The following is a 129,303-nucleotide window of genomic DNA, read 5'->3' on the forward strand; positions in this document are numbered from 1 at the left end:
CCACCTGATTCGGATGCCAGTCTGTCAGAGAGCACCATGCACACACACACAAACATTCACCCATTCAATCACACCTACGAGCAATTTAGAGAAGCCTACCTGCATATTTTTTGTACAGTAATATCCCACACAGACCACATAAACTAAGAAAACACTATTAAGACTACTCAATATAACCTCATTCAGTACACAAGAGTCTGGTTTCTTATATATATATATATATATATATATATATATATATATATATATATATATATATATATATATATATATGTGTGTGTGTGTGTGTGTGTGTGTGTGCGAGTTCATGCTCTTGGCTGTGTGCGCTGTGTGTTGCACTTCCTCTCTTTGGTCAGGCCCTAGGCCTTGCTATAATTAACTTTTAAGAAACATTGTCTATAAGGAAGAGAGCGTGACTCTGTTCTTTCCCTTATTCGCACTAAATTCTCCTTCTCCATATTTTATTGCCCTTGTGTTTTATTTCTATCAAAAATCTTACCCAACATTCTTTCCTCTGAGGCTTTCCAAGCCTCACATCACTAATTTAGTGGGTATCTGTGAATAAACTGATTCTGGCGCACCCACTGGCCATCTTCGGTTAATTGCCTGATAGTAACTTTTACATACCCATAGTGTCAGTGATCATACTCGCCCATTGTTGGTCGCAACTACATCATGGTGGCACGTTTCCCTTTATCTCATTTTCTTTTCCTTTCTCTTGCCCTACTTTAACTTTGTTATTATTCACTTCCTTTGCCTTTTCTGCTTGTTCTTTCTCCTCCCTCTCCTTCAAACCATTCCACTACTTTTTTATTTATTTTTCTTTTTGTTTTCCTCCCATAGCTTTGTCCATGCCTTCTTCCCTCTTTTTTGCTCATCCCACACTACACGTCTTTCCTTCATTTCATACATAGTTGCTCATCAAAAGTCCCCATCTTGGGCCATTTCAACAACCCTCTTTTTTTTCTCCATTTTTGCAATAATGTTTAATGTCTTTTCTATTTTCTTTGTGCTTTTCAATAATAATCTCTATTGGAGATTATCTATTACTTCCACTTTTCCAGCCGCCATTTTACCTTTGTACAAATATGTTTATGCATGTGGTTTTTTTGTCAACTTCTCCCAGGCCGTACCTCAAAAATCCTCAGCCCCTTATAAATAATAGAACACTCCTTTATTTTTGGGTGTGCCTTTCTTTCAAGTTTATAAAAATTTTTACAACCAAATGCTTTTCCCCTTACCTGTCCGTCTTTTTGTACACATCGGGCACGGCCTATTAGTCCTCCCGTAGAGTGGTGCTGGGTTTTTTATGGGTTTCCTCTCCCGTCTTCTCCTCAGCCAAGCTTTTCCTATGGGCTCACAGTTTATATTTATTACTTACACAGTAAGTATACTTTTTAATTATACTTATTACTTATTACCTATGCAGTTATTTCATTATCCGTTATTCCTTATACAATTATATTATCATTTGTTTATTAATACAGTTATTTTTACTGTCAGTTATTCCTTATGCAATTATTCTATTATCACTTGTTATTCATATGGTTATCCTATTATCAGTTTTCAATTCAATTCACTTCAACTCTGCTCTTTCTACATGAATGGTTTCATTTCCTCTTTCTTACACACACACAGCCACGTCTATTTATAAAGGCGCACACACACACTATCACTCACGCACTTCTTTATAAGTCCCACATCAACGTATTCACACACCGGGCACACCGACCCGGACCTGGGCCCAGGATTTTATCCCCTCTCTAAGCAGATCTGAATCTATCAGTGGTATCAGGGGTCCCCACCAAGCAGCCCCTACCTTCATGGGCGGTATCTGGGGCGTGAGGCCTCACTTCCACCTGTTTCCTAAGCAGCCCCACATTTCGTGGCAGTATCACAGGTCTATATTCCTTTATCAACTTGTTAAATACACATGCATAATTCCATAAACACAATAACTTAAATAGTTTCCACAGTTACTTCCCCAGTTTTCTCTTACTTTTCATACTCACTTTTGGCTCACTTCACTTTTTAAATACCCAATCATTCATCCAGGTTCTTTTTGGATGCCAACTCAGACCTCCCTCCCTCTCTGGGGCTTTCCTCTCCGGGCAGCAGAGTAACTAAGGCAGAGCTTTGAATAAACAGGTGTCTGCTGTACCTTTTCCCTATACGGCCTGCCTGCTGCCTATGGAGTGGTGAAGTCCCAAGAAAGGAGATCAGACTACGGGCCTTAACCCAGTCCCTTCGTGGTCGCCAATTGTTGTCTCTAATTACACTATACCTACAACACTACAACTGCTCACAACACTATAATAACATATGTGCAGTACATAATCTGCTTACATTTAAAGTCCCCATGAAATCAAAATTGAATATGAATATGTTATCCTTAAGGTGATCTATAAGCTAGTGTGCTCCGAAACAAGGACAAAATTCACATTTAGATATATGCATTCAAATTGTACAGTCTCCCTCTAACTCCAACAGGGATCAATAATTTCAATGCCATCATTCTGCACTTCAGCTTCTCATCAGATTTTCTGTCCAATCAAATGCTCTCTAGAATCAGAAGTGTCCCACCCCCAACATTATAAAATCACCTGTCGTTGAGTGATTGGCTATTTTAAAAAGGGCCATTCGATATGTCCCGCCCTGACTTCCTGTTTCAGTGGAAATTACAACACCACATCGAATAACGCTGCATGTTTAAAGGCACTTGACAGGGACTTTAATTAGATGCATTATTTTATGTTCATCTGTTAAGTAGTATTTATTAGTTATTGTAATCAATATGAACTTTTCTTTTTCAAACATTATTAGAAATGATTCTAGTATACCATTATTTAGGCTGTTACGGCCAAGTCTAGGTTGGGCCGCACAGAGTAACCAGCTCAGGATTCAAGTTGATTGATCTTTAAATCGTAAGTGAGGGAGCCAGGAATAACAACAAAACAAGGTGGTTCAAGAAGGCTGTGGTGTATTATCACACAATATATACATATAACTATACAAACTAACTAGAACAAGTGTATCTTCAGGGTGGGCCAAGGCCAAAATAAGAAACAAATTAACTCTATGATTAGGTAGCTAGCTTACCTAAAAGGAAAGAAAATACAAATACTCTTAGCTAACTACCTAAGCAAAGAAACAGAGACAAGAGGAACCCTCTCCCAAAATAAATGGCAGCCACACCCCTACAGCCAGTGAACCAGTTGAACATATATATATATATATACACAAGTGAAGAGAATACAAAACAGATTTGGGGATAACCAAACTCAGAGTCAAAACCAAGCAAGAGTCAAAACCAAGCAAAAGTCAAAACCAGAACAGCAGTCAAAATACAGAGTTAGCCTCAAGGGCAAGCACACAAATAAAGCAATCTCCTAACAACACACCAAACACCTCCAACATCCTACCACGTTTCACTCAGTCTTCCTCCTTAAAAATGGCCGCCAATCAGTGAGGTCATCAAGGGGGCGGGAGCAAGGCAGGCTAGGGCAGGCTGGAAAGTCTGGGAGGGAGTTCGGACCCCCCCACCTAAGTGTGAACCTGAAAGGATTCACAACAACAAAAACAACCAAAAAACAAAAACTAAACAACCCCTCAATAACATCAAGCTCGGGACAGAGTATCAGCGATCAGGGAACATGCAGATCACCTCAACTTTGGCAGTTAATGGTGTAACCATCCCTTGTCCTACCCATTTACCCAAATAGGAGACAACTCCTTTTCCAAATTCACCTTTATCAAAGTTATTTTGTTGGACCCGTGGTAACACACAAACAGGAAACACAGAAGAGTGCTGGTCACCAGACTGAACATTAGCACTCACAGGTTCTGAAACCACTTCAAGTAAGGAAAAAACTTTATTACCAGCTATATCATTTCCTAAAATGAATGAAACCCCACTGACAGGCAAAGCTGGACGAACAGCCACCTTCACCAGACCTGAGAAACCCTCGGTTTCCAAATATTCCATGTGCAGGGGTGCACGAATCACAGCCAGATCAATGCCTTGGATTAACACGTCACTGCCTGCATACGAAGCTTCAGAGAAGGGTAACACCTTTGTTATGGTATAGAATGCACCATCCATCCACCCATCCTACACAGGGTCGCAGGGAGCCTGGAGCCTATCCCAGGGAACTCAGGGTACAAGACAGGGGATACCCAGGACGAGGTGCCAACCCATTGCAGGGCACAATCGTGCACACATTCACACACTATAGACAATTTGGAAATGCTAATCAGCCTACCCTGTCTCTGGACTGGGGGAGGAAACCAGAGGACCTGGAGGAAACCCCTGAAGTACAGGGAGAACATGCAAGATCCGCGCACACAGGGTGAAAGTGGGATTCGAACCCCCAACCCTGGAGGTGCGATGCAATGTGCTAACCACTGTGTCTCCCAAATAAGATATTATATATAACATAATACAATATATTATCATAATAGGACAAATGGGTCCTATTATGTCCTAAAATACACCAGTATACTGTATATGCAGCACAGACAAGCAAAAGTTGATTAAGATAAACTGTATATAGTTATCTGATCAACATCACTCCTTACTTCCTTGTCATGCACCTTAGAAATGAATTGCATATCAGTATCCGTGCTGTCCATATGGACAGTGATCATAAATCTTCCACCTCCACAAAGAAACAAATTTTCTTTGGGGATCGTGAATGGGAACAGTGAAGTGCAATAGCCCAGATCTGCATCTTCAACGCTATAAAATACGTCGTTTTGCTTTACGGATCTCAAAAAAAAAAAAAAATGGAGAAAACAATGAAAAGTGTATCCGATGACTATCTTGTGTGAATTGTAAAACTTTCAACAAAAGGCATCGAGATCAATCTGGCAACCTCGCACGCTCTCAGATAGCCTCCACATGCGCGCGCCCGGGTCGAGTGAAGCATCCAAACAGAGAAACAACAACTCAACAACCAGGGTGTAGTTTTTAAGTGATAAGAAGAGAATGAAAAGCTGAGAAAAACCTGCTCATTAGGTTACAGAATGGTAGCTCAAACACTGTACGAAATTCAGGACTTTTTTTTCTAGTTATGTTACCACAGTCGCCCATGAGCAGCATAATGATGGACATTATGACTCATTTTATTGATTCGACTCTTTAAGTGAACCGAACTTGATTCACTTAGAGCGGGAGCCAGAAACACTGCAGCTTTATATACAACTTTTGATAAGCAATCAGTGGCTAATGCGAACTGTGATTGAATCGTATTGCATTTTCATGAGCCAAACTACAAGAACATGCTTGAGTGTGAGATGAGGTAAAGCGGCTCTGATTCTGTAATGCTGTACTCCATTCCCAGCACAGAGCAGCTGCAGGCTTCATTATAGCCAACACTGCCCACGTCACCAACACTGAGTGAACACAGCCGAGGCAAATACGAGCCAAAGAAGTTGGGGAAAAAATAAAAATTCAGCAAACGCGATTACCAAAGAACCAGACCAACATACAACCCCGCCCCCCTCCCCCCCAAAAAAAAGAACACGCATCATCACCAAAATCACGCGCGCGCTCACACCATGTGGTGAATTTCCACACTTTTCGAATAGTCTGTTTTAACACAACTAGGCTAATAGTGCTAACATTAACACATTTCACCCCGTGGGTCGCAATTCCGGTCGGTATTTTGCATTCTGAAGCTCTAAGTCGTGTTCTACACTAAATTAAAGGTTTAAAAGAAATTATAGGTCCTTTTATATGAACATTTGAAATGTTAGACTGGATAATTACAGGCCCAGAAGTATTTACTGCAAACAGATACCTGAGACCTGAGACGGAGTGTACGTCCTGTGGATAATTTTACTTCCTGCAAAAAGAACAAAATAAAACGATATTTTTTTGGGGGGGGGCGGCTTGGGTGGCGCGGTCGGGGGGGGGGCCACACACGGTGGCTTAGTGGTGAGCACTTTCGCCTCACACCTCTAGGGTCGGTGGTTCGATTCCCACCGTGGCCCTTTGTGTGCGGAGTTTGCATGTTCTCCCCGTGCTGCGGGGGTTTCCTGTGGGTACTCCGGTTTCCTCCCCCAGTCCAAAGACCTGCATGGTAGGCTGATTGGCATGTTCAGTTTGTGTGAATGTGTATGTAATTGTGCCCTGCAATGGATTGGCAGGCACCCTGTATTGGATTGGCACCCTGTGCACCCCACCTTGTGCCTGGGATAGGCTCCAGGTTCCCCCGTGACCCTGAAGATGATAAGCGGAGATGATATTTGAAGGTTATTGATATATATATCCTGAAGAGGATAAGCAGTATAGAATATATATATATATTCTATTCTATATATATCCTCTTCAGGAAATATATATATATTCTATATTCTATACCGCTTATCCTCTTCAGGATATATATATCAATAATCTTCAAATAATGTTACAGATGGTTCCAAAAATGACCAGGGGGATAATACAAGAGTGGTGCCTGTCCACTCTGAAAGTATAGGAACAGCAAGGCCAATTCTATTATTTTCGCAATACATTGAGAACATTTGGGTTTGAGATCAAAAGATGAATATGAGAAGAATTTCAGTTTCATTTAATCATAATTACATCTAGATGTGATAAACAACTTATAACATGGCACCTTTTGTTTAAACCCACCCATTTTTTTTTTTTTCAAGTGATGAAAAATATTGGAACACATGACTGTTAGGTGTTTCTTGCTGCTCAGGTGTGCCCTGTTAAATTGAGTGTTTAAAGGACTAATGGCTCTGAATGTGAAGCTTGTGAAGACTGAATTTGTTGTTTAAAAAAAGGATAAACCAACATGACACCCAGAAAGCTGTCTATGGGAGAAAGGCAAGCCATTTTAAAGCTGAGAAAAGAGGGAAAATCTATCTGACCCATTGCACAAACATTGGGAATAGCCAATACAACAATTTGGAATGTCCTGAAAAAGAAAGAAACCACTGGTGTACTAACAACCAGACATGGAACAGGTAGGCCAAGGAAAACAACAGCAGTTGATGACAGAACCATTGTGAGAACTGTGAAGAAAAACCCCAAAACAACAGTTAGTGACTTAATGAACAACCTCCACAGGGCAGGAGTGAAGGTATCACAATCCACTGTTTGAAGTGCTGAAATATAGAAGCGATACCACAAGATACAAACCACGCATCAACAGTAAGAACTTGGAATTTGCGATGAAATACAGAAATGAGCCACAAAAGTTCTAGAACCAAGTTTAACCTCTACAAAAGTGTTGGAAAGGCCAAAGTCTGGAGAAAAGAAAGGATCTGCTCATGATCCAAAACATAGAAGCTCATCTGTGAAACGTGGAGATAGTGTCATGGCTTAAGCATGTAAAAGCCTAGAAAAGCATCACAAAAGAAGAAACCAACAATTTGGTGATGTCATTGAGTCACAGTCTTGATGCAGTTATTGCAAGCAAGGGATATGCAACCAAATAAATAAGTGTTATTTACTTTCATTCACTTCAAGACTTATCTGTTCCTGTATTTTCGCTTGCCTAAAATTTGGTGGTCTGATACAAAAGGTTCTATGTTTAATGTTGTTTAACACATCTAGATGTAAATACCAGGAAATAAAAGCTGAAACTCTCATCTCATATCCATCTTATGATCTCAAACCCAAATGTCTTTGGTGTATAGCACAAAAAAATTAATTGGCCTTGCTTTTCCAATAGTTTCGGAGGGGACTGTATATATAAAATTACATATCAACTGATTATCCTAAATACCCACATTGCACTTATTTATTTGTAATATTGTTACTTTAAGTAAAAGAAAAATCAATCCAAATTGTTTGTTCTAATTAATCATATGATGTAACTTTTGACTAGAAAATTTATTGAAAATGCTGAGAATTAAAATAGATTAATTGTAGAACCAGCTGGAGGTTAATTGGCAACAGGTCAGTAACATGATTGGGTATAAAAAGAGTATCTTAGAGAGGCAGAGTCTTTCAGAAGTAAAGATGGGCAGAGGTTCACCAATCTGCGAAAAACTGTTATTTCAGTATAATGTTCCTCAGTGTAAAATTGCGAAGACTATGAATATCTCATCTACAGTACATAATATCATAAAAAGATTCTGAGAATCTGGAGAAATCTCTGTGCACAAGGGACATTATCTGCTCTACCACAACACCACAGTTCACACATTATAGTGTGTGGTTTTGCTTGTTCTCACCATGTCCACATGGGTTTCCTCCCACCTCCCAAAAGCAGTCCAGTAGGTGGAGTAGCTAAGATAAATTGCCCCCAAGTGTAAATGTGTGTGTGGAGTGTTATCCTGGCCAGGTTAAAGCAGTTACTGAAAGTGAATGAGTAAATCAGTGTGACTTGGCTATATATTCAGTATGGCTATATGTTCAGTATAATCGTGAAGTTATTGTGCCATTTGAATGAGTGGCTTCATCAGTCATCATCCGCACTTCCCACCCTCCAAGTGGCAAGGAGAGTTCAATGGGCTTGCACTAATGTCCACACGAAGTTGGACTAAACTAAAACTGTTTAGATTTGGTTGTTTCACGCATCATTTCTTGGGTTTGTGGGCTGTCTGTAGATAGGGACTGTGCATAAAAACAAAAAAATATATAGATATGCAATTACTACCAATTTCAGTCCAACTGCACAAACCACTTCAGAAAGCCTGAGTTGTACTTTGGCCTCTTACACAAGTCTAAACCAAGTGTCTTCTGCTGAGAATGACAAACCTGCATGCAAAATCACCATTTTTCATCAGGAAATCGTCTTTTGCATAACTGGAAACAAGGAACACATGTTGTCAAGTGCTGATTTGCATATTAACAAGTTGCTCTGCATTTCACTACAAGTTTAAACTTGTATGGGTAAAAGATTAATCAGGATACAATACTGGTATAATATGAAATAACCAAGTAAAGTTACAACAATTAAAATACATCGTTTTTACATATACTTTACTCATTATGTGAGAGCTTTCTTTAAATGGAAAAAAAAATTACGTTTCTTATTCTGTAAGAAAGTTGTGCTTTTGTTTGAGCATGAGGTGAATTCCAATTAACACCTGCTGGACTTGTTTATTACAAACACATCCTATTTAAAACAGAGACTTTATGAGAGTGTCACCACTTGTTGAAACTTACACCAATGGCAAAGCTGACTAGTGTTTTATAGTGTAAAAACCAAGCAAGCTCGAAACGTTGGTAATTGTAAATGTTAGTTTTAAGAGACCATGTTGGACATCAATCCAAATTAATACATTTTGGAGAATACTTGATTGCGATACTCTGGAGATCTCTGGAGAGATATTATATATATATATATATATAAAATTACATATATTATATATAATTACATATATAATTATATATAAAATATATAATTATATATAAAATATATAATTATATATAAAATATATAATTATATATAAAATATATAATACACACACACACACACACACACAGCAATAGTAATAAAGTGAAAAGAAGATATTTAAGTAATTAAAGGTTTACATTTTTATATAATCTCAATTTTCCACAGATTGGAGCAAAATTAAAGGGGAATAAAAACAACAGCAGCTCCATTATGCAGGGAGGGTGGGATTTTGTTTGAATGGTTTACCACTTATCCTATACAGGATCGCTGGCGAGCCTGAAACCTATCCCAGGGAGCTTGTGCACAAGGTGGGGGACATCCTGGAAGGGGTGCCAACCCATCACAGGGCACAGTAGCACACACATTCACACACCCATTCCCTTCAACACATATCACTGGATTGGGGGAGGAAACCAGAGTACCTGGAGGAAACCCCTTAAACACAGGGAGAACATGCAAACTCTTAACTTCAAGGGGAAAGAAAAAAAAGTAAGAGAAGTGTTTATAGCTAATATAATTTAAATGAAAGCAGGAACTAACTTGTCTCAAATACATTCCACAACATTAAATGTACTATAAATGGAAAAATAAGTACACATTTTTCATTAAAAAAAATAAAATTGCAATCAGTGACAAATTGCTGTGATGTAATAGGAATAACACTTCGGGAAATGCTGTTATTGGAAAATAATTAGCTTTAGGATGGTAGCAGAAACTGTGCAACTTCACACTGGTAAACGTTTTTTTCCCCATTCTATACAGGATGGTTCAGCCAGTACAGGTCTCTTCATCCAGCCACAGGATTCACTGAATGGTTTGAGGAGTATGAAAATTGTGTTGATCATAAAAATAATAAATAAATCAAGCTCACACCAGGGAGAAATTTTTAACCAACAGTATTTAATGATCATTGCCATTTCTGCCCTGTACCCGTCATTAACTATCCCCCCTCCCTCCAAAAAGTCCTCATCCCCTCATAGTAGACAATCAGGACCAGGAATCAGCTATTTAAAACAGGCCTAAATAAATATGAGCATGTGTGGGTATCTGCATCTGTATCTGCATGTGAGAACTGTTAAAATCATGGAAGAAAAAAATATTTTAAAATAAAAATTAAAAACATTAAATCTTAGATAAAAAAAAAAGTGTTAATTTTTCTAATTGTAACAGAAAATAGAACATACTTGGGGCCATCAAGTTAGTAATGCTAAACCATCTACACCAATAGCTTTTCTTTAAAAAAAAAAAATATGTGTCTTTGCATCAAAACCATTTTAAAATTATAATTGGAAAACAAAATCTCAAGTTAAACGGCACCACCTGCTGGCAGAGCTTGGCTTTGGTCACAGAGAAGAAAAGGGGGGGGGGGAAGTGAAATTGACCAACACTAGCTCTCACCCCACCCCCAACCAAAAAAAAAAAAAATTAAACACAATAAACAAGGCGCTGTAAGACTTCATTAAAATTCCCAAACAGCAAAAAAACAAAACAAAAAAAAAACCAACCTGTTTTCATTTTAGCACTGCTTTTTGTTTGAACGATGGTGGTTTTGATATGGTTGAGTGAAATGTGGGCTACTGATACTGATGTAAGCTCACTAGCAAAATTCCCTAGATGGAAGGTGTACAGCAGGAAGTGGGCACTGGGAAGGAGAAGAAACTCATTTGCAATATCTTACACAGAAGACACCGTAGTAGGAGTGAGGGGGTTCTCCCACATCATTAGCTATTTGCCTTCAAAGAAACTGAAGATACTTTTTATGAATACGCCTGTATGTGTGCATGTTTGTGTTGTGGGGTGAAGGGTACGCATCAGTCCGTTTTATCTGTCCAAGCCCTTGCAGATCTGTCCCCCGTTCAATCCATTATTATTTTCAGCATGACATGGGCTCAGGAATTCTCTCTCTTTCTTTCTCTTACATTAAGGATGCCTTCTTTTTTTTTTTTTTTTTTTTTTTTTTTTTTTTTTAAAAACCTCCCCACCCCACACACGATTTGCAGTAATGGGGAGAGGAAGAGGGGTACAGAGGGATGAACATTGCTCCAGCGTTCCATCCTTCCCTCTTTTCCCGTTCCTTCTGCTCTCTCTTTCCTTCTCTGTATACTTGGAGGCAGATCCTCCACTTCCACTTTGGGCGCTGCAGAACCGAGTACGGCAAATACAAAGCCCGGCTCTCTCTGCTCCGATCAGACAGGTATGGATGGGCGGGGCTCTCAGTTTGAGGCGCTGCTATTGGATGAGCTGGAGGTGGAGGCGACGGCCGTGCTGGAGTTGCCCGTGGTGGCAACGGATTTGCGGATGTGAGGGAGCAGGAAGGGGTCGCTGGCCAGCTGATGGACATCAATACGGTCCTCCTTGCGGTACACCAAACACCGACGAATGAAGGCCTGCAATGGTGGGCATGGATAAAACAATTTAAAAAATTACATTAAACTAAACTGTCTATATTCAGAATCATAAGAAATTCATAAAATCACACATCATTTATTAGTGATTGGAGGTTTTTTTTTTTTTTTTTTTTAAAAAGGCACAACTAAAAGAAAAAGGAGAGAACGAGACTTGTACCTTAGCCTCAGGTGAAACTCCAGGTTTGGGAGGGAACTGCACCTCTGTGGCTTTGAGTATAGTGTTCTCCTGTAGGATATCTTGCTGCGACTGATTATGACCAAACGGCTAGGATAGAGAGGGGAACAAACATGATTACTGGGATAAAATCTTGAACATTATTTCAGGTGGCACTATGACCCCCCACCATGGCTTCAATTTGGTAATGATCATATTACTAGCGCATGTAAATTGGCTACGGCGTTCCTTCAACTTTTTCCTCCCCCTCTAATTCCAAAGCAATCCAAAGAGTTGTCATTTGTGACACCAACTTGATTACCGGGAGAGAAGAAGAAAAAGGAAAAAGAAAAAAACAAAAACAAAAAACCCCCACACTACGCAATCCCCCGAGGATTTTGTGACTGGGGAAATTAACGCAAAATCATGTGTGCAATTTTTCAGAAATACCGCAGATTTTGGCCAAGACGTGTCATGTGACATCATCACAAAGCGCATTCAGCCAAAGCCCTCTTTGATTCACATGCATCCAACAGGAGTACAGCTAAAAGGTCTCATTTACCAAACAGACATCACTGAAAAATAATTTCATGCGATTGCACTTTCGCCTATTCAAGTAGTTTTCCACAAAGAAAGTGCGCAAAAAAACAAAACAAAAAAAAACAAACACTCAGCACTTTGCATCTTAATGCATCTTAATCCTGTATGGACTGACTACATGAGGATGCAAATGATCTGGAAAAACCCAGACTACACTAATACAGGAGTAAACTGTAGTGAGCTTTTTGGTTAAGAAAAAAGTTCATTTTGCAATTTGTTACTGCCTTTTAAAATGTCAAATACAAAACTTAAATTAACAGAGGCATGATATATTAGGGCTAAGAAAAAAGGCTAGCTCACAAAGACACCAATTCTTCACCAAAAATGCTGATTCTGTCAAAAAGAAAAATCAATCTGTTGTCAATTTCCTGTTACCTTCTTCCCATAGAGGCACTGGTAGAAGATCACGCCAACTGACCACACATCCACTTTATTAGAGATCTTGGGTGGCTCTTTCCCTACCACAAAGCATTCTGGGGGCAGGTACCTACAAGTAGGACAGGGAATTAAAAAAATAATAATCCCCTCAATGTGATCTTAACTAAAATAGTGTGTAGGAAGCAGAAATTCACAATCGATGCTGATCTATAAGCAATCGTATTTAATTATGCACTGAACAAATTAGTGTTGGTGGCACAAGCTAACACACAAGCATACCAGTAAGTCCCAGCTCCTTGCGATGTAAGCTCCATGCCATCTACACCGTAGTTGTCATCATCCATGATCTTAGACAAACCAAAGTCTGTGATTTTTATCTCCCCGCACGCTGTGCCGTTCACCAGCAGGATGTTACCTGGATGTAACCACAAGAATCAGGTCAAAAGGTCAGCCAGTTAGAAGCATGGTGATTGTTTATGACAAGTCTTCCAAACCAATAAACCGTTTCTTTAGCTATAGCGATAGTGGACTCCATTTTAAGGGAGTCTGTTTCCCTGTAGGAAACCATTAAGACATCAGCAATGTGTGTTCTGTTGCCATCAATGGATTGACACCTTATAGTTGCCTTTTTACAGTTTAATTCATACACACCTGGACGAAGTTACAACTGGAGCAACAAAAAAAAGGTATTCAAGGACAAATACCATGATTTGGATACATGACAGCTGTTGAACATGGAATGTTGTTTAAGAATGATTCACATCTGCCAACATCCATGTTAAAGCAAACTACACCCAACTACCCCTTATAAAAATTATAACCTAGATGAATTACTTTGATAACAGGAAAAAAAACAAGCCTATAATCTTGAACCTGATTGGTCAAATGGCGTGGGCTAAAATTTTCTATAACAGTAGCTCTGACTATAGTGCCACCCATCATTCAAATCACATGTTTATATACGTATTTAAACTCCACATGATCCAAGACTAAATATCATACAGGTTTGCAGAAGACTTTGCATGTTCCGGTTTATTTCAAACATGGCAAGCTGTTTTATTTGTCTGGTAAGAGAACAACTATTTATAGCTTCTATAAGTGTCAACAAGAACTAACTTGTTTTGTGAACATGCCACAACACGTAACTATAAACGGATAAAAAGTATGACATGTACTTGTCATACGAGCAAAAGGTACGACAAGCAAGGCGCTTCAGGAAGTGCTTTGGGTTGAGGACAGGAACTCCGTTTCGTGTCTGCATCACGCCATCTTATCATCGCCCACTCAATGAGCCAGATGTGCATATATAGCGTTCATCTGTCGAAACTACAAAAGACGGGTCTGTGACCGGATGCTCAAACAAGGCACCGACATCCTGAATAGAGAAGCATGTACAGTATTTTCTCTTATGTCCATGGTAATGTTCCAGGACCTCGTTGATGATAATTATTTTAACCTCATCAACAGGACTCCCTGTTGTCACCTAGTTTAAGGTCTTAAAGTGTAACTGTAGTGTTTACTTAGTCTTACCTGGTTTAAGATCATAATGGATAATTGGTGGGCGGATCTCGTTCAGGTATTTCAGGGCGTTGACAACCTGCATAATGATGGACCGGCCCTCTTTCTCAGACATTAGCTTGTGTTGTTTTAGATAGAAATCCAGATCGTTGCCTTCACAATACTCTAGTACTGTGCAGAACCTACACAAACACACAAATAACACACAATCATTTTTTCTGTTCCAATAGAAACAGCTTTATTTGTGATGCTCATAGTAATGGAAGTGTCATTTTACTGCATGCAATTTAAATCAGTTCTTGCAGTCACAACCAGTATGGTCTACAGTGCATCCGGAAAGTATTCACAGCACGTCACTTTTTCCACATTTTGTTATGTTACAGCCTTATACCAAAATGGATTAAATTCCTTATGATTGGTTTGGGCTAGGAACATGCATTGTTAACTGTGGGACCTTATATAGACAGGTGTGTGCCTTTCCAAATCATGTCCAATCAACTGAATTTACCACAGGTGGACTCCAATCAAGTTGTAGAAACATCTCAAGGATGATCAGTGGAAACAGGATGCACCTGAGCTCAATTTTGAGTGTCATGGCAAAGGCTGTGAATACTTATGTACATGTGCTTTTTTTTGTTTTTTATTTTTAATAAATTTGCAAAGATTTCAAACAAACTTCTTTCACGTTGTCATTATGGGGTATTGTTTGTAGAATTTTGAGGAAAATAATTAATTTAATCCATTTTGGAATAAGGCTGTAACATAACAAAATGTGGGAAAATTTCTCAAAATATTCTCAAAATTCCGGAGGCACTGCATGTGTACATACAGTGTACGTGTAGGCAGTTAACGTGTCTCTTACGAGTCGGTGTCCAGAGAGAAGTAGTCGTAAAGTTTGACTATTCTGGGATGATCCAGTTCCTTATGGATGCGATACTCTCGGCAGGCATGTCTGAAACAAAGCATACAACAGGCATTGAGTCCTTGTGTCATACAGGCTTAAAAACCTCAAACAGTTTTTGCATGTTTCTTAACCCATGACGTCACACGTCAAACAAGCCAATCATACACATCAATATTTTAAGTCCACATGAAGTCAATATTGATGTTTTGTGGCTTTTAGTATGAATATGTTAGACTTAAGGCTATCTATAAGCTAGTATGCTCCAAAACGATTGATGACATATTGATGACATCATTCAGCACTTCAGCATCTCATTAGATTTACTGTCCAATCAAACGCTCTCTAGAATCAGAAGTGTCCTGCTCCCAATATTGTAAAAAATCCACGTTACTAACTGTGAAGTATTACTTAGCCCAAGCTGTGAGGTAAGCTAAACACTACATTCCATTTAAAAAAAAAAAAAAAAAAAAAAAAAAAAAAGGGGGGGGGGGGCATGTGCTGTCATGATTTCCTGTTTCAGGGGAAATTATGTCAACACATCGAATAACGCTGCACTTTTCAAGGCACTTCACAGGGACTTTAACTTCTCATAGCTTCAAAGGAATAGAAAAAAATGTACACGATTTTCCTGTTTCACAAATTCATCAGCGAAAACATGTTTACTGTCAGAAGTGAGATATTTTTGCTAATGTACCTGACAAGTAAGGAAAGCATACTGCCAGGGCTAATAACTGTATTATTTATAGACACGCCATATCGTTAACAAAAGGCACGTCACATAGCTACAACCTGCAGTAGTAATAATCATTTTCAGTTTGCTTCTCTAGAAGCAACATAGCTTAACTGCAATCATATAGAGTGAGTCTGTGGAGGTACAAGTCTTTTCCACTCTGGGTAATGTCTTTGGTGTAGTACACGGAGCTTGCACCCTCAAAGAACAAAAGCAGTAAGAAGCTAGGAGTTCTCAGCTTGCATCATACAAAAATAAGAGTGTCATTTATGCACCTCCATATGATGCATTTAACTGCAAAGTAACTGCAAGTTTGCTAACAGCCTAGTTATAGGACAGTTTTGCATTGCGGTGTAGTTTTCATCCAGTATTTCCATTTCATTTCATAATCACCAAAATTATGACAAGACTGCATCATCCATGCAAGATCATTAATAATTAATCAAAAACAATTTGCACTAAAGGCCAGCGCAGTGTTTCTCAATCCTGGCCTTGCATTACTCCTACCCAGCACATTTGAGCTGTTTTTCCTCCTCTAACTCACCCAGTTCAACTTAGTGTCATCTTGGTAATTAGCTGAATCAGGGGAGGAGGGAAAACACCAATATGTGGAGGGCCAGGGATACTCCTGGTCCAGACTGAGGAACACCGCTCTAGAGCAAAACTTCTGACACTCAACAAGTCTTATCTGATGAACTACATTTAGTTATAAGTGTCCCTCTGACACATAAAGATCTAGTTTTTACTAAACAAAAAGCGTCACAGAGGGTGAAATGATCATAAATGTCCTACTTGTGGTAGTTTTCCTTCTTCTCATCTCTCCAGTTCTTATTGAGCTGATGAATTTTCACAGCCACGTACCGCTGTTCTGTCAAGTCAAATGCCTAGAGGAGGACGGCAGAAATTAAAAAGAGAAAGAGTACACGCCAATACATAATCTACACTGACATTTATTCATTTTGCAGACACTTTTATTCAAACAGGGTTCATACAGATTCTTCAGAATGAAATTCCAGGACTTCCAAGGACTTTTTAAGCACTTTTATTTGTTTTCAAGGACTATAGAAGAGGTGTTCATCCATTCTCCATACCGCTTATCCTACACAGGGTTGCGGGGAGCCTGGAGCCTATCCCAGGGGACACCATCCCAGGGGACACCAACCCAGGGTGCCAACCCATCGCAGGGCACACGCACGCACGCACGCACACACTACTGACAATTTAGAGATGCCAATCAGCACATGTCTTTGGACTTTGGAGGAAACCCCCGAAGCACGGGAAGAACAAGCAAGCTCTGCACACAAAGGGTGGCCGTGGGAATTGAACCGCCAACCCTGGCCGAGTGAGGCAAAAGTAATAACCCAAGTCACCATGCCCCCCCACCTACTCTCCTAAAAAGAGAGGTCATTCAAACATTTATATATTTAAAAAAATTATAATAAAAATAAATAAATAAAATGTCATTATTAATAATAATAATAATAATAATAATAATAATACACATTTGTATATGGTGCCATTTCCAGCCAAGCTGGATTAAATGAGCATTTCCCAGGCATTGCTTCATCTTCACCGTAACGTCAGTATACTCCAGGTGGAGAGCACTGTTGCCAACAACTTTCAGTGGAAAGTCGCTAAATGTCACTAGCTGACGTCATACGCTAATTAGCATATTCAATACGTATTCATTCAATAATCTGTGTGCTCACATGCTGTGTTTTAATACAGATAAGTTCCCAATAAAGCTGTTATCATTTACATATTTTCTGTTGTCAGACAACAGAACGAGGATGAAACATTGACTGAAACACGGCGCATTAAGAGACTACATGTTCACCAGCAGTCACTTCCAAGCTGCTGCTCTGCACTGCTGAAATCCCGATTTATAACCGTGACGTCGTCTGACAAAATCACCACACACACAATTTTAAGACAACGGGTGCGAATGCGCAGAGATTTCGGCTATATTTACACGTAAAATGATCACACAAATTAGAAGCAAATGAATGTGCTGCTCCACTCTGAGTAGCGGCGAAGACAGAGGTGTACCTGCAGGTGGAAAGCAGGACCTCGCGGGGCAGTACTGGCCACTCTCTTCTACAGGAATTTGCCAAGGTTTGCCCAAAATAGTCGATAGATTTCCTCGCTAGGTGCTTTTTTTATTTAAAGAAAGAAAAAACAAATGTGCTAAATGGGTCTGAAAAGTGGACCAGAGCTGTCTCCATCACAATGAGTGAGTGAATAGTGTGAGGAGGATGAGGGGGAGGGGTTGCAGCGGGGAGTCATATTGAGTGAAAGGATTGTATTCGTTCTATCCAAAATAAACACTTTAAAGTTTGTTAGCAATTTCGTATTTATTGACACTTTTTTTTTTTAAATAAATTCAAGCACTTTTTAAGCACCACTTGATAAAATATGGCTATTTTCAAGGTTTTCCGGTACTTAAATTTCAAAAAGCCAAATTCAAGCACCTTGTACAAACCCTCTCCAAAGCGACTTACAATTGAGGAAATAATGTGCTATTATAATGAACCTTCAATGTAGAGACACAATTTGTGCACTTGAAAAATTAAGTGCACTTTTAAATATTGTATGAGTGGTGAACAAATGAAATGCATTAGCTAGCCTACCAGGCAAGTAGAAGCTCCAGTGTGCTGCCCAGCCCAATGTAAGTGACTAGGCTAAAAAAGTGGTAGATAATGTAAAGTAATGCAATGTAATGACATCAGGGCTCTCCTACCTTGTAAACTTCACTAAAGCCACCTCGGCCCAGCAGGTGCAGGAGCAGGTAACGGTCATTCAGCGTGGGGTGATCTTTGAACCTGACAAACGCAAACAAACCAAATAGTGATGTTAAAGGAATGTTTCAGCATTTTCCCCACAACACCTGTTCATCTACCACATCTGTAGCAAATGAGTGATTAGCAGAAAAAAGATTTCGGACATTCTTCCCTGGACTGAGAAAAGAAAATAAAACCCGTTTCCTCATAACTCACTTATAACAGATGTTTAAGGCCAGTTGTTGGGAGGGACAATAAACACTAAAGTGAATTTTTGAATTCTTTTTTCCCCCCAAATGCCTTTCTAAATGAAGATCTGATTTGCCATTACAAATGTAGTTTTGAGGATCTGACGGCACATGGACAATAAAAACATCAGGGCAACTGGAAGTACCTGGACTGATTTCTATTGCTCCAGTGTTGAAAAGTTGGATTAAACTAATTATCAGCTTTAGACTTTATTGTTTGGGAGTAACTGCTGTGGTTTTTACATTCACTTGTAACTTGTCACACATTTTAAAATGTTTGACAGGATTCCACGTCAGCTCTTAGACATCCATTATAAGCAAGTTTCAAGTAAACAGTGGAACGTTATCAAACCGAAGCCTGAAACAGTAAAACAGCAGAGGAAGAGGAGGAGGAGGAGGAGACGTACTGGGAGTTATCTTCATTGTGTATTCTCTTAAGCTCTCGGATGTGAAGATTACGCACTCGTTCCAGCCTCTCCAATTCAACTTGGATCTCGGCTTCCTCCTACGCAGCGCACACAGTTTTTTAGGCGAAACACAGATTGTCATAATAAAAATACACTAAACGCAGAATGCCAAGTCTGTTACAAAAGATTAAGCATGATAAAATAGAGAATAGCAAACATCTGGTTGACTCTGGCATGCTCTTTACCTTCTTTAAGTGACCAAGTCTCAATTTGAAAATCTCTTCTTGCTCGTGATATTCTGCTAGTGATAACCTATCAGTAGAGAAATAGCACAGGAAACAATAATGTAAAACATTTAAAAAGAAATGGATCAATAATGCAGCTGGCAGGTAGAGCTTTGTTCCCTCTGGCTTTCTCTGTACTCACATCTCGTTCTCTGCTCCATTGCTCTTGTTCTTGCGTTTATTGGGTTCTAGGTTGGGTGGCGGAGTCTGGGCTGCGTTGGGTGGCTTCTTCTTCGCCAGGAGCTTCCTCTGTCTTTCGATGTCCTCTCTCTGTGAGTTCACCCGCTCCTGCTGCCTACACACAAAGTGAAAAATAGAAACTCAACTAACAAAGTTATTTAAAAAAAAAATACTGCAGTGCTCAATGCTCAATCCTGGGAACATTCAGGCTTTGAAATGTGGGCCACATGCGCCATGTCTTATCTGAGGCTACTCAGAGGAGTCATCATAAGTGCAAATTTTAGTTAGTAATGCCCTGTTTGATGATCCAAAAAGGCAACTCCTAAAATGAATGCACATGCATACATATATCTGATTGTTCTTTCAGTAGAAATTGTGTTTTTAAACAGTTAGAATTAAATGTTTTGGAAATCCAATAATCAATGGTGGTGCATTCTATGGCTTGTGGGGGGAAGAAAAAAAAAAAATACAATCGTTGCGAGACAAAAATGAACTTATTTAATCTTCTATATACAGTGGGGGAAATAAGTAAAGAACACGTCAAAAACCTTTTCCGTAAATATATTTCCAATGAGGCTATTCACGTGAAATTTTCACCAGACTTTGGCTTCAACTCAAGAAAGAGTAAAGAGCTCCATTCATTGTTCCTTCAATTATATGAAGTCTGCCAGTACCATGCGATGAAAAACGGCCCCACACCATGATGCTTCCACTTCCAAACTTCACTGTTGGTATAGTGTTTTAAGGGTTATGTGCAGTGCCATTTCTTCTCCAAACATGGTGCGTAGTATGACAGACAAAAAGCTCAATTTTGCTCTCGTCTGACCAGACTACACTCTCCCAGTATTTCATAGGCTTGTCCAAATGAGTTGTAGCAAACTTTAAACGAGCTTCGACATGCCTTTTCTTTAGTAAAGGAGTCTTACGGGGTGAGCGTGAGCTGTGGAGTGCATTGCCTATTGTTTTCTTGATGACACCTGCTGCCTCCAAGTGTTTCTGGAGCTCTTTCTAAGTGGTCCTTGGCTCTTGGGCTACTCTTCTGACTCCCTGGTCAGAAATCTTGCGAGGAGCTCCTGTGCATGTCCGGTTGATGACGGAGTGATGTTGCTTCCACTTGAGGATAATGGCCCCAATGGTGCTTACTGGAGGATTCAGAAGTTTTGAAATACGTCTGTATCTGATTCCATCAATATGTTCCGCAACAATAAGGTTGCAAAGGTCTTAGGAGAGCTCTTTGCTTTTACCCATCATGAGATGTTTCCTGTGTGACACCTTGTTAACGAAAAAGCGTTTTTTATAGACCATCAATTTACTAATCCAGCTGATATTAATTTGCAAAGAATATAATTACTTACGGATTTCAGCTGGTTCCTTGCCTCGAAGAACTGCTTTTTCTTAGCATGTTCAATACTTTTTTGTGTGTCATTCCACTTTATTACACATAACTTCATTTATGGATTTTAATGTTGTGAATTCTTTATATTTCCGGATTTCTTAAGTTAATACTGGTGTCTGGTGAAAATTTCACATGAATAGCCTCATTGGAAATATATTTACCAAAAAAAAAAAAATGTTGACGCATTCAATACATATTTCCTCTACTCTATGTAATCTCCTGTGTTTAGTCACTTCATGAACATCTGCAACCCCAATCCCAAACGCCACCTTACTGAATAAATACTGCACCATATATGATAACGCAAATTATTAAATATAGCACAATTACTGACTGAGATATTTATGATTCAGCCAAAAACAGACCATCATTTAATAATAAAAGTTGATCTATAATATCAAGTTAAAGTATAATACAGACTCCCCCAAACAATAACATCAATTAATTTTATGAGAGAAAAATATAATTGAATACAAAGATTAATTACACAGTGAGTTCATTAAAACTCCCAGTCGATAAAATAAGAGTACGTTTTTATTATAAATTATAATCTATTGTCATAAGAGTTTTTACTCTTGCATGATGCCAATATGTCAAAAAACCTAGATTTACCGTGTAAGCAATACAGTACTTGCCTTTTAATCTTGATTACATGGAGGAAGACGAATGCCTACATTACATTAAATTAGCTTAAATTTAAAACATATCAACACAGATTAAATAAAAGACTAATGGAACAATCATATACTGATGCAATTACAATGTCGTATAAAATAAAACATAATGCCGTTGCCATTCTATTAGCAGCTGTTGCTTAAAGTCCCTAATTATATTGGTCTCTCGACTCTCAAATACTTGGAGATTATGTCGTATATTTTAATCTAATGAGACACATTTCATTTCTGATCATGAATCAGTTCCTGAGTTATGAACCTGAAAATATGGATCACTACTTCTCACTGCTCTAGGTCTTACTTGATTAAATTCTGAAAGGCATATCCATCGGTCCATTGCTCTGTAAAGGATGCGCCGTGTCGCACTGTAGTGAAATGGCCCAGTCGGAGACGGTCCTGCATGCTCTTGTCCCTGCACGCCATCTTCTCCTGCTTCGACTGAACACACACATCCGCTCACTTAACACGGGATTCACGTTATATTAACTTTACCCGCACACGCAGGAGCGAGGAGTGCATACCTTCTCAATGAGCAGCTTCTTGCTCATAGTCACACACTTGTTGAGGCGTTCCTTACAGCGCTCCAACATTCTCTGCTGCTCATCGATCTGTCTGCGCAGGTCACAATTCACCTGAAACACAAACACACACACACACACACACATACTACCAGTCAAAAGTTTGGAGATACTTCACTGAAATGTTTCTCACGATCTTAAAAACCTTTTGATCTGAAGGTGTAGGATTAAATGTTCAAAATTGGTGTTGTAGAATATAAATATAAAATATATTTGTGCCAACATATTCATTTCCTTCATTAGAAAACAAACATTATTTACAAAAAAATAAATAAAATGTAATAGTTTACTTATATTCTCAAAAGCAGCCAATAAGTGTCCAGCATAGGTGGGAACTCCTTTAATACTGTTTAAAAAAACAACTCGGGGGGGGAGTTCGTCAAGAACCTGGTTGAGAAAATGCCAAGAATACATTTCTGGAAATTCTAGGCAAAAAAGGGCATTACCCCTAGCCTGTTCAGGTATTTCATGTGTTTCCGCTCAAGCACACCTGGTGCAACTAATGAAGCCCTTGATTAGTTGCATCAGGTATGCTTGAGACAACACCTGTTTTGCATATTTGTGCTGTTGTGATGGATTCTATTCAGGTAGTTGAATAATTTTGAGACTGGAGAAGTCATTATAAGTTGCATTTTCAGTTGAATTTGGGGAAACCACTTGAAGCATTCATTGTGTTGAACTATTTCAGTTGCTTTTGTTTGATTTTATTTGACAATAAACCTGATTTGCATATGGGAATTGAATCATTTTGATTGCAACTGTATGTACAGGAACAATTAAGGAAAGATAGCCCAAAAGTACAGATCGGGTTTGAAAGATAGCCCAAAAGTCCAGATCGAGTGAAACACAGGAACAGACAGGTCACAGAAGGCCCGATTGGCTCTGAATTTACCTTTAAAATGAGCCATGAATGTTGGAATGTTTAGATGTGCTTTTCTGAAAACCATACCCAGTCCGAGTAGGTCTACAGCAGCAGGACATTAGTTCCTCAAGACTACATGTATAATGAAATACATACATGTCTCCTATGAATGGCTATGAATTAGCACAAGACTACAGACTTCTGGGCTTTGAATCGACTGTAACGGTCAATATAATATTAAATCAATATATTTACAGAAAAGATGCAAGACTGCATCTTTTACTCCAACTTATTTTCTTCTCATGGACTCTCAGTAATGAAAGTGTATAGTTGCATATAAAATCCCAGAGATGCCTGCTCAGGACAGCACTGAAATTATTTAACCACCCTGGAGTTTGCTGGAAAGCAGTCTGTATTTTGGACTAGAATTTTCTAAATGGGGGGAACTTATTTTAGCATCTGAGTAGCATATGTAAAGGCTGAACTAACCTCATATTCCGATGCCTGGGGATATGAAGCCGTGTGCTGTTTCTACAATGCTTACCCTGAGCAAATCATCGATGCGTCCCTCTTTTTTCTCGAGGTCTGAACTCTTACTGCTCTCCAGCGCAGCCAGCTTCTCCAGAGTCATGTCCGACTGAGGAAGAACAAACAAAAACGTTCAAAAGTGCCCCCTAGCATGTATTGCATCATCATCTTTATTTATAATGCCCATCATGACGTGCAATTGTGTGAATCTATGGTACCTGTGTCGCCCGGTGCTGCTGCGTGTGCGTGAAAGCTGGTTTGAGGGCGCACGATGAGTGGGAGTGGTCTGTATTGGAATTGATAGAGGACGGACTTCCTTGCTGCACCTGTCAATCACAAAGCATAAAACCTTCATACCGGCCTTCCTTCACTGAATTAAATGACATTATGAACACCATTCCATGGTACATAAAAACAAGCTGCACCAACACTGGATTAATTCTAATCAAATATTTGATCTGACAGCTGGGTGAAATGACCATTAATGCAGCCGATGCAGCAGACAAACCTGATGGAGTGACAACAGGAGTGCAGAAAAAAATTAAATGAAAAAAATAAATAAAAAGGGCGAGAAATGAAGGAAGGAGAGTGTGAGAGCAGGAGACTCACTGCAGCAGGAGGGTTGGAGAGAGAGTGCTGCGGGGAGGAGCGCACCACAGGAGGAATGCCACGCGCCGGACTAGTGCCAGTACCACTACCCCCCGCAAACTGGACACACAGAGAGAGAGAGAGAGAGAGAGAGAGAGAGAGAGAGAGAGAACGGTTAGAGTAAAGAGTGAAAGATTAGTATACAAATCTGTGCGGTTAACTAAAAACAGCCCTCATCGTATCATTGTGCGTTTTGATCTGCAATGCATCAAGTATTCACTTGAGGGGTGATGCCATATGTTGTTGTTTACAGGATGCTGGTGTTCTCCCTAGCAGCCATCTTTTTTTGTTACTACAAAGGATTGCTGGATCACTTGCAAATGCAACCTAGGTGCAGCTGTCTTACTGGTCTCATCCTGAAATACTCTCGAACATTGTGTAGCAGTTCTCAGTCTAATGCACAGTCACTGCCTCGAGCTTGCTGTTCAGACTGTCAAAACATATTTAATTCTCAAGGGCATTTGTCACAGACTGTGTAGGTCTTTTTCTACACATTTCTACACAACATGTATATTTTATGTTCAAGTTCACAAACACCTTTTTCTTTTCGAGCTAATTCTCACACAAAAGCAGAAGTCAGCTTAGAGTCCATAATAAGTAGACTACAGTGTGTCACTATGCTATTTGCTCATGAGACCAAACAGCATCCTAAAGCAGGAAGGTAAATGTGTTTGGCGTTTGATTAATAGAGCTTTACAATGCGTGTCAGAAACAGAGATGAAAATGAAGTCTATGTTCAGGTGTTGCATGTGAAAATCAAGCTACCCGATCTACAGGACGATATAAAAAGGTTGGTAAAACCTTATTTTTGCCGTGTTTTATTTTTATCCTATTAAATGACCTCTTTTTTGGTAGGTTAAAAGGCCTCGGCAGTCAGTGTTCCGAAGGTCTGCTTATCTGGCTGTACTATACTGCTGGCATTTTGCCAGTAAACCTAATTATCACGAGCCATACTGAGCATCATTAAAATGTACATGATGAAAAAGAACATGAAATATTATAACATTAGCAACACCCATACTATATTCGGGAATTCATCAGCACTGCTGCATAAAGAACAAAATGCCATCAAAATTCCCCAAAAGTCTTTTTGTGGCTTTTAAGTCATATTTATAGCCTAGTGGCCTTGTGGGAATTAACTCATGTTAATCAAGAGGGGACACACGTGCGCTTATGCCACCCTCAGCCAAAAAAATAAATAAATAAAATAATAATAATTTATACCGAGGTTGTCTATAACTAATAAGAAATTATGCACTTTCCTGTTGAAAATGCTTCACAATGCAAGTATGGCTTTTAAGGTTTTAAAAGCTTGCACAAATGATGAATAAACAACCTGCAAAATTGATTCAGATGCATCAGGTACAGATTTCCAGAAATGAAATCGAGCACTGCATTTAAATAATATTGATAATCCGTTCCTGTTTCAGTTCAGAAACGGATCATTACATATACACACACTCAACCTATTAGAACTCACCTCAAAATAATCACTGATTTTGTGTCCTCGGCCTCCTGCTTTCGCTAGGGGGGGTGGGGGGTTGGGTGGAGATACAAATAAAATGAAAAATAAAATAAAAAAAAGTTCTCAGAAATTCTAATGATCAAAACCTCTATTAGATGATACATTGCTGATTCCTCAGTCTTGAAACACAATTAAGTTATGCTATCCTGATTATAACAACCACATACATTCTGCCTAACATCTGGGGAGAGAGAGAGAGAGAGAGAGAGAGAGAGAGAGAGAGAGAGAGAGAGAGAGAGAGAGAGAGAGAGAGAACCCTTCACAGATAAAGTAGAAGAGAAAGTGAAAGTGCGATCAGTCAAGAATTTGAAAATCCACTACCTTGGCTGTCAAAGGGGTCTCCTTTCCTCTTACGTGTTCTCTGGTCATTCGGCTTCTTCTCAGGTGTCTGTGTATATTTAAGAGAGAGAGCACAGATGAAACAGGAATTTATGACTTCACTTCATTCCACAATTCCTCTTGGTCGAGACGTCTCCTTGAAGTGTGTTTTCTCACAACTTGCAGACTAGACAACAGGCTCTTTGAGACTAAACAAATCAGTACAGTTCTACTGTGACTGTGTACTCATGCCATCAACAATATCCCCCCAAGGAGATGATCCTCTCGCACAGCAAAAAGAAAAACACTTCACACCGGGGAAAAGTAAGCAAGGTTAAGAAATTCGATAACTTCTCCTAATCCTGCTCTTAGCTGCAAGTATTTTAGCCGTATTAACCCTTTCAGCACGTTTTAGTAGTAATTATGTAAAGCTTGATAAAGAAACAGCCAGCATCGGGCTGTGACCGGACTATGTTTCTGCATATAACTAATAAAAAGCAACACTCTTTGTGCATCGCATTTTACACTTAATAAAACATAAATGAAATAAAATCATGTTTTGAAAAAATGCAGTCATGTTACTGAGAACCCGCAAAGTCGTAGGTCCCGTAGACTCTCCTGTTACGAAGCGATGACACTGGAGACTCCTTCAAATTTTTTTACATTATACATGTTTACAAGCCCCACCAAATCAATGCTTTTGTATTATATATTTTAAATTCATTTATTATTGGGTTTATATTAGTGTGGCACATCCGCCAAACCATCCCTGTGAATTAGGGTTTCGACAAGAACATATTAGAAAGAATGCCTTAATATAAACCTGTGATTTGTCTTGTGGCCTCCACTACTGTCAGAGCTGCTGTTATAGAAAAATCAGCACCTTCTGACCAATCAGCGCTGTGGGAGAAGCTATATTAAGCGACCACAGGACTTAGTAGGAAAAGTATGCGTATGATCCAGATTGGTGTGTGTGTGTGTGTGTGTATAACTAACCTCGAGCTCTTTGTCACTCAGAGAGCCCACACTACACAGACTATGATTGGATGACTCGTTGTGCCCGGAACCCTACGGAGAGAAGCGAAACAGCAAATACATAAACGAGTACAGAGCTTCAAATGTTAAAACATGAGGGCTGAAATGAAATGAACATCCTGTTTACGAGTGCACGGCATCGCTGTGACACCAAGACGGCCTTGAGATCAAGCGAACGCTGCTATTCATTACCCCCTGACATTTTTCCATCCCATTAGGCCAGAGGACTGCAATGCCAACAGTATTCAAGGTTGTACAGAAAGAAGACGGGATGGGGGTGGGGTGGAGAGGAAGTCTTTGTTTTTTTTTTTAATAACTCATCTCTCTCTCAGGCCACTTCAGCCTCAGTGGAAAAAAAAAAAAAAAACATGCATTATTCATAATCAAAATAAGACAGGACAATCTGCCGTGACACACCTGACGCGCATCACGAACAAGACTCATGTTTCTAGTGAAATGTTTCCGCTGCCTCTGCACGTCGTCTCACAGTTTAATCATCATTGTGAGATGTGGTTTTTCCACATGCCAAATATGTATTTAAACTAACTTACCACTACCCCACTGTGACAAAATGAAGCAATCCCAAGTGAGTCCTAGAAATTTTGTCTTTATGGAATTATGACGATATCATATAGATCTTGTGATACAGGTCACAGTATAATGTCGCAGACATGTGCATTTTTTTTTATAAGGCTGACCAACTCCATTGTTACCTACAGTAACAGGTACAGCTGAGGTCATAAATTTAGATTTGCCTTACAAGATCTGCAAAATGTTAATTTAAAAAATGTAAATAAAATAAGGGTTGATAAAAATTGCATTGTTTTTTTTTTTTTTTTATTATTTAGTCCTACCCCGAATAAGCTATTTCACATAACAGATCGTCCACAACACTACAACTGAATTTACACAAATGAACCAGTTCAAAAGTTTACACACGCTTGATTCGTAATCCTGTGTGTTGTTACCTGGATGATCAACGACTGTGTTTGTGTGTTGTGATAGTTGTTCATGAGTCACTTGTTTGTCCTGAGTAGTTAAACCGCCCGCTGTTATTCAGAAAAATCCTCCAGGTACTACACATTCTTCACTTTTCCAGCATTTTCCTTATATTTGACCCCTTTCCAACAGCGGCTATATGATTTTGAGATACATCTTTTCACACTGAGGACTATTGAGAGACTCAAACAGAACTATTACAAAAAGGTGCAAACATTCTCTGATGCTCAAGGAGGCAACACTAGACATTAACAGCCAGGGTGATGTAAGCTTTTGAACAGGATCAAATCAGGTAACTGCTTTATAAAGTGACTACATACAGATGTTGTAGACGGAAGTGATTTGCATCAACAGAAAGGGGAAAGCAAAGAAGAGGACAATGATGGAAGGGGATCTGAAAGATCTGAGCAGTGCGTTGGCATGGCAGACCTTGGCGACTCCGACCCCAGTGAATCGAGCCTCGAGCAGCTCCTGCCTTCGAGGATCCAAGCTGTGCAGTTCCTCCATCATGACTGCAAAAAAAAAAGAGACACAGAGAGAGAGAGAGAGAGAGAGAGAGAGAGAGAGAGACAGAAAGAGGGGATGGTTTGCATCTCATTACGTAGCCATAGTGATGCTGGGAGGTTTGATACCACAGTAATGTCTGTGTGACATGTTGAGTCATGGGCCACTGATGCATGCATTTTCGAGACCTTTCCTAGACTTGATGAGTCTCTCTGATTGCTTTTTCACTAAGCCACTTGCATGAAAACATCCCACAGGCCTGCTGAGACTTACAGCATCGAAAATCAGTAGTCACACGACTCCACATGACACGTCCTCACACAACACACACGTTCAATCTGTGTAGTATGCATTACCACATCATGTCCTAAACTATAACACTGATCTACAAGGTCAGTTTAGCTCAGATGGACCTGAATAACTTCATTAGGTCAGCAGCAGGGCCCAGAGGTGGCTGGAGGGAAAAAACAAAAACACACACACACAAAACAAACAAAACACGATGCCAGCCAAAAACTAACCAGCTATACAACGAGCTACCTAACATCCACAGGCTAAATCAATCAAGCCACAAGGCTAGCTACCGAACTATGCAATCATTAAGGATGCAACAAAGTTACGTGTAGCTCATTTAACCGAAATGTGAAATACAAAACGCATATCAAGGAATCACTCAACCTAATAAAAACACTTATATTATCCCCCCTCTCTCTTTAAATGTTTTACATTATCAAAGCAGACGTTAAGTGGTTATCTAGCTAAAAACACCATGCAAGCTAGTTAGCTAAAGCTAGCAGACAAACTGTTACTTCAGAGAAGCATTCGTGTAACGTTTTATGCATTAAAAAATATAAACAAAACAAAAAAAGGCTAGTTCAGAAAATCTATCTGAATTTTAAAAAGAGAGAAAGAGAGAGAGAGAGAGAAATGTTTACTTAAAATACATTTTCTTAAACACTTAACTAGCGTGTTAGCTGGAGCTAACCTGATCTGACCCATGGGGTTTGGCACCATCAAGACATTGTTCACTCTTCTGCTATTAAATAAAAGCACAGTTAACAAGCTAATTAGATTCCTTCCAAGTTTTGACAGCCAGCGGAAAATTACTAAACAGCACGGAATCCCAGTTTTACCTGAGCTGTCGATGGTTTCGACTTGTGATGTGTATTTTTTTTGGTTTAGTTTGTGACTGCTCTCCTCCTCTTTGTCACTACAGACCTCGTCCTCGGTTAGCCAGACATTCCCGAACAAGGCCTCGAATCCCCGAGTCTCGCCAGCGCTCAGTGTGCGGCGCAAGGCGCGTGGTGCTCGGCTCCGACTCCGAGCGTCAAGCGGAGGCTGTGGTACCTCCTGACACGAGGCCTCGAGATGGACAACCTTTCCTTTCGGCCTGCTTAAAAACAGTCTATCAACTGATCAGGTTCTCTACGCTCCTTTCTTTTTACAAAGCAATTTCATGCTGCCTACACAGCGATTTCCACCGAGCGACGGTCAAAGCGCATCGAACATGGCTCCGCTCCGAGCGATTTAAATCTCAATCCTCTTCTCGGCTGTTTCTTTGCGATGCCGACTACGGGTCAGCAGCACCGAACCGGGCTCAACGCCGCCTTAACTAATCAAAAACTGCGCCCAAAATCAAGTTCCGTGTGCACATCTCCCCAGAACAAGCACGACGTGTTTGAGAAGTGAAGCTGGTCCCGGACGGTCAGTTAAATCCGGATCGATTCGGTTCGGTTTCTCATCTTTCGCAATGTAAACAATAATCGGTAAAATCTCATATTTTCTCGTGAGATTGTGCAAGATGTTCGTGCATTCGGCCACGCCCCATTTCTAAATTCCATACGTTCTGTTAAAATGTGTATTTTTCCTCTGAAAGACACTTTAATTAATGGTCAATATGTAAAGAAAAGCTTTGGATTAACTTTACAGTCTCAGAAATAAAGGTATCAGATTGTACTTTTCCTTGTCGTCGAGGTGGTATCATCAAGGGTATAGCTTTTACACCTTTTAGTATTCATCTGGACATGTGGATAGTGTACCTTTTAAAAATAATGTAAGGACCTTTTTTTAAAAAGCACTCATGCACCTTTTAAAACTTCTCTCAAACAGGGTTTTCAACTAACATTTGTGGGGGTCCATTTACATGTAAATTCCTTGCATATGAAAGTCTATCTGTGTAACATGACTGAATGGTGATGACACCTTTTAACTTTTAACACTTACTGATTAATTCAGTTGGTAATTAATTCACGGGTATAAATAAGGCACATCAATTCGATGTGGTCATGTTACTCCTTTTGACTAGCAGCACAGACTCAAAACAAATTTTTCATTTATGGCCTTTTCTTTTCTTTTTTTTTTTTTTTAATAGGCCATGTTAAAATCTATGAAGGTATATGAAACCAAGCCCCAGCTATCTACTCAATAGAGTGCTCAAAGTTGTAATGTTGCAGTTGCCTCTCTCCTGCTCTACACAAATGGTAAATGGTCTGTACTTATATTGCGCTTTCATCCAAAGTGCTTTACACTATGTCTCATTGCTGCATTAACACACACACATGGTAGCAGAGTTGCCATGCAAGGTTCTAACTTGCCATCAGGAGCAACTTGAGGTTTAGTGCCTTGCCCAAGGACACTTCGGTATGTGGAGTCATGTGGGCCGAGAATCGAACCGCCAACCCTACGTTTAGTGGACAACCCGCTCTACCACCTGAGCCCCAGCTTCGAAGATGGTGAAGATGAAGTGTGATGTTAACAACTATAACTCTAACAAAGGCTTTGATGGGATTTAAGCCACCCCAGGATCTCATTCTACTCAGAGGAGAAATGGAGAAATGCCGAAATGCCACATAATGTTCAGATCTCATGTTGTGTAGCATTTGATTATAAAATGATTCATTTTATCCAGGTGATGCACAGTTCAGTCCAGATAGTTGTAGGAAAAGCAGACAAAGCCACAATTAAACACAGTAAATCACTGTAGTTATATAAGTTATCCTAAATACAAGAATTCTGGATGAAGATCTTTAGAATTCTGCCTAAAATGACACTAGTAGTTATAAACATCAGTCCTGATTATTTTCATAAGCACAGCAGTAGCTCTCTTACTTTACTGTCTCACTGCAGTAATGAAATTTCTGATGTAGAAAACAAATGCACGAATCTTTGGCTTTGAGTAAAAGCTACAAACATAAGTCATAAAGCAGCCAGTCAATGCACAAGTGAAACAATCCTGACACAAATACTAGTAATACATACTTATAATAGCAATAAAGTAATATGAATAACTACAAGGAGTGCAGAAATATTACAAAGAGTAATTGCCACTGTTGCTAACATTTTCTTCAAATGTATAAATAGCTTTTTCAATCATTTATTCAACAGGAATAGCAACAGATGTGATATTGATGAAAACAAACAACCACAACAAAAAAAAAACAACAACTGATGGATAGTTTTACAGGCAGAATAACCTTGTTGACGAGAGAAGTCAGAAGACAAGAGGTCAGAGTGATTGAGCCTGATAGGAAGTCTATAGTAACTCAGATAAAATTCCTTTACAACCATGTTGAGCAGAAAAGTATACTCAGCAAAAAAAAAAGTCACATTCAACTGCTTTAATTTGCAGCAAATTTCTTAACATGTGTAAATATTTGTATTAACATAAAAAAATTCAACAACTGAGACATAAACTGAACAAGTTTCACAGACATTTGACGAACAGAAATGGAATAATGAGTCCCTGAACAAAGGGGGGGTCAATATTAAAAGTAACAGTCAGTGTCTGGTGGCCTCCAGCTGCTTTAAGTACTACAGTGCATCTCATCCTCATGAACTGCACCAGATTTGTCAGTTGTTGCTGTGAGATGTTACTCCATTCTTCCAGCAAGGCATTTACAAGTTCTCGATCACGTCTGGGGGGGACACATGGTTACATGTCATTTTCCACTGCAAGGACGATCAGCTGTCCTTCCTGTCTCCCTGTAGAGGAGTCTTACATTACAGACATTGCAGTTTATTGCTCTGGCCACATCTGCAGTCCTCATGCCTCCCTGCAGCAGGTCTATGGCATGTTCACGCAGGTGAGCAGGAACCCTAGGCATCTTTCTTCTGGTGTTTTTCAGAGTCAGTAGAAAGGTCTCTTTAGTGTCCTAACTTATTGTAACTGTGACCTTAATTACCTACCTCCTGTAAACTGTTAGTGTCTTAAGGACTGTTCCACAGGAGCATGTGCAATAATTGTTTATGGTTCACTTATCAAGCATGAAAAACATTGTTTAAACTCTTTCCAATAAAGATCTGTAAAGCTTATTTGGATTTTACAAAATTATCTTTAAAATACAGTCTCCTAAAAAAGGGACGTTTCTTTTTTTTTGGCTGAGTATATATCAGAATGTATATTTGATACTTGTTGAGCTTGTAGGTGCATTGGCTACAACAGCAGAAGACCACATCTGGTTCTACTACCTTCTGCTGAGAACAGGGATATGAGCCTACAGTGGGTGTAGACTCACGAAACATGAAGAGTTGAAGAATGGAACAAGACCCGACAGTGTTTTTCATATTCAACCATCCAAAAATGTGTCTACATTCCCAAATGTGAACAGAAACAGCATATCTGAACTCTTTTTAATATATTAATAACATATACTGTATGTTTCCTGAAACTGATCTCATGAGAAATCAGTATGTGCTTTAAAGAAAAATGCTTTCTGATCTCTGTGTCCGGCACTGGTAAAGACAAGTGACAAATTAAAGACAAAACTGATTCCTTATTTATGATGTCAGGGGCATTCTTCTGGCATGGTTTGGGTCCACACTCCCCCACCCAAACATGTTGCAATAAGTGTTACATCAGTGCTGTCAAGAATGGCCAATGCCTACATTTTAAACGTGTATGAGAAGATGGAATTATGCAGTACCAAAATAACAATCCAGAAATCCAAAAGTCACGTAGTCATGCAAATGTGTAGCTAATTTCAAAACAATAGGAGTTAAATTTATACTGTCTCTGAGCCTCCAGGAGAGTAAATGGAACACTCATGTGGTGGAGAAATGCTCTAGTAGAGTTTGAGAGCGGGAGAAACTTCAGCAGCAGTCCAGGTTCTCACACCAGCAACATTTGTGCTTTTAAACATGAACATGCAAATAGTTAGCCTTATTTAGTTTGTATTTTTATCTCCACAGACACTTCACTTTCTCAAATTAGACTAAAATAAAGACAAAAGACAAAACTGGTATTTACCAAAACCATGCCATCTTTATTTTTTTTTTTACAATAGAAATGTTTAAAAGCATATCAAACATGTTCATATGGGCTGTAAGGAATGATAGGACTTCAAGTTCCCCATTCACTTTCTTCTACTGCTGCTGTTAGTTCCTGATGCCTTCCAACCACAAAAGTTTGCCGTATTCAGTTTTTATGGTTCAGGTTTTCCAAATCATCGGAGGTCCAGTTCTCTGCTCAGTGTGTAATCCAATCCTGTGGATTTCCTTGCTTTCCTGTCTCAGTCTTGACAGGTTGTCTCTGCAGGTTGCTGAGGCTTCGTATTTTTGCGGTATTTACACTGCACCCAGACTCTGTACATGGTCAGCTGTTTCCCCCTGTTCACCTGCAGCCTCCTGTCCACTAAATTCTGCACCTTCTCCAGACCAGCTCCACAGAACAGATCATGTAGCTCTTCTGTAAAAACAGGGGAAGGGAAAAGAGACGGACAAAAGAATAAAAGCGAGTAGGAAGTGCAAATTATTATTATTACAGTTCTCATTTACCATGTTTTATGGCTCCCTTGCTTTCTAACATACTCATGTAATACTCAAGTAATGTAGCAGAAATTATTTTGGAAAAAAGGTAGCCACTGACAAAGACATTACTAACAAGATTGCGGATGCTGTAATGGATGCGCCACTTATTAACATAATCAGGATAGCATCATTTTGCATTAGTCTCAGGCCAGCCGAGTCCATATAAAAGAACAGGGTTAAAAATACCTTGTGTATAAGAAAGGTATACCTACTGAGTTCATCTGTCACTGCCAACAACAACAAAGTGGTTGCAAATTTTCTACAAGCCATATTCAGAGTTTAGTTAAGGACATAGTAAGGAGTTAATACTGAAATTGCACACATCGTTGTTTAGATTTCAGTAGTAACTATGAACTTAAGTGCTACTCGTGCAGTTGTGTGGGAGTTTACCCTAAAACAAAGGTGTGTCTCAGTTGATCTTGGACTTTAGTTATTTCTGGGGTGAGATCAGCTAGCAAGGAGCACTATTAAGTCCAGTGCCACTGATGTAATCAAAATATTTACATAGACAATTATGCATGCATAAATATCATCGTATAAGCAGATAATAATGGTTGAGGCCATATTGTTATATTAAACCAATGGGGTCCAAAAGAGCACTAGTGAAAATGCTTCTATTTTGCATTCTTTTCTAATTTAACGCAATCATTTTCATTCAAAATCATTCTACTGACAACAACTTGAGTGGAAAGTGGAATCTTTTAAATATTTACGTGAATTTCAGAGTTTTTTTTAGTATTTGGTATGTCCCCTTTTTGCTTTAATGACAGTGTGCACTCAAGCGGACATGAGCTTGAGAAGCTTGTGCAAAACCTTATGACCCATTTTAGATCAAATCCATTAGAGTTTCGGCTGAAAACGGGCTTCAATAGAAGTGATTAGGCGTGAGGAAAATCTGACCTTTTGTGTGATATTGACCAGTTAACATGGTCAATATCACAAACTTGCTTACATTTAAATAGGAAATGTAATCATAGGAATGCACTATTAGAAATAGTGCAGATATTGAACATTTACTTACTTTTTCACTTATTTAATATTTCAAATTTCTCAAACCTTCTGTTTATTTTTTACTTAAGTATAAATATAAAATAATTATAAAAATATTTTCAGTGTGGTCTCAGACTTTTGGACCCCATTGTATAATACTATTATAATAATATAATAGTACTATTTTAGTTCTACACTAATGGAGGTTTTTGAGTCACAACAGTACTGTAAACATGGCTGCAGTGTTATCTGGGCAGCTGGATCATGATATAGCTTAGCAGTGTGTGTGTGTGCGTGTGTGTGTGTGTGTGTGTGTAGGGCTCTTTACCTTGAGTGAAAAAATAGACTCGCGTTCCGTCTCCTCTGACATAGAAATTTTCAGATAAACACCTTCCTAAAATGGGAGAACACACAACTTAAACCTTGAACAAAATTATTACAAAACATGAGCAGCATGACACACACACTAGAGACATTTTAAAGTTCTGACCCTTTTTAAAGCGAAGTTGGGCCATGTCATAGCGTCCATAGTCCCGCAGTAACAGAACTCCTCCTGGTTTGAGCAAACTGGCCAGCTTACGGATAGAGCTTTGCATCCTGGGGGGGGGCAATTAATTAAAAGGTGACGTTAATAATCTTATTTTGTATTATAATTTTTAGATTATTAATAATAATATTGATACTATTAGCATCTTACATGAAATGAAACTTTATGATTAATTGGAAATTTCAATATTTTTTTCTTCATGCTTCATTAAATTAAGCACATTGATATACAAGTATAATAATGTAAATTTAAATGTATTTTATTTTTATGTTAACATACTGTACTATCTTAAACATTGGATCTCAGAACAATTTTTGACAGAGGAAACTTAAATAGATTTTTAAGCTGATTGGGTGAAAAATCTGAATGAACGTGTTTAATGTTGATATTAGACAATCATTTTCAGGAAAGGTGCCAATAATTGTGGAGTCGACCGCATGTACACCTGAGGCTAGGGACAGATGACATGAACTCGAATGAATCTCCCCTTACACGTCGACTCACTCACTTTTCAGGGTGGAGAGCGGAGAGGACGAATATGAGAACGATGACATCGAGGCTCTGCTCTGGCATTGGATAAGTAGCTGTGACATCACTCAGGTCATGGACGAAGGCGTGACATCGAGATGGGTTGTACTCCGGATTAGACTGCAAGTTAATTAATCGGACTGTCAGTCAAGCGACATGATTAAAATAGATACGAAGACCACAACCCACCAACTGCAAATAAAAATGACAAGTATCAAAGAGGGACGCTAATACTGACTGGGCATCGCGTTCAGACAAGCCACATGGAAGTTAACAGAGTACATGTTATTTTTAGTCTTCTTACAATCCTGACACGCTGCACTAGTGCAGTTCAGCAATAAAAATGGATAAATTTCCCCGTCCATCTACCTCCACTAAACAAATCTTAAATTGCCTACTCATGCATTATTCTGGACCGTTACTGAGTACTAACACTAACCTGTTTACCTATTACAGTTAGTGTTTGAATTTTAAAAACCTCTCACATCGCCTTCAAATCTACCGAATGCTCTGTTTTGTGTGTGTCTTAGATAAGTAAATACGTTTGAATTAAAGGTTCGGGATTTTGATTTAAATTGCAGTTCATGACAACAATCGGGATAACAGTGGAAAGTTTTAAGAGAGAGAGTTTGTCAGGGTGTTTAATTCCGATGTGCATAAAATCCCTAAAATTTTTAGAGTTCAGCTTGGAAACCTGACGGACTGGGATGTTTTGGCTTTGATGTGCTGTCCGTTGGGTGCTGCTTTTAAATCTTCTGGATGTACGTAAGATATGCAGGTGAGTGTGTGAACAGTGTCATTTGCGTTGCTGCTGCTTCTGCACATGCACGCAAAATCATGCATCCTGTCAAGTGTAAACCTGCCTCCCTGGTTCGTGTCGGGTCACATCACAGCACCCCGGTGAGGATCGTTTTCCTATAACATCATCCCATTATTTCACCATTATTACACTACCCACTAGACTGGTGCAAAGAACATTCATTTGCTTTTTAGTCACTTTTATTAAACATGTGCATGTTCCTAACATGCACATAAAAAAATAAAATCATAATGTCCATTAGTGGTCATTTGCCCAAAAGTTTGGGAACCCATGGGTTAAAGGAACAGTTTGGCCCAAAGTGAAACGTGTAAATAAAGTTACGTCTGAAGTTTGATTCTTTAGTTTTGCACTGAGGCACCACTTACTGAGGTAAGGTATGCTTATAGCTACCAAATAACTACTGAATATGTGAATTAAATAATTAAGTATAAAAATCCATGCTGAATACTTCACTCTTCAGGCAGCAGCTATAGAATGGCTGACATGACTCCAAATGTTTTGCCCAGAAAGAAAGCGGTCCAGGCTTCAACATTGCTACTACTGTTTTTAAGTTTTTCAGTGGAATTTTGTGTGCTTTTAAAGATAACATGATGCCGTACTGTATCTGAAACAACAAATCATTTTGTTTATGAAGAAAAGGGAATTACAGTCAAGGCAAGTGCAGTTTGCATGCTAAACTGGATGCTATAAACTTCCCTTATTGTTAGCTACATTAGACGCAAACTACATACAGCAAACACGTTGATGGGTCCATGTACAATGCCCTCATTTGTGTTTTTTATTTCATTTTGAAATAATGAAATAAAAATTTCAAAAACAACAACAACTAAAAAAACAAAAACCCTCATATAAACTAGATGTTCAAAATATTTTTTTGCTTTTAAAATAAGAGATCTTACAAAAAAACCCATTGTATTTCCACTGTTTGTTTGTTTATCCACCTGAAAATGAATGTAATGGATTTTAAATCAGTCCCTCCAGGATTTCACAGGTTTTTGTGATTGCAGAAATTAACGCGAAATCAAGCAAACATCGCAATATTCGGAGGAACTTGCGATTTTTCAAAATTACCGCAGATTCGTGTTAAGACGCGTCATGTGATGTCATCACTACACGCATTCAGCCAAAAGCCTCTTCGATTCACATGCGCTGAACATGAGTACAGCTAAAAAGGTCTCATTTATCAACAAACATCACTGTGAAAGACCGTGCAAAACAATTTCATGCGATTTTTCCTCAAAAATCAAAACAGCAACAAAAAAAACCTCGCAGCAAAATCAAGCATTTTTAGATGCGACAATCACAAAAAAAACTTACTTTTGATCACAAACGATCACAAAAAACACTTACCTTGACGAGGTCAATAGCTGTGCTAGAGAAATCACAGCAGTACACAAAAAGGCCTGGATCACTGTAGAAGAAAATATGTTCAATATGACAATATGTTCAAACATATTTGTGAATATAATTACTATGGAATAAAACAATCTATTAAAGGAACACTCTAGCATTTTTCAACCTAATATTTATCCATAGCATCTGCAGGGTACGTGTGGTTACTACAGACAAGAATTTTGAGTCGTTTCCCTGTACTGAGCAGATAAGAGAAAATTATTGGGGGCAGTTGTTTGCCACCTCAACAACTGCCCTTAGACTTGCATTTAAAGTGAATTTCAGATAAACAGTTTTTCTTTTTTTTCAGTTTATAGAAAATATAGTTGAAATTGTGGTAAATCACACGTACACTACAGACATGGTGGCTAGAGAATAGATTACAAGCACCAGAATGTTCCTTTAATGCTGTGTTTTATTATCCTAATGTCTTACTTGTTTGTCTTGAGAATCGGGAAGACTGTATTGCCAACTCCACAGCCTACCTAAGGCAAAACACACACGCTTATTTACAGAAAGACTAATAGATCATCACCCCCCCCCTCCCCCAAGGTTTGCATATGTGCCTGCACACATTTATCAACTGTATGCACACATGCATATCACACATACTGTATATCAGCTGACTGACCTCCAGAATGCGGTAAGAGGCTGAGGCTCCAGGAAACACTGCTGTTTCTTCTGTGGCAGGCGCATGCGTCTCTTCACCATTCAGTTCCAGCTTTGCTGTAATCTGCACGAGCTCCTGGTCTGACGTTGTTCCTTCTCCAGAACTCTGCGAATGCTGAGGGCCGAGCTCAGGGAACTCGGTGAAAAGCCAGTGGCGGTCCTTAAAGAAGCGGTTCTCGTGGATGCCATAGAAGTCGTTCCAGTACTCATTTGCTCTATTCTCAAAATCATCTGTTTAAAAAAAAAAAAAGAAAAAGGGAATAACACCTTGAAAAGGTGTACAAACCAACAAGCACACACAACTCCTGGTAGAAAATTTATGCAGGCAAAAAAAAAAAAAACCCCAATAAACCTGGTCCTACATTATTATGGAATTATTTCGCTGTCAAGAGTGATTTTATGTAAATGACACAATGGTAGGCTTTTTTAAAAACCACAAATCCATATGATCTTTTATTTATAGTTACATTAAATGTCATGCAACAAGTTAGTTTCTACTATCACTTACGTTATAACAGTTCTAAACAGTCGCTCCCTTGTCTGCCTCTCTTTTTTCTTTCTTTTGATGTTTTATCATCGTGTTACAGAGAAACCACAAAGCCATCCTTCCTGAAAACTTTCCCTGTGTCTGAAATCAGCTTTAAAGGAACAGCTTTACCTCTGATTGTTACAAAGAACTGACACTGGGGACTCCTTCAAATAAATAAATAAATAAATAAATAAATAAAGACCTGGCCATGTTTTTTTTATTTTTATTTATTGTGTACTTGGTTAGAGTGTTGATTTATATCATGATAGCATTATTGCAAACACCAATATCTCACTAAATATCACAAAAATAAGGTTCTGAATATAAAAACTTTTTCTATATTACATACAAAGACATAGCAGTGCCTGTACTTTTACTATTATTTTTAAGTTAACTTTAACACCCAACATATTGTTCACTACAAGATAATTTAATGTGTGTTACTGTGATTAGTGATTAATAGTGAGATGCACACACACACACACGCACCTTGTTTCTCTGCTGGAAGAGGCTCACTGTTCTCCTGCACTTTTCTCCGGGCTGCATCTTCCTGCTCTTCAGACCACTGCACATTATCCCTACACAGAAAACACACAGCCCTTATTAACCAGCTCTGTTACACCCCAGTCCACTGTTCTAATGTGAGATTCTGAAATATAAATTCATATCAAATGACTACTTGAGCTAAATGACTATAAAAACAGATCGAGTTGCCAGATTATTAGGTCCAAATACCATATAGGCCACAGTGAAATGCTGGTACAAGTGATCACTCTTAGGATCGTAAAATCACTGAGTACACTCACAGCACGTTATGGGACAAACCTCATTTGTTGGTCGAACTAAAGGTGTACAGTCCTCTTTTTTATGCAGCATTATAGGAAAAATAATCAATAACGGGGTGGTGTGTTACCACGCCAAAGATTATTTTCCAATAACAGCATGTCCCAAAGTGTTTTGTTCCTCTTATAGGTCTCTTATAGCATAGGCAGTTTGCCTGTGTTAATTTACACATATGGCATAGCTTTTAACTTTTTGTAGTTAGGTTGAATGTTGTAGAATGTCTTGAAAGTTTCTGTCATATCTTTTCACTTATAACAGCTAAAAACAGTCAAGGTGCACGTACAGCGACTCGCAGCGACAGGGTGACCGGAGAGCATTCGTTTTCAATGAGGGCTGGTGATTTCCGGCGACATGAGCGACCACTGGCGACTGGACGTAGACGTGTCCAGTGACGTGACAAAGTTGAGAAAAGTTTCGTTTTGGAGTGAGTTGGTGCAGCGACTACCAACGGGAGTGAAGACAGTAGCGCCCACGTGATCCGCCATGCTGCCTGTATGTCTGAACTGTTTCGTGGACCCAGAAAGTCCGGCAATTGTGCTTTCACCGCAGAATGATGGCCGAAGTGACAAATTCTCACTGGAGGATATGATTTGCATATGTATGTATATATATATATATATATATATATATATATATATATATATATATATATACACACACACACACACACACACACACACATATATATATATATATATATATATATATATATATATATATATATATATATATATATATATATATATGTTTGAAAATTTTATACACAAATGCACTCCATCTAGAATGTTTCATTTTAGTGGCAAGAAAACTGGTTTGTTGTCAAAAATAAAATGCTAGTCGTGCCACCCATTGATAAACGTTACTATGGAAACCAGTAGTAGACGCCTATGGCGTCTTCATAGCACAGCAACTGCGATTTGCAGCGATAAAATCGCTGTATGTATGAACATACCTTCATTCCTTCGCTTCTTTCTGGTTAATAATAAGAAATAAAAAATTGATGGTCATGTTACTGAAAAAGAAAGAAAAAACACACAAAAATACAAAGCAAAGCCATCCGTTCGATGACGGGAAACTTTTTCCCCAGCTTTACGTCTTGCTGTTATAAAATGCTGACACTGGAGACTCCTTCCAAAAACACTCAGAAAAGGTCTCGATCACGGAAAACCTCACCACATCAACACCACATTTGTCTCCAACTTACAAAACAGTAACTACTATAGGATGAGCACTTTAATATAAACTTGTGATTTGAATTACAGATGGAAGCACTGTCAGGGCTGCTGTTATAGGAAATTAATCAACCTTTTTGACCAATCAGAATAAAAATAAATAAATAAATAAATAAATAAATAAGCAGCTATGGAGCAGCATAGAAGCACATGTCTACATGTGTAGCAGGACAACTCAATGTATTTCAGATAGAATGAGTAAGCGATGACGTAGCAATCACGTGTTCCAGACACTGCGTCCTAAACAGTGTACTACAGCAGGGGTTCTCAAACTTTTCCAGGGCAAGGCCCCCCAAATGGCATTAAGATTTGACCGAGGCCCCCCTTTTGCAAGATGTCTTTAAAACACATTAAAAATACAGACTTCTGAATATACCCCCCCTTTTTTTTATTAATAATTACATCTTACATCTTTACATTACATTATATTAGGAATTGATTGTGTGTGTGTGTGTGTGTGTGTGTGTGTGTGTGTGTGGTTGTCTGAGAGTGAGAAAGAAAAAATCATGTATTTATTTATTTTTCACACCAAATTGTTGAGGCCCCCCTGGCGCCCCCACTTTGAAAACCACTGTACTACAGTACTGAGCAGTATGTAAATATAGCACGCTGCTTATAGTAACTATGGGAACTTGTTTACTCTTTAGTGCTGTAGTGTAGTGCGCGTTTTTGGATGTAGATGTCCGAACAAGTAAATGATTCATTGAGAGCATTCAGTTGAAACCCAGGACGAAGACTGTAAATGTATAAATGTAATAAATACATATTTAAACCCTCCCCAAAATGTCGGGAATTATTCAGTTTAAAACACACCCCTAAACCAGCCATATTTATAAACGTTAATAATAAGGAAAGGTGTGGAAAAAGAGAAAAAGCACTGTAAGTGTGTTCAGAACAGCTAGTGATATTCTTCACATACCAGGCGTTGTGCTGGAACACTTCCCGCGGGTCTGTAAGGAAGCGGGTACCGAACTGAGGCCGCTTAAGCCCGTCTGCCGGATCTGGTGTCGGTCCATTCGCAGAGTCTGTCATGTTCTCCTCTGCTAGCATACCGGCAATGTTTCCCTCCACCCGTATTCCGACTAACCCCACCTCCTGCGCTAGGATTGGCTGGGAATTCTCCGCCCCCTCCCCGCACACCCAGACACGGAATGTAATAACGCACAGCATGGGTTCTCAGAGGCTTTGTAAACATAATTATTATAATTTATATATATATATATATATATATATATATATATATATATATATATATATATATATATATATATATATATTAACCTTTTACTTTCTGTAAAAAAAACATTAACGAACCCACACACACAAACAATAACAGCAACTGAAACCACATTTCCTTATGATCACAGCAGAAATTAATTAATTAAGTTCATTTATTTATCTATTATTAATGTGTGTATTTATTTGTTATGTATTATTATTGTTTATTTGTATGTATTATTTATTAATGTATGTATGTATTTGTTTGTATATTGTCAGTCATTGTTCCTTATTATTTATTTATTTTATTAATTATTATTTAATAAGTTTTCTATTCAATTATATTTGCACATGAGCCATGTACAGTTGTATTCGCCCAAGCAATGATGTAAACAACTTTATTAAAATGAGTTAGATTTAAACTGTAAAGTTCATAAGAGTTAGTGGCTATTTAAATTAAATAGTAACTACAGCAACGATACGATAGTAGTAGTTGATTGTGATCACCATCATTATATCATAAAATAAAACAGCAACAACGATAATAATAATAATAATAATAATAATAATAATAATAATAATAATAATAATAATAATAATGGACAGAGCCCTGAAGTACCCACTTTTCATTTTTCTTTTATTTTCTATACTTTTCTTTCTTGGTATGTGTTAACAAAATATGTTCATACACATTGGTTTTATCTGTTAAGAGTTTTAACAGCTTTAAAAGTCTAGTAATTTTTTTTGGAAAAAAATAAAAACATTTTAATATAAACATTTACGTTATTCATAAAAGATGCAAATGCAGTAACATCTTGCTGATCCCACAGGGGTCAGTTCTGGGTGCACTGCTCTTTTCTATCTACACTACATCTCTGGGGCAGGTGATTGAGTCTCATGGCTTCTCATACCATTGCTATGCTGATGACACCCAGCTCTATTTGTCCTTCCAGCGTGACGATCCATCTGTCTCTGCACGTATCTCTGCTTGCCTGTCAGATATCTCGGTTTGGATGAGGGAACACCACCTTAAGCTCAACCTGGCAAAATCTGAGCTTCTTGTCATTCCAGCCTGTCCCTCAATCAACCACACCTTCACTGTACAGCTCAGCTCAAGCACACTCAAGCCAACCAGGATGGCCAGGAACCTTGGGGTGATTCTCGATGACAGCTTGACCTTTACAGACCACATCTCAACAACTGCACGGTCCTGTAGGTTCATCCTGTACAATATCAAGAAAATCAGACCCTACCTCACTGAACAGGCTACACAGATACTAGTCCAGGCTCTTGTTATCTCAAAACTGGACTACTGCAACTCACTACTTTCGGGCCTCCCGGCCAGCTCCATCGAATCCCTTCAGATGATTCGGAATGCAACAGCATGCCTTGTCTTCAACCAGTCCAAGAGAACCCATGTCACACCCCTCTTCATCTCCCTCCACTGGCTTCCTGTAGCCGCCCGCATCAAATTCAAGGCCTTGATGCTCACCTACAAGACCTTGTCTGGAACAGCACCCTCCTACCTCAACTCTCTCCTGAAGGCTTACGTTCCCTCATGCAATCTGCGATCATTCAATGACCGACGCTTAGTAATGCCTACTCAGTGTGGCTCAAGGTCCTTTTCAAGAACATTCAAACTACTTGTTCCTCAGTGGTGGAATGAACTTCCAACCTCAATCCGGACCACAGAATCTCTCACCATCTTCAAAACACAGCTAAAGACCCACCTCTTCCGTGAACACCTAACCAACCCATAAAATAAAATAAAATAAAAAAAAATTTACTCTGGCACTTACACCTCTACTCTGCGGACTTTGCTTCTTCTGGAACTCAATTAACGGCTCTTGTATGGTAGCACTACTTGTATTGTTCTCTGCTTGATATATCGCTTTGCTTGTATTTCCTCATTTGTAAGTTGCTTTGGATAAAAGCATCTGCTAAATGAATAAATGTAAATGTAAATGTAAATATAATCCAGTCTCATCATATTAATCACGTTCTAATCTTATTCTAATATTATAATTGTCTAAAATTCATTTATTATTGTAAGCTGTAAAACCAAGAATCACATTCACAGTTAAAATATGAGAAATATTTTCTCTTTGTATAAATGCAAAAAATAAAAAAAAAGAATAAATAAAATAAAGTTCACAGAAAGAGCCATCCTTGACTTTAGTAAGAATTTCAGTATATCTGTGAATACATGTAGTAGTAGTATGTAACATTTTACTTTGTTATTTCACTTCTGTGGTAAGGTGGGGGAGAATGTTCTGGAAATAAATGTTTATACATCAAAATAAAACACATAAAGCAGTGTGTTTGGAATCATGGCACCAGTGCTGCAGCAGCTCTGTCACAAATTTTTTTTTTTTTTAAATTGTATCGTTTATGCTAAAACTGATCAGCTTATTTGAGAAATTACTCTGTGACATTAGATTCATTCACAAATAAAGTTTATTAACCACATTCATTTTAAACCAGCGCCATCCAGAATTCAGAGAGGGGACGTCTGAATGTGTGTGAACTATGAACCAATCACAACGCGGGAGGCGGGACTATAGGAAAACGGGTAGGAAAAATGAATTCGGCGGCATGCTTATATCACAGAGCGCCGCCATGTTGTTTTACATGAACCGGATATAGTCCGAGCCCCCCTTCCCCGCCCCCGTTTCTCAAAATTCATGTGAACAACATCGCCATCTATCGGCTGCTACGAAAATAATAGTAGCTCAACAAACATTTGTATTGTTTCTGGTATGATGAATAAAGTGATAATTATTACAGAACCAAACAGAACATCCGAGAGTGTTTATTTATTTAAAAATGGTTTGAAATAAAAACATTGAAAGCACAAAATGAACTGCCAGGAAAATCTATGTGGAAAAAGCTACCTATGTGGATAAATGGTTAAATCTAAGTCACACAGATTGCTAAATATATGTTTAAATTAATGTTAAGTAGTTCTCTGGTTTCATGTTTTTCAAGCAGCACTGAACTTCACATAATTATATTCTGTGCATGACAGTAAAAATGTGAAAATCTCTGAAAAGTGGCAATTTTTCAAACTAGTGGGCACAATAAATACAGATTGAATTTATATATATATATATATATATATATATATATATATATATATATATATATATATATATATATTTTATGAAAACGATTTACCATAGGCACTGAATCATATCATTGAGAGCAGAAAAAAACACAGTGGAAGCATATTTTCTGAGATATTCTGCTTTTTTCCATGGCATGAAAAATAAGTCAATAAAAAGAACACGAGGAATTGATTGGATTTGGCTCTCTGCCTGACATTTTCACGAATGACTGAATCCGCCAAACTCCAAGCTCCATCAGCATCTGAGCCGCTGCTTCCATGGCAACTAAAGTTCCAAAGTATTGCACTGAAACTCAAGAACACGATGCAGTATCTATGGCAACCAAAGTTCCAGTGGGTGATGTGACAAGTGTACATGAGCGCTGTCCTCTGAGGTTTACACCCCACTCACACGATCCCAACACTAAACTACATTAGATGTTCTAATTGGTTGTTGTGACAACTCATCAACTTTTTCAGCAGTCATTATTTCAAAATCTAAAAGCCAGGCTAATTAATTTTAACATGGCTTTAATGTCATGACAGTATAAGGCCTACTGCCTAATGGAGGCTCTAGTGATGTGCTGAAGGGTCATGTGATCTGGCATGTGCCCCTGCCAGGAAGGCAATATGTCCCTAATATACTAATAGACTGTGTAAATGCCAGAGGCGTCTACTTCAGTTTCTACTGCGTTCAGTTTCCATAAAATTTACATCTACATTGTATGATTTTCCTCACGGAAACTGACAGCATCCTTTTGTTTATATACCTCAGCATTATCCATCATTATACAACGATTAGTTCCAGTCCACTAATTTGATTTGTTGAGCAGCGTTCCAAGAGTGACTATTATTCCTATAACTGCACTAGGACATTTCACTGTATGTATCACTCCACTCGTCTGCGTTCGCCACATAAAATTCCACTTCCTAGATCGAAACCGTTACTACAGTAGAGTTAGTGACATCATCAGTGGACATGGCAAACAATACATTTCAGAAATATAACTTTTGATTTTGAAAGCTCGTCAGATGAAAAGGAAGAAGGGATGAAAATTTTACCAGAAGCACCTTTAATGTGAATGTACAATTAGTCAGCTAGCCGACATGCTATAAAGTGAGTGTAACTCCTTTGGAATCTATTTCCACTAGCAGAACAAAAATAAACAGAACATTTGGCCATATTGTGTCTGAAATGTCAATTACTCAATGTTAATTTATTTTTTATACAACTACTGTATAAAAGGAATGTCACATTTGCAATCGTGTGGTGACACTGAAAGCGATTTTGCTTAAATATAGTTAAGATAGTCAAAGATTATCTTTCAATTCCTAAAGAAAACATTAAAACTCTTTTCATTTATCACATAATCATGCTGGTATTTTTAACATTCCTTAGTTTTTATGAATGGTTTATTAATTTATGCATATTTATTAAAGCCTCTTTGATTTGATTTGATTATATATTGTTCATGGCTTTTTTTTTTGCTATTTGTTTTCCTATAATGTGTAGAATTGTGTTGGTGACCCTGAAAATACGCTAATGCAATTAACATTAACTGTTTATCTGCTTAAAAATTTGAAGCCATAAGAAAATGTAGAAACACTAACTCCACCATTAACCCTATTTTTTGTAACTTATCATACAGACTGAGTTTTGAGAGTTGTTATAAATTGCTTTGTAAGAATGTGACCATGTTTTGGTCCATGTTTTGGTATATTATCATATACGTTAGCAAAGCCAACTGGCCAAACAGTGGAACTTCTTCTCCAGTAGGTTGTAGATTAAGGTGGCTTCGCTGTAAAAAAGAAAAGTACAAGAAGTCATTCTTGCCCACTGCTATCCGACTCGACAACGAGTCAACAACGAGGTTGGGGAGCTATGTGGACATTGGAGACGATGGACATGTCCACTGATTTTGCATGCCCAGCTACTACACCGGATATTGCACAACAATTTTTACATAGGGTCACTGCACATCCTTACACATGCATTGCCACTTTACCCATGACTTTACTTATGACCACTGTACATTTTTATACAAACACTACCACAACTGCTCATCTAACTGCTCAGTTTTAAGCCTGCCAACATAATATATTTCATACATTTAATCTGTACAGGAATCTTAGTACGTAAATAACTTGGATTTTCAATAACTTGGAAGATGGAAAAGGTTAAACATTAAAGACAGTTTTTCACAGGTGTCTCTGCTCATATTTGCCAAGGGTGTCAATATTAGTGGAGGGCACTCTACCTATCTATCTATCTAAAACCCTAGAATGTTATGCAAACATACTACATACTGGCTGAGGGTTTGCTCATGAGTACATTCATGATAAGATATTTGAAATATAGACATAGTCAGTGGTGTGTCAGAGCTGAGGTTTTGGGTTTGAAATTGGTGGTAAATTTGTATGGATGCATTGTATGCCAGCACAGATACTCTTTAGGCATGAAAGTAGTTAGAATGAGAATGAGAGGCAGTGAGAGGACTAGAGATGTGTTGTTTGTGATCTTGAAGAATGATCAGGCTGCTTTAATCAGGCAGTCAGTAAAAGTTAACCGGCTGATGGCAGCCACTTTAGTTGGGAGGTTTTTCTCTTTCGTCTTGTACTCAGTAACTGTGAGTTACATTCATGTGCACAAATAAGTTCTTATACTGAAAAAATATTGAGCAATCATGAGTTACAAATACGACCCCAATTCCAAAAAAGTTGGGACGCTGTGCAAAATGTAAATAAAAACAGAATTGCAAATCTCATAAACCCATATATTATTCACAATAGACCATAAAAAACCAAAAACACATCAAATGTTTAAAGTGAGGAAATGTACCAATTTAAGGAAAAAATAAGATAATTTTGAATTTGATGGCCACAAAATGTTGTGTTACTAAAAAGAAGGAGAAGAGCGGCGTGTGATATAAAGAAGGGACAATTCAACCAGCATCACATCCCAAATTTATTTTCGGTCCAGTTCTACAAGCCCAACTCTGCTGGGAAGCATGGAGAGGATAAGTCCCACAGGAAAGAAATTTCGGAGTAAGCCCCAACTGGCCCATTATCTCGGCAACTCCATGGACCTGAGCTCCTTCGACTTCCGTACTGGCAAAATGATCATGAGTAAACTGAACAAGAGCAGACAACGCCTACGCTACGAGCACAGCAGTCAGAACAAGGGTAAGCCTGATTTAAACACCTCTCTACCGGTGCGACAGACGGCGTCCATCTTCAAGCAACCTGTTACAAAAGTCACAAACCATCCGAAAAACAAAGTGAAGACAGACCCGAAAAAGCTGTTGATCAGCCAAGACAGCTCTTCTGGGAGAAGAAGCTAAGTGGACTGAATGTGTATGACATAGCTGAGGAGTTGATGAAGACTATGGGTCTTCCCAAAGGCCTTCAAGGGGTCGGCCCAGGGTACTCAGATAAACGCTGCTGTCTGCCATCGCCAGCGCCTTGCACACCAGCAGCGCCCCATTACAGGCCAGCTCTCTGCTGCTGTGGAGAAAAACCCCGGAGTCTGGCTCAACAGCACGCAGCCCCTCTGCAAGGCTTTTATGGTGACCGATGAGGACATCAGGAAGCAGGAGGACCTGGTGTACAACCCGAGGAAGAGGCTGGAGGACGCTCTCATGGCTGACATGCTGGCTCAAGTAGAAGAGACCGACAGCGACACAAAGTCGGTGAAGGAGGAGACCAACGGCAGTGATGAAATGGAGACACTATAGCCACGATTGCATTAATGGTCTCCTGTGCTGACCTACAGGATATTAACCAGGACATAAAAGCTCATGCTGTCTCTTGATGGAAAAGTAACACTTCCTACTTTTTGCAGTGACCCTCCAATTGAACTGTGAAACTTTCTTTCTCACAGGCAGTTTCTAGGAACTTTTTCACCTTTTGTAATTTTATAAAAAAACATTTTGGTTTGTGTTAAATCTGTCCAAGTTTATGTCTTGCCATACTCCAACTACATGTTCTCACAAGCACAGAGTATGCGTTAAGTGCTATCTGCAATGCGTCACATGACCTCATGATGAGAGCTTTTTGATTAGACTATGCTAGATAGGAAGTTTATGCAACGCTGGGTTCTTGTCAAGTGAATCGTCAACCTTATGATACGATTATACTCATCAAGGGGGTTATAAACTCAATAACGGTTAGGACGAAACGTAAAATATAGGCGTACAGATATAACCACTCCCTGTCAATTAACTCTGAAATAGGTTGACATCCCTGGAACTAATCTTTTCATTATTGGTGCTTTTCTTTTCCGTTCTGCAGGTCATTACTATGTTGTGTGTCGTTCTTCTTGTCAGTGAGTTTTAACGGCTTACAGTTATACAGTTAATATACAGTAACTACAGTAATATAAGAAATGGTGGCTCTAAATTTTTTAAACACTTAGTGTTAAACATATTCCCCTTAAAGTGCCAGACAGTGACGTGTTAAAACTCTAAAATTATTCATGCGCAAAGGGCTTCAGGTGACTCCAGATCAAGACTGTTAATAAGGAAGTTCTTGTCCACGTCGCACTTATAATAACTACCAGGAAGATATTTCATTTCGAAAATCATTTTTAGTGTACAGTCCTCACTGCTTTTATGATTATAACCAAAAATGGTTCTGAACACTGTTTAAAAGGCATTGCTTTCCAACACATGTCATTTCTTCTCAATGATCAGGCTTTGTATTTTGTAAAATTGGGGCTAAATGTCCAACAGGTTGTTGGTGGACATTTTATTATTGCTGTGTAAAGAAAGTGTATATACTAAAACCAACCTGTTATTTGGTGCTGCTTATTCAATAGGTCATTTGTTTTCCACAAATATAGTGCTTTTTTTTTTTGGGAACCACAAATTAAGTTTGTACAAAAAGCTATGACTAGCATTGCCAAAAGCTCAGGGCAGATGTGGTGAGTCTGTTTAGAATTACGGACGTTTAGTCATCATTAGACAAACAGAAAATGAAATGTTACTATGCTAAATAGAATGCTGCTTAGCCACAAAAGGCAAGAGAGACAAAAGGTTGAAAATGGGTACTGCTTCGTTGACCAACTCTGTTATGAAATCCAATTCATGAATGATGATTAATTCACCTTGTCCATTTCGATGTCACAGTTTTCAGCTGGAAATCTGATTAAGGAAGGACTGTTTTGTTGACTTTTTATCAGTGGCCCGTATTCACGTTTTATATGTATACTTTTTTTGTGTGTGTGTGTTTTTTTTTGTTGTTTTTTTTGGAATACAATTATTTTACATATAAGCTGTTTGATGCTGTCAAAGCTAAATTAAATTAGATTTTGTATTTTATAAAGCTAGTTATTTTGTCTGATTGGGGTTTCACTTTTAATAAATGAAACTTTATGCAGTCTTGGGTGCTTAAGATGATTTGTTTGAAATGGGCTTAATTTTGTACATTTTGAGTAATAAAATGAATCTTTTGATTAAAAAAAAAGTGTTACTAAAAATAAACAGCTGGAGGAATATTTTGCAACTAATCAGGTTAATTGGAAACAAGTCAGAACATAATTGGGTATAAAAAGAGTGTCTTAGAGAGGCAGAGTCTCTCAGAAGTAAAGATGGGAGGGAAACATATGTTGCCCTAAAACCTGTATATATATTTCAGCATTGATGGTGCCTTTCCAGATGTGCAAGTGGCTCATTCTATAGTTACAGTTAGATTTATATTGCGCTTTTCTAGACACTCAAAGTGCTTTACATAGTATGTGGGGGAGATCTCCTCAACCACCACTAGTGTGTAGCATGATGGTGTGTACCTGGTTGACGCGACAACAGCCATAGTGCGCCAGAACGCCCACCACACACCAGCTATTAGTCTAGAGGAGAGAGTGATGTAGCCAATTCAGAGATGGGGATTATTAGGGGGCCGTGATAGAAAAGGGCCAATGGGGGAATTTCACCAGGACGCCGGGGTTATACCCCTACTCTTTTACGAGGATTTTTAATAACCACAGAGAGTCAGGACCTCGGTTTAATGTCTTATCATCAAAAATGCAGGCTTTTGAACTGAGCGCTGATAAGAGGCTGGTTTAACGTTCCCTGTCACTACACTGGGGCATTAGGCCCCACACAGACCATAGGGTGATCATCTCCTGCTGGCCTCACTAATACCACTTCCAGCAGCAACCTTAGTTTCCCCCAAGATGTTTCCCATCCAGGCTCAGCCCTGCTTAGCTTCAGTGGGAAACCAGGCGAAAACTGCAGGGAGATGTGGCTCTGGTGCAGGTATGGTTCATTCCATAGGCACTAATGCACCCCCATACCATCAGAGATGCAGGCTTTTGAATAGTATGTCACAACACCATTAGTGTCGTTACTATTTAGGCATACTACTTAGTGTATATTGTGCGGTTTAGGATATAGCTTTGAGTTCTATCTGAATGTTGTGCACTCACAGTTGTGAGATTTATGCGCTCAGTGGAGGAAGAGCACAGCACAACCCACATTTGGAAATGTTCTCCCACATGTAGCTTGCAATAGCATTTTCCAATCTCAGAGGGAAAAATGCCAAAATCTTATGACTTTCAGGTAATATTTTGATGTTAAACTTTCCACACTTAATGCGTATATAACATGTTTATAAAAAAACCCCCACAAAAAACACATTTTTGCAAAAAAAAAAAAAATTCTGAATAATTCTAATAGTAAATCTCATTTTGCTAAACAAACTTGAGATAATCAGGGATGCCTGGGGGGAAAAAAGTGATTATAATGTCTAAACCCTTCGTGATACATTTGCTTCCAGACAGCGAGGAACTGCATAACGATTAGCTGTTCTCCTCGAACTTTTCATAGCTCTACTACAGATTTACATATGTAAATGTGTTCATGGTAGTGACATCACAACCATGAGAAATTCAAAACAGGCAGTCTTTGTTACATAATCTTCATGTACAGTATGGAAGGAGAAATTATATGCTTTAACCTCAACCATGCTTACATTTTAAAACAAGTTTTTTTTTATTAAACACCAACACAAAAATATATTTCCCACAAAATAGACTTTAAGTTTATTTCAGTATCTCCCCCAATTTCCTTGTTTTCATTTGAAATACTATTTATTATTGTTATTTCAGGTGATTTATTTTGTTGAAATAAAAGTTCAGATCAATGTCAAAGATGATTATCCCAGGCACAATTCTGCCTGTTAGCACAGTCACAGGACTGACATGTCTGCCTCCTCATCAGCGCTAGACTTCTGACAACATTGATTGGTGGAAAGTGCGAAGTGATACCCAGAGAGGTTACGTGACCATCACTGAGACAAGTGACTGTTGTTGATGAAGGTGTTGGGTCTTTAGGAGTTGCCACTGTACGTCACGTTTGTAAAAGTAGTTGTAGCTCCTTTATACAACGGGTTATTACCCTAAAAGAGAAGAGACACATTTCTTAATGAAACTGTTTGTGAATAAGTTTAAAATAACAAGAATTAGTTATTTGTCCATGAGATGTCACTAGATATACGTGCAAAGGGCACAGCTTGAGCATTCAAAAGCATCCAACCAAGATGTGATTGTGGAATAAATCCAAACATTGCAAGTCCTATAACTCTTTACGATTTGACTAAGACCTTTTCCATTTACACTGCAGAGCTGTTGAATTCTCAAATTAGAAGATGTTGATTAATTTTCTGTAACAGCAGCTCTGAGAGTAGTTCCAGAAGTAACATAAAAGCTGGGTCTATATTAATGTGCTTGTATTAATATGTTATAATTTCCATAGTAACGGTTCATTCAAAGGGACTTGCATGATGTATGGTCCATGTAATCTAAGCCTAATAATAAATGTATTTTTAAAAATGTCTTGCTGTTTAATAGACAAAAACATATAATTATTGCTATGGTGAAGTTTTGTGATGGTTATTTAACATTTATGGATGGAGTCTCAGGTGTCATCGCTTTGTAACAGTTTTCTGCCATGGGAAAATCTTCAGGACAGAGGATTCGTTTACATGACTGTAACAAGCTAAGTTTTTTTTTGTGTTATTAACTTTAAGAGAGAGAAAAAACTAGAGGCTGCAGAGGGGGTGACCATTTTATAGCTGCTATAAAAACTGTCACGATAGAACTGAATCTCATGGCTGTCCTACAGCATTAAATGTAACTATAAATGGTTAAAAAGCATGACATCGTTCATTCAGAAATGAAAAATTGTAATCTCTGGGCTTTGTGTTGGGCCATATCACAATGTCTTTTCCTGTAACAGCACATCCCGTTGAGTTTTATTCTTTATTTAATATACAAGCACACAATGTTCTCATAAATTCCCTGCTAAAAAACAAACAAACAACAGCAACCATCACAGAAATTCTAATGGTTTCCACTACAAATACCATTACAAACCATCAGCTGGTATCCATCAGCTGATAACCAGCAGTTGGTCCTTAATGGTATCCACTAGACATAACATGCCACCAATAGAAGTCAACAATTCACCGATAGAGACCCACAGGGACCATTACAGTTTCCATTAAAACCACTGCAATAACCATTAAAACCATTACACATTCTATGAGGGTTTCTATTGTTTTTTTCAGCAGGGTTGTCCAGACTTTGAGTGATTATCAATTAATATACAGAATGTATTTTTATATTTTACATTTATGACATTTGGCAGACGCCCTTATCCAGAGTGACTTACATTTATCTCATTTACACAACTGAACAGTTGAGGGTTAAGGGCCTCGCTCAAAGGCCCTGCAGTGACTGACCTTCGATCAGTAGCAAAAACTCTGAGACTGTAGATAATAATGATTGCTAGACAACGTCTGAGGAAAAAAAAAAGGTTCCCATAAAGCTTCTTTGAAGACTGATGAGTTCTTAGCTACTGAAAAGGGGGTTCTACTTGGAACTCGCTCTCTGATCAACAAAGGGGAGAGACAAACCAAAACCCCTTCATACACCTTTTATAATTTTAGATATAGGCTTAAACTATTTAATATTGTAGCTTGACTGTGTCTTGTTGAAGAAGGCGCTAATTTGCATAACATAAGATGTTTATAGTGTCTTTATTTTGTTAGATTAACTGTTCACTGTCAGTCTCGGAATGTGTTATATGCAATACCAGCACGTTAATTTATAATAGTAGGATTTACCATCCCACAGAAATTTGCTAAACAAGCTGTTTTCTGTGGTTAACTACAAAGCCTGTTGTATGTGCAGTAAATGTATATTTGAAAAAAAAATAATTCTTGATCTTTCAGATTTCATCGCAAACACCACAATATTAAAAAGGCTATTTTCTCTTTATTTAAATAATAAAGCACAACTCTTTTGCTCCTAATTTGCTGAACAGTAGTGCGGTTAATTAAAAATAATCGCTATCATCATTTTAACCATTATTGTTCAGTCCTAGTAGGGATACACAGGCTGTACAGAAATTAAACAGTATATCCTGCCAAAATAAATTACATTGCACATTACATAATAGCCACTGTCATATCCCTGTGCTTAAGGAGACAGCAAGAGCAGCTTTAGGTCTTACAGCAGGAGACGAGACATGACATGAAGCCACACTTACTCACTAATATAATGGTAGTTGTTGAGAAACTACCAATTACCCCCTCATCCAGATACACCAGACAGCCAAATAATGTGGGTTTGTAGGTGTGTATGTCTTTTGCTTGCGCATGTGTGCGTGTTTGTTTGTCATTCCATCTCACCGCTTCCCACTTGGCCTTGGCTCTTTCTTCCTCAAACTTGGCAAATTCTCGGCGGTCATGAATACTGACCAGCAGCTTCCAAACCAGCAGAGCAGCCAAGCCCAGCAAGAAGATGGAGCCAATGACAGAACCCACCACTACCAGGATATCAGGACCTTTAGGACACTCTATACACATGCAAACACACAGATAGTTAGCGTAGGAAACACATTTTTTTAAGGTTATTGTTAGTGTCGTGGTACTTGAGACTGGTGTTTAGACCAGTGGTCTCGGTCTTGTCAAAAACTCAGTTGAAACTCGTCTTGGCCTATGAGAAGATATTTTTGATACTACCCGAAACCAAATACTTTGTTTCCGTTACAGCACAAACAAATGTCAATGTGGAGTTATATATAGCGCAGTAAGTTTCAAGTCCCTACAGTGCAAAATACTTCATCCTCTATTGTTCAAACTAATATAGCACAAGAACTTGTAATGCACAGCTGTTTTTGGTCTCGGAAAGTTGAATTCTCGGAAAGTTTTAATGCATAGCAGTACTAATGCATGCAAAGAAACAAATTCTACATTTGAATCGATTTTATTTACTTGCTGTGCACTTAAATCTTTTTTTTATTATTATTATTTTTTTGCCTCGCACCTCCAAAGTTGGAGGTTCGATTCCCACCTTCGCCCTGTATGCATGGAGTTTGCATCTTCTCCCCGTGTTTCAAGGGTTTCCACCGGGTACTCCGGATTCCTCCCCCAGTCCAGTGCTGTAGGCTGATTGGCATTTCTAAATTGTAGTGTGTGAATGAGTGTGTTGTGTTAGTGGTCTCATTTTGATCTTGCCCACCCTCTCATATTTGGTCTTGACTCTGACTCCATTGACTATGGTCTTGGTCTCAATGCAATCTCACCTAAGGTGCTTTTGAAGCCAACACTAGTTACTGATCTTGTAGAATATAGATTAATCTCTATTACTGGATTAACTGTCAGCTAAAGGCTCTTCTGCAATTACTATTTTTAGTTTGACTTGTTTATAAGTTAGTCGTAGCTCACATCCGGCTCTTAGGAAGCTATAATATTCTTTAGGGAGTGTCTGTTGTGTCATGCAAGGACCTCTACTGCATGCTTGTCTCAAACGTGCATCCATAAACTGCATGGAGAATGACTCAGTGTGAAGAACAACCTGTGCCAACTCAAAATCTCTGTATCTGCCTGTGTCTGTGTGTCTCACCGGGTTCTTTAACGAGGTAGAGAATGGATTTTCCACTGATGTCTTCATAGTACTGGAAGTGATGAATGCAGTCATCCTCATCTTTGTAGCTGCAATTCAACGCGCTCTTCTCATGGAAGGCTGGAGAGAGAGTGAGAGAGAGAGAGAGAGAGAGAGAGAGAGAGAGAGAGAGAGATAGAGAGAGAGCGCTGGGTTGATTATGCAATGTGCAGTCTGTTTAGTGGCTTAAGTTTTACACTATGTACAGTATTTAAAGGATTTGTTGCAATTCATGAAGAAAACAAATGATGGGAGGTGAATCGGTAAGAAGCAGAAAAATTCCCCTGGGTTAAAATAATATACTTTGAGCAGCACATTTCCAGTATAATTATATATGCTCGCAATTAAGCTACATTTTAAAATCCCAGGGAATATGTACAATATTAATGCGCTATGAAACATTCAGCAAAGTCCGAATGAACAATAAAGAAGACAGAAATATGGAAAAACTCAGAAACTGAATTCAATATAATGAATACTATACTGAATTCATATATACTATGTATTCGTCCACATTTTATTGTACTTCCCAGCTGTTTGTGGAGCTTTTAAACCTTTAGGCCCAGTACTCACATCTTCTTCTTCTCCAAATATATGTCACCCAACTTTGAGATATGTTTGTTGTCAAATTATGACTAGTAATGTACATAATTAAATTGACATGTCTGAGTGTCACAAACTGCGAAAGACTTCCTGTCCTAAACCACTTCCTCAAAAGTTACAAAAGTCAACATTATTTTTAGCTCTGAACTCGACGGTGCTTTTCTCCTGTCCTTTATTATCTTCCCTAAAGTGACGCAGATACAGAATAATAGTAAATGGAGTATGTGTGTGTTATATGTTTGTGCATACCTAGCTCATCCACCAACTGGATTTCATCTCTGCAGATTGCAGTGTTGCAGCTTTTCTTCTCAAACAGCGGTCCTCTCTTATAGTGCTTACACTCCACACAGTCCCTTCACACACATACGAATAATTATCAGAGTTATCACTACTATCAGACAACCACACACACACACACTTACATGCAGAGACACACATGAGGACTCACTTTTTCAAGGTGCAGGAGTCGGGGCAGGTGGGACATTTCTCACAGGTGGCACCGTATGCTCCAGGCAAGCTGCATGAACACACACCGCACAAACACTCACCACGGCCGCTACACAGCAGATCAATGCTAGCCATGCAAGTGTCCGTCCTTGTGGAACAATTACAGCTCTCGCCTGACCAGCCAGGATAGCACTGACAGAACCCACATACACAATCGCCATGACCTGAACAAATACATACAAACAATAATAATATGGTTAGAGTTCACAATACTTAAGCAGCTTTCAAATTCTAAAGATACACTGTGAAACACATTTTCAGTTATCTATTATTTCTCAGATAAAATCATGAAGTAATGATAAGTTAAATAATTATATACATTATTATAATAACTCCCCCAGTCCTGGTAGGCTGCATGACTTGCATGGTAGGCTGATTGGCATGTCCAAAGTGTCCATAGTGTATGAATAGGTGTATGAATGTAAATGTGTATGCGATTGTGCCCTCTGATGAATTGGCACCCCATCTAGGGTGTACCCCGCCTTGTGCCTGATGCTCCCTGTGATAAGCTCCAGGTTCTCCGTGACCCAATAGGATAAGCAATATAGAAGTTGGATGGCTGGATGATTGTAATAAACTTATTATAATAACAATAATTAGTTATTATAGTTAACAAAAACTAAAGGAATATTTTTGTATTTTTGACATACTGTGTTTTTTTGTATACTGTATTTCTATACAAGTTTAATTAAAAAAATCTATGACAAAACTTGAAACATTGACTCAGAAACAAACTGAAATAAAAAAAATCCTTATAGTTGTCGTTGTTGTTGAGATTTACATTCTATGCTCCTATAACTACATAGTTTCTCTATTTATTAAATTTTCAGAAGTTACTGAATAATATGCTGTAGGATAAATAACTAACATAAATATAGGTATGAAACTAACAGACCTAAATACTAAATAAAATATCTCTAGAAATAAAACCTAACAGAAACAAACAAAAATAAAATGAAATTAAAGTCCCAAACGAAATCTTACCTAAACTCTAAACTATAGTAAAACTGGTGTGTCACACCTTTTGCCACATCCTCTGTCTGAACCATCCCTTTTAGCATTATGTGTCATTCACCTACTAACGTTTATTTTTGCTTTTAGTCACTTAAAAGATGCCTTGCCCAGAAACGGTCACGGGCAAAGTGAAAAAATACACTGAATTACATTCCACTTCTCCTTATAAATGGTACAAAATCTCATAATTTCTTGCAGTCTAAGCTAGTCTAGTCATCAGTTCTGTTTTACAGTCAACCATTTATCACATCTCTGCCTGCCTTTTCCTTCCTGCTTTCTTTATTTAATCTGTGCTTGTCTCATCATGTTTGGGCCTGATCCTCTGTGCTTAATGAATGTAATGTTGCCATCAAGTTGCCAAATACTGCCAAATCTTGAAGTATAAAAAAATATAAAACTCATTTGTAAACCAAACTTGCTCTTATCACTAACCATTTTAATTTTCTTATGACTATTGCTGAAGCGTTCAGTTTGCCTCCCTACCATGGCCCTGTTCTCATCATGTGGCCTTGGGGGCATCAATTTAAACCGAAATCTAGAGTATTTCCATTAAAGGTTTTCAAAAGGGAAACCGAGACTAACTGAATTTTGAAATGGCATACGTTCTGCAGGATGCAAACATTGAAACAGCCTTTTGTCATAAAGAAAATAGAGGGCAGAGTGTGTAACAGAAGTCTGATCTATTACTCAATGGATTACTGTACATGGAACACACACATACACACACACACACACACACACACACACACACACACACACACACACACTGCACATGTAAACTAGGCGGAGTCTGGGGGATGAGGATCAGGCCAAAAAGTGGAGCTGGACAAGTGTGGACAAAATGCTACATGACTACAATATAATTAATAACACAGTAACCTTAGGGAACGGTCTGTGTCATTTTGCACGTTGTGTTTATATCTAACAAATAAATAGCTTTGGTGAGCAAGTGTCCACAAGTACTGAGTACAATCTTCTTTAAAATACACTGACTAGGCTTGAGCAATACTGTGCTGTGAAAAAGTATTTGCCCCATACTGATTTCTTCTGTTTTTGTGTATCTCTCATACTAAATTGTTTCAGAAATTAAAACAAAATCTAAGATAAAAGAAAGGCAATGTTTTTAAATGCTAATGTTATTTATTGAAGCCAAAATAATTATCCAATACCAACTGGGCCTTTGTGAAAATGTATTTGCCCCTGTGGTTACTAATTCCCTCAAATCTAGGAAACTGCATTCATAATGTGGTTCAGCTGGACTAGACACAATCAGACCTGATTACTGCAAACCCTGTTCAAGCAAATCAACATTTTAGTAGAACTTTTTCAACAGCATGAAGTTGGTTAAAAGGTCTTACCCAGTAACACACTATGCTGAAATTTACAGAAATTCCAGAAATGATGAGGAAGAGGGTGATTAAAATACATCAATCTGGGAAGGGTTACAAAGCTATTTCAAAGGCTCTGGGACTCCAAAGGACCACAATGAGAGCCATTATCTCCAAATATAAAAACTTAGCACAGTATTAAACAATCCAAGAAGTGGCTGACCTTCCAAAATTCCTCCAAGAGCACAGCACTGACTCATCCATGAAGTCTCAAAAGAGCCATGGATAACATCAAAGGAACTACAGGCACCTCTTGCATCAATAAAGGTCACTGTTCATGACTCCACTATCAGAACGACACTGGGAAAAAATGGCATCCATGGAAGAGTGGCGAGGTGAAAACCACTGCTAACCCAGAAGAACATTAAAGCTCATCTGAATTTTGCCAAAACGCACTTTGATGATTTTGGGAGAAGTTTTGTGGACTGATGAGTGAAATGTTGGAAAGACAGGGGTCCCGTTACATCTGGCATGAACCAAACACAGAATCCCACAAAAAGAACATCATACCTACGGTCAAGCATGGTGGTGGAAGCGTGATGGTGTGGGGATGCTTTGCTGCTTCAGGTCCTATGCAACTTGCAGTAATTGAGGGAAACATGAATTCTGCTCTCTACCAGAAAATCTTAAAGGAGAATGTCTGGTCTACAGTCTGTAAGTTGAAACTCAAGCGCAACTGGATTCTGCAGCAAGACAATGATTCAAAGCATAGGAGTAAATCCTAGTCCTAGAAGTAAATTAAAGACTGATCTCCAGTTTTAAGAAGTGTTTGGTTGCAGTTATTGCTGCTAAAGGTAGCACAGCCAGATTTTTAATTTTAAGGGGACAGTTAGTTTTTCACATTGGTTTCACATTGGTGATAAGTGTTGAATAACTTTTTTTGCTTCAGTTAAAAATAAATAAATAAAAACTATTGTGTGTTTACTCAGGTTGTCTTTGTTTTATGTTGTATTTTGTTTGAAGGTCTAAAACTATTTAGTATGAGATATACACAAAAACTGAAGAAATCAGGATGGGGTAAATACTTTTTCACAGCACTGCACAGTCACAATATATATAAAAACATGTAGGCAGCATGGTGGGCAGCAGGAAGCACAGCTGTAGGGTCTCTTTTTTGATCGTAAGCTTGGGATACTGTCTGTGTACAGTTTTGCATGCTCTCCTTCTTTCTGCATGGGTTTTGTCTGGGTTTTCTGGTTTCCTCCCACTCCCAAAAACATGGTAGGTGTGTGTGTGTCTGCAATAGACTGGCATCCTATCTAGGGTGTGTTCATGCATAACGGACAATGGTCCAGCGAAAGGCTCTGGATCCCTGACCAGGATAATGGTTACTGAAAATGAATTAATTAAATTAATATTTGAAGACGTTTTAAGGGTACATAATATGTATCACAATATTCACTTTTGCTAACAAAATACCAACGAACAAAATACCAACAATCAAACCACTTGACAAGTAGAACGTAAATGGCATCAAACCAAATTGGTAGTATTTCAAACAGCATGAAAGGAGGAAGGAGAGGCTCCTGAACTATAGAAAATCTCTTAATGATGCTAGAAAAGTCTATCTCTCCACCTTAATAGAAAAAAACAAAAACAATTATACATTTCTATTGAACATGGTAGCAAAAGTAACTAGGAATAAAACCACCACAGAAAAAGGCACACAACAACAATTATTATATAGCAGCGAAGATTTCATGAATTTTTTCATTGGTAAAGTTGAAATTATTAGATATGAAATTCAGACTATTCATTTAAAACCAGACAGTTTTATAACTAACCCTGTAAATGATAATATAGCAATATCAGATCAATGATTAGAATGTTTTACTCCCCTTAGAGAGACTGAAGAAAGACTAGCTTCATTAATCTCATCAGCAAAATCATCAACTTGTATACTAGATCCCTTACCTACATGTTTCTTTAAACAGATATGTCCAGGAGTAATTGAACCCCTTCTAAAAATAATCAGTTCTTTCATTAGCACTGGCTATATACCTAAATCATTTAAACTAGCAGTTATTAAACCCCTGATTAAAAAACCTGACCTCAACCCCTTTCAATTGTCCAGCTATAGGCCAATATCAAATCTCCCCTTTATCTCAAGATCTTAGAAAAGGCTGTAGCACAGCAGCAATGCTTGAACCTACATAGGAATAACATTCATGAAATGTATCAGTCAGGATTTAGACATCATCATAGTACAGAGACAGCACTGGTTAAAGTAGTAAACGACCTACTATTGGCCTCTGATCAGGGTTGAGTCTCTTTGTTTGTGTTACTTGACCTTAGTGTAGCTTTTGATACTATAGATCATACTATTCTCCTTGATAGACTAGAAAATGTTGTTGGCATTAAGGGAATGGTCCTCTCCTGGCTCACGTCTTATTTGACCGATCGCTATCAGTTCGTGGATTTAAATGGTGACTTCTCCATGCATAGCGAGGTTAAATTTGGTGTTCCGCTAGGTTTTACTTGATATATGCTACCTCTGGGTCAAATTATTCGTAAACATGGAATTAGCTTCCACTGTTATGCTGATGATACACAGTTGTATGATTCAGCGAAGCCAGATGACAGACAGCAGCTTAATAAAGTTGAGGAATGTGTAAAAGACATTAGACACTGGATGCTTATTAATTTCCTTTTACTTAATTCTGACAAGACAGAAGTACTTGTACTAGGACCACATGCAGCTAGAAGTAAGCTTTTGATTACACAGTAACTCTGGATGGCCTTTCTGTTTCATCATGTTCAGCATTAAAAGACCTTGATGTGATTACTGACTCCAGTCTTTCATTTGATGCTCATGAAGATAATATTACTAGGATAGCCTTCTTTCATCTCAGAAATATTGCTAAGATAAGAAATATAATGTCACTACATGATGAAGAAATATTAGTTCATGCTTTCGTCACCTCTAGGTTGGATTATTGTAATGCCTTACTGTCTGTATGTTCCAGTAGGTGCGTAAACAAACTCCAGTTAGTTCAGAATGCAGCTGCTAGAGTCCTTACTAGAACCAAAATGTATGACCACATCACCCCGATCTTATCCACACTGCATTGGCTCCCAGTAAGGGAGGATGGGCTCACAGGATGGGTTCCCTTCTGAGTCTGGTTCCTCTCAAGGTTTCTTCCTCATTTCATCTTAGGGAGTTTTTCCTTGCCGTTGTCGCCACCAGCTTGCTCAATAGGGATAAATTCACACACTTAAAATCTGTATCCTGTGTTCATATGTTTCTGTAAAGCTGCTTTGAGACAATGTCCATTGTTAAAAGCACTATACAAATAAAATTGAATTGAATTGAATCAGGCCCTGCTGAAAAAGTGATTGGTTTTCTGGTAAACACTTTCCCAACAGTACCTAATTGTTTCTCGTTCTTAATTCATTTATAAATCCAGGGTGTATACTGTGTCTTGCTGATTACATTGCTCCATCTTTATTGCAGAAGTTCATTAGGTCCATTGACTCATCAACAAATCACAATGTATTGCAAAATCACCATCAGAGACTACCAGCATCCTATGGGACACTTTTAAACCTGATCTGAAAACCATCAAATGTCTCTGGAAACAGTCACAGATCATTTGTTAAACCATGTGCACTCTTTATGCTGTGATAACAACTCATATGGCGTCCATGATTATGCAAAACAGCCATATTATTTATCCACCCACCCCCAAAACAAACAAACAAACACAATACTCTCATCAACACAGACAGCACATCATTTATCGTCATATACATGTAGATATGGCGTCATCTTATTATCACCCATCCCAGTTACTTAATATAAATGCAACCACCAAAAGTCCCTACTCAAAGCTTACAAAAAGTATTCATATTTAAACAAACCAATGATAAAGGCTCTCGAATGAGACGTGACACATCTGCAAATATTATGACACAAAGACCAGGCCCTGATCCACTACAAAGTCTTCACACATAAACATAATCCCAAATGAACCCAAACACATACACGGGCAGACGTGCGCATATTAATCTAAGCTCTACACAAACAACCCCACTGCTTGCGCAACAATATTGTGAATCCACTCTGAATAGTACAGCGTTACACAAGATCTGCTCCACAGCTGAGGCTATGCACAGACATGCCAAAAGGAGGTAGATAAATCACAAATGGTAGGTACAGTGGTGCCTACTGCAGAGAGCCACTTATTACCTTATATTATTACCATGTATGGTGATGTACTGTTACTTTAGGGAAGGGTAGTTATAACTGCCTTCATAAATCCATCATGCCACTGATGTGTGAATGTGAATGTATATGAGTGCACTTGTTTCTCACCAGAACAAAGTTGCCCTTTGGAGCGGATGCAGCTGAAGTCGTCACACTCACAGTATTTGCCCCACACCTTCCCAAAGTCTCTTGAGTGACAGCTACATTGGCCACACACGCAGTCGCCTCGTCCATTGCAGATAGCTGCACCAGGGGAGGGTTTACAGCTGTCTGTGTCGTTGGGATTGAAGTCGGCCTCGGTGCATTCGCAATGTGGCCCTAGGCGTCCTGAGTCACACCGACACACACCGCACTCCAGTGTGCCATTATTACAGGTGGGGCTAGCAGGCTGGGCAGAATCTTGGCATGAGCAGTTGCATGCGAAATTGACGGTCACCTGCAGTGTTTCTTTAAAACCTAGAGGCTTGATGCTGAATGTATGACTCTTCACTTTTGGACAGCTACGGAGCTTTGCCTCTACACTGAATGACACCTAAATGAGATATACAGAGATACATGTTTTTATTTTGATACAATCTTATTACCATATGTCCCAGCCTGGGAATAAAGGTGTGACTCTAGTGATTATAGAGGATATGTTCTGACCTTATATCACCCTATGTTTGTCAGTTTCTTTCAGGCTTGGTTTTTATTAAAGGTATAGTCAGTGATTTTGGTGGGAGGTAGGTGATTGGGGAAAAAAAAAAAACCCTTTCCATTCAGGAGTTCATCCAAAGTCACATCTAAAATATAGGGAGCTTTCTTAGTAAGATTCACAAGTCTGGATTTTTGTGGTCCACATCATTTGTTTATAGTGCCAGAGATGCCACTATGATTGAAGCATCTCCTCTTAATAGTTATTTAATTGACAGATGACGGAATGTGTTAAGAACTGTGCTAATTATTACAAAAAGTAACACTAATCTCACATTTATTTGTCTTTTTCATATGTATTTGTATTGCATATATAGAAAAATTTATTAAATGTCACAGCCCAAATTACAGGGAGTGACGACACGAGACATCTACAGCATATTAGGTATAAGTTCAGCTTGTATCAGCATGTCTGTAAGAGACAAGTACATGAGTGCAGAAGAAAAGAATTCCAGACATTTACTGGTGCAAGTCTAAGGATGTTTTCACGCTTGAGTTTTGAACCGACCTGAGGAAGTTTACACTGAGTTAAGTGTGTTTGCTCAAGTTTATAAGCTGTTTTCAGACCTGAGTGTGTGCTCACTTTTGTGTTCCACACTGAACTTGTTTGCACTGGATAAAAATCTTCACAAGTAAAAAGAAATGGGAAATATATTTACTGGATTTATTATATTTATTGGAAATATATTTACTGAAAAAATGCATGCCATTCTGAGGTGTTGCCCTTGGATGAGGACATGCCATACACCTCTGGACACTATGGTTTGAATGTTGGTAAGACCAAAAACACCAACTACTAAGACGTGATGCACAGAACTGCACAACTAATCCACAGTTTGGTAGAAATTCCTGTGTCTGAAAACAAAGCTGTGATGATGACGCTCCTACTAAATGAGTCTAGAATCAGTTTTTGGGTTGGACTCACGTATTCAGACCAAGTATAAAGACGGCCTATGAGAACATGTATGTTTGTGGTCTTAACAGCTGGGAAGGATAAATGTACTCCCTCACTGGTTCAGTACAGATCACTGGAAACCTAAGCACAGTTTATCTTAACCTGATGCATTAATGCCAGTAATGGTGGTTGTATTTGGTTCCCTTCTTGGTGCAAAGCTGGTGCAAATCCCATGTGACCTGAGGCTGGATGATCAACTGTAATTTAACGAGTTACTCACCGTGTCTCCTATTTTAAGTCCTGAGCAGGATCTAACGCCGGGTACTAACTCTCCGTTGAGGCATGTGGCATTAAACGACAAGCTCAGCTCATCCGGAACGTTCAACACCTCCAACTCTGCCTTTGACCTGATATTCTATAGGGGTAAAAGGGCAGAGAGTCACCGTCATGTTGTTCAGTCTACTCTAAACTTACTGCATTTTTCAAACTTATACCAAAACACCGTTGAGTTGTGAATTCAGATTGATCAGAAGGTGGGCTATAATTCAAATCAAATGTTATAGTACCAACTAAATTACAGGGACTTGTATGTAATCTAAAACTAATCATTAACTGATTAAAAATAAAAACATATGGTTGATCTAGTGATATTACCAGTAAGGTGAAATACAACTATTTCATGCTTTTATAGAAAAAGAATCAACTTTGGGGTGGTGAAAGTAACTTCACTTTACGTTGGGCAGCATCACATTTTTTGATTATTTTCTTATAATGGCATGCTCCAAAGTGTTTTATTTCTTTATGTATCGGAATTGTAACTTTCACACCGCTCCCCAATTTAAGCGAAGACATGGATGTCATGTAACAGTGGTGATTTCTAGTTGGGAATTGTGTAGTGTGTATCTCACCGCATACGCATCCAGGATGAGTTCGATGACATTTTTCGAGTCATAAGACAGTTTCCCAACAGTGGTACCAGGAATCAGCTTACTGTAATTCTGAGAGATGGGGGGGGGGGGGGGGGGGTGCGGGGATCAGTGAGTGGGTACAGAGGTGCAACAATGTGCAATGTGACAAGACAGTAGGCGGCAATGGCAGCTTTAATGTAAGCATGTGACTGAGTGTGTGTCTGTGTGTGTGTGTGTGTGTGTGTGTGTGTGTGTGTGTGTGTGTGTGTGAGTGTAAGTAAGAATAAGAAGAGAAAAAAAAGTGTGGGTGAAAGCATGTTTCTTTCTTTATGTACTCACTAGGTACAGAGGTACCACATTCTCAGTTACAGCAAAGATGAGGTTAATATTATTCTCAGCCAGTTTGTCAGTGAGCATTCCAATGGAGGGATAGTCCTACAATACAAATACAAATACAGTAAATCAACCCACAGAGATAAAATACCCCTTTATCCAGGCCTGTATCCCAAACTAGTTTCAATACACTCTATTTCAAATAAATTCTGTCATCCTACATTAGGGAGAAAATATTAATAAACACAAACACAGCTAGCCAGACTGACCAGGATAGCAGTCTTGGCATAGATGTTGTCATTATTAACATAACATTGTCCGTCATTGGGCTGGACAAGGCCTGCGATTCTGCCATCCAGCGCAATGTGGCTTGTAGCGTCTGTAGTAAACACCAGGAGGTGGGATGCATCAGGCCGCCACCCAATTTTATCCTAATATACAGATGGAAAGAGATTAAGATTTTCAACATATTTTCTTCTTATTGGTTCCTGCCATATAAATCCATTTGAATAAGCTGAAACTATAGAAATTATAATGTATTAGAACAGGTCCATTGATAAAAAGCTGTGATTTGAATTACAGCCAGCACAACTGTCAGAGCTGCGTTTATACATACAGTAATTATTCAGATTTTAATCAAGAGTGTGTGTGTTACCTTGCAGACCACGGCCTGCATGATTGCATCAAATCCTCCTTCTGGTGAGTCTCTGTTACGTGATACTTCCTGTTTTTTCACTTCCTCTGTGAAACGAGTAACCTGCTCCGTAAGTGACAGGACGTTCTTATAACCGAATTGCCGTGAGCAGGTAGTGGCAATGCTGTAACACCCAACAATGCAAAAGGGGTCACGCACAGAAAAAAGAGGCAGACATAAAAATTATACCAAAGCTATAGCTTGGAGTGAATCCATTTGCATATACTATATATATGAACATTTCTGATACAATCTTACCCAAGGCAGGGATTGCTTATGGCCTCGTCTGGAAACATATACATGTACGGTGAGAGTGTTTTGTCCACAAATGCCCCAAACCCCATTTGCAGGTTACTAGTTTTACTACCCATAGCTTCAGCCAGAGCACTGCCGAGGGAGCGGAGGCTGTTTAAGTCATCTTTCATAGAATAGGACAAATCCATCAGGTAGTAGAGGTCTACAGGGTAATCAGAGACCTGCCGAACGGTCACTGTAAAACGTTTCGAGTCATCTGTTGGCAATGGAGAGAAGGTGAGAGAAAAAGAGAAAGTGTGAGAGAGAGAGAGAGAAAGAGAGAGAGAGAGAGCGAGAGCAAGAGAGAGAGAGAGAGAGAGAGAGAGCAAGAGAGAGAGCGAGAGCAAGAGAGAGAGAGAGAGGATGAGAGAGCAAGAAAGAGAATATATAGTGATTATTAAAATGGTTAGATCAGGGATTCTCATTTCTCATTCGGTGCCCCTTTAATGTAAAAATATTTCATGAATTCTGTTATGATCCAACTATTCAAATATTAAGCACATTAGGCAAATATGTACCATTATTTTTTTATTTACTGAAGCTATAACTTTTTATTCCTAAACTTTCTTCTCATCAAACCTAAATAATTTATACCGTTTTTGATATTTGAAACAAATGTATTACATAAATAGCACTTCTTGGTTTTATTAAAATCGCAGTTAGATTAAATTTGTTATTAACTATGCGTTTTAAAATTACTGAGGTTTAGATTAGGAAATGAATAACTTCCTGTAAGAAGTACATTTTCGAGCAGTTTATTAGGTTTATAACAACAATAACTGAATATTAATGATAACAACTAAATCAGTGGTAATAGATCAATGTTAGTCATAAGGTCAGCTATCATCACATCATTAAAAAATAATAATAAAATCTTGAACCCTCTAGCTATGTCACCTTAATGATCCATTAAGAACCAGAGATATAATATTAAAAAAAAAAAACAGCAAATATGCTGACTTATATATATACAAATAATTGTTTGTGTTCAAACTGAGACACACCTGGCCTCAAGGTCAGCTGGATGCGCTGTGGTCGAATCTGAGTGATGTCACCAGTCGAGCCTTGAGCGCGGTCACTGAGGGGGCGGTCCTCTTCCACTACAATGCTACTAACTGGAGACTCAATAAACTCTGCTTTACATCCAGACTGGAGCAAGATGGACTTTAGGTCACAACGGGAAACAGTGGAGCTGCTGGGATCCATGTCCTGATACAAATCCATGCACACACACACACACACACACACACACACACACACACACACACACACACGAATGCATAGACACCCATTATTGACATTGTTAAGTGATCAGCACCCAGTGATGATAATACATGTCAAAAAATTACTGAAATGTACTGGGGACAAAATTCATGGCAGGCCAAAAAAGTGTTTTGTGCAATCATGAAATGATAGCTGCTTTAGATGTATTTTCAAAATTAGGTGATGGATGGGTATAAATGTCTTTTTGTGAGGCCAACAATACTGGGCATGTTAAAAAACTGGTGGGGACAAGCTGGGGACAAACATACAAGCTAAATGCTTGTCATTTTAATGCATTCAATAAGCAATCATTTGATATCTTAGTAAATTTACATTTCAAAAGTCAATTTAATGATTCATTCCTGATAGTTTTACTTGATTGTGTTAAACAAGTTTGTACATTATACATTTACATACTTGGCTTAACTTTAGCCAACTTTTGCTAACATACTCCGTATACTGTAGGTCTCAAACATATCCAGTATTATCTCTTTATATGTTGTTGGAATCTTTTGGTGGTTTAGCGTGATGGTGTAGACAGGACACGGCTTTTCTTTTTTGATGTTGCAGGCTATCTACAAAATGATCAGGCTTCTGTTGGCTTTTGTGTCTTCTAGCTAACTAGATTAACATCAATTTGTGAGATATGGGATTTTTATTATGGTCTCCATGCGAAGTACTGTAGACATAAACAATAATCTTTACAAGAACTGAATTGAACAAGAACTTGTTCCTATTTAAGAATCTCAAAGAACAAAAGAACACTGAATACTGTGGAAAAAAGTGCAGTAATTTAGATGCGATGTAAATGATGTTACAGATGATCCGAAGTCTGGTTGGACAATTATTTATCTCACATTCTCTTGGACACTTGTGTAGCTGTAATATTTTTCTTCTTGACACATATTTAACACAGCATTTTTTAAAATGCATATTTAACACACTGTGTTACACTTTAAGGAATTTGTTACCAGCATGTTAATGAGGATGTGTGACAGGAAATGGTCAACCTTACTACGACTCTGTCTTCATTGGCTACAGTTTAACTTGGTGTTTAATCAGAGTTTTGACACACTGCACAAGAACATCACACACATCATGACATGAAAAAGTGATAAAACACTAATGACACAAAAGCATTTTGTTAGTAACACTTCTGTGTTAGATTTTTTTTCCTTTCACTAGTGTTTGCTGAAAGTTTGTAAGTTTTTACTAACTTTCTGAGAACACCAAGCGCAAGACGGATGAACGGACAAACATTCTTTGCAGGTTCCAACACCTCTGGAGGTACATATGTTTGAGCCTAGGAATATACAAAACACACACATAGAGAATGTAAAAATTTCTGTCTCTTTTCCTGACTCTTTCTCCTACTCCTTCTAGTCTTAGGTTTATTGCTCTTGTCTCTTTAGCTTGAGGGCGTGATATTACCTTACTCTTACATGTTAAGTCATGCACCAGAAGCCATAGAGAAGCACAGACATGTACTCATCATTACCAGCAGGGATGATTATGTGGTGTCTCAATGTTCTGACACACGTTTTATTATCCCCCCATTTTACCCAAGAGCAAAGTTCTGATTTACGGATTAAGACTAGATTTGTCTACTTAGTAATCTTAACACTACATTATCTTTGTAAAATATAGTTTTCCATTTATAAACAAACATTTCATAAATAAATCTATACCAACACACACAGATAACAAACACACACTAACTTTATGTGAATGTATCTGTTAATAAAATAATTATAATGTCCATTACATGTAAGTAAGTACATTTTATTTATAAAGCACATTTAACACAGTGAAGCTGACCAAAGTGCTGAACAGAGTAAAGAAAAGTAAAACAGAAAACAGAATAAAACCAAATAAAGACAGACAATAGTTAATAGTAAAAATTTGATTAAAATGCCTAGGAGAAGAGATATGTTTTAAGCCTCTTTTTAAAAATGGTAATTGAAGGTGCAAGGCGGATATCCAGTGGCAACTGATTCCATAAACGAGGGGGAGCAACTGAAAAAACTCTATCCCTCTTTGTTTTTAACCGGGATCGAGGGACATGCAAAAGAAACCTAACAGAAGATCTTAGAAATCTGTTAGATGAATGTGGTGTAAGAAGATCTTTGAGATAGGAAGGAGCTTGATCATTAAGAGTTTTAAAGACAAACAACAGAATCTTAAACTGAATCCTAAAATGGACCGAGAGCCAATGGAGGGATGCTAAAATTGGGGTGACACGATCATATTTCTTTGCCCTGGTCAAGAGCCTTGCAGCTGCATTCTGAACCATCTGGAGATGAGCACATAAACTGGCACCATGACACTTTGACAGTAGACAGTAAATTTGCTGTACCATTTTAGTCAATCTTTTACAAAAATGTTAAAGCAAAGAAAATAAAGGAAACTCACCTGAAACTGTAGAAAGTGCTGTTAGAACAGCCAGGACTGTCCAAATATGAGGCAAAAACATCCCCATTTGAGATATCAGAGATGTTGAGGCTGTCTGTGTGTGTGTGTGTGTGTGTGTGTGTGTGTGTGTGTGTGTGTGTGTGTGTGTGTGTGCGCGTGCGTGAGTCTGCAGAGTAATGAGCAGAAGGTACACTTTTTCCTCATTCTTCGGGGCTCAAGCTCATGCATGACTGAATGGGCGGGTGAAACAACTGACTCTACCTCACCATGTACAAAAGTTTTTTTTCTCTCCCCAGTTAAAGGAACAGTTTGTAATTATCATAATTTACATATGAAATGAAAACACTGATAAGCCATCCATTTCCCCCCAGCTGACTCCATCCTTGTACTGAAATTACATATGCTGCATGAGTTTCCTTTTATGGACAAGTGGCAAAGCTGAGCAACTCCATTCTAGCTGGAAATTTAGCTAGACCGGAAAAATACTAACAAGATGCCTGAAATTAAGAAACAAGCCAGAACTTTTGCATGCTAATCATGTGATTTAAAGTTAATCTAGAGCATCTTTGGAAGTTTATGATTATTATAGGTCTATGAAACATTACAAACTTTAACAATTGTACCATATATATATATATATATCTTTCAGCAGGACCACAAAATCAAGGTCCTGCCATGGCCATCCCCGTCCCCTGACTTGAAACCCATAGAAAACCTGTGGGGTGAACTGAAGAGGAGAGTCCACCAGCGTGGACCTCGAAATTTGAAGGCTCTGGAGAGATTCTATATGGAGGAACGGTCTCAGATCTCTTGCCATGTATTCTCCAACCTCATCAGGCATTATAGGAGAAGACTCAGAGCTGTTATCTTGGCAAAGGGAGGTAGCACAAAGTACTGACTAAAAGGGTGCCAATAATTGTTGCACACCTATATTTAGCAAAGGTTTTTTTTTATAAACCTGTTTTGTTTGCAATTGTTTGATATCCATGAGAGCAGAGGGTTTTTGTAAATTATTTTAACAAAAGATCAAAAGGTTAAAAATAAAGACAAATTTTTTATCAACGGTGCGAATATTAGTGGATGGCATATAAATTTCAACCCCCGTTGAAAATCAGGTTTATTGTCAAAATTTACAGACTTTCAGCTGTTTGCAATGAACACCGCATGTTTCAAGTGGTTTCCCCAAATTCAACTGCAAATGCAACTTATAATGACTTTTCCAGTTTCAAAATTATTCAACCCCCTCATGGCAAGCATCTTTAGTACTTAGTAGAGCACCCTTTTGCTGTTGTGACCATCTGCAAATGAGATGCATAGCCAGACACCAGTTTCTGGCAGCGTTCCTGAGGAATCTTATATATATATATACATAATCATATACACACATACTCACACACACACACACACACACACACACATATATATATATATATATATATATATATATATATATATATATATATATATATGAGAGAGAGAGAGAGATGGCTCTATATATATATATATATATATATATATATATATATATATATATATATATATATATATATATATATATATAGGTAGATAGAAATGCTTTAACTTATGTGTGTGTCATTGTACAGTGTACATGTACAGAGACAGTGAAATGCAGTTATGTAACTTTTTTGTTAGTACTATGGCACTGCTCTGGCGTTTCCTGTGACAAAACATTTATTGTATTTTGCACAGTTTCTTCAAATCAGTTTTATGGTCTAATCTATTTTACCTGTATGCATCACCACAGGATGATGGTGGTGACTCAGTCTGTAATGAAATGGAATTTTCCAGTCCTCTCTGTACAATTTTGATCGTGTAACAGGGAAGTCTTAACACAGGAAGTGGAGTTGTATTTAAAAATCCATAAAAGTATGATGAAAGCCTGCATATATCATCATGACTAAAATATTGGACCATATGAGCACATCTCTGTACCTTGTAATATCTTCCTGTGACTTTTTTGGTGAAGTTTTTAAGGTGGAAAATGGAGTGCTGGCCCAGTGCTGGTCCATGTTTATTACTTTCAGCGTTGTCACTGGCTTTCAGGCTGCAAGAATATAGCCGACTTGATTAGACCACCGGTATGATTTCTTCCAGATGGCCTACTTTTAGTTTACCGTTAAACGCAGCACAGCTATTAGATATGCTTGCTTGCATTTGTGCTATTTCTGTCCAAATTCAAAATACACTTAAAAACCTTAAGTTTGTCTGTTTACAATCTTACCTTTATTTTAGGCCCAAAACACAATTGAAATTGCCATAGGTTTAACCACATGTTCATAAATGTGATGATATTTGGCCTGCCTTGATTTACTCCCTAGGGAATTATATATATACATATCCTGCAAATGGATCAATGTATTTTAAATGTCTCTTTCAAGTGAGGCAAGTTCAAGTGAATCATATGTTAATCAATTTCAGCTTCTTTCCAATCAACACTACCTCTCTGTGTGATAAATGATAAATGGATGACAAATTAAAGGAAAAACAAGTGAATTAATAAGTTAGAAGACCACTACAAGCCTCCAGCTTCAGTGTATCCTGTTATAGAGCATAGAAGTAATGAAACATTACAGGAAGGATGTCCCCTCCAGGCATTTCCTCAGTTCATGTTTCGATGGTGATGGTAGAAAGCACCATCAAATACTGTTTTTACTGTTAGAGAGGGCCAGGTTTGTTTGCATTGTGAAACTCTAACTGTTGTTGGAGTTTCATTATCCCCAGGTTTGAGTACTTTGCTGTCTATTTATTTATTTATTCATTTATTCATTATTGTGGAGTTGGTTATTTTGTGTATCTGTTTTCTTTGTGTTATTACATTGTGTTTTGTTTGATTCCAGATGCTGCAGGTTCAAAGTAGGTGGGTTAGTGGTTTGGGGGGTAACCCAAGCCCACTCTGCTGCTAGTAAACCTGAGCCCTGTGATTTGTTTAGTGTTTTTTTTTTGGTTGGTGTCTGCTTTGGCAGTTGCAAATTGTAAGCATGTTGATTGTCATTGAGTATAATTGACATGAAGTTTTATCATACTCTTAAAATAGTTTTATCTGAAACTATTTATTGCTGCTCTAATAAAGATATATTTTGTAATGATATCCATGTCTCATGGTCCCTCTTTGAGAAGTCGAACCTGTGTCCTTTGGGTATTTACCTGGTATTGTCACCAGGGTGGCATAGTTGGATTTCCCTTATTTTCTTATAGTATTTATTTTTCTTATTGTATGTCTTTTCTTCTCCAAATCCCTACTGCCATGTTTTGGCACCCTTTTCATTTTTACCAACAACATCCTTTAGAGAGGTTGCCTGTCTACCTTCTCAAATTATTCCCTCAACGGTACATACATAACAACACAACAAATGGGCCATGTGTATTTTGACACAATGTGTAAGAACAGTCAACCATGATGAAAATAATAATATGCCAAACACTAGAATTACTGTCACCCAAGATGTGAGTTAACTCAATCTTTTAATGAAGCAGAATTAACTAACAAAACTAGAAAAACAAAGGATTAGAGGCACTATATTTGGCATCTAGAATCCACTTCCTCACAAAGCGAATGTGAAAGAGGACAAGCGTAACATGCTGGGAACCTACCTGGTGTCATGGCTATGAGGTGAATACTTTTCTATTGGTACTTTGTAAAGAATCAAGCAAATGAGAATACTTCAGTAGTTTTGAAGGAACCCCCTGGCAGTCCAGAATGTAACAATTTTAGATAATTTAGACAAAAATTAGCCACTGTGTAAACTTTCTATGTATGCAATGTTATTTGTTCTGAATGCAGAAGCTGGATCAAGTGCATGCTATCTGACAAACAAGACTCTTTGAGAAGTTTGAGACACCATGTGCTGGGTGTTTATTAACAATAGTCCACAATCCAAAATCACTAATCATCAGTTAATGCCTGATTAACAGCAGTGATTTTGGATTGTGGACTACTTTTAAAAGGTGAAACACAATCTTCAAACCACAGGCACAGAAGGCAAATCCAAGAGACTAGCCAAAATACTAGGCATGGGTCAAGACAAATAATTAAGGTAAAACTTCATAATATGTTTGAGTGTCCTTTGTCCTCGTATTCTGAGAAATAAGAAGTTATAAGTAGTGGTTCAATCCTCAGGGAAGGGGGACCTCTGCTGGCAGGGGAGGAGAAATATCACAATCTAAAATGACACTGCTGGTTCATTTGATACAGTACATGTGGGTACCTCAGTCTTGTATACCCTGAGGAGTCATTCTTGCCTTAAAAAAAAAGATAATGACTTGATAATTTGCTTCTCTGACCAATCCCTTCCTTTACTGGTCACTGACTTTTGGTTGTCAACCTCTTGTAGATATGACATGGTTGTGCCATATTCTTTCCAGTTTGGAAACTCTGTAGGATGTTCAAAATTTGGGATAGTTTGTTATAATTAAACCCTGATTGATATGATTTCTAGAGCTTTGTCCCAGACTTGTTTTGAAAGCTCTATAGTCTTCAAGATCTTCAAGCTGTTTCAATGTTCTCTGAAAGACTCGTTCCATAAACAGTGAATTTATACTGGGATCAAGTGACACTTTAATTGCATAAATTATGCGGCTTCTGATAGCAAGTGACTGTATAAGCGCTCATTTATGGGTTTGACAGCAGCAGGAGAGGGAAAACAAGTACAACTTTTACATTTTTATTTGCAAATAATTTGGCGAACTATATTGATTTTTACCACCACATTAATATTATGGGTTATTAGATTAGATATAATCTTAATTAAGCTGTTTTCAGTTCAACACAAAATAAAATATGGAAAAGTGCAGGGGAAAAGGGGGGTGCAGGACTCAAATGTGTAAACTCAGCAGGGGATTTATTAGGAGAAATCCAATAATCATAGACAAAGTATTAATCATGGACATTCTGTCATGGTGGCAACCCTAGTATGAGCTGCGGATAGAGAAGCTGTCAAGTTGAAGTTCCTGATTTAGCTGAGAAGTATAGGAGAGCAGCAAAAACAGTTACAGAAGCGAAAGCTCAGGGATCGGGGGTGCTTGTAGAGGCTACAGAAAAAGACTTTCATGTGGCCTCAACAATGTTCTGGCAAACTATTTTACACCATACAAAAGGGAGCTGAGAACAGAAATGCCAGAAGGCAGCACCAGAAAATTCTGATGTTTTGCCAATCCATCTCTGTGGCTGAGGTTGGAAAACTTCATATTGCCAAGGCTTCAGGGGTGGATGAAATTCTACTGGAAATACTGAAATAACTGGACAAGGTTGGGTTTTGTGCTTAACAGTCCTCTTCAATGTTGCATGGAGATCTGGAATGGTGGTGGCTATTTTTATTTAAAGGTGACCACAGGGTGTGTTCCAATTATAGAGGAATCACACTCCTCTCTGAGAAAGTCTATGGCAGGGTTCTGGAGAGAAGACTCCATCCAAAGTTTGTAGTTTTCATGGACAGGATATCAAGGATGGAGAGGTGTCCAGAATATGGGACTAGAAGTACCATCCCTACAGTTTGCAGATCTTGCTGTTCTCTTTGCACCATTTGATGTGGAACTCTGACATGCACTTAAATGTTTTGCTGCTAAGTATTAAGCAGCAGAAATGAAAAATCAGAACCTCCAAGTTCAAAGCCATGGTTCTCTTCGAGAAATAGTGGGATACTCTCTTCAGGTAAGGGGAGAGACCTTGTCCCTGGCAGGAATTAACTACACTGGGATCTTTTTCACAGTTGATGAAAAAAGAGAGATTGTCAAACAGATCAGGCCAGTGACAGCCGTCATTGCAGTATTGCTGTACTGGTATCTGGTGGTGAAGAAGGAGTGGTGCCAGACAACGCTCACTCTTTACCATTAATCTATATCACTATCCTGACCCATTGTCACAAGCTGTGAGTAGTGAGCCAAAGAATAATGTCATTAGTGCAGGCAGCAGAAATTAGGCTTCTCTTAGGGTTGCTGAGCTTACACTCTGTGAGGACCTCAACAATTCAGAAGAACCATGGAGTAGAACCACTACTTATCCAAATAGAGAGGAGACGGTTGAGGTGTTGAGGCCAGTTCAGATATCTTACAAGGATGCACTTAGTCATTTCCTACTAGAGCTGTATCAGGCATGTCTCAATGGACAGAGATCCTAGGGAAGAACCAGAACCCTCTGGAGAGATTATATCTCACCACTGGCTTGGAGGAGCTGGAATCTGGGAAGTCTGGGCTGACATTCTCAGGATGGTGCCACTATGACTCCCACCAGGAAAAGCAGAATGATTGCATGAACGATATTCTTTTGTGGGATGGAAAAAGAAATATGAACAAAAGTGCCCAAAAAGCGGCCAAGTGTGTATGCAGATCGATTGAATCGTCTTTCATGTTGAATCTCACATTGTGTCATGTTCTGAAACAAAAGACCAATAAAGAGCAAAATGTACTTCATACCGTAATAATCGGATGCATTGCTTGCTGTTAGCGAACAAGGCTTGCTGGGATGGGTTTGTACGACAGGGGCTGAGGGGATGATTGCGTTACTGAGAAAAAAGTGAAACACTAGACAATCACATCTTTCTGTCTCAGTTCTCTCTGTGTCACACACACACACACACACACACACACACACACACACACACACACACACACACACACACACACACACACACACACACACAGAGTTCTCTAGCCTGTTGCTTAGTTACTGACATCAGCATGTGCTGGAATTATACTGGAGTTATTGGGGAGTGAGGTGAAGGGGCATTAAAGGATCCATGTGTTCGATTTCAGACATAATAAATCCATTGCTTCCAGAGCTTACTGCTGCCATTTATTATACCACTCGAAAGTGAACATTTGACGTGGCCAAATCAACTTTTATCATTTGATCGTTGTTAGAGCGTATGGTAAATGAACAAAAAAGGTTTATATGAAGACCTTAAGACCTTAGTAAACTGCAAGAACTCCGGTTGCAGCAGCACAACCTTGGTGACTGTTTACACGTTCAAAAAATACATGTGTTTGCTTTTCCTCAGTATGGTGGCTGTGTAGATTAGCTCCATAACAACTGATTACACTGTGTTTGTTTATGTCCGTTTTTCTCCACACAGCTTTCTGTAATGGGTATCTTACATTTCAAATCCTTACAAAATCATTTGTGTGTGTGTGTGTGTGTGTGTGTGTGTGTGTGTGTGTTTGTGTACACATATAGCTTGGTAGAATCTCTGATACTTGTATTTGACAAAGAACATTTTTTGTGTCTTATTTGTATAATGGCTGTAGTAAAAATCAGTAAGCAATTTGTAGCGAAATAGTGCATGGTTACATCATTTTAACTGATGCACATGTAATTCTGATGGATTTTAGCAGAGACTCACACCACAGCTCCTCAACAGCTAGCTACAGCATCTTCCATTAATAAACAGTTCACAAACAGGGTAACAGCTTCTAGTGTGTTGACGGAATAGTTTACAGTATATTTTAGCATATTACTAAAACCATGACTGATGTTTGCAGTAAACCGGAGTTACTGAACTGGATGCGAACTAGCAAGCGAAGCTTCTTGTAGCTATGTTAAGAAAATTTTAACATTAGAGTACAGAGTGCAAATGATACAATGTCATTGCAAATAAAATATCCTGTAGGTTTTTTTTTTTTCTTCCAGTTAGCAAAACCTAGTAATTACTGCCAGCTAACTCTTTGTAAGCATGAGATAAATAACCTATTGTATTTTTAATGATAGTGGCAATTGCAGAAAAAATGGCTCAAAAGTGCCACAGAAGTGTCTTTACTACAAATAAGAGGGCAGTAGAGGGCAATGTTTGTGGTAGATGGAAACTAGTGGTTACTTAGTTGCATGAAATTTTAATAGATATGTAAATGTAATGTAAATAAAAATTGTTTTTAATTTAATATTTAAAATTGGTAAGCAACTGTACACAAGTAAACTACATTACATGAGGTGTAATGAATTCATATTACACACACCATATAAATGATGAGACCGAACTAGCCAGCTAATTCACAAAACAGATAGATTCAGATAGATTTGTCTTCACAATGAGTACATTTTTTGGTGGTGTTGGTGGGGTTTGTTAAAGTCTTAATTATATGAGGCACAATACAGTCCATACAGGAGTTTTATGTGATTGTTGTGGCTAAAAATGCTTGATTTTGCTGCACCTTTTGTCAAACTTTGTGATAAAATTTGATTGTTTTTTTATGCTTTTTTCCTGGAAAACTACTTGAATGGGCGAAATTGCAATTGCACCGAATTGTTTTGCACAGTCTATGACAGTGATGTTTGTTGGTAAATGTTTTAGCTGTACTTATGTTCGATGCACATGAATCGAAGCTGGGCTTTGGCTGAATGCGCATTGTGATAATGTCACATGACACGTCTTGGCCCAAATCTGTGGAAGATCTGCGGTATCTTTGAAAAATTGCAAGCTGCTCTGAAGATTGCGGAGTTTGTTTGATTTTGCGTTCATTTCTGCGATTGCAAAACCTTGCTTTAGAAATCAGATACGATATATTGCGATTCATGATTTCTGAAGGTTTCTCATGGATACCTAGAATTAGTGGTTGTCTATCAGAATGATAACATCACACACACACACACACACACACACACACACACACACACACACACACACACATACACACACATACACGCAGCCAGCCTTGGGATGTCTTTGGGATGTCTTGGGGGGATTTAAGGTCACAGAAGGCTAACAGCTCATAATGTGCATTTGGAATGAGGGCTATGGAATAAGCTGATCTTTGACCAGAGAGAGAATTTTAGTTTGTTTAACCCACTGGAGACTACAATGGAAAAGGATGGATCTAACACACACACACACACACACACACACACACACGTGTGTATGCTTGAGACCCTTATCTTAACCCATAGAAAGATTCATCTCTCCTCAAACAGTTGTCTTTTTATATTGTGCTATCTGTCTATATACTCATTGGCATGCATGAGGGTGTGTGTGTTTGTGCATGTTTGCTTTGTGTGTGTGTCTACAGAGTGTAATGAGACTGAGAGAGAGAGAGAGAGAGAGAGAGAGAGAGAGAGAGAGAGAGAGAGAGAGACTATTTTAATTAAGGTATCATAAGCCTAGCAGTGCTTCCTAAATTGGATGGAGAACACACACTAGTTTTACTTTATTGTATCTTGTGAGATGACTTCTTAGAGTCACTTATAGTCACCCACTGAAATGAAAGCACATTTCTCTGTGCCAGCTCTTATTGAAGTCACATCCGCTGTCACTCACTCACTCTCACACACACACACTCACTCTCTCTCACACACACACACACACACACACACAAACGCATGCTGTGACTTCCCTCTGTTCTTTTGGCTTGGGCTTTATTGCTAAATCATCTTGCTAGAGCACATGGTGTGATATCACTACAGTGCCACGTAGAGAGACTTTGTGTGTGTGTGTGTGTGTGTGTGTGATAGAGAGAGCGAGAGAGAGAGAGAGAGAGAGAGAGAGAGAGAGAGAGAGAGAGCAAGCGAAGACATGTAACATGTGCAAAATGGCTCAAAGATAAGAAAACAGTTTATTGATCCCAAGGGGGAATAAGAAAAGCAAAAATAAAGTGCATATTTTCAGCAATAGCAATTTCTTCAAGTGATAGTTATACACAAAAAGAGCACAAACAATGCATTCCACCTTGTCGAGTTCATGCCAGTACTGTAGCTATAATCTGAATGATTAATATTTGAAAATCATAAAACCACTAACTTTAAATTATTATTACTTCCATAACCACTCTACATCGTTTCCCAGTCAGCTTATTACTCAGCAGGTTGGGGAAGAAATAGTAAGAAATATCATATTACTTCAGATTTTGTATCACTCCACTGGCTTCCTGGTGTTTTTAGACTTGATTTTATTATTGGCTTCTACTAAAGCACTCAGTAATGTTGCATGGTCTTTTTATAGTAAAGCTTTTAGACGCTTCTTCCTATAATTGATCAGCTAGGTCCTTGGTGAACAGGTTCAAGTACTCAAAACAAATTTAAGCCAAAATGCATTTTCAGTATATGTTTACGTCTCATGGAATTGGCTCTCACAATTCCTTAACAATATTTTTAATCTAGGTACCTAGATTAAACTTTCTGGTAAATATAACTTGAAAGGTTCTACCACAGAAACAAAACAAAGAACACTTTATGGTAAAAGATAGAACCATAATATAACCAATATCCTTAATCAAGTAAAAGTAATTGTTAGAAAAAGTATGACTATAAATTCCTCTTAATCATTGTTAACTTTATTGACTGCTACTGTTTGATTTGAGAAACAATGTGAAGGTGTGATGAGCAATGGTGAACTGAATAAAATTAAAAATCTCTCGTAAACAATTGATTAAAAAAGTGGGGGAAATGCAAATGGAAAAACACAACTGCATGTAGCAAAGTAAACAGTGTTTTTATCAGACTTAGTGAGAGAGTGACTAAAAGTGAAAATTCTCCGACAATTAGTTAAATTTTAGTACAAAATCTGAGTGAGTCAAAAATGTAGCTTGGTTGTTGAAATAGTTTTAACATCCTCAACGAAGCTACACCAAACCAGATACACCATGGAGTAATGCTCAGAATTGGGAATGAAAGAGTCACATAGCCTTGAGAGGAAGAAAAAAACCCCAAAACACCAGAAAACAAAGTGTTATTCTGTGTGTGTATATATATATATATATATATATATATATATATATATATATATATATATATATGAGAGAGAGAGAGAGATAATGAACATAAAGAAAGACAGGTGTGATAAAAAAACAGGTGACTGGGAACGACCCAATGTGTGGACTGGAAAGTTGGGCTGGATGTGACATAGGTATTACATAAGACAAATGTATTGGTTATTTTACAGTATTTCAAGTTTTTCAAGCCTTTGTAAAAGAAGAAACTATTTTAATGTGCAGCGACCTCAGACACAAACACCTCTGACTCACCTCTAGCGTCACTAAAATGCATTTTCTCCTTATTTCTTTGCTAGGATCTTGAATAACTATGTCCATCTGAATATTTTTTCGCCACTATTAGTCCTATAAATCATAACTTCAACTCAATAAACTGTTAGCATGCGCATTGGAAAGTATGCAGGGTAGATCACAAGAGGGCAGCTGGTAATAAAAGTTACAGTTACAGGTCTACTAATTTGTGAATGTGTCATTGCATGTAACTCCATGACAAAGAGTGTGTGAGCGAAGGCAATGCCCATCCGGTTGCTAAGGGACATCTCTTACATTGTGTTGCTAGGCTGCCAATTCCCCCAGCTAAGTGGAAACATCACTGTGATCCTGAACTCTCTCTCCCTTTCTATCTCTCTACGCAGCCCTTTCGCATACCCTCCCTCCTATTTTTCCAACGAAAATAACTTAACTAACCATCTGTCGCCATGCAAACAGGTTGCCTGTTGCTAAGGAACAACTTGGAGGCCCGTTGCTGCATGGCTATATGCAGGCGATCTACATGCTATATTTATAGGATAGACAGCTAAATGCATATACAGTGTACATGTCAACATTAGTCTCGCCAGTGAAAGGTGTCTAACAAAGATCTGATTGTGGAGGCAACATTACTTTTTTTGAGTTTTAATACAAAAATCAAGGGGAAGAGAGAAGAAGAAACACAACCGAGTGAGTCAGAACCAGAGCACTGCTTCCTCTTTTGCTCCAGTCTCCATGGTCATTTCTAATCCCCAAAATGGATAAAGGGCTTATTATGTTTACATTTGTGTTAATCCTTAATAGCCCTTTTAACCACCTTCAGTAAAGGAAAAAAAAGTAAAACACAGGGCCCAAGAGAGTGTATACATAATGATGATGTACTCTTCTCACTTGTCATAAACATACATAATTAATAAAGATAGCATGCATAATAAAGCAGTTGGTTTGTACAGGGATTAAGGATTAATATCGAACAACAGTGTGACTCAGTAGTCCAGTTGAACAATTAGCTGGAGCTATTGAATTGTCTGCATCAATTATTTACATACACAGACAGTAATAACAAGCTTTTGTGTGTAAGTGTATAACAGGACTGGTGTGTAGGAAGTGATAAGTATACTGTAAGGTCTGAAAAACATACAAGGCATAACAGTATAAGGGACCAGTTCCATGAGTGAGTTGTTGTGTTTACACAAAGTTATTTATCTATTAGTTTTTCAGAATTTTTTTTGCCAGCAGATTATAGTCTGGTCAGAATCAGAGGTAACACCATGATAACGTCTAAACCAAAACCTTTTACACCGCCTGATGTTTTGCCAGCTTTAGCACACCTGATTTAACACACGAATGCCTTATAATTAGCCGCTGAGTCGAGTCAGTGAATCAGTTGAGCTGTAAAAAAACCCAAAAATACACTGCACAGTGGATTTAAGATCTAACTACACTCACCGTTCACTTTATTACGAACACATGTCATGCATAAAATCATGCAGGTCAGATTTTCACATCAAATATCAGAATGGGGAAAGTCACATGATTATAGATGCCAGATGAGCTGGTTGGAGTATTTCACAATCTGCTGGGATTTTTATATACAGCAGTCTCTAGAGTTTACACAAAATGGTGAGAAAAACAAAAAAAGACATCCATTGAGAGCAGTTTTTTGGGTCAGAAATGCCTTGTTGATGTCAGAAGAGAATGGTTTGACCTAACAGGAAGGCTGCAGTAACTCAAAGACTCTTTACAACTGTGGTGAGCTAAAAAGCATCTCACAATGCATAACTCATTGAACCTTGTGGCAGATAGGCTACAACAGCAGAAGACCTCATTGGGTTCCACTCCAGGAATCTGAGGCTTCCGTAGGCACAGGTTAACCGCAACTGGACAGTTGGAGATTAGAAAAAACATTACCTGCTCTTTTTTTCCCAAAATGTGTAGAAATCAGTTTCTGAAATATTCAAACCATTCCATCTGGCACCAACAGTCATGTATATTTTTCCACATAATATGTTTCTGCATTCTGTTGTTTAACTATGAATTTAGCTATGAATTTTAGGCATCAGATAATTGCAGGAATGTGCAGGTGTAAAAGTGTTCCTTATAAGATTCTATCTGTCCACACTTATATAGACAATAATAATATTAATGTCACATTATAGTGGTTCTTGTCTTTTATTCATCCTTGAAATATGTATAAAATCAATTTTTCAACATGGTCTGGCAACTATGTCTTTTAAAATTTTTCTTATTTATTTATTTATTTATTTATTTTTATTATAATGAAAGGGTGTGTTTTTGGATTGCACAGTGGATTGTACTATAGGTGGACTGGCGTCCCATTTAGGAGATATCTCTGCTTCGCGTCCAGTGTTTGCGCTCACCATGACCCTGACCAGGATAAAGCAGCTAATCAAGATGAAAAATTAATGTAGAAATATCTTGAAAATGAGAAGTTGAGGGAGCACTTCTTCTTTCCTGGATGCCAATAATTTAGGTACAGCATTGTAATTCACAGTGTACATTTTAATATTTAATTCGCAAATCAAGATTTTGATTGATCTCTTCTGTCCTAATGCATTAATTCATCTAAATACAGACAGCTGGCCAGTCATTTTGGGTATTCCTTGCTTGTCAGTGTCATATATGGGAGTTTTATTAATGAGACTAGTAAACAAATAAAAAAAAATGTTTAAAAACGTGGTCAGGCAAAAGGTCAGGCAATCAGCAAACATCAATACCAGGGAAAAATCCAAAATCACCAACTAGGAACATAACAAAGTCTGAAAACAGAATAACAGTACAGGGAAATAAAGACTTGGCACATTGTGGTGAATGTACACTGATCATTATTTCACAGTGTGGATGTGGAAACGCCATTCTTACATACTGTGATTGTGATTGTGTTTGAAGTCCAGTGACTGAACGTGACAAACGGTGTGTCTCAATCACCACCCTAGTTCAGTAATCAGAGCACTGATCAGGGAGTCGGCCATTTTAAGGGCTGTCTCAAAATCCACTGCACTGGAATATTCGCTCCCTAAAAAAATCACACAATGCACCGCAAAAACCAGGGATCATCTATGCTCACTATTTTCGTTACTGGAAATGACGCCATGTTTTCTGAAGCCTCTCAGTTCAAAAAACAAAATGGGAGACGAACTTTCACCCAACTTCCGTCTACAAATGTAAGTAGCTTGTTCTCATTGTTGTAGCTCTCAAATGATTACATACATTAGTGATTTAACTTTATTTATCATTGTGTATATATCACTTATTCGAGTTTAACGACATCTAAGTTTTACATACCATGACAGAAATGCATGTGATTAAACTAACAAATTTATATGACATATAAAACTTAAATATTTTTAAGTTGGGTGTTGGGAAGTGCAGTCCATGGTGGCCATGTTTGTATGCTGCAGTGTGTTCTGGGAAATGGAGTTTCTTGCCAATTCCAGCATTGACCTGACAGTCAGTTTGGTCTCATAATGATATTATATAATATCTTGTGTTTCTTTTCTGGCAAAGATAAATTATAACCTACATTAAATGTTAAAGTAACAAAAATGAATACATATGAAATGAAAAAATATCATTAATTATTATTATATCCATCAATAGTATGCATTTTTTACATTTACATCATATTGAGAGCTCAGATAACCACAATAAACCAATGGTGAGGGTTCTCCACCCCACTGCTCTCCCCCGCTGAAGCTAATTAGTTATTGATCACATAGCTTGTTTTCCAAGCAGTGTTCACAGGTATGTTACTTCCAGCACACTTGAAGTATTATGTTTTTGTTTTTTTTTGTTGTTTGTTTTTTTACAAAGCAGGATGTTACCTCTGCTCACATTAACTCTGAGGTTCGAATTTTACTCACTTAGTGTCCAATTAATGTATACATTTTTGAGTACTGTTTGTTTACATTAAGCATTTCAAATGGCTGCTTTCTGGTAAAACTGTAGTAAATAAAGGTCATATAGCAAGCTTTAAAACTAGTAATTTTTTTGTTCAAAAGTCTATAAGCTACAAAATGTGACAGAAGTATAAAAGAAGGAATAACAGTGTAGCATCAGATTAAATTGAATCTCACCAGCCTGGCAGTCAGTATAGAGCTGGGTGGTTCTATCTTTAAAATGACAAGAATGTGAGCAGTTTCAATATGACTAACATTAGATAATTGGACAGATTTATAAATATATAAGAATAGAGACAGACATGATTGCTCAGGCTGTAGCCAACTGTGGGCTGGGAGCCAATGCCTCTTAGGTTTGCTGGCTCAGATAGAAGCACATGAAGAACTTTAAGAAGATGATCAGGGCTTTAAGGCTTTAGTTCAAGCCAACAAATAAATGACTCAGTGGTCACCAGTGCAGAAAGGTTAATTAAGACAAAATTATCTCTGAGCTTACATTATGCAAACATTCATTTAAGCATTTTAGCTGTTGTGGAGGGCATGTTATCATGGCCAGCACCAGATTTAAAAAATCCTATATATTAATTCACTCCTAGTCAACTAAATGTATGATTTTCTTTAAACCAAATTAACATTTTTCATAAGAGGAAAACCACTTTGATGAAAATAACTTTGCCAAATACAGTTTAATTTTTTTTTTCTTCTACTGTTTTAAACATCTTTGCTTACAATGAAATAATGATCAGGATGTACTGCCGATGCTACTTTAACCCACAGTAAGCTATTGATCACATAGCTTACATCATCATGTCCAACCAGTGCACACGGGTGTGTTAGTCTAACTCCCAACACACTTTAGCCAGGCAATTGGCTCTTTATTACTCAGTCTATGTACTGGATTTGGGAATAGAATCAGGGGAATGACAGTAGGGAGTCTTAAAGTACCTGGACTGAAAAGTTTGTATTTTCAAGAGATAGAAAGGAACAGAACAATGATGCCATGTAAGGAAAGAAAACCCCCATGTGCATCTCTTTATTATGAAAAACAGCTTTGTGTTACAACAAAAAATATCTTGTTATTATGAGAAAACACCGCTATACTGCAATAAAACATATTATTACAAGAAACCAACTCTCGTTATTACAAAGAAAAGCAACTTGTTACTACAAGAAAGGCATGTCGTTATTACCAGAAAAGCAGCTCATTATTATGAAAAATCTTGTTATGCAATAAATGTGTTAAAAACAACATAACTGATATATTCTCAAATCCTGTCCTTTATACATAACAACATACCCAGCCTGGAGATCTTTAATATGCTGTAATTTGTAACTGTGACATTTTCCATGGCATTCAATTTGATCAGCTAGGAATAAAGCAATGGCTAATACGTCTGACTAATTTTTGCATTTATATAAACGCTGGGATTTAGGAATGTGTGTATATTATTAACAATACCATCTGCATTTTAGTGATATTAAAAACTCATTATGGTTGAAACCAAGCATGAAGTATTTGACTAATTTTTTCATCTGCACCATTTGTCAGAATCTATCAATTGGTAACCACGCAGGTTATATTAATTATGCTGTTTTATAATATGTTTATCTCATAACAACAAGATATTTTCTCATAATAACAAGATACTGATGTTTTTTTTTTTTTTTTAGAACAGTGTCCTACAGGGCACAGAAGTTTGAAAATTGCTCCTGAATACCCAACAGGATAAACAAGTTTAATGAAGAGAGGCTTTTCTCAGAAGTGTCAGGAACATCTGGTTCAACTTTATCAGTAATAAAGCAATAAATATTTTGCTGTAGTCTGGACATTCAGAACAGCATAATACATTGAGACTTTCATATTGAAATAACAATGTGTTTCATTTCTCAAACTATATTCGTTACTACTGGGGTTCCTCAGGGGTCAGTGCTTGGACCCGTCTTGTTCTTCCTATATTAAATCACTGGGCTCAGTCATTGGCATAAGTGCTGGGGACGAAATGATGACAGGAAATAAATAAATAAATAAATAAATAAATAAATAAATAAATAAACAAACAAATACTCGATCAATGAGAAAGTGTTTAAGTCATCTGTAGTAAGTACATCTCATGGAAAAGATCTGCATCCCGTGTTAAATCTATACCAGCCTTTTATACACTTCCAGTAAACACAGAATAATGGATGTTTTGGAAGTATTTCAAGACTCAGCTGATTTGGTTTGAATTTCCAACATACTTTATTCACTGGTAGCCTGAAGGAAAAAAGAAGCAAACCGGAAGCAAACCAAGCAGTTTGATCCCACAGGTCATTAAACTGGCCATTTTAATGATGGCTGCAGATGGTATGAAGACTCACTTCATATTTGCATATTCTGTAATGTCGTTATCGTAGTTTAAATAAATCCATGGTACAATAATGAACACATGTGTCATGCAAACATCCAGACTCAGAGGAAAAGAAACCTGCTTGAAATTTGCTTGTGATGTGTTCATTTATAGCAGCCTGTATACAAGAGTTTTATTATAGATGAGACAGTATTTTGCAGAAGTCATTCTGTAATAAAGGCTTAAGTAATTCTTAGAAATCATTTGGATCAGTTTGCACTAAAAGCTATTATATGAAAGACTTTTAATGGATTACACAAAATCAGGCATGTCAACAAAGTAGTGTAGACACAATCCAGTGATGCAACTGCTATAAATTTACCTCTCTTTTTCCCCATTTGCCAAGTTTCTCAGAATGCTTTCTATGTAAAGACGCATCATCTGAAACTTTGACAAAACTAATTACTGGCTAGGATATTCTATTATATTATGCTTTCAATCACTCTGACACTCTGTCAGCCAAATGCTTAAAAACACAGTGGACAGTGCTTCACAGTGCAGATGGACAGTGACCTGAAGCATACTTCGAAAGCAACCCAGGACCTTTAAAGGAAAAGAAGTAGAATGTTCTGCAATGGCCAGGTCAATCACCTGACCTGAATCCAATTGAGCATGCTTTTCATGCACTTGCTGAAGGCAACACTAAACGCAAAATGTCTCAAGAACAAGACAGCTGCAGTAAAGGCCTGGAAGAGCATCTCCTTGAAAGAAACCCAGCATCTGGTGTTGTCTGCGGGTTCCAGACTTCATGCAGACGTTGACTGCAAAGGATGTGCAACCAAGCATTAAAAACGACAAATTAATTAATTATTATATTAGTTTGTCCAAGTCCTGTTAGAGAACATATATAAAAAGTGCTGTAATTCCTACACAGTTCACCTGATTTCTGTGTACGTATCCTCCAAGATGAAAGTCTGTACTCATAATGATTATTTAATTTCACCTACAATATACTGTAGTAGACAGCTGAAAGGACAATAGCTTTGTTATGTCCAAATATTTATGGACCTGCCTGTAAGTGTACATAACAGTCCATCCCAGACCTCTTATATTCAGAACCACATGAAACTGGTTTTTACTTCAGTAATAGCGATAGAGATTATGTAAATTATAGTGATAGATTTTGATTCATTCATAACAAATACGCAATTAAGTTATCTATTTAAAAAAACATAATTACATTCATCCATTTATTCATTCATTCATGTAGACTGAGCTCAGGATTAAACCGAGGACTCTTTAACGGCGATGCAGTACTATCTGATGCCATCCTAATATGATTGCATACAGTATATGAAACAGTATCTACTATAGCTAAAGGAAATGAGGTTTTAAGGAAAATATGAAGAAATAAGATACAATATATGGCCAAAAGTATGTGGACACCCGACTACCCATTCCAAAGATAGTTCCCCCTTTGCTACTAACAGCCTCCACTCTTTTGGGAAGTCTTTACACTAGATTTTTGAGCGTGGCTGTGGGAGTTTCTGCCAATTCAGCCACAACAGCATTATTGAGGTCGGGCAGTGATGTCAGGCAGGAACACCTGGTGCACAGCTGGCATTTCGATTCATTCCAAAGGTGTTCAATGGGGTTGAGGTCAGGCCTCTGTACATGTCACTCAAGTTCTTCCACTCCAATATTGGCAAACCGTGTCTTTATGGAGCTTGTTTTGTGCACAGGGATGTTGGAACATGTTTGGGCCCCTTAGTTCCAGTGAAGGGAACTCCTAAAGCTACAGTATACAGTGACATCCTTACGATTGTGTGCTTTCAAATTTTTTGTGACAGTTTGGGGAAGACCCACATATGGGTGTGATGGTCAGGTGTCCACAAACTTTTGGCCATATAATGCAGTTATCTTAAGTGCAGGCAGTATACAGACTTATTAATTTGTTGTGATGTGAGATTGTTTTTTCGATCATGTGATGTCACCCTTAAATCAGAGTGAGCAAGCTAATAAAATTCTTGTTTGACTTTCGTGCTCCTCATGTGAACAGGATTATTTTAGTTCACCTGCAGATTAAGATGCAACGTGTAGTTTTTTGTTCTATCAAGGAAAATCACATTGGAGATGTTTCAGTTTTTCACATACCTACAAACAAGAAAATCCTAGACCTGTGTGAATTTACGGGATCACCACTCAAGAAATTTTAATGGCCTGTTAAAAATGTTTTTGCATTTGGTTAAAACATATAAAATTCAATGATTACTAGGGGTTGCATAGACTATATTAGGGCAGTGGAAAGAACGGTGAGGCCGATGGTAAGGAGATACGGGCAGACGGTAGTGAAAGCAGCTAAATGTACTTTGTTAGTCTAAAAATGTTTCAGATTAGATCAAGTCAATTCTACAGCCAACTGCACAAGACTACACCGGAAAAAGTCTTTTTAAAATTTTTCGTTTGCTTTAATGGACTAAGAACATTTTGATATCACTTTACATGAAGTGGAAAGGGGATTGCTCTTGCATGTATTTTGTTGCCCTTTAAAGCTAAATAAAATTAAAATAAAATCCTTGCACTGTGGCACATGGATTTCCATTGTGACCAGTGATGTGTGAAAGAGTGCTTTTAGAGCCATGGGTTCCACATCACTATATGATCTTAATCAGGTAGTTTAGATTCAGATCAACGGCACATGCCAGCTCCTAGAGGCCGATCCAGACTTTTTTATTTATTTAAATTTTTTATTTTTGGATGCTACTGAGGCTGTAGACCTCTCATCCACCGTCCATCATTAAGTTATAAGAATCTTCTGTGCTCCTAAGCGAATAAAACAGCTTAAAATGAGTAATGTCTTAAAAAATGAAGAATCAATCACTTTTGTTTTTAATTATTGGTTGATTGGTAAAAATATGTAGTTGTGCAACCACTAGGGTTTACAATCTTGTGATTGCTCATTCAGAAATGGCCAACACTTTTTGCCATGCTGAGGTAGATCAAGTAGTAAGCTATTGCTACTGCTATCAGAGGAATGCCTGTTGAAAACTGTCAATTTACCCAATCCATCCATTCAGGTTTAAATATAAAGTATTTTTTTTGTGAAATAGTAAGCTATCTTTCCACACACTTACATATTGGATTTTTCCCTTTGCTTTATTTTTCTATTTTTCTATACAGTATAGCAGCCTTCCGGTTGGAAACCGAATGAATTAAATAGACACACTTCAGAGTAAAACTGACAATCCAGGTATGTTCATTTTCACAAAAAAATAAAGTTTCATGACAGTCCAGGCATCTATATTTTTACAGAAAAAGTTTGCACTTGTTTTGTCAATATTGCCTTTTCTTTTTTATCGGTGCCTGTTCCTTCCCGTACTTTTCCTGTCAGGTTGACATTTGCCAACCACCACACGCCCGCACACTGCTCAGCAAAGTCCTTTCCATTGGCTTTCTAAAACATGTTCATTTCTTCTGGCTTCATTTAATGACACTATGGTTTGTACTGTGTAAATAATCAAAGAGCTTCAAACTTCGAGACATTTCGACACATTTTGACAACTCTTAAGGCCACAAGAGACAAGACTTTAAGTGGTTTTCATTTAGAAACAGCTATGATAGGAGGGGTGCATTTGACAGCTGTGTCAGATAAAGTTACTGTACAGTGGCTGTCGCCTACTCTGAAATAAGAAATGATTTGTGTTTATTTTCACTATCAACAGAAGGAAACTTTTTTGTTTTGCTGACTAACTCCATATGAACAGGAATCAATCAAGACAACTGTACAGTCACTAAACTGAAGTGTGACTAACACTAGCCATCCATATTTAAGCCTAACACTAGCTACCCATAGTTTCACCTATCTTGATGATTATACTACCTGGAGCTATTAACAGTTTATACTAAGATCAGTTGTGGACAGCCGCACAGATATTTATGAGTGAATAAACTTAAGTCAAAGCCAAATTAGCTGAAGGTGCGTAATAGAGATTTAGCAATGTTACTTTAGTTCATATTGTAAGAAGTTTATAAAGAGATTTGTGGATTTGTTGGATAACATTACAGACATTGGCAGTATATTGGGCTTCCTGGCAGTATTTGTGTAGCTATTTTCCTGATAACACACTTGCTATAGCTCACTCTCATGAGTAAATGTTTAAAATCTACTTGCTAGCCCTAGTCACCTCTGTATGTCTCTCTGGATAAAGGCATCACCTTGAAAAATTAACTCTCTAAGTACGACTTTTTTTTGCATATACTCCTGTATGCTAATTCTAATGAATTTTGCATGAGTGCCAAAAATCAGTGTATGGTTATATCCTTAAAATATTCAACAAAAAAGATTGTTATTCATGTCACCTGTCAGTGGTTTTAATGTTATGACGGATCGGTGTATATCTGATCTCCTGTCATTTAAAATTCCAGCACTTCCTTGCAGGGGTGCAAACTGAGGAATTGAACAGAGCCATAGACTTTCAGATAAAAAGTGCACTTAACTGTACCTTCTCTTGTTGCTGGGGTGGTACCATTATATTTTATACCGTTTATGTGTATCTTTCCCCTGGAAACGTTGATACAGTATAATGTACCTATAGATGTGAGGTACTGATCCTCCTATTACCTTTTAGACTAGGTAAAAGATACCCCCTTTTTCTCTGAGAGTGTATAGTGCACTTTCATGGACCCATGGCTCTCTGTCTTATTAAGACTAAACTACCTTCCTCAGAGGGTTGGTTCTCTCTCTCTCTCTCTCTCTCTCTCTCTCTCTGTCTGTCTGTCTGGCTGGCTGTCTCTCTCTCACACACACGTGCGCGCGCACATACACAATGAGGCTACGAGACTATATGATGTCCACGAAGAGCGCAGTTTCATAGCTCACTAGTTTCCTGCGCCTTTACGCACCATCATCTTTTTCACTCCAGTTGGAAGTGTCACCTGAGTAGAAGACAGCAGGACTTTCTGCGTCTGCGCTACAAGATCAAAGTTCACAACTAACCGGCTAGTTAATTTCTAGTGGACTTTTTTTTTTCCCCCACATGACACGCCAGAACCAGAAGCAAGCGCGCGCACAAGACGTCTGGTGAACATCTGCATGACTGAGGATCGCATCTCGCTCCACGACTCGCCATGAATGCAACGATCTTCAACAGCACTCTGTTTGCGCACGGCGCTCTGCTTAACAGCAGTCAGCAGCTCGCGGGCACGCTGGTGGACGAGGTGAGCGCGAGCGACGGCGGCGGCGCCGGTGGAGGATCTCTGGTGCTCGAGCCGGACGAGCGCAAGTTGTTCGTGACGCGCGCCGTGCAGATCGCGGTGCTGTGCGTGCTCTCACTCACGGTCGTCTTCGGAATCTTCTTTCTCGGCTGCAACCTCATGATCAAGTCCGAGAGCATGATCAACTTCTTGGTGAAAGAGCGGCGGCCGTCTAAAGACGTCGAGGCGGTGATGATCGGACTCGGGTAACAGCGCCGAGCGCGAGGACAGATCTGTGCACTCGGGGCGGAGGATCGCCGCGCGCCAGGTTTCATGTTCTGCAGCGCGAGGATATGGAACTCGTTCGTTTCGTCGTTTGCGTTTGTCGAGGAAAAGCTGAACGAGACTTTCAAGTGTCCTTAAAAGTCTCATTCATTACAATGACTGTCACAGAAATGGAATTTGCACGCTGAAAATATTGAGAATGTATCGATGTTTATGAATGTTTAATTTTTTTTTTTAAATATATATATATATATATATCTGTTATGTTAAAATTCATATTCGAGTTAGTTTGTTGCATTCGGGGTGTTTGACCTTTACAGTGAAAATATGTTTACACGGTTTTTACCTCAAGTGCAAAAAGAGAACTATTAAAACTTTTATCTTCCAAAATGCATGCAGCTGAATGGAGTAAATGTAGCCTATGCATCTGGCACCGTGGGTGTGTTTATTTTTGAAAGATGTTTAAGTGTATTTTTTTTTTTAAGGAAATATTTAGCATCATTAATATTTGCACGTTTTCCTACGAGTCCTTGGGTTCTTTGCTGGAGATGCAGCATGTGCGATGCTCTTTCTGAGTTTTCTGTCTTGCACTTTCTTATGAAACTTCAATGCTGCTGCATGAACTGTTTTGTACATAACGATGAAACTTGAACTAGTCCAGCGTGTGTCAATAAATTTAACCTTTCAATGTTGCTTCAATATTTTCATCTTTTTATTGTACTTGTGGACTTTATTTTATAACAGCCCAAGTTCCAACACTCTCATATATATATATATATATATATATATATATATATATATATATATATATATATATATATATATATATATATATATATATATTAAAACAGATTTAAAACTGTAGCTTATTCTCTATGAACAGTTTTGGCCTAATAGCTAGTACAGTAACTCATTATTACAATTATTTCAAAACGCCACTCAATAAATATATGTATTTAATACCTGAATTATTTATTGTATCTTAAAAACTGAATAAAGATGTATGAATTTGTGAGGTTGTTCTCTTTTTAAACAATCAAACAAACAAGGTTTGAAATGAAAACGTGGAAAGAAAAAAAAAAGGTCACAGAATTACACTGAATATTATTGTTAAATAAACACAATGTTCTATAAAGGTAATTGTAAATGTTAATTCATCAGGGGATTTTTGGATGTTTGCTATTTGTTTCCTTATTGGTATTTAGAAATCACTGTCAACAGATCCTGGCTAAAATATTTAATGTTCATATAGAAATATTCTAGTATAAAGAAGAGAAATAAAGATAAAAAACATAGGGCCATCATGAAATGATGAGAAATCTCAAAGAATGGCAAAGGAGTTAAAGAGGCAGTGTGGAGGTGGAACACTAAAACAAATCTACCATGAACTGTAGCTGAACCATAGAGCACCTGTATATTTTTTGAAGGCATAACTGTCAGCATAACTGCATAACTGTCCTAAATCCAGCATAACCAAAATATTATTCTTTAAAACTGTGCATACGTCCTAAAATATCAACTGAGATGGTCATGTACCCAATGTAGGCACTTTTGGAGACGGACGGGGTCAGCATGGGCACTCTGACTGGTCTGTGGCTACGCAGCCCCATACGCAGCAAGCTGTGATACGTTATGTGTTCTGACACCTTTCTATCATAGCCAGCATTAACTTTTTCAGCAATTTGTGCTACAGTAGTTCTTCTAAGAGATAGGACCAGATGGGGCTAGCCTTTGCTCCCCACGTACATCAGTGAGTCTTGGGTGTCCATGACCATGTCAGCAGTTCACTGGTTGTCCTTCCTTGGTGCACTTTTGGTAGGTACGAACCACTGCTTCCCGGAAACACCCCACAAGACCTGCCATTTTGGAGATGCTCTGACCCAGTCGTCTAGTCATAATTTGGCCCTTGTCAAAGTCGCTCACATCCTTACGCTTGTCCATTTTTCCTGCTTCCAACATATCAACTTTGAGAACTGACTTTTCACTTGCTGTCTAATATTGCACCCCCCCCCACCCCCACCCCCCCCCCCCCCCGCGACATGTGCCATTGTAATGAGATAATCAATGTTATTTACCTGTCAGAGGTTTTAATGTTATGGCTGATCGGTGTGTGTATATGTATCTACTATACTATTTGCTATTTCTCTAGTAATCCAATTAATGTATGAGTATTATTGTTTATGTATCAAGTTGTGTGAGGTTAATGTATGGGATAGAAAGATTATAGCAGTTGCTCTTTTTGGTCTCACAAAACAGCTCCTGGATTTCAGATTAATTAAACTGACAACCCCAATACTCACTCAAATCTTAGCTACTGATACTTTTGTAACATTTCAAATAAAGAACCAAGTGTGTACAGAGAACATGTTTCTGTAGCTAGACCCATACAAGTGTTTTTTTTTTTTTTTTTTTTTAATATAATGAAGATATAAAATATTTGGACTACATACTATATATAGTGTATTCCATTTTCATATGAGGGAGTTAAGCTAGTCATTTATTTTTATGTAGTATTGTACACTTACCTTTGTGAAACGGGCCATTTATAGCACCAAATAAGCAATTTCTACACATTGCTTTGACTAGGTGTTCTTCCCCATATGCAAAACAATAAATATATTTTATAAATACCTTGTGCAGAAACCAGTTGTCAGGCCTGTTGTCTCTTACACTTTGAGAGACTTACTTAAGATCTACAGCCCATTTCTATGATTTATGTACTGTTAGTTATCTTTCTCATGCACTTTCTGTAATGTTTGTCATCTCATCATGCTTCTCTTCTTCCTCCATCATGTCACAGTCTTTCTCTCATTACTCTGTCTAATCTTGCTTCGTTCTCCTCTATCTTTAGTCTTGCCCATTGTCATTACTTGTGCTTCCCCATTTTGTTTTTTAGTTTCATGTCTGACCTTTTTTTTTCCATTTCCAACTGCCCTTTCTCTTCTGTCCCTCTTTAAATATTGTCCTTCTTGAAAATGGTGATGCCTGTATAAACCCGAAACAAGGCTTTCCACTTGTAAGTAAACTAAAACATGGCGATGGAGTGATTTTTGGTGGAGCAGGATAGGTATAGTGACTTTGACAGGGTCTTCATAAAATAAATAAATAAATAAATAAATGGAAGCAGTGGGAATATATATATATATATATATATATATATATATATATATATATATATATATATATATATATATATATATATATATAAAGTCTCAACTAAATATTAAATCCGCCACCCTTGTTCTACTTGAGTGCCTATGAATCCTAAATACTGGAAAATGAATCTTGAATAATATATATATATATATATATATATATATATATATATATATATATATATATATATATATATATATATACACACACACCACACACACACACACACACACACACACACACACACACACACACAACCCCAATTCCAAAAAAAGTTGGGACACTGTGTAACGTGAATAACTGTAAATTAAAACAGAATGCAATGATTTGCAAACCTCATGAAGCCATATGTTACACAAACACGTCTCAAAAAAGTTGGGACGGGGGCAACAAATGGCTGGAAAAGTAAGTGTTACTAAAAAGAAACAGCTGGAGGAACATTTTGCAACTAATTAGGCTAATTGGCAACAGGTCAGTAACATGATTGGGTATAAAAAGAGTCTCTCAGAAGTAAAGATGCGATGGAATCTAGTTGGATGCAGATGTTGCTCTAAAAACTGTATACATCTTTCAGCATTGATGGTGCCTTTCCAGATGTGCAAGCTGCCCATTCCATAGGCACTAATGCACCCCCATACCATCAGAGATGCAGGCTTTTGAACTGAGCGCAGATAAAAAAAGCCAGATGGTCCCTCTCCTCTTTAGTCCTCTTTAGTTTAGAGCAGAGGATCTCAACCTTTTGCAACTAAAGCCCCCCCAAGCCTTCCCTATCATGTGACCCCCCCCCCATATTGGAGGAGACCAGGTATAATGATGATCTATTCTATATAAAATCTATCTATCTATCCATCTATCTATCTATCTATCTAAAATCTGTTTTAGATATATAGATAGATAGATAGATAGAGATTTTTTGTGTTTTTGAAATTTTTAAATTACATTTCATAACTTGTATAAACTATATAACGGACAGGTATTGAACATGAATTCTTAAAAATGTTTCTGAACACTGTAACTACTTTGAACAAGAGAACTAGGCTGTAATAACATGGACTATTTCACATGTAAAACATGTTGCATTCCATTCGTCTTGCATTCTAAAAACATTCACGTATGAATAATTAAGACGAAATTGGGACGAAGGGTGTGTCTCGTTATCAATGACATTGTTAAATCTCTGGCTCTGAGCCACTCACTGAACAGAGCAGAAGCAGAGAGAGGTGTGAGCGCAGCGGGAAAGCAAGGCCCCCGCTTGCAGGACAGTATTGCTGACATTTGGAAAGTCACTAAGGTGGTTCGTCCAAAAAGTCGTCCAAAAAGTCGCTAAGTTGGCAATACTGGTCTGCACTGACAGCTAGATAAAAGGCAGAGGGAGAGGGAACGCAGAGTTTTTCCATTTATGCACATTTCTATTTGAAAAGCAATAAAATATACCGATTACCCAAATGATGCCCTGGCTGTTAATTCTAAAAAATTTACGCTTCCCTTCAGATCTCTCCATGCCCCTCCTAGAGGGGCATACCCCCCTGGTTAAGAACCACTGCTTTAGAGGATGCGGAGTCCATGGTTTCCAAAAAAATGTCGAATTTTGATTCGTCTGAACACAGAACAGTTTTCCACTTTGCCTCGGTCCATTTTAAATGAGCTTTGGCCCAGAGAAGATGGCAGCGTTTCTGGATCATGTTCACATATGGCTTCTTCTTTGCATGATAGAGCTTTAACCAGCATTTCTGGATGACACGGCGAACTCTGTTCACAGACAATGAGTTCTGGAGATGTTTCTGAGCTCATGCAGTGATTTCCATTACAGAATCATGCCTGTTTTTAATGCAGTGCCGCCTGAGGGCCCGAAGATCACAGGTATGCTGTATTGATTTTCACAGTTGTACCTTGAGCACAGAGATTTCTCCAGATTCTCAAAATATGTTGATGATATTATGTACTGTAGATGATGAGATATTCATAGTCTTCTCAATTTTACATTGAGGAACATTATTCTGAAATTGTTCCACTAAATTGTAGATGCAGTTTTTTGCAGATTGGTGAACCTCTGCCCATCTTTACTTCTGAAAGACTCTGCCTCTCTGGGTATAAAAAGAGTATCTTAATCATGTTACTGGCCTATTGCCAATTAACCCCCAGCTGTTTATTTTTAGTAACACTTACTTTTCCAGCCTTTTGTTGCTCCTGTCCAAACTTTTTTGAGACCATGTTTTGCGGCCATCAAATTCAAAATTGCCTTATTTTTTTTCTTAAAATGGTACATTTATTCAGTTTAAACATTTTATATGTTTTCTATGTTCTATTGTGAATAACATATGGCTTCATTGCATTCTGTATTTATTCACATTTTACACCCAACTTTTTTGGAATTGGGGTTGTATATTTATATTTATGTATTTATATTTATTTTTAAATACTGATAGTCTTATGTAGTTGTAGAGGTTTAATTTTTATTATCCTGTTTAGAACCTACATGTTTCCCAATCTCACGATTTCAAATCCGTGATAAACAGCAGCAGCAAACTCTGAAGGTTAGTGTGAAAAACCTGATAAACAGTTGTAACTTTCTTTATAATTTAATGTTATGAAATCAAATTAAATTGCTCTCTTAATTTCCTACAGGCTTGCATTTTTGGGGTTCAGCTGCATAATTTCCATGCAAAAAAGAAAAATCCATATATAGAACAATATTTGTTATATGGATGACATCCTCAATGATCAGTGTAGTACTTCCTTCTGTTACTGCTAATTAACTGCTAGATATTTTTTGGCCTGCTTCTCTTCAGTCAGTCACAAGTGATACAAAAACACTTCCTACTCCTAAGTGACAGTCTTGTGGCTGATTGAGAATGTGAGCCTGCCAGGATTGGAATTTTTGAGCCCGTTAAAAATGAAAGATGCGGTTGTAGGAATTGAAAGAACGTCGTATTTAAGTTAAAAACAAAACAAAGCAAACCTAAAATTCTCACGTCTCTTGCCATGAGTCCTGATTCCTCGCCGTTGACATGGCTACCGATGGCCCCTGTGGCGTGAAGTATTAATGAGCACTTCTGTTTGGTCACCTCACCATTAATCAATAAGATCAAATGTTCCTCAAGGCTCACCTTTCTGGGTTTCTCTTCTTCTTTCACTCCCCTGTTCTGCACTGATTAAAAAAAACAACTACAATTGAACTGGCGATCAGATGTGTGCGGTGGCCGTACTTTCAGAGAGAGGAAGAAAAGTGATTTAGGCTATATTTAGTTCAGCTCCATTTCAGCACCGTATTGAGAGAGAGAAGCTGACTGAATTGCTGGAGTGATGGAAAGGGAAATAGCAGTACAACTCCATATATCCGTTGTGGCTAATACAGTCAGTGTCATCTGCATTGTTATTGGGAAATGGATAAGTTGAAATGTGCCTGAAAACATTAATGACTCATGGACAGGAAACTTTAATGGCTGAAATGCAGGTAGAAATGTGGCATTATTAATATTTACAGTATTTGCAACTGTGTCTTATTGCAAAATAATTGCTTTACACAGCCCAGCTCCATGTTCAACTGGTTCTTAATCGAGTAAGGATTAAAACAAAAGGCGCGCACACACACACACACACACACACACACACACACACACACACACACACACACACACAAACAGAGACAACAACTCATTAGGCAGGTCTCAGGGGTATCCTTTTATACCAGCCACAATGATCAATGTGGAGTAAGTTTCTCTCCCTCCTTCTTTCAAACATTACCCAAAATAAGTTAAAGTCCACTAAGTGACCATTAAGGGTTACATTGGTTTGCAATGCTACTTTCTCGGTAGTGTAAACCTGTTTCTGAAGAAAAAGCCTCTGGCATGCTGTCAGGGAGGAAAATTGGAGCAGGAGCATTAGACAATGACTTAAGAGAGGTGGCGATGTCAGAAATCACAGGATGCAGGCAAAGAAAGGGGGCATGGATGTCACCCACAGAGAAGTGGAAGCACAAGCCCATCTATCCATTTATGCGGAGGCAGAGACAGCAGACAGACGGGTTCCCGGGGGCTCCAATCTGAGAGTTGTGTCATACACCTGTCTTATATTTAGTAGAGACAGGACCGCATTAGCAGTGCTGTCCATTCTGAAAAGATAAAGCCCACGCGAGGTTTCAAGAAGGGAAACTCCTACGGCAGTCATTTGCAGGATTGCTGCAAATTACATTGAAAGGCCTTTTCAAAATCTTTATTAAAGGGGTCAATTGATTAGCACTTTTGTTTCTGAGTTAATTCGGTGTGTCCTAACTATGAATGAACAAATGTTCAGTGAAGGTCAAGTTTAAATTAGAACCAGGCTCAATTTATCTGAATGTTATAATTCAAAGGTTTTAGTTTCCTGTGGTTTCTGTGAATGGTTTTATATAATGTTTATATAAAGTTCAAACTGACTGGGAAGGTTGTGTAAGCAATATTCTTAAAACAGAGATATGCTTCAAGATATCTTTATTTTCAGTTGGTAATAATAGATGTAACCTAAAAGGGTGGGGCCTGGGAGCAGATCTGTGGCACAGATGTAAGGTCTGAATGTAAGGTCTATGGCAAAGATTTAAGGTCACAGGTGATAAAGTCACTTGTTATGACAGTGAGGCGAAGGGGATGTGAACTTGTGCTTGGAATGAGGCATGCTTGGTTTATACAACTGAAGACCTAGCAGTTGAGTTGTTGGGGGAACTCTGTGTTGGTGTGAAGGTGCAGAATAGTTCGATGGGTGATACCTTCACCCACTGGTTTTACATCCTAGACGAATCATGGTCTTCAGTGGCTTTACTGTAAGTCTTATGTAATTAGCTCTGTTGACATCTATGAAATTCCTGGCTACCCCAGTGTTGATGCATGCTATGAGAGAGAAGGAAATGTGTAAATGGTGGCTTATAAAGAGTACTACAGAATTGTTTAGGTGAAATTGTTTAGGTGTTTAGGGCGGCTGTGGCTCAAGTGGTAGAGTTGGCGGTTTGATTCCTGGCCCACATGACTCCACATACCGAACTATCCTTGGGCAAGACATGGAACCCCAAGTTGCTCCCAATGGCAAGTTAGCACCTTGCATGGCAGCTCTGCTACCATTGGTGTGTGAGTTTGTGTGTGAATGGGTGAATGAAACACAGTGTAAAACGCTTTGGATAAAAGCTCTATAAAAGTGCATACCATTTACCAAATAACTGAGGGGGGGGGGGGGTCACTGCAATAGCATGTGGTTGTTTGACCAGGGAGATGAGCTTCATCACTAGTGGAATGAACTGGACATTGTAGAAAGCAGTGGGAAGCCTTTCCACAGTAGAAACAGACCCCACTCAGCAAATTGTTTCAACATTATTTGAAAGTCATCCTGGTATAGGTGATTTGCATGGGTCCTGGCAATTAAAGCACCTCTTTGTCTACGCTGATGGGAACATGAATTATTTTTTCTATGAGTGTGTCTACCCAGGTGGCCAGGCTAAGGAGAGCATCTAATGATATCTCACTGTCTCCTTAAGCCCTGGCAGAAGGTGGTGATAGGAGTATGTTCATTCTATCTACTTCCAGCAGCCAGTGTTGGAATGCCACATGTTCAGCTGCAGAACACTGCACTTATTTGACCGTCAAGAGACGTTCATCTTCCATCACTAAGATAATTTAACATCTTGTAAAACTGTTCTATAAACGGATCATAAGATCATTACATGCCATTCTTGTGTTTGTGACATGACGTACAGTGAGTAACAAAAATGCCTTGCCACTTCGATGGATCTCTGTCATATTTATTGTGTTTGAGAAGACGACTGCATGCAGTGGGCACCTCCGCTACTGAACTGTGAAGAGTCAGCTGTTGAAACTGGTTTGCAAGATTTCCTAGAGAGGAGTATAGCAGAGATCTGTTGATTACACAGCCTTAAGCGGTGAGAGCTTGGTGAATTTCACTGAAACCTGCTGTGCCCATGTTATTAGCATAGTCTTCCATCATATATGTGGACAGATGGATGCAAATGCAGGTTTAGACTTTTATTAAAAACCACTGAAGCAAACAAATCAGAAGGGGTAGGCAATAGTCTAAAAGTGATAAACAGACAATGGGTCAGGTGATCTGCAAATAAGCAAACTAGTCAGAGCAAACAGGAAAACAGTAAACAAAGCTGAGGTCAGAAAAAAAGAGCTAAATGTACAGTGACCCAAAAGCTTAGAATCGTCACAGGCACAATGCTGGAACTAAATCTCACAATGTGTGCAAGTGAATCCAGGATATTTATGTTAGGGTATGAACAGGATAGTTAAATCAGTAATCCAGTGAGTGAAGCCTCAGTGTAGATTATTGGTCTGCTTCTATCTGTTTCTGTTTAGGGCAAGCACAAGGCATAGCTAGAAGTGGTTACGTCTCTCCGGCTCTTACTAAGCAAATAAGTAGGGCAAGCAAGAGCTCACATAAAAATTTACTTTCACTTAAAAGTTGAGACAGTGAACAGAAACTTTCTTTGACCTCTGGTTTCTTACCTTGTTCCAATACTTCCTAATATGTCCCTTCTCCTAACTCCCTCTTTCTTCCCATATATAATCCCTTATATCCTTCAGTCTCAGAAGTTCTGCCTGTGTACATAAATTTCTCTGGTCTTGGTGGGACTTACTGTGTTCAATCTTTAACCTCTTATTTCCAAGTCAATCTGCAGACAGTCAATACCCATGCTGCTTCCTGCTTGGCCTATTGATCACCAACACCTGTTTCTTATTTCAACTCATCCCTAGGAATTACTCAAACACTTTCTTTTCATAGATAGTGAAAAATGTGGATGAATCTGACTGAACAAAGGCAATGTGTATGGATTTTGTGTGAATGCTAACCCCACCCATAACCCTAACCTCTACTTTTTAATTCAACTTGTTTTGTGAGAATTGTTACAAATTTGCAAATGTGTGATCATTCATTTTGCCATTTGTTTGCCATTTTCCTTTCCCTGTGTTTTGTCCTGTGTTTGTTGTTTTGTTTTCTGTCTTGATGTTGGAGAAAATTTGACTGGGAATGTTTGCAATTCTTTCTCTGATTGCGGTTCAGAAATACACTATGCAACTGTACCTGCACTTTCAGCCCTTCAGTTGCCTGAGTTGCTTTTGACTTATTGGAACCAAAGCCATTTCAGCACTGTTATCTTAGAAGTTTATAAAATGAGAGCACAATCATTCATTTCAAAATTCAATAAAGCCATCAGACCTGGCACACAATAAGAGAGTGCTCCCTACCTTATTATTGAGAGAAGTGTAAGCTGACTGAAGACTAGACTGATTTTATAACTTATCTAAAATAAATAAATAAACAAATAAACAAACAAACAAATAAAAGACCTGCGATGGGTGGACACCCCTTCCAGGGTGTCCCTCGCCTTGTGCCCTGAGTCCCCTGGGATAGGCTCCAGGCTCCCCACGACCTGTATCCTGTGTAGGATATGTGGTACAGAAAATGGATGGATGGATGGATAAATAAGAGATGCTGCAGTGTCTTTGCATTGTAGCAATGCTTCTTTCTGAAAGAGAAATGCAAACAAATTTAGCTGTCTATATTGTCCAAGTATATACAGAGGAAAAATTCTGCACCCCAAAGAATAACAAGTTAATATGGGATAACTACACTCACCATACATTTTTTAGGAGCACCTGTACACCTGCTCTTTCATGCTATTATCCAATCAGCCAATCATATGGCAGCAGTACAAGGCATAAAATCATGCGGATACAGCTCAAGGGCTTCAGTTAATGTTCACATTAGACATTACAATGGGGGAAATACAGTATGTTATCTTAGTGACTTTGACAGTGGCATGGTTGTTGGTGCGATTATTTCACAAACTGCTGATCTCCTGGGATTTTCCACAAAAAAACTATCTCTAGAGTTTACACAGAAAGGTTTGAAAAGCAATAAATAAATAAATAAAAGAATAAAAAAAGAAAGGGGTATGGGGAAGTTCCATGGATAGAAACACCTCGTTGATGGGAGAAGTCAGAGTAGAAGGGCCAGACTGGTTGGAGCAGATGGGGATGCTACAGTAACTCAAATAACCACTCTTAACAACCAAGGTGAGTGGAAAAGCATCCCAGAATGCACAACACATCAAACCTTGAGGCAGACAGGATACAACAGCAGAAAACTATATCAGGTTCCCTTCCTGTCAGCAAAGAGCTGAGGCTACAGTGGATACATGATCGCTGAAACTGGAGACTTGGAAAAATATGGGAAAGATTGGGAAAAACATCGCCTGGTCAGTATTAAATGAATTACATTTCTATTATATGCTTGCTTTGGAGGTTTTTGAGAGGCGTACAGCTGGGGCAGTTCTGGGAACTTCATAATTGTTGGGCAATTACAAGAATTAGTTTACAAACACAATAACCACCATGGTCATCAAAATTTGAGCATGTACAGTGGACTATACAAACTGTGTAAATAGCAACTGTATACAACTGTATATAGTACGCAATAAATATTACTCTATATAACTCTTACTTGATGAAGATTCTAAAAGAACTGCTCACTGTAGTGCTGGAAATTCTTACTTTTAAGGGGATTCTTTCATTTTCATCACTAAACTAGATTGAAACCTAGTAAAAAAAAAAAAAAAAAGAGTAGCATAAGGAAGTGAGTGCCATCCTGGTGGCAAATCACATTTTGTTATTAGAGCTGGTATCCCAATCATTGTGCCATTGTAAGCCAGAAAGCACTTACTGTTCTTATCACTTTTCATAAAACTGCCCATAAACTTGGAATATATTTGAGAAAATATTGAGTATTTTCTAAAATGAATATAAAGTATTGATTAATATTTCAGCCCACCACTGTGTCCCTGCCATTTTGGTAACATAAAGTGTGAAAGTGAAGCTAAATATAAATTAATTATTCATTTCTGCTGTTGGCCGTTATTTCTGAAATGTCTTTTCTTTCACACTTGTAAAGTTTGATCACCAAGAATAACCAATGATGCCAATGAAACTTGTATGTAAACTTGTATAATATGTATGTGGGTGTTCCTAGCATCATTCATTATGCACCAAATTTTTCACCTTCTTTCCTAGAGAGATCTGTGCTGGGCTTCACAAATACAGTATCATTCTGTATTTGCTGTGTGTGTGTGTTTAAGTGTAAAAGTGCATGAGTGCGAGATGTTTCTGCATGGACGTGAACATGTTTCATCACTATTTTTCAAAATAATAACCTAAATATACTTAAGTCACACTGGTTTAGAAGTTTGTGCACGCACATACGTACATAGCCACACATAGTGTCACCACAACCTTGCAGTCTTGCAGTAGCAAGTTGGGGTTTCCATGGGAACCAAAACAGATAATGGGCATATAGTTGAGCACATGCCGCAGGGTGTGTAAACTAGTATGCATGTGTATGTGTGTGTGAATGTAAGGGAGATAAGTGAGACGGAAAGAGAAAGTGAGACTGTTTGTGTGTAAAGTGATAGCAAAGCACTGGATGATGATCAACCACATCATCCAGTTATTAGTATCACTGAAGAAGAAAGATTTCAGATCTGATGAATAAAGTGTTTTTATTTTATTTTTATTTTTTTCTTTCCACCCAATTCACCTCTCAGTTTCAGCTTGATTCAGAGTGTTAGGGAATGCATAGGAATACGGTAGGGAAAAATATAAACCTAACAAATGAACTATTCTTTTCACATACGTCATATGGCCAAAAGTATGTGGACACATGACCATCACACCCATATGCAGGCCGTCCCCAAACTGTGGCGACAAATTAATTGTAAAAAATAATTGTATTGAATGCCTTTGTATGCTGTAGCTTTGCAATTTTCCTTCACTGGAACTAAGTGAAGCATGACAATGCTTCACATGTTCCAGCATGACAATGCCCTTGAACACAAAGCAAAACATGGCAAGGTTGATGTGGAAGAACTTGAGTGACCCAAGCCCAACTCCACTGAATGGGATGAATTGGAATGCTGATTGCACACCATGTCTTCTCACTTGACATCAGTGCCAGACCTCAGTAATTCTCTTGTGACTGACAGAAAAATGCTACAGCCATGCTCCCAAAATCTAGTATATCTAGTATCTAGCAAAATCTACCAAAATCTAGTATCTTCTCCAAAAGTGTGGAGAATGTTACAGCAGCAAAGTGGGGACCAACTACATACTAGCGCACATGGTTTTGGAATGAGCACATATGGATGTGATGGGCAGGTGTCCACATACTTTTGGCCATATGGTGTATAAGACCTCTGTGGCAGTAGCATGTACAGGTTTTTTTGTTGTTGTTGTTTTTTGTTTTTTTATTTGTTTTTAATGAGGTGGCTGGGGAGTTTTGATTTTACCTAAGTATGGAAACATTGAGATAATTTGTGTTTGTTTTTTTTCTCTCTTTTTCAGTTGATATACATTAAATATAGTATATTTCTGATGACATTTTGCTAGGGAGTCTTGGTTATAATTAAGTATGGAAATTTTGGATAATGTGTAAATATTGTGTACACATTGTGTAGATATGCGCATATGTATAGATATATGCACATTAAATGTACAGTATACTTTGTGTTGTTTCAAATATGTGCATCTATATATTGTAAATATGTAAGATTGTTTTTTAGTGTTGATTTAAAAAGCAAAGGATGGCCAGAGCACACCAAGACCACATAATAACATTTCTGACAACATAATTCCAAATACTCAGTGATTATTTAACTCAGCATGAGATTGATATGCTTCATTAAGTCTACATGTATTGCAGTGAATTCTCAAGGTTGTGATTTGAGGCTTATTTCAGACTTATTTCAAGGCTTGTGTTACCCATGTGGCCACTCCCCTGCTCAGAGGCAGTGGCATACCAGAAATTTCCATTAATTAACAGTACAAGACAAGAAACTGTTCTTCCTAGATGTTAAGTGCTTGTGAACTCAGAGCTGAGCTTGCAGGATAATAAACACCAAAGACTCTTGGTACACAAAGAATCATGAAAATTCCCCACATATGCACTTGTGGCCTAATTATTGAAAACTATAATAATAATAATGTTTGTGGACTGTATATAATAATCAGTTTCATATACTTATAGCAAACAAAAAAGGTTAAATCTAGAATCCTGGCTGGTTGTTTGGTTTGTCGCTCTGGGGATACGCTTAAAGATTCTGTAAAACCTTATAATAGGTCTTACCTTCCAAGTAGAACCCCTTTACAAAGGTAGAACCACTAAACATCCAAAGATCCTTTGGAGAAACCTTTTTTTCTAAGAGTTTACAAAGTAAGTTCACAATTCTCTTTTTCAAAACCCTTCATGGAACTACAATATGCTGCTTTATCTTGTTCCTTTAATCCTGTCTGGTGTTTGATAAAATATTCATGATGTTTTTGAGTTCTGGCAAACAGCCACAGATGATGAAAAATCAGGTTTTGACTAAAATTGGGTTTTTCTGCCTTTAAGATATCTTGACAGCTCAACTTTAGAAAAAAAAGAAAAGAATAAATGTTCAGTTGAATGAATGAATATTTCTTGAAAAACGATGTAGAAAAGTTTTTTGTTCACTTTTGAAATTCCCTATAGGCTTCCCTCGGCAAAAATGGATTAAATGAATAAAGGGGGTAGATAGTAGTTTCCATGAATCAATATTTATTATTTTTATATTTTATTTATTATATATAAAATTTAATCAAAATTAAAACATATTTTTTTATTGATAATCAGTGTATTTGGTGTATTTCAGAGGAATTGGACTGGAATCTTTAAATGCAATTTTCTCCCTTTCTTGCAATTTGAAATGCAAGGACTTTCCTTGAAATGTGTGCAAAAGAGAGACATTTGTAGTTTTCACAACTGTATATCGTAGAAAATATCAAAATGTCACCATGTTAAGGTTTTTCCCACACTGTCACATATTTTGTCTTGTGTCTACATTTAGGGGTGATAATATACCATATAACTGCAGCACTCCAACCGCGTCAGTTCCAGTGTTGATTTCTGACACAAATAGCAATTGGGCGTGACCAGAAAAAAATTGCCTTAAGCTGAAAGTTATATTGTAACTGTAACAAAACAAAACAAAAAACAGAGTGCTTACACGTTTAATGCAATCAAATGGAGACAACCAGTGAATGAGTTGCTGCACCTGTGAACGCACATTAACATGCCATTTCTTAACTCTTTGCATATGACAGTTATAATGACAGCTTCATTTGTAATTACTGCCAATTATGTTCCATAAAGGTGCATAGTATTTGTGTAGAATCATGCATGGATAATTTATGGCATCATTATGGAGGGAGAATAACTTGTTGGGAAAATTTCAGTGAAGAACTCAGACAAAAGACTTAGTCTGTATTCAAGAATAAATATTACTTATTGGGCAAAGTTTCTTGCACCTTTTTCCTCAGGTATATTCACTGTTGAGACTGCCAGATGCTTTATTACCTCATTACTGACAAATATAGGAAATAGTCCTTTTATAATTTGAATCAAATCAGTAGACAGTTACAGGCCTTATTGGTTTACTGAGCACATTCTTTAAGCATAATCCAATTCACAGCCCATGGATATCATTAAATATCACAATATTGAGTTTAAATGCATCATTATTGCCAGTCTGTACACAAATGTACTAAATATGGGCTTCATCTCAGAACTGATAAGAATACATGCTTTCCCTGCAGTGACATGGAGGACATCCTGACGAGAAAGCTGCTGTAAACACTGATGCTTAAACCATTTATAGTATTATCAGAGGATTCTTGTGTTCTCTATGTATTCTCTGTCGATCTGCAATCACTTTTGACATGAGATTTGGCTAGGCTACACATTCATTTTGCCTTCTGAAACAGTGGAAGTGTAACTTCTGTGTGAGAAACAGAACAATAGAAATATACAAAATATTCAACAGTGTATATAAGTAGTTGCCTCGCACTATACCAATATGCCTCTTTTCTTTTAATCATTGGTTTACAATTACGAGAATTCTTTCTTTAAATATTAAAAAAAGAGCACAACATGTATTTAATGTGTTGCAGCAGGTTTTAGTCAGTTGGTGCAAAGCGCAATCTCTTTTTTTGCGGTCAAGTAATAAAACCAAGTTCTTTCTTTCTTTAAAATTATTTTTTTAGCAACATACTAATGTGATGAAATTGTGAAGAAACACTTTCAGACCTGAATACAATAAGACATAGACTTATTAGATTCCAATGGGATCATTTAAGACCAATTTGGTACACTCGTGCTTCATTTTTAAGCAATTTTTGATATTAACTTAGACTTCCACACTGAATTGGTACTTTTTTTTTTGCTTGTTAAGTCTTGTTAAGTCTATTTCTGCTTTTCTTCTCTCATTGCATCTTTATTCAGTATGTATGATATCTCTGAAGAGATGAGGATAGCAAGGATATGATAGAAAGGATGAAATTGTAGTAATTGAAGTGAAATTGTCCTGCTGGTAATTGTCCAAACAGCAGGACTATCTAACATCTAATATCTGACTCCTATTTTACTATTTTACTATTTAGTGTTCACCTAACCCAGAATGAGTTTTGTTATTCGTTGGAACTGCTTAGACCTGAATTATATGTATGTATGTATGTTTGTATATATATATATAATTAAATATTATATATAAATACAGTGCCCTCCACTAGTAATGGCACCCTAGGTAAATATGAGCAAAGGAGGCTGTGAAAAATTGTCTTTATTGTTTAACCTCTTGATCTTTTGTTCAATAAATCCACAAAAATACTCTGTTGTCATGGATATCAAACAATTGCAAACACAACACAGGTTTATCAAAAAAAAAAAAATGTTAAATATAGGTGTGCAACAATTATTAGTACCCTTTTAGTTAATATTTTGCACTACCTCCCTTTGCCAAGATAACTGAATCTGAGTCTTCTCCTATAATACCTGATGAGGTTGGAGAATACATGGCAAGGGATTTGAGACCATTCCTCCATACAGAATCTCTCCAGATCCTTCAAATTTCGAGGTCCATGCTGGTGGGCTCTCCTCTTCAGTTCACCCCATAGGTTTTCTATGGGTTTCTGGTCAGGAGACTGGGATGGCCATGGCAGGACCTTGATTTTGTGGTCAGTAAACCATTTTTGTGTTGATTTTGATGTATGTTTTGGATCATTGTCCTGCTGGAAAATCCAACCATGACCCATTTTAAGCTTTCTGTCAGAGGCAGTCAGGTTTTCATTTAATATCTGTTGATATTTGATAGAGTCCATGATGCCATGTAGCCTAACAAAATGTCCAGGTCCTCTGGCAGAAAAACAGCCCCGAAATATTAAAGAGCCACCACCATATTTAACCATGGGCATGAGGTACTTTTCCATATGGCTACCTCTCTGTGTGCGCCAAAACCACCTCTGGTGTTTATTGCCAAAAAGCTCTATTTTGGTTTCATCTGACCACAGAACCCGATCCCATTTGAGGTTCCAGTAGTGTCTGGCAAACTGAAGACACTTGAGTTTGTTTTTGGATGAGAATAGCGGCTTTTTTCTTGAAACCCTTCCAAACAACTTGTAGAGCAAATATGCCTTAAAAATAATTATATTAAATGTGTCTTCATTTAAAAAAATACCATAAAGAGCAGTAAACAGTAGTAAATGAAACAAAGTCCATTTTTGTGTGACAAAAAAAATACAAATATAAATAGTAGTCTCTGGTAAATTTGTGCAGTTTTATAAGGAAATTAGCTGGTAAGTTTTATTAAGCATCTTGTAGAACCAGCCAATGTTCTTCTGGAGATTTTTACTGTCACACTTGTTTCTTATTTTTGCAGTAATACCCAGCAGTCTTCATTGTGTTTTTTGTTTGAAAAGTGCTCTCTTACATAATATGCCACTTTCTTTATGACATACAAACAATTAATTTTGTGCTAGAAAACTAATGTTTGGGAATCTAAAATGTTTCTTGTACTGACTTAATAATGTAGAAGCCATAAAATAAAAAATCTATAACAAAGTTTATACTAAAAAAGTACTTTTACACAGTACTTTATATCAGTACAATGTTATGCTACTCCAGGTAACATGGACACAAGGCACTCTCTCATGATGTCTGTGCTGTAATGAATAGCTTCTAAATTACTAAAGCATTTATATGATATATGCTACTCACTCTTAGTGAATGGAGGCACTTTAAGGTTTTACTAAGAGGTGTGAGAGAGATGAGATTTTCTGGTTTCTTCCCACCTCCCCAAAACATGGACTGGTAGGTAGACTCTAAATTGGCCCTCGGTGTGAATGTGTGTGTACACAGTGAAGTTGTATTCCCTCCTTGCACCCAGTGTTCTCAATATAGACTTCAGATCCACTGCCACCCTGACCAAGATAAAGCGGTTACTGAAGATGGATGGATGAAATATGGGTGAATTTTGCTTAATAGAGAGAGAGAAAGAGTGTGCAAGAGAGAGATGCCAAATATGAATAACAGTGACAGGTAGGGAAAAAAAGTGGAGTTTGCAAATTGTCTATAACTAAGTAAGGGAAACTTGGCTTGATTGCAGATTTCACAGAAAGTTTCTTCGAACCAGTGTCTCCACTTCCAAAGCACCCACACAGGGCCTTCTCACCTTCAGAGAACTGGAGATACAGGGGCTCTTTCCCTGAACATTGAAACCTTATTACTCTGCGAGGGAGGCTAAGCTTTTGAGTAATTGTAGCCTATCTAACAGAATGAATGTTGACTCAATACAACAAGCAACACCCTCAGACAGCACTGTCCAAATGCATTTTTCTTATTTCTTTTCAAGAGCGCAGTAGTGTAGCCGTGATGAGTTGCCTCACTCTGTCTCTCTCTTCTCATCAGTTTAAATGCACTCATATATCTTTACTGCATAATTATGATAACTATAGATATTTTATGACACTTCAAATCTCATAATCTCATCTCTTCCCCTCCCTTTCACCCTCTCTCTCTCTGGTGCCCACACAGTGACTGGGCTTTTAAAAATAGCGGCGATCCTTCCAGTCTGTGGCGCACGCCTTGATTAATTACTACGTATGTGTTGCTGTGGGTGGATGGGTGTGAGCGAGAGAGAGAGAGAGAGAGATTGCAGATGTTAGGAGGATGAGGAATGAAGCCTACAGTGGTCAACACATTAAGGGTACGTTTACACAACAATTATATATTAAAAAACAGAAAGGTTTTTTCACGGATCCGTGAAAATGACTAAAAACGCTGTATTATGCATGCCAGGCCAGTAGTTGGCGATGTCAATTTGTCTAGAAACACTATGCACCTGTGCATATAAGCATTCACGTGAACGTGTCACAGTCCTGTAATCCGCCATTGTAGTTTTGAATGTCTCGCACGTTGTTTTGAAATACTTGCGTACATGCCTATAGACTGAACACGTAATACATATGTGCATGACGTCATCGTTTTCACAAATTCTCTTTTTTGTATGTTTACATGGAGATGATAATTGTCTTAAGGCAATTTTATCTTTTAAAAAAACTTTCAAAAAAAGTTTGCGTTTTCAGGCCCCAAAACACCGTTGTCGTGTAAATGAACAGCCAAATCACATAAAAAGTTTTCCGTTTTTAGTTGAAAACATTGTCTTGTAAACGGCCCTTAAGAAACAAAAAAACAGCAACAAAATAATAATTAAATTTTGTTAGCTGCACATCCAAAAGTGGAAATTAACAAACTACATGTCCTCTCTTTACCGAGTGTAAGCACATAGGTCACTGTAATAGTACTTTTTTTGAGTATATTTCAATCATAGCACTTTTATTTGAGTTTATTTAAAAAAAAAATATTCAAATTTGCTACATATTCTGATCATTATTACATAGTAAAAAAATGCATTTAACCCCAGAATATTGTGTCAATTAAAACCAGCATGTGCAAATTTTAATGTACTTTTTAATTAATTTAATTTAGAGACCAAATAAAAATAAAACAGTTTCCTGCAGAAAGTCTACACTTCAGATCCCAAATGCCTATCAGCAGCATCAAAACAGATCAAAACAGTTGAGGCAAAACCTGTGGTGATATCAGAGATTTCAAACCTTAAAATCCAACCTGCGGACACATGACCTACATCACCCCATCTATCTTATCAACACTGCATTGGCTCCCTGTAAAATTTTGCATCGGTTATAAGATACTACTATTGACATAGTATTGACAAAGCACTGAATGGTCTCTCACCACAGTACCTGAGCGAACATTTGGTCTTTTATGATCCACCACACCTACTTCGATCAAAAGGTGCAGGCTATTTGTTGGGACCTTGAATAGTGAAGGCTACATCAGTGGGATGAGCTTTCTCTTACAAAGCCCTTCCAATTAGTGTTTGGGACTCAGACACAATCTCAGTGTTTAAGACCAGGCTGAAAACATATTTGTTTAGACAAGCTTTTTGTGAATAGGTTTTTTTTTTTTTTTTTAGGTAAAGGAGCAGATCCAGAGGGCATAGGGTATTGTGGGGAACTGGAATATTTGGATGCTGTCGCTCCCCCACTTTCACCCAGGTTTGTTGATGGTGAGTGGCTGCCCGCCTTATGTCCCAGGGCGCCCTCATGTCTGTGTTGCATTCTTTGGACCTCAATTCATGTGAACAGTTATGCTATGATGACCAGGACTACAATTGCTATTATAGCCTTAGCACTGCAATTACCACAAACAGTTTTGCATTCAAATCTCCATCAGTGAACAATGGATAAGTTCAGACTTCATGTAAAAAAGAAATTTTCCTGGTTACACAACTGCACTATTTGAGCATATAATATTAGCACATTTATAGAAGGGATTTATTTATAATTACACTACCTGTTCTCACCCAGATGAGGACGGGTTCCCTTTTGAATCTGGCTCCTCTCAAGGTTTCCTCCTCATATCATCTCAGGGAATTTTTCCTTGCCACCGTCACCTCTGGCTTGCTCATTAGGGACAAATTCATAGATTTAATATTTATATTCTGAATTTATATATTTCTGTAAAGCTGCTTTGGGTCAATGTCCATTGTGAGAAGCGCTATACAAATAAAACTGAATTGAATATTGGATAGTCACTGGATGTTGTATGCCAGCCAGTAACATCTCCAATACAGCAGTGGGTGTTGATTCTTTGCTTTAAGACTTTTTTTTTGCACGATCAAAGCAGCAAAAGTAACAGATAAAAGAAGTGGTTTGTAGCTTGAACACTCCACCATTGTCCATGCAAAATAAAAAATAAAATTAATTTATTAACGCACACACTGTCACCCACACATTAAAATCCCCAGTGTTAAATCAACTCCTACAGTGTTTATATAAGTCTATTTGGACACAACTGTGAGTGTGGGTGTAAATGCAACCGTGGGGAATTTTAGTGCGCATATGTTAAGCTATTTTCATGTAAAGTAATTAATGGGACACCTATCACACATGCTTCCTTTGTTCCTTCGTTCATAGTGCAGAGTGAAAGCAAAGCTTGTTTGTGTCCCTGCACCAAGGCAACGTTACACACGCAGGTGGTGAGGCTTCACAAAGTTGGAGCTGAACTGCAGTACACAAGCATGGAACAGTCAGCACAGATCCAGCAGGATGATTTCTCACACTTTCAACTCATTCAACAACCGGTGAGTCCTCGATGAGTACCAGTCTACCAGCTGAGAGTTTTTATGCAGCTGGACAACATATGTGACGGACTGCAGATGTGAAAAGATACAGTAGATAATGCTATGTAAAGTTTAATTAAGGAACAGAACATGAAAAATACTCAGTGATAAATGAATAGCTCCTTAAAATTCCTTCTGGGTTAAAACTTTTCATTTCTTTAGCTTCAGTGAAGTTACTGAATAATATGCATTAAGATACATAACCAAATAATAGAGATTTCAAAGGGTTAAAATCTATGGCAAGGGGTTTCAACTAAAATTTGTCAAGGTCCAGTTAGATAAAATTCGTTAAGTATCCGCTTAAGTAACTAACATGACTAGCATTACCTTTTAATGCTTAACAATCAAGGATGAGTTGATGCCTATAATTAAGGAGATTTTAAGTGGTTTTGATGCAAATTTTTCACTAGTGCCATGGATTCTTAACATATTTAATTTGATGTAAGGAGACTAAACATATACTTCTTTTCCTATTTGCATTTACGCATTCAGTTTAAAGTCAGTTCACTAACGAGACCAGACAGGGTACTCTCCCTTATCTGACATAATGTCTCTAGCCCTGTTGCTAGTCTGGTTCACGTTTGGTCTTTTGAAATACCTTGCTGACAGTTGATGGTGAGTTTGATTTGCAATGTTGCAGTCCCTCCTTGCTCTGTGTTTCAAATGAAAAAGAGCACAGTGACCCCTTCACTGAAGTCATTTAATGTATTTACACACCAGCCTCTCTCTCTCTCTTCTACAGGCCCCTCAGCCTGTTACACTCTTCCAGCAGTTTCCCTCAGCAATGGCTCCACCTGCACCAACTTTACGGCCGGGACACATCAGGGAGGGTACGGCACCACACACCCACACCTAAATCGGAGTCTTTCAGTGCCATAACCACTAACATAGACCTAAAAATAATTTCAGTGGTGTAAAACATTGTTATAACACTATCAGGTGTCACCCAGAAGAGGATGTGCACCTCTCAAATTGTCACATTAGGGAGTTTTTCCTCCCCATCATCACCTGTTTGAATGTTCATGTACTGAATTTGAAAACTTCAACATAGGTGTGTGTACTATATGAAGTGCCTGCAGTACAAAAAACTACATCTTAGAAAGTGAAATGATCTTGAATATTGTATTAAATGTATGTAGTATTTCCTATTATTCAATTACCATAAATCAAATACTGTAGATGATTATTAAAGCTTTTATTATTATTATTATTATTATTATTATTATTATTATTATTATTTACTAATTACAAAGTAGAAATACTACAATATTAAAATATTTTACATTTATTTCTTGGAAAAGTGAAATTGTAGAATTTGTAAAGCTTTAAATGTGTAAAAGCATCTAAAACATACCAAATAACCTTATATTTATTTATAATAATCTCATAATAAGAAATATTACATAAATTTACCCATATTCAAAATATTTTCAGTTGCTTAGATATACATTTTATTCAGTGTGGTAAATCCCATTAGTGTAAAGAAAGAGTTTTGTTTGAAGCAGTTGGTGAGTAAACAAGATCATTTTGCATATTGGGCTAGAGAATGTGGACATCTGCCCTATTAGTCATATTACCTCTTACTGTGAAATCTTGGCTGTGTTTATTGATGAAACATATCCGACTCTCTAGTGAATGATTCAAATATAACCTTAATATGTTTTGTTACATAAATATTCAGTGTGATGGATATGACCAAAGTGCTATATGTAATAAATACAGCATCAAAATAAAGGACATTGCTTTTATAGTGTCTGAAAAAATATAAAAGACACAGCGAATTCTAGTTTAGTTTGGATATCATGGATGTTCTCGATATAGCCAAATAACCAATTAAGTTACAATCTGTTTAATTTTATGCTGAAACTACATTTAGAATAAATAAGCGTTAGATATAGTGCATAGTTTGTGACGTTTGGGACAGGTTGTACCCTGTACAATGTGCACTGCATGTTATTTACCTAGAAATAATATTGTAGTATTTTACATGTATCTAATAAAATGCGTACGACTAACTAACGTGAGACTTTGCCTCTTATCTCAATATCCATATCCATCTTCACATTTTGCAAAGACTTCACACTCACCAAAAGTGTGTTCCAGATTCAATCCCAGGTACATTCTCAATTATTTTGGCTTACATATTTCTCAAATATGTGCCTCAGAGTCGCCATGTATTTTTGGTGATACTGTGATAACCAATGTGACCATTGTGTTTCATCTCATTTAGTCTAAATGAGACGAACACTAAATGCAGTTTGTAGAGCACTGATTACAGTTCTCTTTCACATCACACATATGCATAGTCATCTAACAAAAAGAGATGTGTTCACAAAGCACTATCTAGTGGGGGCTCATGGGTATGGCATGCATAAAGATTTGTGATGACTTTCTCTTGAGTATCTTACAGTCTTCCAGTGAGTGCTAGAGCTACCAGTATACTGTAGTGTGTATCTTTGACAGATCTTGTAGAGCTGATGATGATGCAGAATGCTCAGATGCACCAAGTCATCATGAACAACATGACCATGTCTGCACTTAGTTATTTTGGCTACATGCAAGCACCTGAGGTAAATAAAATACTCATGCAAGCAGCCTTTTGAATTGAGGTTTTTTTTTTTTCCTTGTTAACTATGCATGCAAAAGTTGCATAGTGCAGCTTAACCTTTTTATGCTTTACATTAAAACAGCATCCAGGTCCACCTGTAACAGCTGAGGTGGATCCGGAGGTGTATCATCACCACTACCCCTGTCCCCCCTGTGAATCTTACCCTGTATGGGTTCCTATGTCTCTGGCACCGATGCAGTCTCAGGTCCCTCTTCAGACCATTCCAAGCTTTCAGGATCCTACATACCCTCTACACAACACCCACGTAGAACACAGAGACAGGTGAGAGAACACACATCCTGATTTACACTAGAACTTTATGTCCCCAGAACAGCCGTAGCTTTGGTACTTTAATTCAAGAATTTCCTGAGAGTTATGTTATATTGCTCAGAGTTACTCAGAATTATTAGTTAAGATCAGGGTCACTAGGTTTGTGTGAGGAACCGAACCAATGGCCATTAAAAACTAGTCCAAAAACCAACCGAATACTTGTATTGTAAATGACATTTACAGAATAACATCATACAGTAGTGAGAAAATCAAATAGTTTTCCTAAAAAGTATAACTCAGGGACCAAATGGCCTTATATTATATGTATTGCCATAAAGAACACCTATAACTTTTAAGCATTGTTTTATTTCAAAAACAGACAAAACAGAAGTCATTTTTGCACATTCTTGCTTAGGGAGAGTCTGAAATAAGCTAACAACAAAATAATAAGCCAAATTGAAAAAGCTGAAACAGCTTTTGGTGCCTTATCACATGTTAGGTGCCTTGGTTAGAATCTAGATAGCCATCTATCGCTATCTCACAGTATTTTTTTTTTATTGAACATTTCTGCTGAACATTTCTGCTGAACATTTCTGCTGAACTAAACATTTCTGCTGAACATTTCTGCTGAACATTTCTGCTGGACATTTCTGCTGAACTAAACATTTCTGCTGAACATTTCTGCTGGACATTTCTGCTGGACTACACATTTCTGCTGAACTACACATTTCTGCTGAACATTTCTGCTGAACATTTCTGCTGAACTAAACATTTCTGCCGAACATTCCTGCTGAACATTCCTGCTGGACATTTCTGCTGAACTAAACATTGCTGCTGAACATTGCTGCTGAACATTTCTGCTGAACATTTCTGCTGAACATTTCTGCTGGACATTTCTGCTGAACTAAACATTTCTGCTGGACATTTCTGCTGAACATTTCTGCTAGACATTTCTGCTGAACTAAACATTTCTGCTGAACTAAACATTTCTGCTGGACATTTCTGCTGAACATTTCTGCTGAACTAAACATTTCTGCTGAACTAAACATTTCTGCTGGACATTTCTGCTGAACATTTCTGCTGAACTAAACATTTCTGCTGAACATTCCTGCTGAACATGCCTGCTGGACATTTCTGCTGAACTAAACATTGCTGCTGAACATTTCTGCTGAACATTCCTGCTGGACATTTCTGCTGAACTAAACATTGCTGCTGAACATTTCTGCTGAACTAAACATTTCTGCTGAACTAAACATTTCTGCTGAACATTCCTGCTGAACATTCCTGCTGGACATTTCTGCTGAACTAAACATTGCTGCTGAACATTTCTGCTGAACATTTCTGTTGAACATTTCTGCTGAACTAAACATTTCTGCTGAACTAAACATTTCTGCTGAACTAAACATTTCTGCTGAACATTTCTGCTGGACATTTCTGCTGAACTAAACATTTCTGCTGAACATTTCTGCTGGACATTTCTGCTGAACTAAACATTTCTGATGAACATTTCTGCTGAACACGTCTACCAAGCATGTCTGCTGAACATCCCCTTTTTTCTTCTCTCCTCCCCTCCCTTTCCCAAATATTCCATTGAGAAGAAAAAAAAACAAAAAAACAAACAAAACAAAAAAAAAAACAAAACAAATTGAGCAACACACAGCAGTAAACATTCACAGGTTTTTTGTCTTTTTATACTAACAAAGGAAAACAAAATTAAAAGGAAACCAGCCCCCCCCCCCCCCCGCTCATCATGGCTACCCAATAACTATCGCTGGATATATAGATATTGTAAGACCCAACAACAGGCACAAAAATTTAAGTGGGAAGTGTGTGTAACTCCATAAAGTATACGATAAAGGGATGCCATTTATAAAAAAAAAACTTGTCCGTACAACCCTTCATTGTATACCTTATTTTCTCGAGTTTTAGAAAAAAAATCACGTCCTTTAGCCACTGGGAGATAGATGGGTATTTAGCAGACTTCCAATGCAACAGTAGGGAACGTCTTGCTATAAGGGATGTGAAAGCAATAACATCCTTTTGTATCGAGCTCAATGGAACTGAGTCATCAGGAATACCAAATACAGCAGACAATGGGAAAGGCTTTAAATCTACCCTAAGAACAGTGGACATGATGGTAAAAAAAACCAGACCAAAAACCATGGAGAGCAGGGCAGAAGAAAAACATATGGCCAAGATGGCAGGGAGAGCCATGGCATTTATCACACTTGTCCTCTACGTCAGGATACATCACAGAAAGTCTCGACTTGGACAGATGGACTCTGTTTAAAACTTTGAGCTGTATAAGTCCAAGACGAGCACAAGAAGTGGTAGACTGTACCCTCCCTATAGCACGTTCCCAACACTCCTCACTTATCTGTACTCCTAACTCCGTTTTCCACACATTCCTAATTTTGTTACTCAACTCACTACCTAGCGCCAGAATAAAATCATAAATCCTAGAAATCATTCCTCTCTGATGTGGATTGTTTGAAAACAAGCTTTCCCAAGCCTGTTCAGGAGGTGCAGAGGGGAAACAGGAAAACATCTAGAAACGAAACGAAACACCTATAACTATAATTAAAGCACATTTGCTGACAAGCACTTTCATACCAAAAAAAAAAGTGAACTCTTTTAAATTCTTATACAATCAACACAGCTGGATCCCCTTATTTCTACTGAATCACTAGGTTTACAATTTAATCTTAACCACATGCCACATACATACTATAAGTAAATAATGTATTTATGTTTAGAACTTAGAAAATCTCTTATATCTCTCAAATCTTTAAAAAAACAACAACAAATAAAAACATGGCTGCAAGTCAAAAGCAGTTCAATACTTGCTTGAAATGTGCCAATCTGGCAACCCAGGTAGATTGCTACCTAACCCTACCTAGAAGTCAACTAGCCCGAAAACATTTAACAACTTTCTCTGAAGACATTAGCTGCGACTCACGTTGGTGCAAAAAGCTACGGGTGTATCCTGACTAGAGGTCGACCGATAGTGGATTTTACTGAAGCCGATAACTAAGTTGGGAAGTACCTGCCTATAACCGATTAATCAACTGATGGGTTAGGGTTAGGGTTATGAAAACATAACACTCAAAGTAAAATATTGCTGAACTTTATTACAGAACTAAACAGTACTGAATGTACTGGACCTTTTAAATGAAATAAACATATACATATTAATATTTATTAACTATTAAAGTAAATAAAAGATAGACATCCAAACTGAACCAAAAAGTAACACTCCAAACAACAAATAAAAGAGACAACCAAAATAAATAAAAAACACTTCAAACAACACAACAAAATTAGTCAGTGATAGTTTTATTTCGTGTCTAGAGGCCGTGCTCGTACTGTATAATGACAGCAGACACTTCTCAGTAGCTCCCACAACGGATGCAACCTGGAAAAAACTCCGTGACCAATAGTTTCAGCAATCGGTTATCGGTGCCGATTAATTGGCAAAACCTCTCAAGCGGTCGACCTCCAATCCTGACAGAAGTAAAGGTGTTGTAAGAAAACACAGAGTTATAGGGTAATCGTTTCAAACAATACTGCTTTACATTAAGAAAATTCTACAGTATTTCTACAGAAAACTAGAAATACTGATAAATGTTTCATTTAAGGTTTGGTAATAAACTATTCAGAAGTCAATAATTCATGTGTTACTGAATAAAACATGATTCATTCATAATCAATTAATGAATAATTCATATATGAAGTTAAAAATCCATTAAAAAAAATGTTTTACTGTGTAGGTATCAATTTGATTCAGGCCTTCACTCTACATTATCAAAGTCTCTGATACTCTATGCAGGCTTATATGTATATTTATCTATTTACAAGCTGCTACCATATATCATTACTTATAAATTTAAATCAAAATACACAGAATACAAATGCCTGTAAGTGAATAATGATAGGTGAAGGCAGTTATTCTTATTGAACATTTTTCAATGATATTGCCATATGCACACACCATAACAGACAAAAGTACCATTTTGCAGGAAAGCCGTTCTTCCTCCTCCACCACCCAGTGCAACAGGAACTGTCGGACCAGATGTTCCTCTTGCTGCAGGTACACACACACACACACACACACACACACACACACACACACACACACACACACACACACACACACACACACAAACTAATTTCTTTGGAGATGTTCATGGTGATCCAGAATGTAGATAACTCCAGAGAATAGCTTGGAGGTGACAGCTGAAAACACCTGAATGTCCAAATTTCTTTCTCTCTCTCTCTCTCTCTCTCTCTCTCTCTCTCTCTCTCTCTCTCTCAGAGCATTATGAAGTAGAAAGAATGCAGCAAATATAAGAGGAAACACAGAACTGAAACACTAATCTTACTTGGATGGACTTTCATATAAACACTGACAAACATTACATCAAATCAAGAACTAACTGACCATTCTTGCTATGTAATGTGAGAATATATTGTAATAAAGTGATTAAACAACAGACAAATTATTTTATTTAATCACTTCAGCTTTTAACAAATTTTAGCTCTAGTTACAATTTATTTCTCTCATATCTAATGAACTACAACTTCACATTCATCTGAGAGTTTTCCTCATGAAATATTTCATTCATTTTTTGTACTAATGTTGTAAAATTTGAAAGATAATTCACGATTTCCCCAGTTTTCTTTTTTTTTTATTGTTTTTATTTATTTATAGGTCTAGGAAAAGCACAATAGGTATAATTCCATGATGTGATTTAGAAGTCGCTAATGATCCAATTGCATTTCTTTGCTTTGTTGACTTGAAATTATTCATTTCTAACAGTGCAGCAGACAACAGCTTACTTGGCAAAAGTATCAGGATATCTTTTGATTGTAAACATAAATGTGGAGCCCAAAAGCAAAAAAGAGATGAAAGAGAAAGAATTTTCGGGGCAAATCCTCCATGATTATATATATGGCCATCAAATGAGTGAGTAACCTAACTGGCTTTGTTCTTATTTGGACATATCCACGATGCCAGAATTTGCATATAGTGCTATGATGTTTAAAGCTTTGTACTCAGGCAACAGTGCCAGAATAATGCTGTGGGCACAAATGCCATTGTTTGTGTCTGTGTGAATAACTTGTTGCTTAGTATGCTTCCACTACTATGGAAGACAAATACTATGAATTATTCACTAACTACAGTGAAATACACAGGATGTAGTTACTAAAGTGATAAATGTAAGTGCTGGGCTCTAGTAGTTGTGGTGAGTAACCATTTTGTTATAACATTTACCCATTCAATAAAGTACTGCAAACAGATTCCAGTCAAATTTTACACATACAATTTTTGTTTGTAAATATTGATCCAGTAAAATAAAATTAAGGGGAATTATAAATGTCATAACATCATAACAGTTGCACAATCAACATATAAATACTCACCAGGAAATGGACGCATCAAATTGCAATGTAGCGGGAATACTGCATCGCCCACAAACGTGTGTGGCGCCATGACATCTGTGCCTGGCAAAGTGGTTGGAGGTGGTAAACCTAGTTTTTCTTCTAGGAGTCTGGACCTGAAGGCACTGTCTTTAAAGATGCAGCCGTCGCTTTGGCAACTGTAGGCTCAAACATCTACCACCGTAAAGCAGTAGTGAGCGTCACACGCTGCCATCAGCACAATCGAGTGTGTCCCTTTATAATTAAAATAGTCACTACCCAAGTTGGGATGAGCTCTGATCTGTACATGCTTCTCATCGATGGCACCAACACACAGTGGGAAGTTTTACTGCTGAATATCCCATTAACCAGATTTTTTGTAGAATTTTTGTAGAAATGTACAACCAATAAACAAACCAATATAGTATATATTGGTTACAGACTAGACATGTCATTTATATATTTTATAAAACTATAAGACAAATAACAGTTCGTTGCATCTTATGTGCTAATCAAAAATTACCTCCCAACATCCATCCATCTTCCATAACGCTTATCTACATAACGCTTTATATTATATATTAGTGGCTATATAACACTTATATACAGGGTCACAGGGGAGCCTCCCATTGGATGGGGTGCCTACCCATTGCAGGGCACAATCGCACACGTTCACATACTATGGACAATTTGGAAATGCCATAAATCTACAACACATATCTTTGGACTGGCGGAGGAAACCGGAGTCCCTGGAGGAAACCCCCGAAACATGGGAAGAACCTACAAACTCCATACACGGGAGGAAGGATTCAAATCCCCAGCCAGGGGAGGCAAACATGTGTAAGGCAAACATGCTGATCACTAAGCATTGTGAGAATGAAATAAATCCACTGTGCAATATTCTCAGACACACTTCTGAACTGTCAAAGTGTAAACATGGACCGCTTTTGATTGATTAATCTGTTGTGTGAAACATGGCAGTGAAAGTAAAGAGGGTAATTCTATCATCTGAACAGCAGAGGTCAGTGAGGGCTCCTCTGTCCATGTGAGGATGAGTCAGCGATTATAATTAGCAAACTGTTTCTGTGTTTTAAATGTGTTTATGTGTGTGTGATTGGACAGAAGTATAGGAGGCGAATGTGACTAATACATTGCTTCTCTTTTGCTCAGTGTGTGAGTGTATGTGAGTTTTATAAGGTGTGTGTGCTGCTTAGCTAGGCCTTGCATGATGAACTCACTCACATATTATGATAGCATGGACTGATTTGGATCATCAGTTGAAATATGAAGCTGGTTGCCCTGGTTAAACAAATGAGCAAACAGCAACAGGGTGAATCTGTATGTGTACTTGGATTCAGGTGTTAATGGAACACTTAGCTAACAAGTATGTAAACCTAGCCTTCAGTTTAGCATTGTGCAACTACAATAGTCTCAATAATACTATAACAACATATAACAACAAGCAGCGATCTGAGGGTTCCAAGCACCATTCTCCAATAGCACCCCAGTGGCCAGTTCTTGCCAAGTTACATAGAACGATAAACAGGTATGGTCTATTATTACTTTTGAACATACTAGGGAAATGCCTGCAGTCATGATAAGTAACCCAGTCATCATTAGAATCATCCAATAACAGATTAGCACAACAATACAGTACACCAAATTTCAGCTTGATCAGACTTGCAGTTCTAAGAAACAATGATTTGAACTTACCTCCACCCTCTAGGAATGACCACATAGCAATCTTCACAGACTGCCTCTGAATTTTGTCCTGAATACGTCTTACAAATTTATATGCAATTCCATACAACCAATAATGACTTACAGCTGTTTGAGTAAATTAAGCTCCACCCTGCTAGAATCAATTGGCATGTATCAGCCATACTGTTTACAGATCACAACATGGATTATTATTGAGGATTAGACACACTAACTGAGTAACTGAGTATCCAACTAATGTTGTGAAGATATGCCAAAAATTGTTGGACTAGTTCTCAAAAGCTGGTTTTGTACATTATGCAAATTAGCTGAAGATCTAAGTGAACTAAATGGAAGAATAAGAAGAAGAAGAAGAGGAAGCAGAAGAAGAAGAAGAAGAATATCCTAGTGACCCCCCCCCCCCCCCCCAAAAAAAAAAAAAAACACCTCCTGTGCTTGGACCCCTAGAATAATTTGGCTCAGTAATACCATTTTGATTTTAATTTCTAACAGTTCCACTTCTTTGAACCATTTCTTCTGTCACATGTTGAGTTTGGCACCCGTTTGGTGAAGCTAGTGTTTGGGTGCTTATTTTACATAAGTGCATGAGGCATGTGGCCTTTGATCACAGCTACAAGACATGCCAACTGTGTGTGTGTGTGTGTGTGTGTGTGTGTGTGAAATGAGTTGTGCTGGTTAGCAGAGCCATTCTCATGCTTGTGGTTGAAAGCAAATACACGTGTATCACCACTTGTTTCAAACAAGCCTCCAAAGACTTTTTATAGAAAGGACACAGAGCATATTGAATCTCTGACTCATTTCTCTTTCAGCTTCACTTTCACACATGCAGTACTGCTTTCGATCAATAAACAGTCAATTTACTTGCATTATCCTTTCATCACTTATTCAGCTTCAGTAACTGCTTTATCATGGGTCATGTTGGATCTGGGTGCAACACTGGACGCGAGGTGGGACTTTTATTAGCATTTCACAAAGGCAACATATTACATCCCAGGATGTACAATGCTGCTTATAAGAATTTACAATGGGTAATGATTCATATGCATAAACCTGCATGTACAGTATACTTTCTACTTTAAGACATTTGATATTGTATTATTCCAAAACATACCGATAAGCAATTAACTCATATGCAGCTACAGTATATACGTCGCATATATGTCGCAGTCTGAGAAAACCTATCAGACTTTGCTTTGGCTGAATTCTGGCAAGCAGCCAAAAAAGTAAATGGTCTGCACTTATATAGTGCTTTTTAACCTTAGCGATTCTACAAAGTGCTTTACACTTTTTCTCATTCACACACACACTCACACACCAATGGCAGCAAAGCTACCATACAAGGCACTAGCCTGCCATTGGGGCATGTGGAGACACGTGGGTCGGGGGTCAAACCGTCAACCCTATGATTAGTGGACAACCCGCTTTACCACCTGAGCCATAGCCGCCTCCAAAAAGTCAGTTTTTCACTCAAATTTGTTTATTTTTTGTTTATAATACACTTTGACACATCAACCGGTCAAACATTGCTACTGATACTTACAAAATATCATGTATTACATTTGAAATGTTTCTGTTGCTCTCCTTAACAGTGTGAATAACTGATCCCTTCTTCAAGAGTGAGTAAGCGCATTCCTCAGTGTGTGTGTGTGTGTGTGTGTGTGTGTGTGTGTGTGTGTTGTTGTTGTTGTCAGGGAACTGACTGATATGTTTGTTATGCTAGTTATGTAAAAGCTCTTCTGGGTGCCTTGATTCCATGAGGACAGACATGTGCACATTCTTACAGATAGGCACACACACACACACACACACACACAGAGCTTATTCTGTTTAGTACTGGATATGCAGTGCCTTGCACAAGTACGTATTCATGATGCTGTTTCTTCATGATCTCTGACAACCTCTGGGGCCTTCCAGGAACAGGTGTACTTCCATTGCACACAAGTGACTCCATTCATGTAATTATGTGAATTCTGATTGCAACTGGTTGCACCAGAA

At 38.0% G+C, this 129,303-nt stretch overlaps 5 protein-coding genes and 1 pseudogene across 5 annotated transcripts; 3 read left to right on the top strand and 3 right to left on the bottom strand.

The window, feature by feature from the left end:
- Nucleotides 1-10,238: 10,238 nt before the first annotated feature.
- On the bottom strand, nucleotides 10,239-30,769 carry tlk2 (tousled-like kinase 2). Its single transcript, XM_053614505.1, has 21 exons — nucleotides 29,431-30,769; nucleotides 28,943-29,025; nucleotides 27,476-27,547; nucleotides 26,483-26,549; nucleotides 26,117-26,160; nucleotides 24,598-24,696; nucleotides 24,207-24,314; nucleotides 24,005-24,097; nucleotides 22,542-22,652; nucleotides 22,322-22,458; nucleotides 19,913-20,065; nucleotides 19,732-19,798; nucleotides 19,487-19,584; nucleotides 18,792-18,873; nucleotides 16,844-16,935; nucleotides 15,280-15,369; nucleotides 14,430-14,599; nucleotides 13,179-13,314; nucleotides 12,897-13,008; nucleotides 11,925-12,032; nucleotides 10,239-11,746 (listed from the first exon to the last, which is right to left on the bottom strand). The coding sequence occupies exons 2-21, from the start codon at nucleotides 29,021-29,023 to the stop codon at nucleotides 11,573-11,575; spliced, it is 2,094 nt and encodes a 697-aa protein (XP_053470480.1). The 5' UTR covers nucleotides 29,024-29,025; nucleotides 29,431-30,769; the 3' UTR covers nucleotides 10,239-11,572.
- A 3,170-nt stretch (nucleotides 30,770-33,939) lies between these two features.
- On the bottom strand, nucleotides 33,940-43,475 carry mettl2a (methyltransferase 2A, methylcytidine). The gene is made up of 9 exons (XM_053614517.1): nucleotides 43,292-43,475; nucleotides 40,787-40,875; nucleotides 39,731-39,999; nucleotides 39,535-39,584; nucleotides 39,058-39,118; nucleotides 36,868-37,007; nucleotides 36,303-36,409; nucleotides 36,141-36,206; nucleotides 33,940-34,700 (listed from the first exon to the last, which is right to left on the bottom strand). Exons 1-9 carry the CDS (start codon nucleotides 43,420-43,422, stop codon nucleotides 34,525-34,527), a joined length of 1,089 nt encoding a protein of 362 aa, XP_053470492.1. The 5' UTR covers nucleotides 43,423-43,475; the 3' UTR covers nucleotides 33,940-34,524.
- A 5,372-nt stretch (nucleotides 43,476-48,847) lies between these two features.
- LOC128601375 (methyl-CpG-binding domain protein 3-like) lies at nucleotides 48,848-52,159 on the top strand (annotated as a pseudogene).
- A 183-nt stretch (nucleotides 52,160-52,342) lies between these two features.
- On the bottom strand, nucleotides 52,343-73,312 carry itgb3a (integrin beta 3a). The gene is made up of 15 exons (XM_053614528.1): nucleotides 72,853-73,312; nucleotides 71,658-71,743; nucleotides 70,182-70,386; nucleotides 69,142-69,394; nucleotides 68,845-69,007; nucleotides 68,459-68,620; nucleotides 68,196-68,291; nucleotides 67,857-67,946; nucleotides 67,229-67,363; nucleotides 65,469-65,892; nucleotides 58,693-58,915; nucleotides 58,494-58,597; nucleotides 57,603-57,722; nucleotides 56,387-56,553; nucleotides 52,343-54,091 (listed from the first exon to the last, which is right to left on the bottom strand). Exons 1-15 carry the CDS (start codon nucleotides 72,917-72,919, stop codon nucleotides 54,023-54,025), a joined length of 2,364 nt encoding a protein of 787 aa, XP_053470503.1. The 5' UTR covers nucleotides 72,920-73,312; the 3' UTR covers nucleotides 52,343-54,022.
- Nucleotides 73,313-95,055: 21,743 nt separating this feature from the next.
- On the top strand, nucleotides 95,056-96,292 carry rprml (reprimo-like). Its single transcript, XM_053640346.1, has one exon. It carries the CDS (start codon nucleotides 95,186-95,188, stop codon nucleotides 95,519-95,521), a length of 336 nt encoding a protein of 111 aa, XP_053496321.1. The 5' UTR covers nucleotides 95,056-95,185; the 3' UTR covers nucleotides 95,522-96,292.
- Nucleotides 96,293-117,008: 20,716 nt separating this feature from the next.
- LOC128601382 (proline-rich protein 29-like) lies at nucleotides 117,009-120,491 on the top strand. Its single transcript, XM_053614553.1, has 4 exons — nucleotides 117,009-117,251; nucleotides 118,033-118,120; nucleotides 119,754-119,860; nucleotides 119,981-120,491. Exons 1-4 carry the CDS (start codon nucleotides 117,189-117,191, stop codon nucleotides 120,182-120,184), a joined length of 462 nt encoding a protein of 153 aa, XP_053470528.1. The 5' UTR covers nucleotides 117,009-117,188; the 3' UTR covers nucleotides 120,185-120,491.
- The last annotated feature ends 8,812 nt before the right edge of the window (nucleotides 120,492-129,303 follow it).

The sequence above is a fragment of the Ictalurus furcatus genome, chromosome 2 (assembly GCF_023375685.1).
Source record: "Ictalurus furcatus strain D&B chromosome 2, Billie_1.0, whole genome shotgun sequence".
Classification (NCBI taxonomy): domain Eukaryota; kingdom Metazoa; phylum Chordata; class Actinopteri; order Siluriformes; family Ictaluridae; genus Ictalurus; species Ictalurus furcatus.

Coding starts and splice junctions, on each gene's coding strand:
- mettl2a (XM_053614517.1), bottom strand. CDS start 43,422: ATGCTAGCAGAGGAGAACATGACAGACTCTGCGAATGGACCGACACCA. Junction 40,000..40,786: donor TCTTCCAGCAGAGAAACAAG/GTGCGTGTGTGT, acceptor TTTTTTAAACAG/ATGATTTTGAGAATAGAGCA. Junction 39,585..39,730: donor CCTCTTACCGCATTCTGGAG/GTCAGTCAGCTG, acceptor GTTTTGCCTTAG/GTAGGCTGTGGAGTTGGCAA.
- itgb3a (XM_053614528.1), bottom strand. CDS start 72,919: ATGGGGATGTTTTTGCCTCATATTTGGACAGTCCTGGCTGTTCTAACA. Junction 71,744..72,852: donor AGCACTTTCTACAGTTTCAG/GTGAGTTTCCTT, acceptor GTATATTCCTAG/GCTCAAACATATGTACCTCC. Junction 67,364..67,856: donor TCATCCTGGATGCGTATGCG/GTGAGATACACA, acceptor TTACCCCTATAG/AATATCAGGTCAAAGGCAGA.
- LOC128601382 (XM_053614553.1), top strand. CDS start 117,189: ATGGAACAGTCAGCACAGATCCAGCAGGATGATTTCTCACACTTTCAA. Junction 118,121..119,753: donor GCCGGGACACATCAGGGAGG/GTACGGCACCAC, acceptor TATCTTTGACAG/ATCTTGTAGAGCTGATGATG. Junction 119,861..119,980: donor GCTACATGCAAGCACCTGAG/GTAAATAAAATA, acceptor ACATTAAAACAG/CATCCAGGTCCACCTGTAAC.
- rprml (XM_053640346.1), top strand. CDS start 95,186: ATGAATGCAACGATCTTCAACAGCACTCTGTTTGCGCACGGCGCTCTG.
- tlk2 (XM_053614505.1), bottom strand. CDS start 29,023: ATGATGGAGGAACTGCACAGCTTGGATCCTCGAAGGCAGGAGCTGCTC. Junction 24,098..24,206: donor AGCAGCACCGGGCGACACAG/GTACCATAGATT, acceptor GTTCTTCCTCAG/TCGGACATGACTCTGGAGAA. Junction 14,600..15,279: donor TTCTCTCTGGACACCGACTC/GTAAGAGACACG, acceptor GTGTTTGTGTAG/GTTCTGCACAGTACTAGAGT.